Source organism: Rattus rattus, chromosome 7 (assembly GCF_011064425.1).
Source record: "Rattus rattus isolate New Zealand chromosome 7, Rrattus_CSIRO_v1, whole genome shotgun sequence".
NCBI lineage: Eukaryota > Metazoa > Chordata > Mammalia > Rodentia > Muridae > Rattus > Rattus rattus.
This window is the reverse complement of record NC_046160.1, coordinates 43,439,798-43,583,976: the sequence shown is the minus strand read 5'-3', so window position 1 is coordinate 43,583,976 and position 144,179 is coordinate 43,439,798. Positions and strand designations below refer to the sequence as shown.

The following is a 144,179-nucleotide window of genomic DNA, read 5'->3' as shown; positions in this document are numbered from 1 at the left end:
GGTCATGACCAACTGCCTGTGACTTCAGCTTCAGGAGATCCGATGCCCTCTTCTGACCCCCTTACCTTCACTATGGTGTACATATCCACCAACAGACATACAGACACAAGAATCATGAGAGAGAGAATGCAGCTCCACGCCTATGTAAAGACTGCACTCCTAGCAAGTTACCAACTCCCTCTGGGAAAGGTCAGAAAACCACTAAGAAGTGCCAAGGCAAGGCATCTATTTCAACATGGATCGCCACTGTGTTGTTTTGAGAAGCATGGAAATGAAACCTAGCTGTTCAGCGTCCTCAATCCAGAGTAGATCCACAGCATCTGTTATGCTTCTTGTAAGGAGGCCAAACCTTATCCTAGCTCTTCAACCAGGAACTGCCTTGAACCCCAACCAAGTACAGCCACTCACATGAGTCTTCGTGCCTGAACTATGACCTTGCGATCGTCTGCTCATCCGAGGTCCTGAAGCCAACACCCAAAGAGATGTGTCAGCCTGGCTGCCCAACATGTGCAGATGAACTTCATATGATCCAATTCTCCTTAGTCTCTAGGCTTGAGGGAGAGCCCTTTTCTCAATGGGATTTAAATGGGCCCTTTGTCAATGAATGCCTCTGTATACTCTCCCATATCAGCTTCAACATACTCAGACTCGGCATCATTCTGCCTTTAGCAGGAAGCTGTTTAAGACCAGGAGATTAGAACCATCTGGAGTCACAACACTTAACATTCATAAAGTCCTTCTTCAAGTAGCTAGGATCACACTAGGAATGGTGTCAATCAAATCAAATTCCAGGCATAGAAAAGTACTGGCTTTCCTACGAGGCTGTGAGGAGGTTAATAATTTCTTAGAAAGGAGTTATGTTGGATGAATATTTGTTATACAAATAACAAAAAAAATCTTTCTATGTTCTGATGCGTTGGATCTTTATAAAGCCTGAGTCTTCAAAATGTGTATGTTACACCACAGAAATGAGGACTCCCCCTAATGTAGCCAAAAAGCAGTGCCTGGGGAGTTTCATACCTGATCTCTTGTCAGGTGTGCTGTTGTGACCTAACAGCCACTGGGGACAGCAGCTCCCCCAGGAAATGCTAACATGGGGATAGGAGTTTCCCTCCCTTGAACAAGATTCCCACCTGTGGCTGGCGTCTCCCTAAGAGATGAAGACTGAACAGCTAAGCTCAGTGCAAAACCACCCTCCACATGAGCATTGCCCTTTCTCTGTCCTGGCCACCCTTCCACAGTCACTTCCCCTCCCAGAGCCAGAGCCTTTTCCTGTGTTGTCCCTTAAACCCAAGTACTGAGCTCCCTGGGAGAGAGATGAGGTGTGTACCTAACTTTCTACTTTGTTTCTCCTGCTTCCTAGCTTCCATTCCCATTTACAGAAGAACCAGAAGAATAAAGAAGGTACAGGGAGATAAGAAAGGTTTCTTCCCCTAGATCATCTACATTCTATCAATATATTTCCAGAAATAACAGGAATGATGAAGGAAGTGGGTTGAAAGGGAGGGAATTAGATTTTAACATTCCCTGCAGCTCACACGTGTGCACACACACGCGTTCATGTGCTCAAAAGTGCTCAGTGTATGAGTACCCTATGGCTCATCCTCACCTATGCACTGTAATGAGGTGTCATTATCTGCATCTTAAGGAAGGGAAAACAGATCCACAGTGACTTATGTGTTGTTTAATACAAATTCAGAAACCCCAAAGGTATTGGGCCTGGGGATTAGCATCTGGAAGATGGGATTAGAGGGCTATAAATCACAGTTCCAAAACAAAGGAAGGCAGGGAAAGAAATCTCACAGGGCCTTTTGAGTGATTCAGACAGTCGCTTTACAGGGAGTAAAGGAAGCAGCCCACAAACAGAGTAGAAATGAACTGGACAGCATCCACCACCTGCAACCACCCCAAGCTCTGTCCTCACACTGGTCTTTCTGTGCTGCCTCAGTGTGCGAGGTGTCTCATGGTCTGCTGAAGGACTGCACATGTGTGATTCATGCTCGATGGACTCTTGCTTCAACTTACTATCTTTGATCATTTGCTTTATGCTTTGACAAGAATTTTGTAAGTCACTTATCTCTTCCCCTTGGGTTTCATGGGGAGATCAGCTCAGCATTTCAACCTGTTCATCCCAGACCCGTGTGATATCAGGATGAGCGGAGATTACCACGCAGCTCTGAGAAAATAAATTACAAATGGCCGTTCCAGCTCCACTGAAGAAGTTTTCAAAGTGAGATCTGAGGGCATTAAAGGGGCAGAGCTAAGCCAGGCCTCCAGCTGCTCTCGTGGCCAAGGCGAGCTTTGATCTTCATCTCTGACCTGAAAAAAGTTATTATGGTCTGATTGAGCTCTCACGCTCGTGCGCTCTCTCTCTCTCTCTCTCTCTCTCTCTCTCTCTCTCCAGCTCAGCTCAATTAACAGAATTTGCTGTAGAGAGATTTTTAAAATAGTAATGTAGCAAACTTAAGGCCTAAGCCTATGTGACCCACAGGTATGGCCTTGTGGCTTTCCTAAACAGATATCTTTCTTTTTGCCAATCTCAAAAACAAAAGTAAACCTTGTTTATAGCTTAAAAAAGGTAACCCTTGTGACCTAGGGTTTTAATTCATGATCTATAATCCAGCAATCTTGTGCCAGGAATAGCAGGAATCAGCCTGAGGTCTCCTTTACATGAGGAGAATAGGTCCTTACACGTGGCTACCCTGGAGCCACTTAATCCTGACCAATGCTCTCAGATGTGACTTTCTTCCCCAGAATTTCTCTTCCTAACATCCCCATACCTAAGGTCTAGAGGAGGCTCAGCAGCTAAGAGCCCTGGCTAAGTTCTATATGGTTCATCCAGTTAATAGCACTGGCTGCTCTTCCAGAGGACTGTGGTTCAATTCCCAGAACCCACACATAGCTCTGTGTGTGTGTGTGTGTGTGTGTGTGTGTGTGTGTGTGTCTGTGTGTCTGTGTGTCTGTGTGTGTGTGTATCTGTGTGTGTGTGTATGTGTGTGTGTGCGCGTGCACCCGCGCGTGTGTGTGTGTGTGTTTAAAATATTTTGGGATAAATTTTAACTCTGCTTCCTACTCACTGGTTTTATCAAATTAGATGCCCCTAGATTAATGGACTTCTCAGACTGCTCCAAAGGCAGTACAGAGCTGAGCCTGTCCCCACTGCTGATAACAACCCACAGGATGGCAGCACAGACTTGGTGACCTTCCATCGTGCATCCCCTGCCCAGGCATGGAACAATACCATTGAGGAAACACCTGAGCTGTGGGCATCTTTCAGGGCTCCTTACAGCAGGTCTGCCATGTGAGCAACTTCTCTCAAGTTCCTCAGCCCCTGCTGGAAATGAAACCATGCGTCTGTCCTGAGAATAGTGAGAGACAGACAGGAGAAGACACAGAGGCCTAGAAATGCCCCGTGAACACCCTCAAATGCTTTCTTTCACCCACCTTCATAATGTGCCCACACGAGATGCCAAACAAAGGTGAACTACTTCTGAGAACTCAGAAGGGACGGAATGTGCTGGAACACAGTCCTAGCATAAACATTAATACATTCCACTTCTTGGGACACTTTCAAGTAGGTGCAGCCCAACCCTAGGCTGAGTTCATGGTTCAGTGTGCATGTGAGAGGCTCTCAAGCTAGATACTCTGAACTCTTGTGGTAGTTACACAGGGACGTGCTGTAGGGTGGGGAGGGTTTGGAGGGGGGCTCCCTTTGTAATGTGCTCAGTCACAGATCCACAGGTCTGCTGGTGCCCAACCTGCTGCACAGGACTGACCTCATCCTGAAGAGCCTTTCCTAGTCCATAGCCTCTGTCTTAGTTAGGGCTTTATTGTGATAAAAGCATCATGATCAAAAGGAACTTGGAAAGAGAGGGATTTATTTCATCTTATATTTCCAAGAAACTGTGCAGAAACTCAAGCAGGGCAAGAACCCAGAGACAGGGACTAAAGCTGAGGACATGAGGGAGTGCTGTGTACTGGCTTGCTCATCATGGCCTTTCATCATGGCTCGCTCAGCCTACGTTTTTATAGAACCCACGACCACCAACCTATGGAGGTACCAGCCAGGTTGCCACATAGTCATTCAAGAAAATGTGAAAATGCCCCTAAGCTTGCCTCCAGGTCGATTTGGTGGGACTATTTTCTCAATTCACATTCCCTCTTCCAAAATGACTCTAGCCGGTATCAAGTTGACAATCCTATATCCCTGATTGATATTCTAAAAAGACAACCTTTAACCCAAAGTGTGACAAGCAAGAGTTGGAAGTTTTAAGTGTGTCTCGTTTCTTCTTAGTTAGGGTTGCTATTGTTGTGATAAAAGCATCATGACCAAAAGCGACTTGGGAAGGGGGAGGGATTTACTTTATCTTTTATTTTCAGTTAATTGTCCATCACTGAAGGAAGTCAGGACAGAAACTCTAGCAGGGAAAGAACTTTAAACCTATAGTAAAAATCTCTGCTGACAGAAAAGAGGATATCGCTATGTTCTACCTACATTTACTCTGTATATGTAACGCATTGCAGAAGCCCCACTGAAGAGGACTGTCTGCTTGTTTAAATCCACTCAACTTTGTACCAATACAAGTCTGTTCACTCCCTACAGTGATCTTTAACTGCTGTGTCATATCAAGGACACCCAGAAAAGTGGGGGGAAAGGGTCTGATCGATCTGCTGCCCCAGAGTTCGTGTCCTTCATCTACTGGAAGTTGAAGATTTCTCTTACACACTTAAACACGCAGCAAATGCTCTTCACATGCCCATTCGAACATATACACATTGAGACTTATTGCTGTTACGTAAATCCTGCACATTCTTATAGACGGAGCGGCATAGAGTGAAGGTGATATTGGACCTTTTCCCTCTCTTTGATGAAAGAAACTTCAAAGAATTTGGGACGTTTAATCCAGGATGAGGCCATCAGGAGAATAAAAGAAACACTTGACACTGTGTCTCAGGAGAACTACTGTGGGGGAAAACCTCCAGAAGCTGCTGAGGTTGGCCATCTCTTCCTACTACCAGGCAAGGTGAGAGCGTTCTGAGACACTACCTGGACAGACATCCTGGGTGGAGGGAAGGAGCAGGGCAAAGGTTACTGGTAAGATATGAGCTCTAGACACCAAAACAGACCAGCAGCAAGCAGGATGGTTGATGTCACAGGGGAAGTGGAAGGCAGGGACAGGTCTGACCTTGGGGATGAGAGCGTTTATCCAAGCTTCCATGGTGAGAGGAGATGGCAGAAAGAAAACATGGCACAGGCCTCTCGGGAGGCATTTTAGAGATGCAATTGAATGAGGCTGTTTCCTGGGCCTTCAGCCATGGAACAGATGGTGGGAAAGATCTGTGAGGGGACTCAATGCTGGGTGAGATGCTGGGGCATAAGCTGCTGTTACAGAGCCAGCCAGAGGAGCATGAGAAGCAGGGCTGGGAAATGATTCGGGATTTACTTTTGAAACTGAGGTAGAACTGACGATAAAAGCTAATCAGTGGGGGGGAGGGCAGGCCTTAAGGCCAAGAACAAAGTCCAGCTGGGGCCCAGAACATGGAGCATCCGCTGCAGGTGGCATTTAGAATTCTAAAGTTGGATCAGACTCCACAGGCCTAGAAGCACACTGAACTGGCATGACGTGGCAGGCCAACCACGCAGGGGCTGCCTCCATAGTTAAGTGTTAGGAGACCAGCTAAGGGCTCTAAAAACTTCAGGGAGAGTGGAGGGTCAGGAGAGTGTGTTGCCAGGACCATTGTGTGGGAAAGTACTCCAGGAACAAGGACATGGTTGACTGTGTCAAAGCTGCTTTAAGTAATCTTGACCACCAGCCATAGAATCTTGGCTATGGAACGTGGCCCTGGATGGCAGAGAAGGAAGCCTGGAGCAGAATGACTGAGAATGGGAAGGCTGGCATCAATTGGGTAAAAAAAAAATCACAGGACAGTTCGCAGGGCAGCGGTGTTAGGCACAGCCACAGACGGTATAGCCATCACCCACTCAAAGCCAGAATGCTTTTATCCTGAACCAGAGCTCTTTCTGGTTACAGATATCTCCCCACGGTTCATCTATGCTGTCGTCTCTGCCCGTATTTCTCTCCTAAAGCCAAATGTTCTGTTTTGTATGTGTCCATGTATCTGTATACACACATGCATATACATACATACACATACATGTGTATATACATACATACATGTATGTTTATATACATACATACACAACTACATACATACACATACATGTGTACTTGTGTGTATATGCATGTGTGTACTGAATGTGGGGGTTGTTTCCTCCTTTGGATTATCATGAGCGATGCTCCTATGATCCTGGGTGTACAAACATCTATTTTACAAATTCTGAATGCTTGTCTTCAATTCTTTTGGATTAAAAATGCAGTAGTGGGGTTTCTGGGTCCTGCAGCAGTTCTATTTTTAGGGTTTCAGGGCCTGTTGATGCTGTTTCCCATTAACAGTCCCATCAGTGGTGCGCAAAGGTGCTAGCAATTCCACAATAACTTCTGATTGTCTTTTTCAAAAGTTTAATTGCAAAGCAGACGAGAGAAAGTGGTAGATCCTTAGGGAATGTTCAAAAGTGTGTTTAAATAATTTAGCACAGAATAAAGTGCTGACACAAAATAAAAAAAAGCTTCTTTTTAAATTAAATTTAATTTTTTTACTCATTCACTTTACATCCCGCTCACTGACCCCCATCCCAGTCACCTCCTCCCACAATCATTCCCCCATACCCCTCCCCTTCTCCGAGCAGTGGGGGCCCTCCAGGTCTCTCTCCCACCCTGGCACTTCAAGACTCTGTGAGGCTAGGCGTTTCCTCTCCCACTGAGCCCAGACAAGGCAGTCCCGCTAGAACGTATCCTATGTGCAGGCAAGAGCTTTTGGGATAGGCCCTGTTCCAGTTGTTCAGGACCCACATGAAGACTACAATTCACATCTGCTACATATGAGCAGAGAGGCCTAGGTCCAGACCATGTATGTTCTTTGATTGGTGGTTCAGAGTGTGAAAGCCCCATGGGTCCAGGCTAGTTGACTCTGTTAGTCTTCCTGTGGTATTCCTATCCCCCTGTGGGGACTGCAATCTTTCCTCCTATTCTTCCATAAAAACCCCCCAGCTCCATCCACTGTTTGGCTGTGGGGGTCTATATCTGTCTGACTCAGCTGCTGGGTCGAGCCTCTCAGAGGACAACATGCTCCTGTCTGCAAGCATAACAGAGTATCATTAACAGTGTTAAGGGTTCGGATTTGCTCATGGGATGTCTCAAGTTGAGCTGGTTATTGGTTGGCTACTCCCTCAGCCTCTGTTCCATCCCCTGTGCCTGCATTACTGCATTGCAGGATAAATTTTGGGTTGAAAGTTTTGTGGGTGGGTTGTAAAAGCAGCTTCTTGATGGCGCAGACCCAAGCAGAGGGACCTGCATCAATGAACCAGGTGAGGAAGGGGAGCTCACCTGGGCTTTTAAGCAGGCAACACTGTAGGGGAGATATAGTCTGGAGATAAATCTTTTAATACCTCCTCTAGCTAAATTTCACCTTTGGCTTAGGGCCACCAAGGATCTTGAGCTATCTTAGTCACAGAAGAACCATGGACTTTTATTGTTTTACTAAGGAGCCTTTTATACCCAATTATCATGAGCCGAATAAGACCAATAACTGGCCAATACCTTAGTAAAACGGGAACACATGTCCCCAATTACGGCAGACAGGCAGGTATAGGGCAGCTCCAGGGAATACTGGGACTGTGAGGACCACATCCAAGTGGCTTGTCACTGCATGTTTGAGTTGAATATCAAGGCCCTGCTGCAGGTTTAGGCAATCCATGATCATAATCAGTAAAGACTCCATCCCTATCTGGAATCTAACACACCAACTGTTGGCATTTCATCTAGGCTCCGCCCCATGGTTACCTGGCAACAGCCAGGTGTGCCTGAGTCACTATAAAAGGGGCTGCTTGCCCCCTCCTCGCTCTCTTCTCTTCTCTTGCTCTTGCTCCCTGACCCTCTTCCCTTCTCTCCCTCTTTCCCTCCCCCCTCTCTCAACACATGCTCGTGACTGGCCTCTACTCTAAGCTTTCTCTCTTTCTGCCTTTCTCTGTCTCTACTCCCTCAGCTCCCCTCCCCTTGCCCTAAATAAACTCGTCTATACTATACCATCCTGTGGCTGGTCCCTCAGGGGGAAGGGATGCCTCAGCATGGACCCTGCAGAGGCACCCCTGCCCCCACACCATACCGCACCTCCACCAAACATATCCCTGCCTTTTTCTTTTTTATAAAACACATCCCCAACAGCTTCCATCAGACTGCAGATCTAGTTCAAGCAGTGCAGAACAGAAGAAGAGATCTGAGCAATGGTGCCATCAGTAGCCCCTCACTGCTGCTGTTGGTCCTAAGTTAGTAGGAAAGGAACATGGCTATGGGGTAAGTGAAGGATGAGGTTTCAGAGTTTGGAAAGTGAAGGGCTGTGAGATAATAGTTAATAGAATGAAGAGTCTGCCTACAAGGACAAATAGGAGTTGTTGGTCAGCGGGGCAGCCTTTTATTTTGTCTCATTAATTTACTTATTCACAAGCCTCCTCTCTCCTCTCCTCCAAGTCCTACCCTCACATCCTCTCCCCAATTCCCCATCCTCTTTTCCTCAGAGAAGTGGAACCCCCGCCCCCATGAGTACCAACCTACCCCAGTATATCAAGATACAGCAGGACTATGTGTATCCTCTCCCACTGAGGCCAGACAAGGCAGCTCAGCTATGGTAAAGGTATCCAAAGGCAGGCAACAGTGGCATAGACAGTCCCTACTCTATTTGTTAAGGGATTGTCTTAGTTAGGGTTTTATTGCTGTGAACAGATACCATGACCAAGACAACTCTTATTAGTACTTAATTGGAGCTGGCTCACAGGTTCAGAGGTTCAGCCCATAAATCAAGGCAGGAACATGACAGCATCCAGGCAGGCATGTACCAGGAGGAGATGAGAGTTCTACATGTTCATCTGAAGACTGCTGGCAGAATACTGACTTCTAGGCCACTAGGGTGAGAGGGCCTTATGCCCATGCCCACAGTGGCACACCTACTCCAACAAGGCCATACCTCCTAAAAGTTCCACTCCCTGGGCCAAATATATACAAACCATCACAGGGACCCACACGAAGAAGCTGCACATATGCTACATATGTGTAGGGGGGTAGGTCCAGCTCATGCATATTCTTTGGTTGGTGGTTCAGTCTCATTGAGCCTCCATGGGTCCAGGTTAGTTTACTCTGTAGGTCTTCTTGTAGTGTCCCTCTGGCTCCTTCCATCCTTCCCCCTACTCTCCCACAAGACTCCCCAAGCATCACCTATTGTTTGGCTGTGAGTCTCTGCATCTGTTTCCATCAGCTGATGGATGTAGACTCTCAGAATATAGTTATGCTTGGCTCTTGTCTGCAAGCATAGTAGAGTATCATTAATAGTGTCATGGGTTGGCTGTGTCCCATGAGGTGGGTCTCAAGTTGGGCTGGTCATTGGTTGGCCATTCTCTTGATCTCTGCTCCACCTTTATCCCTGCATTTCTTGTAGGCAGGGCAAATTTCTGGTTGAAGGTTTTGTGGGTGGATTGTTGTCACCCTCCCTCCATTGGAAGTCCTACCTAGCTATAACAGGGGACCTCTTCAGGCTTCATATCCCCTTCTGGTAGAGGACTCAGCTACGGTCACCTCCATAGAGCTCCCCAGAGCCTCTCTCAGCTCAGACATGCCACCCCATACTGATTCTCACTCCAAAGGGGAAATAAAATAGATCTGAAGTACTAGAGGGGGGACCTGGGTAGGAGAAGGGTAGGGAGGGGAACAGCAGGGAGGATCAGGAATGGGAAAATGGGCAAGACTGGGAGAAAGAATGACACAGACTTTTAAATGCCCATGCACTTGTGAGGGCTGACAGTGTGGGATTTATGACAAGCTAATCTAATGACAGTGCATGAGTTAGTGGGAGGGAACTGAGCTACCAAGGGAGATGTAGACACTGAAAAGAAGCATGAATTTCCTCGAATTGTCATGAAGTTCCTCTTGGAGTTGACGAAGAAGATTGTGGATAATATAGACCAGTAAGCAGCAAAGACAGGAGAGTCATCATGGAAAGAAAGTCTTATTAAGAGTGTTCTAAATGTTCTCCGATAGGAACTCAATGCATGTTTCCATGGATTTTCTTATTTGTTGGTTATTTTTTGTCATTTGTACCAATGCGTAATTCATATAAAGTATAGCTCTACAGGTTTACACACAGTCCCCAGTTCCATGGTGCAAAAGTAAAGTGCATCCAATTTAAGCCACACTTCAGAGGTTGCTTGTGACCTTTCGCAAGGCTGGTGGCATACACTGTGACACTTTCTCATGATTCAGAGCACTGTCAGCTCCAGGCTTCCTCTAGGTCACAAAGGAACCCACAGATGTCTCACTGTGCTGTGCGGCTGAGCTGCAGTGTTAGGTAGCTCATCGGCATTTGGTATTATCTGGATCACAGAGTGATCCTACATCAAACTATCAAGTGTAGAGGGCATCTATACAAATAATATAAGCCTGAGACCAGGTATGTCTGTGCATCTAGGATCCCTCTTTCTACAAATGGAATCACTGACAAACAGTCCCTAAGCTGAGATGGTGAAGGCATCTGTGGGAATTCCTTCATTTCTCACTCCCATATCCAGTCATTGATGAACACACAAATCACTATCCCACCTTCTGTTTTCAGGTTGGCTTTTATTTTTATTTATATAACTGCATTTCTGTACTATTGTATTTTCCTCATAGGATTGTTAGTAGAATCGATTAGTATAAGGAAAACATAATTAGTGCTTTGTCACATGAAAAATGTTAACATATGTTATCATCATCATCATCATCATCATTATTATTATTATTACTATCTGTATTAATGACTTGGATCTCAGTCATCATCTTCTCTTCCCTGAAGCAATTTAATCCTGCCCCCCTTCCTTCCAAGCTTTCTCACAAAGAATAAGAATGTCATCAGATAGCATGTGAAACCTATAGCAGGGATTTCTCTAATTTTTTTTGTAACCTGCTTACCTGACATTTCATTCAATATTTTTAAGAGGAATGTTTATGGTTTTCTTGTCCTGTGACTATAAAACTTCATGAAATTTACTACTTCTAAAACCAGGTATTTGGAGTAATCTAAAACTATTCCCAAGCTATGGTCACTCAAATACGATGTCAGAATAAACTCTCTTTCAAGTAAGAACTGTACTTTGGTACTAACAGTCACATCCTTTGTGACAGGGCCTTCCAAAACCACATGAGCAGAGCAATGTGAATCCCAGCTAAGAGGGATCTACAGAAGCTTAAGTACCCAGCTCTCATGTGGAATGGGCCAGCATTTGTACACTCACTCAGCCACAAGGTAGCCATTCTGAGATTATCTATTTGCTTTGTACGTGTGGCTTTGTAAAGTAGTAACCAGGAAGGAAGTTGTGGTGTCTGTTACCCTGGAAATAGACCCACCTGTTGAAGTAAGTACTAGGGAAGATACAATGTTACCACCATTCCATCTCCAGTGTATAGGATAACTTTATCCTCTAAGCAGAGAAAACACCCCTTTCTGCCTAAATGCTTTCCCAGTCAAAGAGTTGAGCTCTGTACTTGAGGCTAGTGACAAGCCTGTGCATGGGACTACAGGACACAAGCAAAGCTCTACAAAATAACTATGAACAAACATATTCAACACATTTGCATTCTACCAGTCAGTTATGTGCAATTTTAAACTAATGAAGGCTGTGTGTTTAATAGATTAATTAAATAAAGTACTGCTTAGGAAATAAATCATAGAATAAGAATTTGACATTCTTATACTGCCTAAAATGTCGCACCTGTTCAGGATATGTTCACATAGAAGGTGTTTTTCAAATAGGACTTAATCTGTTCTAGACTCAAATCTGATCATTATTTATCTGTTCTCTCATCTAAAAGAGAGAAAGAATGGAAGATGTAATTAGGACTCAACTCATATGCAGTTTAATGTATCTCTACTCTCTCTTGGTAATTTCAGTTACCAGCATATGGTACAATGTTGGTCTGTAAACTATCTTCATTTTGAAAAGTATTCTTCCCAGTTCCAGGTACCCATGTGTATTGCAGGTAATCATGAGAAAATAGAAACCTGATGCACACCCTCCCCCAAGAGCATTGGGCTGTTTTAAGGCCTGGATATGTGCAAATGTTCTGCTCAGGTTGTCACTGATGAAAACATAAATCACTATCCTATGTCCTCCTTGAAGGACAGCTAGCACATCTCTTCCCCAGACTCCCTCAAGCCCTCCGACAGAGCACTGGCATCACCTTGGTTAAATTCCAACCAGCAGCTTCCCTTGTAGCTTCCAAATTCTCCACGGGATTGTGGTTCATATTGGCAGGCAAAGCCCACCCGCCCTCTAGCTAAAAACACAGGGGGTCTCTCCAAGTCCTTACAGAAAGCTGAGTTGTGTTGTGGACCCTTCTCCAGAAGATATCCACTGCCTTCTCGTCCTATCTGGTCACAACTCCCTCTCTCTCCCTACAGAACTCCTATATACTGCAGTTTCTGTTGCCCTAGAAACCTGGTGACCTGCCCTGGCCTCTTGCCACCTATTCGTATCTCCTTCACTCTTTCAGGTAACTTCCTTTGCCCTGTTCTCCAAGAATGTCTGATCCTACCTCATATTTCAGAAACTCATTTTCTAACTCCCACTGGGCCTGTCTATAGGAATCCAAATATGCAAACATGCAAAAAAATCCCATTCTACAAAGGACAGGAAAAACCATTGTTTGGATGTTTTAGGCATAGAACTTTATGTATATACTAGGTTCTCATTGGGTGCAGTGAGAAAAAGGGAATTCAGTCATTCAAAAACCAACAAACCAATCAACCAACCAACCAAACAAACAAACAGAAAACCTGACATCCAGCTAGAAAACATCTCTCAGTGGTGACCACAATACTGGGAAAAACTATTGGAGAGAGAAGGTTCTGTCCGCACCTTATTCTCTGCTGGAGATATATGTTTACATGCTTGATGACATCTAGTGATGTCATCCTTGTGTCCTGGAGTTATCAGGCCCAAGCAGAACATTTGTGGCCCCATGTCTTATCAGCTCAAGTCAACGTACCTGATCCCCTTTTCAGGGCATTTTCATACTGAGCTCTAGATCTCCTAGAAACTCCTGGATTTAGCTCAGACCTTCTCCCCAGAATTCCCTACTCCAAGTCCATGCTGGAAAGCACACTGCAGAGATACAAGGCTCTTATTCAAGTGGCTTCTCCAAGCTTCTCTGAAGCAATGGCTGCCCACGTGTGTTCTGATTCCAGCCATATAAGGTCCTGGCATGCACTACAACTTCTCTGCCCTTGGAGACACACACAGTGAGCCATTTAAGCACAAGGAATTTCCTGATGCTAAGATGGACTTTTAACAAGGCTTAATACCTACAAAGTGCCCAGACAGGCCTGAGTTCTTCCATCTCCTTTGCCAGGGTTCCTTCAAAAAAAAAAAACTTTCCAGGTCTTCTATCAAAATGTATTTGCAAGATATAGATGACCATACCCTTTGTCAATCTCTCATCCCACAAGTCTACAAAGTGTTTGGTGTATTCACTGGGGACCCTCCACAGGCCCTCTCCAAGCTCTTATGCATATTTTCATCAGATTATACTATTTGCAGATGTAACATCTCCCCAAGGTTCCTTCTGACTTTGGCCAATCCCCACGTGACTTTAACTCTTGTGTTCTAACATCCTATAGAAGTTCCTCACCCCACCACACAATGGTCTGTCTGATATTCATTGCTGATTTCATCTCAACACAACCACAGCAATCATCCACATCCATTGGCCTGGGGGATGTTATGTTCACAAATACAGCCATAAAACACTGGACAGCCCACCTGTCAATTGACTGACAGTGGTCACTGTAGGCATAATGTTTTTGTACACTGCATAAGGGTTATTCTAGTGTTGGTCAAATGCTGGTTTCTCCACCCTCGTATCTTGTTTCAATCAAGATACATGGCATCGTGATGCTTAGATCAAGAATCTCCTGTCTCAAGTTTATAAAAACATTTCTTATCATTTATTCTCTGCCTTGTCAATAAATGCTGATCACACAATGGCAGGACAGAAAAGAGAGTAAGGCAGGACTTCCACCAGCCAGAGGAGAGAGAGGACTGGGGATGGAGAGAAAGGAATAGTAGAAAGAGAAGGAGGAGGAGAAAAGGGAAAAGGAGGAGGAGTTGGAAACGAAGCCAAGAGGAGAGGGCCTGAGAAGACACCATGGGAAGAAACATCAGAAACAGAGAGAGAACTAGAATAATATTAAACTTCAAGTATTGTGGGGATGGGGATAGGAGGTAGAGACAGATTACCATAGAGAGTTAAGGTAGATCATTTAGCTGCCTAGATATGGAGGTACAGCTTGAAATAAGTCTTAGTTATCGAGGACTCACAAAGGTAAAGAAATGAAGCTGCTGGATTAATTTACTGATTACATTTATATTAAAATAATTCATTTTACAGGTCACATCTATGTAAACTCCACTGTAACCAAGCTTTCTGCAGGCCTGGTGGCCTTCTAGGCCAGGGATTTCCAGGAAGCCTTCAGCATTTCTCAGTTCACCTTTTTTCCTCCTTGGATGAGTCTGAGTCTTCATCAGCATTCTTCTTGTGAAACTATAGTGAGTTCACCATAACCAACACTTGGATAGATATGTGTGTCTTTCCATAATGTTACAATTTATGTAGTAACAATAGATCCATGTTAGTCTTGCAGAGTAGTGTTGAAGTCCTTAATATGGAGCTTTTAGCAAATACAGATTTCCCCCCCTCTGATCATGATTATATTAAGTCTCAAATCACTTACAACACATAATAATAATAATAGTCTGTGTATGTCTGTATGTGGGGTGTGTGTGTGTGAGAAGAGAGAGAGGAGAGAGAGGAGAGAGAGGGGAGAGGGAGAGAGAGAGGGAGAGAGAATATTGCTGAAATGGAGGAAGGAAGCTACAGTATGGTTTAAAGAGTTCTATTAGGGGGTTGGGGATTTAGCTCAGTGGTAGAGAATTTGCCTAGCAAGCGCAAGGCCCTGAGTTCGGTCCCCAGCTCCAAAAAAAAAAAAAAAAAAAAAAAAAGAGAAAAAAAAGAGTTCTATTAGATCTTACTAGAGAGCCACAGGGGTTAAAGAGCTAAACTGTAAGACTAACTGGTGGTCTCAGTGTTAAGGAGATTTGTAGCTAAGTCAAGCTATAAAAGTGAGGTGTGGGATTGTAGAGGCCATAGAGGCAGACATAATACTATAGAACCTCAGAGAAGTCCAGAGTCAGGTCCAGAAGGACAAATAGATGGATATGCTGTTGGCATTGTGAGTAGGCTGCATCAGCTGAAGGGACAAAACTGAACTGAAGCCTAAGGGAGAATCCACAGTTTTCTGCCAGTTGGTTCTTGGTGTACACATTGACAGTTCTGTGGGTGCCAGCCCCATCCCAATGATCTGACATCTATGTCCTCTTCCTCATGAGGCACAGATGAGTTTGCACCTTTCCTTGGTCTGGTATGTTTGGTAAGTTCTCCAGTCTTGTTTCTGATGGCGTTTTAATACATCCATAGGCTCTTGCCATGCCAGTTGACTCTGATAAATTCATAAAGTAGTAGATTTTATTATTAGGAGTAAGTAATTTACTAGAGAGTGTCTAGTGAGTGATAGTGGACCAGCAGTGGTGCTGACATGAGCAACTAGAAGCACAGCCATCCTGCTTTTACATTTGCCCTCAAAATCAAGCCAAACGCTGAGGGCAAAATCACCCAGGGTAACACACAGCCTGAAAGCTGCTGTTTCACACAATAGGGAAGCACTTAGTGCAGTGTACAGCCTGCTCTGGACAGGCACTTTCCTCCTCTTCCTTCTGCGGTACCTTCTTACCTTTAGAAAACTTACTTTCAAAATGCTGTTATAGAAGAACAGTGGGAGTTACAGAAAATACAGGGAATTGCAAACAACCATTACTTTAAAAACAAAATATTTGTGCTTGGCTCCACATTCATCTGAGAACAAAATCATTGCAATAGAATTCTTGCTGCCATGATAGGTGAAGCTTCCCAAGCAGGGAAGGTGGGTGTGTGGATTTCCTCTATGTTTTCATGCAAGCGGTGCCTGCTTTTAGAGTAGAAGTGAGTAAATCAAGGAGAGACCAGTGACTTCACCCCCAGGCCTCCTTCTTTCCTGGCAAGTCAGTCACTGATCTATAAGCCTAAAGAAAGTCTCCTTTAAAATTCCTTTTATCCTTTATAAACACACACACACACACACACACACACACACAGAGAGAGAGAGAGAGAGAGAGAGAGAGAGAGAGAGAGAGAGAAATTGCTTTCCAATCATGTGTCCTTGGTACCAAAAGTCAAGCAATCTAAATAAAAAGAAAATCATAAAAAAGAAAATCCTTTCTAAAAGGTCATCTTCCTAACCCTTTATAAATTTATCATAAAAAGTAATTTCCTTTCAGCTTAAAAGAGTAATTTTATAGTTCATTCACTATAATATATCCTTATGATGACCCAGACACTTCCTAAAATGTGCTTATCATTTATTCATTCATTCGCTTATTTTACCCACCTTCTACCATTCACCCACCAATCTGCCCGTACCTTTTGAATGCCCATCTATGTATTGATACATCAATCCCTCTATCTATTCAGATATCAATCCATGTAACCACCTATCCATTCATCGTCCATTCACATGGTTACCCATCCACTCATCCACCTGTGCTTCGTGTCTATCCCATATATTCATGTCCATTTATTCATTCATTCACCCATTACCTTATTCATCCTTTCATCCATCCAACTATTCAGGTGTCCATTAGTCCATCCATTTATCCATCCACTCACATACCCATCCATCTGTCCATCAGTCCATCCGTTTATCCATCCACTCATATACCATCCATCTGTCCATCAATCCATCCATTTATCCATCCACTCATATACCATCCATCTGTCCATCAGTCCATCCATTTATCCATCCACTCATATACCCATCCATCTGTCCATCAGTCCATCCATTTATCCATCCACTCACATACCTATCCATCTGTCTATCAATCTGTCCATATATCCATCCACTCACATACCCATCCATCAGTACATTGCCATATTTCTCCTTCTTTCTCTTTACTGTTCTCTCTCATTATGACAAATAACCAGATAACCCCTCTCTGCTCCCACAGGTTTACCTCCCATAATTCCAAGTGGAGTACATCACACCCACAGAAATCACTCACTTATTTGTCCTCCCAATTGAAATACAACGTCTACAAAGACATGAGTACACATTATACGCTCACCAAACACACATCTTAGCCCTAAAGTGGTGTGTTGTAATTATTTGGTTGCATCCAAGGAGAAATACATATCCCTGAGTCTAATGAGTCAACCCAAGAAATTTCAACTCAATTCTAAAGCAGGGTTTACTTACATAGTTTTGTGTTCTTTTTTTTTTTCTTTTTGCTGTTACAATAGTCTATCCAGGTCTACTTAGAAAGAGATTATGTATCTTTCAAACTGTAATTTCATCTAGACCACATGGACTATCACGTTTAGAGATCTGTGCTTTTTTTAATATTCCTGAATTTATGTATTTTGATAATTTTTACCCTACTGCAAAGTACTCTTCTAACTCAACAGAACCAAATGCCTACTTGCTTCCCTCAGAAAAGGGGTATGCTTATGAGTCAGGTGATAGCCCTTGTCTTGGTGTTTCCTTTCTTTGAAGAGACTTGATGACCCCACAGGTCTTAAAACATTTAACTGGGATCTAGCCCATCATTGTCATGGTGGCATACATGGCAGTATGCAAGCAGACAGGAAAGGAGCGGAGAGTTTCACATCTAGATTGGCCAGCAGCAGGAGGAGACAGCAAGCCACTAAGCCCGGCTTGAGCTTCTAAGACTTCAAGTCTGCTCCCTAGTGACACACTTCCTCCACCAAAGCTACACCTACTACAAAAAGGCCACACCTCCAATTAGTGCCATTCCCTGCGGGCCTATGGGAGCTGTTATTATTCAAACCACCGAAGCCCTTCTATCAAGTTCACTTAGTGATCTTCCTTGTTCACATCAGAGAGGTGTTCTTGATGAGAAGCTGTGTTCTGGTGTGTGGTTCCAGAACTTTATCTAGCAACTAATAATTCTGAATCTGGAGGAAGTGAGGAATGTAGGAATGCAGTGTGTCTTTCAAAACCCCAAAATGTTCCTATTTTTTCCCTTAGACCAATTGCATTGTGGTTTTCTTTCCATGAAAGGCATGTGAAGAATCTAGCTGAGCATTATCACACCCACTGATGTGTATTGATCACAGCCTTACCAGCCTGAGGGAATGTGGGCTGAAATCACCACTCCTGGCTTATAGCCTCCAGAACATGGGAAGAACAGCAGACTGAACTTCTGCCCATCTGCTCCTCTTAGTCCTGCCTGTATATTCATATGCTCAAGGACCTGGGGATATCTCATGTCCTGGTATCTCATACCAGGGGATCAGCTTCCCACATTGTTGAGAGGTGAAGGTAAATTGCCCTTAATGCCCCTAGCAAAAAGGTCATGGACCTTCCAGAAGTGAAAGACTGAGCTTCCTCACAATTAAAGGGGGGGTGGTCAGAAGAAGAGGAAGCTGTTAGGACCTCTTCCAAGAAAGCAGACCATTTTGAGCAATTCTGTCGTTTGAAAGATCACAGACCTGAAAGGAACAAGAGTGAATTTGTCATCATGTCATTCAATAAGCACATTACCCTAAGGACAGCAGCAAATTCACTCTCCTCATGCAGAGGGAGACACAGTTAGAGAGAGAGAGAAAGAGAGAGAGAGAGAGAGAGAGAGAGAGAGAGAGAGAGAGAGAGAGAGAGAGAGAGAGAAGCAGTGGCAGACTTTGTAGGGGGAAGGCCGAAGCTCATGGCAGCCTTCAGGCACATCCTGCTGAATGGTCCTCTCTGCACATCCTCCTGGGGGGGAGGGGTTAATTCACTCTGTGCTAACACTGATGAACCGAATGGGCACCATTCACTCCCTGTGCCCTTAGAAAGGTGTAATAGCACCAAAGCCCCTTGCTATCCATGGTACCCTCTCATGAAGCCCAAAGCAGCTGAGGTGTAGATCTGGGACACCGGTAGTGAATTTATCCAGACATTAAGACGAAGTGCTGTTCGAGGGCCCTCAGACATGAGAAAATTAATTGAGTGCTGTGGGAAAATGCAGCTCCATTAGTTTTTACAACCAACTGAGCAGGTCCTTGACATTATTTGTCACCGTAAGAAAAGCCACTGTCTTATTTTCTTTTTTCTTAAAATTGGCACATTTATTTTTTATAAATCTCCCAAAGCACTCTAATTCCCAGGTTGTCTTGAAACCTATAAATGAGTTCTACACTCTAGAACAACCCTGCAGTTGTTTTTCTTCACGTCATCCCGTATCAGTGTCTTAATGCCCACTATAAAGTTGAGCTTAAAGCAGTCAAAGAGAGGTGGTACAATGCCTGTAATCCCCAAGCTCAAGAGGTGCTCAGAACATGAGGATTGCCAGTTCAAGGCCAGTCTGGGCTACAGAGTGAAAACTTGTCTTTAAAAACTGGGCTGAGTATCCGAAGCATTAGCAAGCCAGATGACTACATAACATCTTAGGTTAACTGACCTGTCAGTCTTCTTCCTTCCCTTGCAGCAACCTCAGCTCCCCAAAATAAGAACAATCATGCCATCCTCTCTCTCTCTCTCTCTCTCTCTCTCTCTCTCTCTCTCTCTCTCTCTCTCTCTCTCTCTCCTCTCTCTCTCTCTCTCAGGTCAAAGACACAATGACCATGTTTGGAAACTCTTCTTCAGGATAACCCTGTAAAGGTGAGTTGAACTAGAACGTCAAGTAACAAGTGCAAAGAATTCAGACTTCAGCCCATTTATCCTAATGGCTGTTGGGCCTGATGACAGCACTCTGGATCCATCTGTGGGAGTATGATATGTTGTGACACGTGATTTAAAACTCAATGAAAACTCCTGAGAGAGACAAAGGGCCCTTCAACATTCCCACTCCACAGAGCAACTGTGGAAGGCACACACGGTACTTGAGCATCTGACGTCAAACCAGAGCAATCAGATAAGGACTGTAATTTCTTCTCTAGAAACAGGAATTTACTGGTTGTCCCTAATTGGCCAGTGACACTGGAGAGGGTATCCTTACTCTGCCCAGGAAAGGCATGTCTCCAGACTAATTCTAGAAGACTTACACATAGTCCCTGACAAGAGATTGTCTGGTTTCCTGGTTTAGCAGTGGATGTATACAGCTAAAAGTGGGAGCATACTAGGTATCTTATAAAGAAACAAAACCCCACACTACAGTGCAGTTGAAGCTACATGTTCCTCGAAACTGGGATGGGGGAGTTTCTAACCCTCCTCACTCTGCTTGCTCTGCTTTCCCAAACCCAGAAAACAATCCCTTCTCCGTCCTACTCAGGGTGAGTTCCTGCTGTTGGTGTAGTCAGTTTCTCAGAGGCAAGTGGTTCAAAGCAGGACATGACTATAATAGTATAAGGATTCATATTCCAAAAGATCCATTTGATCTCTCCTATAGTAATAGGAGAGACCCATGAAAATAGGAAGCTACAGAACAAACTCTTTGCTGACATGTGAACTGGACAGGAAGCTCCTTCTTTTGTCCACTTTGTCTCTGTGAAGACGGTCTAGCCTCTTAAGTAACGTAGCCAACATGTCTAAACATCAGCAAAACCTAACACCATGGTCAGAAGATGGCTCTGGGTGGGTATGGGATATTCTGAATTCCAAGATGAGAGCCACTGTATAGCTTTAGCTCACAGAAAGGTAGTTGCCTCAGTGTACACCCTTAGACATGGGAAGCTCTGTGCAGCCATATCACAGACACTGTAAAAGCAGGCATGTAGTTGGCCATGGGCCTGACACTGCATACACTTTTGTCAAGGTCTCTTTAATTGAATTGAGCTGGCTGTAGTTAGTAGCCACACACACAAAGTCCATAGCATGAACTCTACCCTGGACATAACATGGTGCTCATTGGTTAAAATAAATGAGCGAGTATAGACTGAGGTTCCCACACACTGAGACTCCACACACTGAGGCTCCCACTCCACATCTGGACTGTGGAAACTGTCATCACTAGATGTGGAGGTTTTGAATGTGTGTGGGGGAACCATTGTCTATGTCATTTCTGTCAACTGGTGTCTCTTCTGGGCATATGTCTTTGGTTTGTTCTGACTTAAGTAGATTAGCAAATTGCACGCTGACCTAGGTTTAAGTTTGCACAAAACCAGGTGATTCTTTGAATTACACCAGATAAGTTAATTAATTTTGAATGCAATAAATTATTCGTTTTTAAACTCTAGGAAACTTTCAGATGATTCTCAAATGAGCTGGAAGACTGGGGCTACCTTTATCACCTCCCCCAACAGGAAGACTGTAGCTGCCGTCCATTCTTTAACCAGGAAGGAAACCCCAAATCATCAAAAAGCTTCTTTGTTCTGCTTTCTGTAGCTCTCCGGTCTGTCTGTTTTTTCATCCAGGGATGCAGTGGAGGTGCTATGTTGTAGTGTTAGTGTCATAGCCCCTTAGTTTCCATGGCTTAAAGGTATTCTTCCCTTAAAACAATCAAATTTATAAATGAACACACACATACACACACACACACACACACACACACACACACACACACACACAGAGCCCAGGCATGGAAGTCAAATACTTCACCATCTTTTTCATATGTAGAACCTAAAAATGTCAAGATTATGGAAGTGATGAATAGACACTGGTGTCAGGGCAGGAATATAAACTAAGGGATCATGGTCCAAGGTTCTTGTTTAAGACAAGAAAGTTCTAAGAACCTAAGCTTCAGCCTGGTGACCACAGAATTAGAAATTCAAGTGACAGGTACAAAGGATTCAAGCTGCAGCTTATGTATCCTAATGGCTGCTGGGCCTGATGATATACTGGATCCACCTATGGGAGTAGAATATCATGTGACATATGATTTAGAACTCCTTGAAAACTCGTGTGAGAGACAGTGTTCTTGGAAGTTGGTTAAAGGTTTTAGGAGATCTGATCATAAACTCCCAGAATGTGAGAAGAGTTTCTTAGACCAGAATATGAGGAGACAATGTATCCTGGATGGTTTTTATGTCAACTTGACACTCAATAAAGTCATCTGAGAAGAGGAAACCCCAACTAAGAAAACGCCTCAGTAAGATCCAGCTGTAGTCAATCCTAAAACAAGCAGCCTCTTCATGGCCTCTGCATCAATTCCTGCCTCTAGGTTCCAGCTCCGCTTAAATTCCTATCCTGATTTCCTTCAGTGAGGAACTATGATACTCAGGTGTAAGCCAAATAAACCCTTTCTTCCCCAAGTCGCTGTTAGTCATGATATGTAGTCACAGCAGTATCAACCTTAACTAGTACAGAAGTAGGTGCCAGGATATGAGGTATTGCTATGACAGAGCTGGCCGTGTTTTGTGGAGGTCTGTGGAAGGACTTCAGTAATTTGGGCTAGAAGAGCCATTGAGTGTTGAGAGCTCAGTAAGCTATTTTGTTGGAGCTTTGAGAATAAGAATGTTGAGAGCAGTACAGAAGCAGGCCTGACCTCTGTCGTTGCAGAGGGAAGCAAGACTCTACTGAGCCATTGTGTGTGAAGTATCTATGGTTTCTGGTCTACTGGAGCTGAAGAAGCAGCTGAGATTAAAAAGAAGCCAGAGCCACTAAAGTACAACCTTTGATTTACTGATATAATTAATGGTGGTCAGCTGGGACTTAGAAATAGCCGTGATCGACACCAGCATCATGGAGGTAAAGTCTGGAAAGTAATTCTTGAGAATCAGCACAGAGAAACTGCATTCCAGAGGCAGCCAAGGTTCTACCTCAAGCTGACAGCTGATCTTGGTAGTGTAAGAATCACCCAGGTGGTACTGGTTTTGATTTTGAAAGCATGAAGTGGTCACGGAGAACAGCTGAATCTCCGTATTATCTAGGCCAGAAGAAGCCTTTGGTAAAGGGGTAAAAGTGCAGCCTTCGTAGCAGTTGAAGGCTCAGGATTGAAGGAGTCACAGAGAGAAGCTGAAGCACCATGGAATGGCTAGGAGAGGCTACTGGTGAGAGTGCAGTTGAGTATTTTGGAGATGCCAGTATCATGGGACAGCCACCAAGAACAGCAGTGACTGTGGAGTGGAGTTTGCCTTAGGTTAGAAGATAAGCTATTGTGCTGCAGAGAATAGAGCTGGAGAAGTAACCAAAACCCTTTGCAACAGGCCAGAAAATTGTAAGTCAACCCCAGATACTGGATATTTTGTTATTTACACCATTGGGGTTTGGTTTGGTTTTGATCTGATTGTGAATGTGCCCGGCTTCTTCCTTCTTGAAGTAAGAAAGTATTTTATTTAATTTTGATCTTTTTAGGACCCCACAGTTGAAAGACTTTTGACTTTAAAAGAAAATTTGGATTTCTGCAGAGACTAGATATTTTAAAGAGACTGAAATTTTAATGTTTGAATTGGTAAACATTATGGGACTTTTAAAGCTACTTGTGTTTATAATATGAGATCTTGGGATGAGTGAGAAAGGAAAGTTTTCAGCTTAATGGTGATAAGTTTGTGTGTCAAGTTGACAAGGGGTCAATTTTCCTGGATATTTTTATGTCAACTGACACAAGCTACAATCATCTGAAACAGGGGAATCTCAGTTAAGAAAATTAATTAAGCCTCGAATGGCTGAATCTTTCTCAGAAGGGGAAATAGAATAGGTATCAGAAATGGATAGAGGGAACTGGATGGTAGAGGGGAAGGGGAGGGGAATGGGCAGTGGTGGGTGGGATCAGGTGTAGGGAAAGTAGGAGAGAGAGAAGGGAAATTGGCGGGGAGTGAGGGGGGGGGACAATATCTAGGATGTGCAGGAGACCTGGGATGAGGGAGGCCCCAGAGGGTCTGTGGAGGCTGAGATCCTAGCAGTGGGGGATATGGATCCTGAAGTGGCCACTTCCTGTAGCCAGGCAGGACTCTGTAGTGGAAGGATAAGGCCAGCCATCCATCCACAAAACCTTCAACCCAAAACATGTCCTGCCTACAAGATGTTCAGGAACAAAGAGCAGAGAAGAAAGGAATGGCCAGCCAATGACTGTTGCAAATTGAGACCCATGGGCAAGAACCAATCCCTGACACTATTAATGATACACTTGCAGACAGGAACCTAACACAACTGTCCTCTGAGAAGCTCTATTCAGCAGTCAATAAAAAGAAATGTAGAGGCCTGCAACCAAATAATTAGATGGTGCTCAGGGAATCTTGTGGAAGAATTGGAAGGATTGAGGGACCCAAAGGGGACAGAAATTCCACAGGAAGACCAAAAGGTCAGTTAACCTCGACTCTTGGGGGCACCCACAGACAGAATCACCAACCAAAGAGCTTACAAGGGCTGGACCTAGGGCCCCTGCACATACGTAGCAGATGAGCAGCTTGGTTATTATGTGGGTCCCCAACAACAGGAGGGAGGGTTGTCCCTGAATCTGTTGCCTCTCTGCCTGCCTGTGGATTCTGTTTCCCAAAATGAGCAGCCTTTTCTGGCCTCAGTGGGAGTGGATGGGCCTAGTCCAGCAGCAACTTGATGTGTGCAGTAGGAGGAGGCTTCCCCCTGTCAAAGGAGAAGGGGGAAGGGGAGCTTCCCCCTGTCAAAGGAGAAGGGGGAGGGGAGCTTCCCCCTGTCAAAGGAGAAGGGGGGAGGGGAGCTTCCCCCTCTCATAGGAGAAGGGGGAAGGGAGAAGTGGGAGGAAAATCTGTGTGAAAAGGTTAGTGGGAGGAAGGGGGATATTGGGATGTAAAGTGAATAAATAAATTAAATAAAAGGAAAAAGAAAATGCCTCCTTAAGACTGGGTAGTCGACAAGCATGTAGGGAATTTTCTTAATTAGTGATTGATGGGGGAGGGCCCAACCCATTGTAGATGATGCTGTCCTGAGGCTGGTGATCTCAGGTTCTATAAGAAAGTAGGAAGAGCAAGCCATAGGAAACAAGCCAGCACTCCTTCATGACCACTGCATCAGCTCCAGTATCTAGGTTCCCACCGTATCTGGATTCCTTCCCTGGCTTCTTCATGGATGGACTGTAATGTGAAAGTGTAAGCCTCTCCAGATTGCTTTGGTCATGGTGTTTCATCACAGCAGTAGTGACCTTAAGGAAGACACAGTGTGAGAAGGGAATTAGGAAGAGATACAGGGAGAGGATGACAAGTAAGGCCAAGAAGAGGTGATGAGAAAGGGGTGTGAGCAGCATCTGAGAGATGGGAAGGCAGCCTGAGAGGAGAGGATGTGTGGAAAGAATGTGAGGGAAGAAGAGAGACAATGTGGGGAGAGATCATGAGGACTTATGAAGAGATGTGAGGAGAGACTATAGGGGAACACAAGATATGAAGGGTGATTTAAATAGATCCAGCCAGTCCTTGCTTTTATACACTAAAGAGCTGTCCATTCATGGGTGTAATCTTTACTTATCACTATAGTTTGATAAAGATGAAAGGAAACCAAAAATCCAGCCTATAGTTCAGAGGAAAAGTTGTAGTTTTTAACATTTACTCTGCTACCTTCATAGGAGTGATTCCCCACCCCCCTAACCCCCGCAAGGAGACTCCTAATGTTCTTTAGACACTCTGATTTGGCCTCCAGATGCCATTGAAATGTGTTTACAGATGTGCGATACGACTTCTAGGGAGACATAACACACATACCTTCTGAGAGAGGGGACAAAGACAGTCCAAAGTAGGGATACCACCCAAATCCAACTTGGTTTACTGGGGAGCAGAAATGACTCAAAGACACCTGTATCACCAAACCTCACCCAAGCTCATGATCTGGGAACCCAGAGCACACTGCAGCCTGCAGCTCAGCCAGCTGCTACCTCAGTTGGTCTCAGAGTTCTCTTTGCACTTTGGTTTTAACTGTTTAATCCAACAGGGAGGAGTTGGATGGATCTGTTCATTTTCAGGGATTGTGTTTTGGGGGATGTTATATCTCAAATGAGACACTTTACTTGCCCTTTTAAAAGTGGACTATTTCGAGGAGAAGGACTCTGGTACCTCAGGGATACACAAAATGTTCCAGATTACTATTGCCACTGGAGGCCAGCGGAAGGCACAATCCAGCTGATGTTGAGTGATGCACATCTTCTCTTTCATGTGGTGCTTCTACTTATTCTATTTATTCTTTTACAATTTCTCATAGGTATTTCATATATGTGTGTATGGTAGGTTTTTAATCAAAGTATCCTATGATCCCCACATTCCCTTACCCAGCCCCCACCAAATTTCTTCTTCCCAAGTCTGCTTTCTACTTTATTGGTGTGTGTGTGTGTGTGTGTGTGTGTGTCCTTGTCCAGTTTGCTCCATCATCTCAGGAAAGTGCAAGTGTTAAAGAGGTTAGTTTTAATAAGTTTCTTCTCTCTCTAAATATCACACTTCTGTTTTTTTTTACATTAATGTATTTATTTCCTTTACATCTCCAATGAAGCTTCCCTTACCCCCTCTTCTCCAGTTCCCCCCTCTCACCTCACCTCCCTTCATCCCCCTCCCTTTCTCCTGAGCAAAGAAGAAGATGTCCATGGACGTCAATCTGCCTTGGCATATCAATTTGCAGTAGGACCAAATATATCTTCTCCTCTTGAGGCTAGACAAAGCAGCCCAGCTAGGTGAAAGGAAGCCAAAGGGAGGCAACAAAGGCAGAGATAGCCCCCATTCCTGCTCTTAGGGGTCCTACATGAAGACCAAGTTGGACATCTGTTACATATGTGTAGAAGGATTTAGTCTGTTCTATGAATGCACTCTGGTTAGTAGTGTAGTCTCTGTGAGCCTCTATGGGCCCTAGTTTCTGTAGGTTTTCTTGTGGTGTCCTTGACCTCTCTGGCTCCTTCAATTCTTCCTCCCCCTCTTCCATGATATCCCCCAATCTCTGTCTAATGTCTGGCTGTGGGTCTCTGCATCTGTATCCATCGTCTGCTGGGTGAAGTCTCTCTAATGACAGTTATGGTAGGTTCTTGTCTGCAAGTATAAGAGAATATCATTTACAGTGTCAGGGGTTGGCTCTCTCTCCTGGCATGGGTCTCCAGTGTGGCCAGTCATTAGTTGACCATTCCCTCAATTTCTGTTCCATCTCTATTCTGCACATCTTGTAGACAGGACAAATTGTGGGTCAAAGGTTTTGTGGGTAGGTTGGTCTCCCTGGCCCTCCATTGAAAACCTTGCCTGATTACAGGAGGCATCTGGACTGGATAGAGAAGTGGGGAGCTCGGTGGGAAAGGTAGTTAGGAGGGGAACATGGATCAAGTGTGGGGAGGACAGAGGGAGAGAGAGGTTCATCTCTGGGATGAACTAGAAATATAGGATAAGAGAAACTCCCAGGAACCTACGTGGGTGACCCTAGCTAAGACGCCTAGCAGTAAGGGATATGGAACCTTTCTATCTTTCTAGGTCAGGCAGCCAGAATGCTTTCTATGAGTGGCACCTTTGTTCTGACCAGCCAGGACACACAAGCACTTGGCAGAAACAAATACTAAACAAACATAGAATGGAGCCACTCCTGTCTAAGCTTGAGTGGGCATCAGAGCATGGAGTCCATTTATAGGGTGGGTGACCAAGTCTCCAGAAAGTAATTGAGATTCACATTTCCGAAGTTAAGGCCACAAAGAACACACCCAGCTGTGCACAGCCTGCTTCTTCAGTGGAGGAAAGGAAAATGGTCAGGTTGTAAAACTTTTTATTTTCCCATTTTCTAAGAGAAATCTATCATGAAACATGTAAAGTTGTCTAGGGAGGCCATTACTGGGCTGTGTGGCAAATAGATGTTTCTCCTAGCAAAGCCTGGTGGTGCCCTGTCCCCATTACTTCAGTTCACATGCGCTAGGGCATCTATAGACCCATATTTACTATGATGTGTTCAGCTGAGTCAGGGATTCAAGAATATCAATGTCTAAGATGAAGAAAACAAAGACTTAGAAAGTGGATGTGGATGTGATGGATTTTGGATCTTCTGTTTCACCTGAAATCACATCATTAGAATCATCATGTCGCAAAAGATGTAGCAGCTGCCAAGGACTTATTTATCTTTATAAGTGCTAAATCCTGAATGTTAGCCATTCACTTCACATAGATGTGTTTGAAGAGGGACATTTCCCATTCTCTCGCTTCACCTTTCTGATGAAGAGGGGCCAGGTCTGATCAGCACTCCAGGCTGACTGTGGGTCTACTTGGTTCTAAGGGTAGTTCAATGTCCTAAGGTAGCAGCCTTGGACTTGAGAGGACGCACCTGAGGAGAGGCCTGGGTATTTATGGTACATCCCACAGTATTCTGCTGGCTTTCTGATTATCTCTTCCCCACTGCAACCCCAGAATGAGAACACTTGGAGCTATGGCAGTGATGCTGGTTGTGATGGGAACTGCAATTTTCCTCCCTTTCCTCCTGAGAAGCAGAGACATCTTGGGGGGTAAGTAACAAATGATGTATGATTGTTTTATTCTTCTAAAGTTGCTTTTCACACTCAACAGACCAAACATGTCATGGCAGTTGTTGAGAATCAGTTAAGTTTTGTGCTTGTCAAAGGGAATAATGCAATTCTTTGGTTTAGATGGATTAAATTATAATTCCTCCTTTAAAAGAACTGATTTTTCCCCATGATTATAGAATAAATCATTTCTGTCTTATCTGTACCTATATCTTTTAAAAAGTTATGAAAATTTTTGTTTCTTTGTTCTAAGTTCATCTTAAATGCCTCTGGTATAGTTTTTAGTTTAGTTGTATGGGAAGTTATAGTAAAAAAAAATCTACCGAGATGTCTGGATTAACATACTCATTCTTTGCTATAAAGAAGAAAAGGGAAGGAAGGAAGGAAGGAAAGGAGGAAGGAAAGGAGGAAGGAAAGGAGGAAGGAAGGAAAGAATGGGAGTGTAGAGAAGGGAAGGGAAGGGATGGAAAAGAAAGGGACCTGGGAAAAGAAAAGAAGAAAGGACAAGTGGTCACCCTGAAGCAAGCTTCCTGGTGGCAGGATGCTGCCCCTAAGTCTCTCAGACACAGCCCAGACTTAGCATCCTTGTCTATACTCAGACCTGCTTCCTGCTAGCAGCTACATTCTGCCTAATTTATCTGCCTGAGCATCATGACTGTACTGAAGTCACCCTGCTGCCTTCCCAGGCTCAGGAACTCCTAAAGAAAGCATCCATCCACCTTTCCCTCTGGGTATCCACAATCAGGGATCGGTAAAGCACTCTTTCTGATGGGCATGACCCTCCCCTTCCAAGTCTGGCTCTTCAACTGACCACCACGACCTGTATTCCCGGTGAGCATTAATAATGTGGGAATTGTGTTTCCATGGCAACTAAAGAAAACAAGAGAGGTTGCTCATTTGAAATCTTCAAGAGAAACTAAGTATACCCCTTCACACCAATCTTTCTAACATCTGGAGCATGACAGGTGTTCAGCACACAGAAGGAAGTAAACCACTTTATCCTTTTGTTCAATACCTATCAAGACCCCAGAGGAATAAAACAAGGCTGAAAAGATAGAGGTCAACAGTTTAGTCAAGAGCTCAATACTGCACCTGTGAGCTGTCCATAAAACCATCTGCACTGTGTGGCTTTAAAGTTTGAAATCATATTCTTTTCAAAAATGAGGATATAGGACATCTGTAACTCTGCCCACAAGAGTGTTTGTTTTGTTTCTTGAAACAGGGTTTCAGTATGCAGCCCCCATCAGGTTGGAAATCACCATGCAGAACATACAAATCTTCCTGCCTCTACCTCTGCCTCCAGAGTGTTGGGATGAAAAGCAAGATTTATAAATCTGTAATAGAGTCAACTCTTTTGCTTACATTTTAATAGCATATAATAATGGGCAACATGACCTCCGTAATGATAGTGTGCTTCGGAGTGTATTTTACCATTCATTAGAATATTGTTAGCTGGCTTATTATCCATCTGCACTATAAATTTCTTAGGTAGAAAACCTACAGGTAGTGGTGCCGCCCATTGGTTGGCAAACACTGAAGAGAGATGAAACAGGAGACTCACAAGGTCAAAGTCAGCTTTGGCTGTACCTTAGTCAGGTATAGGTCAGCGAGGGAGGACTTTCTGGGTTATGTGTGAGGCCCTAGATTTGATAATAAATTTGTTTAAACCATCAAAATCACTGTTAGTGCCTTTCAAGTTCTGCATGGCGTGGTAGCACCCCTCTAATGCCACCTGAGGCAGGAGGATTGTGAGTTAAAGGCTAGCATCTGATGTATAGTAAATTTGAGTGAACTCAGCCTGGACTTCATAAGACCCTGAAATAGAAAAACCAAAACAAGCAAAAATATTTGTTTCACAATGGCTCAATCTTATGTTCTTTAACAGAAGAACATTTATCAGTTGAAAACTAAATGACAGTGCCTTTGAAACAATAAGTATTCACCAGTAAAATGTATTTGAAACACAGTTTTCGTATCTATTTCACTACAACCAAAATTAAATGTATCTGGAAAATGACAACGCAGATGACTTTGTGCATTTGGGGGACATCAGTGACACTTTGAGAAGCAAAGCTGTAGGGGAACACCACACACACACACACACACACTCTCTCTCTATGCAAAGCCAGATGCCTCAGAGCACAGAGGAAAAGAATTCTTGGCACCTGGAAATTCAGTAATAAAGTACTGAAAATGAAAAAAAGGTTTCATTTTCTCTTAGAGTATACCCGCGATCATTATAAATCTAGGAAAACTTTGCTCATCGTGTCTCTTGACAACCCTCAGTAGCACATGCTCCATGAAGTACTGCGTATTCCTCTCAACAGACTGCGATGGGCTTCCAGTGTTTGTGCAAAATTAAGATCCATGCGAAATTATCTTTATGGCGGACTCAGCAGCTCCAGTGTAGCTGTGAAAAGGAAATAAGATGCAAATGAACAGCATGAGCAGGAAAGCTGCCTTCAAACCCCGAGATTGGGAAGCCAGCCTAGTGGGGGAGTTTGTTTAAAAGGCAAGCTGGCCAGCTCTATTCCAGTTCACCAGATTTCTGAAAGCAGAGCTCATCAAAACAGGACCCACACGTGGCTCTGAGTGAACCCCAAGTGGTCAGAGTCAGCCAAAGGCAGGGCATAAGAGCCTGGGGCCTCTGTGGCTTTGGAGAAGAAGACATTGGCTTTCTTTCACGTCTTTTGCTTTGTGTTTGTGAACGTGTTTGGAACTATGTAGCCTGCTTCTTTGTCCTGACATACAGTATCTTCTTGTATAATGGCTTCTTCATTCCAGTTATGAATATGCAAGAGGTGCGATTCTAGAGGCCAGTGTGCCTCCCAGAGCAGATGGCACTTTCAGGACATACACGTGGACAGCCAGATGACAGATGCTATCTCCAGGATGGGGAATAAGTCAAGCTACTCTCTAGAATGTAGATTTCTGTTCTAGAGAAACAGAAGAGACCAAGTTGAAATTCTTAGGATTATTGACCCTACCCTCAACCACAAGTCAGATGTAGCCTATGCACCTGCTGGGTGGATCTTGAGATGCAAAACAAAAAATGCCACAGGTCTTAGAGAAGCACTCTGTTTCCCCCTTCTGGCCAGAAAATCCATTTGTAAAGTATCTCACCACTCTACTGGGAAGAATGAAAAGGAGACTAAGTCTCTAGGCAGCCACAGACATCCAGGAACCCACATTAAAAACACAGCTGCCAGCTGCCTGGGGGCATTCCCCATTTATCTGCCTATTTGCAGCTTGTTCCCTAGTAACAACCTGTTTCCTCCCCCTCTTTCCTTTCTTTCCTTCCTTTCTTTTCTTCCTTTCTTTTCTTATGAGCCAAGTCTGCTGCTCTAGCAGCTCCCATGGGATGCCAGCATACAGGCCAAGGTCTGCTGTCTGCCAGTCTTCTCTGTTGTCTATCCTTCCTTTGTCTAATTCATTCGACCCCAGAAAGGTCAGCTAAGACGGGCAGAAAAGAAAATTCTCTCTCCTCTGATGCAGATGAATGAGACACCTCTGTTCATCCAAAACATAATTAATTTAAAATCTATCCAGTTCCACAGAGAGTTTGGAAGATCATAGAAGAGAAGCGTTTCTGCAGGAAATTTCTCAATAGAAAAACCTTTGGTTCAAAGATAAAATGTGAAATAATCGGCCTTTCTTTAAAACTTGGAAAAATATTTTATAACATAGCAAATGAAATAATAAGTAATACATGATCATATCAATTTAAATATCAACTTAGTATTGGTCAATAGCAGAAAATTAGTTCACTGGCAGCTACTATTCCCTGAAATGCACATGCACGTACACACACACACACACACACACACACACACACTCTCACAATTTTTCTTCACAGTTAATTGTTCAGTGCAAGCATTTAGCTCGCACATAATGATGTTTCTACTAAGTCCAACTTCTACCTGGCACCAAAGAGGTAAAGACTATGTGGTCCAGCCCTCTAAGGTTCATAGTGCACAGGGCACAAAGTGAAGGACTGATCTTTTTTTTGTTCTGCTGTATCCCACTCAGAAGGTAATTACTCTAAGGGAGAGAGAATGAGTTGGATAGTTTAAGTAGATACTTTGGGGGAGGGGGGGTTGGAGGGAGTGTACACAGATAAGTTAGGGTATTTGCGGGCATGTGCATGTGTACAGAGGGCAGAAGAGGGCATCAGGGTTATTACTCTATAATTCTCTGCATTGTTAACCTAGACAGGTTCTATCACTGAGCCTGAAGTTAGACTGGCAGCCAATGAGCCTCAGGGATCCTTCTGTCCCTGCTCTGTGCAGCACTGCAGTAAAAGGTACATATAGCTGTGTCAAACTTTTTTCCTGGATACTGGGGTCTGTACTGAGGGTGTAATGCAAATGTCCCTATATCCACTAATCCATTTCTTTAGTGCCAGATGACAATACATTTTAAAGTAAGGGGGAAATCAAGCTATCATACCTAGAGCTTTGAAAATTAAACCTTGTCCTTGTAGACTGTGAGGGTCTTTCCCATGGAAAGGAGTGTGGATGTCACTCTGTGGGCAACAGGGTCTTTGTGTTGTGAGGGGAGGCACAACCTAGCAGGTCTATATTTACAAAGCCAGCTGACTTACTACAGCAAGAACAAAAGATAAGTGAGTTGTCGGCACCATGACTTGTCCTATCCGATAATACTGGTGTACAGAACTTCCCAAAAGGCATTAAGGAAGTGAAAGGAAAAGACAAACATTTTCAAGGGTCTCCAACTCCACTTGATTCGAGACCAACTGTCAAAGACTCTCTTAGTCATTGTACTGTTGCTGCAAAGAGAGAATGTGACCAAGGCAACACTTATAAAAAGAAAAAGAAAACATTTAATTGGGGAACTTGTCTCACAGTTTCAGACGATTAGTCTAAGATCATTGTGGTGGGCAGACAGGTATGGCATTGGAGCAATAGCTGAGAGCTTTACATCCTGATCCATAGGCAGAAGGCAGAGAGAGAAACAGATATTCACAGATACACTGAGAGACAGAGATAGAAGGAAAGCAGCAGACTGGGCCTATTGTGGGTTTTTTAAACATTTACACCTACCCCCAGGGACACATTTCTTCCAAAAAGGCCACATCTATTCATTTTCAAACAGTTCCACTAATTGACCCAAGCATGCAAACCATGACAGAGGCCATGAATACTGATGGGGACAGAAGAAGTTCAAGTTGAAGATGAATATTTGGGGGAGGATACGAGAGAGAAATAAAAGCCAGAAGAGCCAAAAATATCAAAGAGGAGAAAGGGAAGAGAACTCAAGAACCAAGGCTGGGACAGATAGGGTCATAAACAAGAGATTCAGCATTCTGTGAGCCCTCTGGAATCAACAGGCTTGCCACAAAGAGCCCTACAATTTGTTTATAAATAGAGCCAAGAAATTACCATTCTCAGTGTAAAAGCACTGAGCAGGATGTAGCATTCCAACTATGGGAAAACTCTGCTCATTAAGGTCAAAGTCCACCATGACTAGATAGCCTCTGGCCTGGTACATTATGGAAGACTTTCCTTCTCTGAACTTGTCCATGGAATTCTAAGCCTCCAAGCCCACCTCTACCTGAAGAATGTCACACAGCCTCAATTGAAGTTCATAAGTCCAATTTTTCTTTCTTCTGACAAAACCTGTTCAGCCAGCACCAGAGATTCCTGAAATGCTTCCCCATGTTAACGAGGCACTCTAGGTACTCTAAATTCCAGCCAATGACATTTGCCCATTCTGGATGTCCCTACTTCCAGTCCCTCAAAACTTTGAAAGCTTTCAATCACCCTAAGTAAAGTTGATCTGCTTACTCAGTGACTCTCAGTGTGGTCCTTCACCATACATACTCACAGGGCTTCTAAACCACCTCACCCCCACCCCACCTGTGCTCGATGTCTCTGCTCTCACTGCCCTTGTGGACCAAATCAGTCAACAATCGGAGGGCTGGGAGATCCACACCAACATCACTCAGCAATGTCATCTTACCACAGTATCCTGACTCTAGTATGCCCACACCTATAGCCTCCCTGCTAGGAGGCCAGCAATGCCCACTCAGATGGTAAATTCAGGACTACAGCTGACTTCAGGAATGGAAATGAGAATTGGATTTAGCAAGATATATTCAGAAGGAAATTGAGTAGACATACTGTCCCCCACACTGGAGACTGGTGTGGTTTGGGGAACTTGTGATCTTACGGCTCTCCAACAGCTTCCCATCACATTGTATCTTCTTTCCTCAAGTAGCAAAGGCAGATGCTGTCAGGGGCTGAATGATGCAAAGTTGTCTCCTTGATACAGTTTCTGAAATGGGCAGTTATTTAGTTTACCTTTACACAATTTGTTTCAATTTTGCATAGAGGCTAATGCTCCAGAGAGTTCCAATAAGCTGATCATTTCTAGAGACCACATGACTGTCACTATACCCATCTGCTAAAGCCGGCAGAGTTGCTGCCCTGTGGGGTCTGTTTTAATGGTGATGTGTTGATTTATATCCTAGGGAAGACTATGACATCCCATGTTATCAATGTTGTAGAAACGAGCCAGCTTCTGGTGGACAATGCAGTCTACAACACCATGAAAAGGTGAGTGTTCACCATAACGTCCTGCAGTTGAGGCATTGACGCTCATGTGAGATGACTCATGGTTCCAGTGTGATTGGCCACCATGAAAAACAATGCTCCCTCTCAAATCTCTTTGCACAGAGAAAATGAACTCAAAAGTCAGAGGTCTAATCATAGTTCAAGGTGCCATGATGACAGAGTCTGAAGCTTGGACAGGAATAAAGCTAGGGCACTTTACAGAGAAAGGGGTGTTGTTTACTCAGGCTTGGTGCCTAGCCCCTGTAATGTCACCATAACTACCTCAAGCTTAGAACCAGAGCCTCAACCTGCTCGTCACTGTTTCCCAAAATAATTGACTTTTTATACTAATTATAATTCAAAACTGTTTTATAATCATATCACATGTGTGTACATCTGTGGCCAACATGCATGTCTAAGATTCCTGCACATGCTTTGTGCCTGCAGTGAACGTAAGAGGGCATCGGAGCCCTAAAACCGGATTTGTAGACAGTTACAAGCGCTGAGTCGGTGCGGAATCTAATCTGGCTTCTCTAAATCCGTGCCCTTAACTCTGAGTCATGTCTCCAGCCCGTGGCATCACATTTTTAAATATGCGACAGACACCATTGCTAGTGGCATCATGGTGACTCATTAGATATTCAAAAAATCAAAAACATACTAGGTTTTGTCTTCACAAACATCATTTCATTGGAAGTCGGTGAAAAGTTACAACTTCTCTCAAGGTACAAATTCTTACCTGACATCTTCTGATTTACTTCAACTTCCTATTGTCCCAAGTAAAAAATTGTTTCACTATTCCACATTGGTTAGAAACAAATTGTTACCTGACTATTAAAAAAAAAATCGAAGATGAAAGAGGAAACAATATTCTCTGAGCAGAAGAACTGATGAGAATTGTCAGAGAGAAAAGAAAAAGAGTTTGCAGTACTGTGGAATGCTCCTGGGAATCTTATAACCAGAAGAGTTACCCACTGGAAATGGGAGAAGTGGCAGAAAATTTAAAAAAAACCTAAGAGTTTTATGGTGTCAACCTCAGTACATGGCTTACAACTGATGACAAAGGGCCCCATGACTGCACCATTATGGAAGGAAGAGGCATGAGGCTACACAGACAACATGGCAGCCTCACCTGTGATCTGCAGCCTGTGCTTCTGCAGCAGGAAGTACAACCAAGTCTAAAAGCTGGCAAATGTGCATAAGACCTGCTATCAGCCATGGCTCGGCTACCTAGGAAGTAGCAGCTACCAGCACATCTTAGGGACCAGTGCCCTTTCTGGACCTGAAGGAGTGAGGCCGTCAACTCCTCTGTTCTTTCAAACCAAGAATCCTCAGCAGACCAAGGAGATGAGATTTCCTGGCTCAAACTTTCACTTGTGTATCTGCAGAATAAAACCTATATACATATATTCATTAGGTGATCATCTATCTATCTATCTATCTATCTATCTATCTATCATCTATCTATCTCATCTCATCTCATCTCTTTCTCTCCCCTCCCTTCTCCCTCTTCCCCTCCCCTTCTGTGATTCCCAAGTTCAGCCCACAGTGGGGTTGTAGGAATAGGCAAAACACAGAGAGTGTTTGACTGTGTCTCCCCAAACCACTGGTGCTGTCAGGTGCTGGGCTTTATGGACATGCCTAGACACCCCTGGGGATGGGAGAACACAGTCTAAGATATGGGAAGCCAAAGTTCAGGTTTCTTGACTCTCAGGTACCCTGTCACCACGAGGCTGGGACCATTGGGGGCCCATGGGCTGAGGACAACGACAAACTTAGGGCTTGAGAAATGGAGAACTCTGGTTTATCTCATCAACGAAGGTAGCTGTGATGGTCTGAAAGCAGAGAGGCAGGCCTTCTGTGAGAGACAAGCTGCAGCTCTATAGGCCTTCTCCATGCTCCTCGTGGTGGTTTCAATGAAAGAGACAGTCCATGTTTATCCATGCCATTTATTGAACGTTCATCGTGGAAAATAAATGAGAACCAACTTCTCCGAGTGGGTCAGAGATTAAACACCTTTTGCAGGGAAGAATGTCCAGGAAGAGAAACTTATTGGTTAAACCCTCAGGGTCTCTAGGTACCTCATTAGCATGAAGAACTCTGTTTTAGGCTACATGATCAACATGGGGAATGTGGGCATGAGTTCTAGGCCAGGAATCTGGCAGGGAGCAGGGAGCAGGGAGGCACCTACTGTCTCAGGTCTGTTCTACCTTGCCAAGTTTCCTGGCGCAGTCCATTGTCCCACGTTCCTCCTTCCCTCCCTTCCAGAATGTAGATAGACTATTTTCCTTATTTTTTCCTCAACTGAGAGGCAGCGGGTCTGGGGAAACAGGAAGCTCTAGACAGCACAAAGTACCAAGATCACATCCTTACCACTTCCTGGGGCGACAAATCTGTTCCCTTCCAGCATTCTAAGTCAGTTTCTGACTCATGATTCCCCATAGGCACCAGGATTATCTGGATTATCTGTGTTCAGATCTGTGACATCATCTCAGTGTGCTGACATTGAGATAGTCTAGGTCTGCCTGGCAGCAGATAGGATGACTTATTGAAGACGACACTGTTGCTCTGCCTTCCCCACTCCTCAAACACTCAGGGGAACTAAAGAGAACATAAATCTGACACGTGGCTCTCCTCCTTGGCTTTTCACATGAGGAATGCTGAGCCAGCTAAACATGAAGTTTCTGAAATGTGAGTATATATGATCAATATCCTTCTGCAAATAGGACACACACCTCTCATTAAACACCCTCCCACTCCCTGCAGCTGGAATGTTAATGAGCCCTACAAAATGGCTGTAGACTGTGGTTCACTGTGATTGGAGGGTTAAAGCATGGAGTTGTCTGTTCTGCACTGTGATTGGAGGGTTAAAAGATGGAGCTGTTACCCTGGAGAGAGCAGCAAATGGACAGCTGACTGGGCAATTGATAAACACCTCACTAAGCCCCTAAGATCAGAGCATAGGGTATAGAAGGGAAATAAGCAGCAGGGAGGACCAGTCCTCTTGTATGTGATAGCTAAGGGGACAAACCAGAGGACGAAATGGGCACTGATCCATGGTAATAACCACTATCATCAGAAAGCTATGAGGACTAGGATGTCCAGCCTAAGGGGTCTAGGCACCAGAACAGTCAGTCTCCAGTGGCTGTCTACCTCAGACATGGCACGGTACTGGCATCACCAATCAGCCAGCCAAGGGGTTCATTTGCTGTATCCAGATAGGGTTCCTGGATATCCAAGAGGCTCTTCAGATGCTGACCTCTAGTGTCCTTCTTTTCCCTGTTTGGCAGCAGTGAGCAACAGTTGTAAGCTTGTAGAAGCAACAGTTAGTGTCATCCTTTAGTGTCACAGTCCCTGTGAGTCTCAAGTATTAGGGCCCTAAGTCCTACAAATGTCCCTACCAGGTCTGGAGTTGTAGACATTTAGCCTTTGGCAGGGTCTAGTATTACAGCCCTCAGCCTAGAATTTGAGACCCTTAACTTTAAGGAATTGACAGCTCTATGAGAATGTCCCAGCAGCCAGGGCCTACAGGTCCTCTTCTCTGACATCTTACAGCCTGCTGTTCCTTTGTCTCAGTTCTCCACTGGTTCATCACCTTTGCGTCTTTCCTTCTGATTTCTTCTTCCTGCTGAACTCCTCCCAAGCTGTTCAGCTGCTTCCTTGGCAGTGAGGCTCCTGGCTCTTCAAACCTTCCTCGATACTAGCACCAATCGTACCCATCAAGGCTTGTGTTTTGGATCCATTGTGGCCTTGCCTCAGTGCCATCTAATGAGGTAGGAGATATGCCCCTCTAATGAGGTAGAGAATGTTCAGCAAGGCTCATGGCAGCCAACAGCCTGGGATGGACCACCTCAAGGAGCTAGGGTGATTAGCAAAGCTGTGGACTTGGTAACATGTTTATGGTATATTCAGATTATTAAACTCAGTCTTTTTCCTCAAGGCAGCTAGAGCAGCAAGGGAGAGTTCATCAACCAACTAAGTAGGAAGACAAATCCCCTTGTACCCAAAATATTTGCCTGTTTACAAAGAGGAACGTCAGAAGGAGACCTCACAATGCAAACATTAAAACATCACATTTTCCCTGTTAGCAACATCCTCTGCCCTAGTATACTTTAGAGAAATATATCTTTAGGAGCCATGCTTCTGTCTACCATTGGCTCTTCAAGATGGTGTAGCCCTATTGTGGTGAGGGACAATAGCCTTCACCTCTGAACTGGGGTCTCCTGCCCTCTACCAGTTCCCATGAAGCTTTGACCACTTCATGTTGTAGTTAATAACTGGCAAAACCCATTTCCTCAAGGCTCAGGATGTCACTGGATCTTTTACTAATATGTCACATTTTATATCATGGACATTGGTGAACCGAGTCACTCATTTCCAATGTATGTGACTTGGGTGTGTTTGTATCTCAACCTGGTTGCTGTCCCTCATGCCTACCTTGCAAAAGCTAAGCAGCTTACATGAGTTAAGTGTTAATTTCCTCATCTACATAATTGTCATAATTGCAGTATTTATGTCTTGAGGTTATTAAGTTTCCTTTGTATTGTGTATCTTGGGGTATGCAGCATGCTGTGTGGATATAAACACAGATATAGAAAGGATTACAACAGACACTGCCCATCACCTGAAGTAACTGGTTTTGTTCTATGGTAAGAGCAGGTAGGACCTCATGGTGTTTTCATGACATAACTGCAATGAAGCACTGGAGACGTGAATTTTTCTCAAGAGCAGCGTGTATTTTAGGCTATTACTAAGACATGGAAAATATAATATTTCATTTATTCACAGTATGATAAAACTGAAAAGACGGCTGCTTTCCCCAATCCACAGTGATATAAACCTGGGTCCATCTGGGGTGAGTTGACAGCAAGAAAAGGGACATTTGTGACAGCTTCAGGGCTCTGCTTGGCCTCAGATCCTCCAGAGGTCAGAATCTGGAGGATTTGGTGATCCTCCCTAGTCCAGTTAAGACTCTGCCCTGCAGTGATAAACATCACTGACCAAGGTAACAGTGAGAACCAAAAAAAAAAAAAAAAAAAAAAAAAAAAAAAAAAAAAAAAACAAAACAAAAAAAAAGCCCAAACAAACAAATTGTTAAGGAGAACAAGATAATTGAGATGTGGATGTTTTTAACAGAAAATATTGACCATATTCTTCCTCACCCAATATTGCTACTTTCTAGTTGTGCTCTATCCCTTTTACTGACCTGAGCACTTCTGTGGCTCAGAGCTATCTAGGTCTTTTCTTTGTCTGACCCACAGTTCATTGTCTGGTATATGCAGTCACTTAAAAATGTTCTGTTGGTTTATTTATTGTATGTGCATGTATATGTGGCATATGTGCTGGCGATAGGGAGAGGCTAAATGGGAAGAAGGTGTGTTTGAAGATTCATATGCATATGCATGAAGAGTCCAGAAGTCAACCTCAAGAGTCATACATCTTTTGAGACTTGATCTCTCATTGGAACCTGGGGCTTACCAGTAAGGCTATGCTGGAAGGAACCCACAAAATCTACCCATCTCTGTCTCCACAGCACTGGGCTTACAGGAGCTTATCACTATGCCCAGATGTTTCTGGAGATCAGATAAAAGTACTTACATGCTTGTTCATCAAGTACATTTGCAAGGTGATCCCCATTTAACTTATGACTCTTTATGCTCTAGAAACCTCAAGAAAAGGGGAGTCCTTTCTCCAGCCCAGCTTCTCTCTTTCTCCAAGCTGCCAGAGTCCACCAGTGGGGCTATTTCCCGAGCAGCAGAGATCATGGAAACATCAATACAAGTCATGAAACGTGAACAATCACAGTTCTCCACGGGTAAGCAGCTGCATGCCTCTGCCTCTGCTCAGATCCATTCATAGTTTCTTATTTTTGTAATGCTGGGAAATACAGTTTCTCCCCTATTCAAATCCCATTTGGAGAAACAGCTAAACATGCTCTAATTTATGTTTTAAATTACATAGGGACTTTTCCTGTAGCCTTCTCACCGAGTGAAACACAGGGAACACACTCACTCATAAGGGCGTTCTGGGGAGACAGGTTCAGGTTGTGTCTTGTCACAGCAAGCAGAGGACTGGACAGGCGCCTCAACGTCCCAGTGTGTAACCAGGACCTTCTGACTTAGTCTGTTGCCCAAGGAAGGTAAAAATCCATGGACTTTCCAAGAATAAGACTAGTGTGCCGTGTCTGACAGCTCACATGGTGGCCACAGTAGAGTACATTTGAAGAAAACAGAAGCCAGATTAAAGCCTCTCTGGACTATGATGCCATACTCAAAAATAAGCTTTCTTTTTACCAACTTCTGTGAGATTTATTTTCAGTGCAGTGTTGTGAGCTATTTGATCTCTTAAATTAATCTGGTGCTGATTCACCTGATGAGACGAAGTCATTTTAAACCAGTATTAACTACAATTCTCAAATCCTACACGGAATAGTTAGGTTCGACTTTTACAGCAACCATGAAGTCACTCTGAAAAAGATTTCACTTCAGACCACATAGTTGAAAGACCTTTCTAAGTACATTGGTCCCTATCCAATAGTGACATCAGCCCAGATGGTGGTAGAAGTGATGGTAGGGTGACCTATCCTAAGGATGGGAGCCTATTGGCTCCTGTTTCCGTGTCATAGGACTCTCAGTCCAGGGAGGGCACATTGGGAAGAGAGGCCATAGTGTGAAATTGATAATGTAAAATACCCTAAAGGATATGTTAAAGTTATTTCCATTATAGACTCAGCCACTCTGGAGTATATAAGGAAGGTGAGCTAAACCAGATAGACTTCTGCCACACCTGCATAAAACAGCCAATCCATATAGACTTCCTGCCATGGTTGTATAAACAGCCAATCCAAATAGACTTCCTGCCACGCCTGCATAAACAATCAGCAAGTGCACTGGGTAGAGGCACCAGGTTATTCCTGAACATTGGCTTGTTGGCCAGCAAAAGTTCAGTCACATGAGACTTTTTACAGGACTTGATTTGCTGTGCTCTAGCAAATAAGGAGCACATGGCCCTCACACAGCTGGGCCATTGTCAGGTTGCTCAGTAAGGGCTATTGCAGAGAACTCTTCTATTTGAAAATAAAATGCATTCCTGTTGGTTCTGTTTTCTAGTGAGAATCTCAATTTCATTAGTATACATTCATCACAGTTTTATAGAGTCATCTTTGAGCTTCCTTAACCTTGATTTGTTGAAGAGCATAAACAGTGACAGAACTGGGAAGAAAAACAGTAAATATAAACAAAAAAAGACTGTGTTCAGAGGTACTAACCTAGAGAAATCGATAGGAGGGAAAAAAAGGCTTTTTATAGCAGAAGGAATGGATGCTATTAGCAAGCTCAACCAAGGTGGGTTTCTTTGGGAGGATGCACATCCTGTCTTAGTGCTCTCCTGGGTAATTGTGAGATGGGGATGTTTTGTTGTACAGACATAGCAACTTGATTCTGGGTGATGTGTCCTGTGAGATGGGAGACAACTCTGAGGAGTAGCCTACTGACTTGTCTTTCCAGAGCCGAATGGCTCTGAGGTTGCTTTTCAGAATCACCATGAAGCCAAAAAGTAAACAACCACTCCCCCTCACACACACACACTCCTGGCCATGAAGATGGCTAAAGGGACTGAATGAAGAAGCATGTGACTAAAAGGGAGATGGCAGGTTTTTCCCAGAGCAGTGACTAAGACTACACAGGAAGCCCTGATGTTGAGGCCACGGCTGATACAACTGTTGGGAAAATACTTTATCTGGTGCAGATGCCACACAAAGTCTGGCCTATAGAGAGAATGTCTTGTGTATTGTATGGACACATCACCTGTCAATTAAAAAGCCTATGACCTATGGCATACATAGGGAATGGGAGGTGGGACATTCATGGGGTGAAAGATTCTGGGATAGAGCCAAGCATGGGAAGCTCAGCCTAGGAAGATCTGAGGAGATGGACACAGGGTACCTGAGCGTAGATAGCCAGCTGCATGGCAGAATGTTGGTTAAGACAAATGAGATACTTTAAATGTATTCCAGTCAGAGAAGAGCCTAGCTATATGGCCAAAGTATTTATAAATATATTTTGAGTCTGAGTTTTATTTCTCAGAGCATGGGGCTGGGAAGAAGAGCCAACTGGACCTAACTTCAATACTGGTCTGTCTTGTTATACAGATGCACTATCAGCAGACATCCTGGCCACAATTGCCAACCTGTCAGGATGCTTGCCTTTCATGCTGCCACCAAGATGTCCTGACACCTGCCTGGCAAACAAGTACCGGCTCATCACAGGGGTGTGCAACAACAGGTACTGTGTGAAGACCCTCTATTCATCATGAATCTCTCAAGACTTGATCATGACACACTCCATTGTGAAGTCTAGATCCATGAACTGTGGCCATCCACCCCTCTGTGTATCCCATTATCTCACACTCCAACTATCTGCCATTGCTACCCTCGTGCTGTCCTACACTCCAGATAGAGGTGTCACAGGGGAGCTTTGCTGCTCTATCTCGTCCTTATTTTCCAAAAAGCACAGAATGCATTACCATCACCTAATATCCCAAGCCAGATACTTAGCATCTTTGATTTTTCCAAATCTCCTACCTGTCTCTAGTATGTTACCAGGACTGTCTGCTTCCTTCCACCAACCTGACTGATAGATGAATTTGACCATTTGCCACAAGGCATCAGCCCTTGTGGCATGTAACTTTTGCTTCCCTTTATGTTTGTGCTCTAAGTTAGACAGAAAGCATCACAATGTTCCCTTCCTTTCTGTTAGGGTTGGTTGGGTGCTTCTTGTACTTATATGCTAATTTCTGTACCCAAAGATCTGTTTGCCCCAAGAGGAGCAATTTCCCATATACACAAGCCTTTGTTTTGCAATTCTTACTCCCCAGTGTAAAACTATTGGTTAAACAAAACTGGCAGCAGCCGATTACTGCAGGGAATTGAGAGAGCTAGAGTTTGAGTCATTGGGCTAGGGGATGCATGTAGGGACCACTAGGAGAAGGAGAAAGGAGAAAGAGAGAGAAGGAGTACAGAAGCGGGCAGACCGGAAGAACAGGAGGTCTACACTAGCCATAATGGACCAGCAGCATATGCCCAAGTGAAATGCCTCCCCGGGACACCAAGCTGCTGGAGCAGAAATAACCCAGGGAGATGCAAACAGCAAGTATTTGGGGAGCACAGTTGGGAAATGAGCCAGTCTAGTGTTAAGTATTAGATTGGGGTAATCCCCAAGTAATTATGCAGAACCTAATAAATAAATCATAGTTTGGGTCTCATTCATTTTCAGCTAAACAGGGATAAGCTTAATTCTTAGTAATTTATACCTCTTGCCCTCACTTAGCTTCAGAGCAAGATCCTAGCTGAGTCTATTTTGGGGGAGCACCCCAGCCAGACAGTTATATCAATGCTTTGACTACTTCCTTCATGTTTCTCCATTAACCCTTCCTTTACCTTCTCCCAAATACTGAGGGGTGCATAACCCTGCCTTGATTCTACACAAGTGCTGAATATCAAGGCTGGGTAGAGCAAGATGAGCATCCAGGAAGTGTGTGAGTGAGTATGGTAAGAGACACTATCTGTGGGAAGCAAGCCCTCTAAGGGAGACACTGCATACACTCTGACAAATCTCCTTTTTTTTTTATCTTTATTAACTTGAGTATTTCTTATTTACATTTTGATTATTATTCCCCTTCCCGGTTTCCAGGCCAACATCCCCCCCCCCCTCCCCCTCCCCTTCTATATGGCTTCCCCTCCCCATCCTCCCCCCATTACCACCCTCCCCCCAACAATCACGTTCACTAGGTGTTCAGTCTTGGCAGGACCAAGGGCTTCCCCTTCCACCGGTGCTCTTACTAGGATATTCATTGCTACCTATGAGGTTGGAGCCCAGGGTCAGTCCATGTATAGTCTTTGGGTAGTGGCTTAGTCCCTGGAAGCTCTGGTTGGTTGGCATTGTTGTTCATATGAGGTCTCGAGCCCCTTCAAGCTCTTCCAGACCTTTCTCTGATTCCTTCAACGGGGGTCCCGATCTCAGTTCAGTGGTTTGCTGCTGGCATTCGCCTATGTATTTGCTGTACTCTGGGTGTGTCTCTCAGGAGAGATCTACATCCAGTTCCTGTCAGCCTGCACTTCTTTGCTTCATCCATCTTGTCTAATTTGGAAGCTGTATATGTATGGGCCACATGTGGGGCAGGCTCTGAATGGGTGTTCCTTCTGCCTCTGTTCTAAACTTTGCCTCCCTATTCCCTCCCAAGGGTTTTCTTGTTCCTCTTTTAAAGAAGGAGTGAAGCATTTGCATTTTGGTCATCCTTCTTGAGTTTCATGTGTTCTGTGCATCTAGGGTAATTCAAGCATTTGGGCTAATAGCCACTTATCTGACAAATCTCATTTTGGGTTCTTTCTGCTCAGCTGCTAGTAGATTCCAGTTTTTTCCTTGGGTTTTTCCAACCATCAGAATGGACTGGTGTTAGGTAGTTTTTACATGTGCTCAGTCTTGCTTCCCTGGCTTGATTTCCTATGTCCGAGATATAAAGTTACCATACTACACACTACTGCTTACCTTTTCAGCTGGGCAGGTCCCTCTTACCAGGACTCTAGCTACCTCTATCAGAGTCTGCTTCTGCGATCACCATGTAGTTTCAGACCAAGCTGCTTCTCTTGTCTTGGTTTTGGCACATCTATCCTGAGCTCAGCAGTGTGCCTCTCAGCTCCCAGGTCACTACTTACCCAGGCAATAGCAGGATGCTTCTTCCTTCTTGGGTTATTCCCTCTAGAGTCCCAGTGAGGCTCAATTTCAGATACACTTTAGGCTCTATCTCCAAGATCTGGTCTTGTGTCTCTCTGTTGTGTATCCAACCCCAGGTCACTGTTCTACCACCTTGTCTGTCTTTCTCTAGCCCAGAGTTTCCACCATGTATACATGGGGATCTCTCTGGAATTCCCACTAGCCTTGGTGAGAACTTCATGATCTCATCCCTAGAGATGTAACCTTATTGTTACCCCATTGTTCAGCTCTTGTTAGAAGGGACTACTGCTTATTACCCTGACTATTTTCTTTTGGTGGGTCACACTGAGGTTGTCTTAGTTACTTTTCCTGATGTGATGATAAAGTACCCTGATAAAAACAGTTGAAAGGGAGAGAGGGTTTATTTTGACTTACAGGTCTGGACTATATCATTGTGGAGACATCACTGGGACAGGATCATGAAGCAGCTGCTCACATTGTACCCATCATCATGAAAGAAAACCCTGAACAGTGGTTGCAGCTTGGATGGCCTTTTCCACTAATAGTCCAGGATCCCCTGCCAACAGAATGGCCTCACACACAGATAAGACAGATCTTCCCATATCAATCTAGCCCTCCTCAGGCATGCACAGAAATCTACCAGATGACACTAATTTCTATTAGGTTGATGATCAATGCTAACCATCAAAATGGGCTTCTAAGCTATCATCTTACCCGTAGGTTCCTTATTTGGTAATTTCTGTGACATTTGTAGTGGGTACTAAGGAGAACTTTGTGTGTGTCTACATAAATGATGTTTAGTGTGTTTAAAACATTATTGTTTACACGCTGAATTATATTAGTGCCTTACCCTGAACCAAGGAGCCTCATGTATGTGAGAATTTATTGCCAAACTCTGGTAATTATGGGAAGAGGAATATACAACTGATCCCAGAGGTTGTGACCCTACTAGAAAAACAGATAAACTCCAATTGAAGTAAAGACTCCTGTTATATGCTAGAAGCCAGGGTGGACGTTACTAGCAAAGAACAGCCACCTGGACACTGGCTTTTTCTAAGGTCAGGTGGCTGTGAAGAGTGGGACAAAGCAGACCTTTTTCGCTAGTCACCATCACCTGTAAACATGACTTTGTTGGGAGTTAATTTTGATTGCAGGAGGTTCTTGCTTATCTGATTGCTGTTTGCCCCTAGAAAACACCAGGTGGCTGCCCCACTGTCATTGCTCCCTCCTCTTCCTGGCTGAGTCTCCTCTAAGCATCATCCATTCTCTTGGCAAAGCTGCTTTGGTTACAGCCACTTGGCCACAGGAGTAATTTCTATTCCCGGCCCTTGTTTCCTTCCCTGAAGATACAACCCTTATGTATTACTTACCAGGGAGCTTATACTACAAACCTGAATCCTAAGGGACTGCAAACTGTACTAAGTGCAGGAATTCTAAGGCACAGAGGCTCGGCCCACCCTCAAGCAACTTCTCTGTGGGTAGATGTTAGCAACTTAGAACTGGTTGCTTAGAGGGATCCTGAGACTAAGAAGATGGATAAATTCTCAGCCCTTCGATCCAGCAGTTGCCTTTCAGAACTGTTTCTCAGACCTGGGTATGTTCTACCACCCATGTAGGTTTTTTCTCCCACCCATGCTATCATCTTATTACTGAGCTTTTCCCTATTATCAGGTTTATTATCAGGAGCCTTCTGCTTCATTCATGAATCCCTAAGGAAATGATGACTTTTTTTGACACCCAGGATTTATAGAACCATATCTGCTTCCTATACCCTACCCTATGTTGGTTGAGTACAGGAACCTAACAGTGTAAACATGGATGTTCTTTCAGGTTTTTAAAACAGTCTCCAGGAAGATTCTAGAAAAAGAAAAGCAAGCTACCTAAGATCCAATACTGAAGCCCTTGATGCACTTCAATGGGCAGTGGGCTCACACGGCAGGGTAGAGGAAAGGCCATAGCAGCACAGGTAAAGATGGTGAGCAGAATGTATGAACATCCTGCTCATACATGATTGGCACTGTGGAGGGATTCCCAAGCATGAGATGGCTCAGAACCATGTCTCTGTCCTCCAGACTTAAACACATTGTCTGGTTGAAACAGATAAATCATGTCCCAAGTACTGTGTTAAACAAGTGCCTCCCAGAACACAGAAGAGGCATGAGAGACCCCAGATAGTTGAAGTGAGGCCAGTCCTTCTAGCAGAAATAGGTTAAACAACAGCTCATGTTCATGAGAGCTTGCTGCTGTTTGGCTGGCTTTCTCTGCTTTACATAGTCCATGAGCTCCTGGCTATGGGAGTGGTTCACTCAGTAGTTCTGAGGAGAAGAGATGTCCGCCTACCTCAAAATGCAGTCTTCTACTAAATGGAAAAGAAGGGACATGTGAAGCTCTACAGGAAGTGAAGGAACAGCAAGAGTGGGACCAAGAGCCCTCCCCTGCAGGTGGGTGCAGGTATGTGTAGTACTTCTTAGAGAGCAGCCTGGGATCCAAAGCTTGGCCCCTTGAGGAGGAAGTATGGCCCTTCCAATAAGCATGATAAAAGATGAGAACAGGGCAAGGCAGAGCATGTATCCCGACCCTGAGAGATCATGTGCAAGGCCTCTGGAAAAGAACACAGATGAGACCGTGACTCGCCCTACCAATCATATGTGTCCTCTGGAGCCCAGTGATGATTACTATGACTGTCACCATGAAATGACTCTTCTTTGTCTAACTTCTTTGCTCTTGGACCCAGATGTGAGCCTTAAGGTATCCCAATGTAACTCAGCATGCTTTTCCAAGGAGAGCAATTCTGGAAGGCTCCCAAAGTAAGCAGGTGACATGACTATTCTCAGGGTGTCCCTGCATCTCAGAGTTAAAGCAGGCTTTCCAGCCTGTGGAAAGTCTGTGATGAGTCCTGATGAAGGCCATAAGGCTTTCATGGTCTTATAACTCCTCACCAGACTTGTTTCAGGAGAGACTAACCTTTGCTTACACAACTGTGCCTCCCACTCAAAGATAGCCATATGCCATGGTCTGCAGAGGGCAAACCTTTCTAAGGGCCAGCATGTCAGCTTCCCACAGGCGAATCTATATTCACTCCTCTTCTTGAGGGACATTTCTGTTTAATTGCATCTAAAAACATAGAAATAATTCTTAGGGGAAATGACGGACTCTGAGACAAAAATTTGATTGTTGTGTTTCTGTTTCCAGAACTCCCCACTCCATCTGCACTTAGAATGTAATTTGTTGCAGAGGTTTCTCTAATCATTCCCTGATAGTTAAACGAAACTTTGAGTTTGGTTTCCACACACATTGTGAAATAATCTAATTACTGATAACTAACAGTTTCAATTAGGACCATTCCAGAAGGGGTAGCTAGCAAACGGTGTGATTCTCTGGGAAAGCCTGATGATGTCTGAGTTTCTACATGCTTAAGTCCTTTCCCTAGTGTGTCTTCTGGGCACACATTCACAGGATTCACCTTTAATTCCTACTTTGATCATTTGGGTTTTAACATAATTCATCTAATTGTTACACCTTTTGAAGCTTTCTTGGGAGAAATTAACACATCTCTTTTAGGGAAAGTCGATGCATTGATAGGCTGCTTCAAACAATAGTTGTTACAAACATGAGTCCATGCAGAGTCCAGATCATACTTTAAAATTCAAAATGGAAGATATCACTTAACAAGGTAGAAACTAGATATTAGAAATCCAAACAAACCCTCTGGATTTGTGTGGGAGATCAGTGCATCCCAAACAAACTCATTAACCTTAAAGGAAAAGGAGAAGTTGGTGCTGGTGTCCTGTAGGACTCTCAGACATGGGTGCCAGTGGTAAAATTTAAACCTCTTGAAGAAGGTCATATTTACAGTAGGTATAGAAAAACACATTCCCATCTGAGAGATCCCAACATGCTCCATTGCCCACAGCCATGACAAGCCCACCTCCAAGATGGTTTAGCTGTCTAAATGATGCAGCTCTTGCCAGAGTTCCCCCAAATCAAGAACCAATTTCCTCATTCCTCCAGACCAGCTTTCAGAAGTATAGTGGACTCTGTGGAGCACTCCAGGACCACATGACTACTGAGGTGTGCTGAGCTCTTCTGTGTGAGCCTGCCTTATGCAAGGCATCCACCTTCCTCATTCCATGTAATTCCACCTTACTGCTGAGAAAGCAGCATGTCTATAAAAGTGAGAAGAAAAGCTAATCTTGCATATGACCCAGGGGGCTATTCTATTGTTTTTTCCTATGTGTTGGGGCTAGGTTAATGAGCAGGAAAACAAGCCAAAGGCTATCTCCCAGCACAGTAGCATCCCTTTTAAGCTGGAGATAGAAGGATTTCTTCCTTGTTAGAATGTGGAACACTGAGGTAAATACAATACTGAGTAGCTGTTCCTAAGTCCTGGTCAGGTCACTAGAGCTCTGACGGAAGAACAGGCACTTCCCCGAAAAGCACTCTCAGAACTGTTTCTACTCATGCTGTTGCCAGCATGTTCGAATGGCCACCATTAATCCAAACCTAACAAAGAGCTGAAGATATATGAGCGTGATGCCGAGATTCCACTAAGGATGGTCTTTCAGCATATGCTCATGGGTGTTTATGTGGTCCAGAGCCAACAAGAGACATTCAGTGATGTCCATCTGTAGTCCTGTTAAGCAGCCAATCCTAACTGTACAGGTTCAGTGGTACACTGGGTGTTCACAGCAGTGTTCTTGAGCACCTAAGACTTCCTAGTGGATATTGGAAATAGAAAAGCCAAAGGGTGGAAAAAAGAAAGCGCTCACAGCAAGGTTGTGTAAGCAATGTTAGTTTGGGTGAAATAAGGCCTCCGTGAGAGCTGAACTTTATGGAGCTACAGTAAGAAAACAGCTGACGGTAACAAATCTGTGCAGAAGGCTGGCTGGCTTCGTGTTGCTAATTAAAAGCACTACTCCAAATTAAGCCGATTGGTGGGCTAGATGTCAACAGAATATATTAATAGTAGAATTGTTTTCCACTTACTGTCTCTCCAGACATACAAAAGTCACCAAGTCTTCTTGGAGCATTGGCCTGTTACTAACTAGAACCCCTGGAATGTTCTTAGGTGAAGCAACAGACACTGAACAATGAAACCTTTCCCCTCCAGGGATATTTCAAGCAGTTCTTTGTAATGCTTAACCACTCACCCTTCTTTCTGCAGAGCATCTCAGACAGGGAAGGGTAACAAAGTCTATCCACTAGAGTGAGGATAAGGGAAATAAAACAGTATGAAATACTCTGAGAGATCTTAAAAATCACTTACCTGAGCTAGGGAGATGCCTCAGCTTGTAAACTGCTGGCGGCACAGGGTATCAACTGGATCCCCAGAGCCCATGAAGATGCCAGGTGAATGTGACAGCCCATCTATGACGCCAAAGCTCAGGGTGTGGAGACAAGGGACTTCTGGAGCAAAATGGCAAACTGTTAATTTACCAGATTGCCCAAAATAGGGGAGTACTGGTTCAGTAAGTCATAGGTAACCTTCCTACATGGGAGTTTTCCTTCTAGCACAATCTGTAGGGCTGGATTTGTAGATAAATGCTGCTTAGATTTGGTTTTACCATTGAATGCCTTATTTTATCCACCTACAGTGGTTGAAAGTTTTGTTGAGTTGGTAGTCGGGCTGGCATCTGTGGTCTCTTATAGTCTGTAGCATAGCTCTGCAGGCCCTTCTGGCTTTTAGAATCTCCACTGAGAAGACAGATATCATTCTAACAGGTCTGCCTTTTTATGTTACTTAGTCTTTTTCCTTCGCAGGTTACAATTCTTTCTTTGTTCTGCATGTTTAGTGCTCTGATTATTAAGTGCCAAGGGAACTTTCTTTTTCAGTCCGATCTATTTGGTTTTCTGTGTGCTTCTTATACTTTCTCCTTTAGGTTAGGAAATTTTTCTTCAATGATTTTGTTAAAAATATTTTCTGAGCCTTTGACCTGGCTTTCTTTTCTTTCTTTTCTTCCCATTATTTGGTCTTTTCACGATGTCCCAGGTTTCCTGGATGTTTTGTGCCAGGAATTTTTTAGCTTTAACATTTTCTTTGATTGATAGGCCCATTTCTTCTATAGATCTTCAATGCCTGAGATTCTCACTCCCACCTCTTGTACTCTATTGGTAAAGCTTGCCTCGGCAGTTCCTGTCCAAATTACTCATTTTTTTTTTAATTTCCAAAATTTTCTCAATGTGGAGAACTTTCATGGTTGTTTTGTCTTGTTTTTTATTGATTGTATTTATTTTTATAGGACTTGAACAGTTTCACTCATTTTCCCCCACTGTTGTATTTCCTGGATTTCTATAAGGGATTTCCTTATTTCCACTTTTAGAAACCTCTATCAATTTTATTCAGGATTTTTCAAGATGGTTTTAATTTTTTTCTTTTATTTTTTTCCCTGTGTCTCAGCTATGTTAGAATACTTAGGGCCTGCTGTGGTAGGGCTGCTGAGTTCTAGTAAAGACTTTCTGTCCTGCTGTTACTGATTGTGTTTTTACACTGGTGTCTAGGCATCGGGTTGGCAAAATTATAGTTCTAGGTACTAATACCTGGTCTTGGCTTTGTTGGGTGGGTGTTTTGTTCCTTGGTTTCTGTTTTCATTCTGAATTTTAGGAAAGTGTATCTACTGTGCATGGTCTGCTAGGAAATTTTATGTGTCCATGATAGATGTGCCCATAGGAGGTTCCAGGTAAAATGTATTTTTAAGTAATAGGAATTGACATTTAGTCATGGGGAATAGACTAGGGGTGCTAAGGGGTTCACAGTAGGGAGGAAAGCAAAGTGTTCTGCCAGGATCTGCTTAGTAAGCCTCCTTAGGATAGAGGTAGAGAGTGAAGAGAGATCACTTCAGAAAATTTGCTATAGAACTGAGGGTGAACTTGGAGTCCTGGATTGGCAGGAATGGAAAGAAAGAGGATGGGTCTGCAGTCAATCTGCCTGTTTCCCTGGTGGGTTAGCAGGGACAGCCTGCAGGAGTTGGGGGGACTGAGATAAAGCAGTGGGTGAGAGAGGGAGATTGTGAGGGAATGTTCTGTGGGGTCCACAAGGGATGTGAGCAGGAGCAGGAGTTCTAAGTAAAAGTGGGGGATTGAGTTTCAAGGGAAGGAGGGGGTGGAGAAGGTCTTCAGTTGCCTTACCTGTTTCCCTGACCTGCTCAGCTGCTGTGTCCCCAAAGAGTGCTTGCTAGCCTTAGAGGCCTGGATGCTGGGATGATGTGGGGAAAGGGAGATTGAAGGAGAAGTTGGTCCTGATCTGTTGGGGATAGGGTCAGAGAGGAAAGGGAGACTACAGCAGGCATAGAACTGGGGATCAGGCTGGGGCACTGGATCTGGAGGAGCAAAAGGGGAGGTGAAGCTCTGTAGTCAGCCAGCGGCTTCCTGGAAGGAATATGGATAACAGTTTTCAACGTCAAAAATCTCAGGCATTTCTACTTCAAATTCCTCTCCTCGTGACCCTCATCTCCTCATGACCTCTCAGGCTGTGAACAGTAGTCACCCACCCACCTTTAACTCTGAAACTCTGCTCTGCCCTTCTGCACCTTTCTGATCTATCTCCCCAACTTCCAGGACTCGAATTAAGTCACTGCGCACAGCTCCCTGTTATGTGACAGGAGGTGAGCAAACAGTGGCCACCTTCCCCCTCTTCAGTAAAGGGATCTGAGGAAACTTGTACCTGTGAACTTGTCACCAACAAAAGTTTACTATGAAAATTGAATCTGGGTTTCAAAATTCTTCCTCATATATACAAGAAAGTGAACATACAAATGAGCTTTCATTAAAATCGCTTCCTGGGGCCAAGGAAACAGCACAGTTTGTAGAGTTCTTGCCTGGCGTGCACACAGCCCTGGCTTCAAGTGTCAAGACCACATACATTGTACATGAACATGGTTAACATGTGCTTGCAATCCTACTACTGGAGAGGGAGAGGCAGAAGGATCAGAAATCCAAGGTCACTCATAGTCAATTCAAAGCCAGTCTGGGCTACATGAGGCCATCTCAAAGCCAAACACGTACTGGCCTATCATGAAACAACAAAATCCAGGTGGTTGATCTACTTAAATAAGACTTGAAAAGCATCTGCTTTTCATTGGGCTTAGTAGCCAATCATTAATATTTCAATTTCTCAGCTCCTGGAGAAAAATGTGTCAAATAATATTTAAATATACCCTTTCTTTCCCCTTTGGATTAGAGGTGCTGCTCCTGACCTACTTAGAAGTAGCTTGGGAAATCAGTAAAGACTGATCAACTCACATTTGCCTTAACATGGACCTTAAACACATTTTTGCCAAGTTATACTTTGACCAAAGAATAAAATCACAGATCAGTTTGAGTGTAGAAAACATCCCTTTTCTTTAGCCTTGGTGATAGGGTTCATTTTTCATTCAAAGCAATTAACTCAGAAAAAGGTCTATTATTTTTAATTTAAATACACATGTTAATATGTCTCCTATCTGCAGTTCTCTCACTTCCAGTAGTTTCCTAGGTACCTTATTTCTAGTAGAAATATCATCATCATGATAAGCACAAGGGCCCTGGATGTGTCTTTATTAAAGGTGTTTAAATATTACAATATTTTGAATAGTCCCTTTGAATGCCCCAAATATCTGTCTTATGAATAGGACTGCTATAGTACATGCTAGAAGAATGAGTGCCTTACTTTGGAAAGAGGCCTTAGGGAGTCTCCTGGGAAGGAGCTGTATGAAGTAGTTATCAGCAGGCAGAGCTCCTTGAGGTAGGATTCCCCCTCAGGAAGGTTACAGACTAAGGTTCTAGAAGTCAGTTTCCTCCACATACCCCAGAGAAATCCATCAGGAAGATCAGCTTCTAAGGCCTACCTAGAGACTTGTATCATACTGAGTGAGTTATAATGAATTGAGACCTCAACATTTCTTTATTCAATTCCATCTCAAACACATCCCTTCATTTGTTTCCACAGAGATCACCCCAGATGGGGAGCCTCCAACACAGCCCTAGCAAGATGGCTGCCTCCTGTCTACGAAGATGGTTTCAGTCAGCCCAGAGGCTGGAACCCTAATTTCTTATACCATGGCTTCCCACTGCCCCCGGTTGGTACTCATTTAGAACCTACTTTAACAAGACAGGAACAGGTTTCCCATAATGCCAGCATACTCCCCATAGCCTTGGAGGGCAATGGGCAACTGCTGGATGATCTATTGTGGAAACATCCCCTTGTGTTCCCAAACTTCCTAAAAAGTTGGAGCCCCAAGGTGTAACACCTATAGATGAGGCTCTGAAGTTTAGCTACACTCAGCTAGTGGAGAGAACAACTGAGATTTAAAGTCACTGTCATCTAATTTTACACCTTTCCTCTTCATAAGGACTTTAATATTCTTAAATAAATTTTTCTATTCATCAGGTGGGAGACAGGGTTCAGCAATAACATGCATTCACTAATGAATTCATTCATACAAACTGTATATCTGCAGATACTGGCTACTGTTTTGCTACCAGAGGCATATTTGTGTGTGGTGGAGAGGGGGTACACAAAAGCATTCATTTCCTACTTGTCCTTTGGTCCAACATTTGCCATTGGGTCCATCAATCTACATTATCAAAACATCATCCATTTCGGCCCAAGTTTGACTCCACATCACTGCATAACTCAATGTTTGTTTCTAAGCCATATTCCACAACAGAATTTTCAAGATGTATGATAGGTCACAGGTATTCAGCTCAGCCCAGATAAAACCAGTACCAGAAATGAGGAGCTGACCTAGTCAGCTATAGACTGACACCTCCACCATCATAAAACTCTCCAATGGAGATTTACCCCTGTTCCTAGGCAGTTTTTCAAGTATCTTTTCTTATTTTTTTCATTTCTTGATTTTATTCTAACATTAATACAAGTTTTAGTTGGCTATAATAAAATTTTAACCCTTCAGTTCTGTAGGCCAAAAGTCTAAAATATCTAAATTCAAGGTGTCTCGGGATTGTGTCCTTTTCGAGGTTTTGGGGGTTCCCTCTCCTTGACTTTCGCATGTGTGTTTGTGGTTGTGATGCTGAGCTTCAAGCCCAGTGCTTTGCTCATGCAATGCAAGGCAGATGCTTTTACCACTGACTGTCTCTTAAGCCTCATCTTTCCTAACCTCTAAAGGCTATACTATGGCCTCCTCTATGGCTCCTCCACCAAAGTCTACAGTGTGGAATCTGTCCATGTTTTCCACCTCAAATCACAACTCTCTAACAATGGTCAAGAAGGCTCTCAAAAATTGAAGACCCATGTGACCAGACTGGATATACTTGGAAACCTAGAATCGTCTCTGCAGCCACGCCCAAATGTGTCTGTCTTCCATCTTGGTTCTTCCTCTTATGTCCACTGTAACAGGTCTTTCCAGGGCTCTCCAGAGCTGTGGACAAGAGTCTCACCATGATTTTAATACCCCAAGGTCTCCATTATTGTCCACAGTGCTGTCTAACTTCACCATTACAAGCTGTCCTCTTTATCCAGGTACGGGAGGTGACAAGACACCTCATTCAAGTTTCAAATGAGGCTGTGACCGAAGATGACCAGTACTCTGATTTTCTGCCGGTGTGGGGACAGTACATCGATCATGACATTGCTCTCACACCACAGAGCACCAGCACAGCAGCCTTCTGGGGAGGTGTGGACTGCCAGTTGACCTGTGAGAACCAAAACCCCTGCTTCCCCATACAGGTAATTTCCCTCAACTCTTCACTGATTATGAAATGGCATGTGACTTTTAAAATGTTAAACAGAAAAGCTTGAAATAAAATGCAAAGTCTCCTTCCCACGCCCTGTCCCCAGGAGCTTCCTACATATACAGGCTTCTTGGACATTCAATGCACTCCTGTTTACAATACCATTTTATGCATGCAACTTACCCCATAACTCCCAGACCACGTCGTGTGCATGCTCTGAACCACGGATTGTCACTCAGCAATAAGTATTACCCCTTGCCCATCATCTAATCAACGCAAATTTATTTTATGATTTAAGATTCTAAACGGACCCAAGAGCCGGAAGTGACATCCAGTCTCCCCTTTGCCACAGCTTCCCTCAAACTCCTCAGGGACCTCTGCATGCCTACCTTTCTACCGCTCCTCAGCCGCCTGTGGCACTGGGGACCAAGGAGCACTCTTTGGCAACCTGTCTGCGGCCAATCCGAGGCAGCAGATGAATGGCTTGACCTCCTTCCTTGATGCCTCCACGGTGTACGGCAGCTCCTCAGGTGTTGAGAAGCAGTTGCGCAACTGGAGCAGCTCGGCAGGGCTGCTGCGTGTCAACACCCTCCACCTAGACTCTGGCCGCGCCTACCTGCCCTTCGCATCAGCCGCCTGTGCTCCAGAGCCCGGTGCTCCACACGCCAACCGCACGCCCTGCTTCCTGGCTGGCGATGGCCGCGCCAGCGAGGTCCCCGCCCTGGCAGCAGTGCACACCTTGTGGCTGCGCGAGCACAACCGCCTGGCTACAGCTTTCAAAGCCATCAACACACATTGGAGCGCCAACACTGCCTACCAGGAGGCACGCAAGGTGGTAGGGGCATTGCACCAGGTATGTGCCTCCGTGCAGGGATATTACAGACAGGAAGAAGTAGATGTTTCTAAGATGTGTCCACAAGGCTGGTGTGAACACCCGAGGGGCATTAGTCTTTGTGTCGCTGGTAGTAAGGAGAATATGAGCATCCAAGGACATGAAGACAGGCAGCATCGGGGTTGGAACATGTTTATCAACCCTGCCAAAGTTAAACACTCCAGGACCCGTGCGTCCACAGCAGTGCGCATCGTGTGTCTGTCAGCTCTGGTTAAGGAGTCATGTGTGGGTGTATTAGGTTGGGTCACCACAGGCTTACCAGTAGCTTCCAGTGGGACCACCATGGATTTTCTTAGTTTCTGGCAGGATCACCTTGGGAATACTCAAGTGGGAACTTCCAAAGCACAAGTTTATATGTACAAAGCATTCCTATTACCAGGAGGTTCCTCGTGGCTTTGTTGTCCAGCACTGGGTATAGTAACCATAAAGCCCAGACCTCCTGCACCCACCACTGTACCCAGCAGTAGTCCCTTCAGTAGCTGTTGGCTGGTACTTGGAGCTTACAGAGCCAAACATTGTATGTAGCTCATAATATTCTTAGTAGCAGCCCTGTGAGGTGGGTATGTAGATGGATTCTGGTTTCTTTGTGTTTTGGTAATCATGAAGTTCCTCATAATTCTGTCACATTAAGCTAAAAATCAGTTTTAGATCTTTACTTTTAAAGGCCAAAGGATCTTAAATGGCAATTCCTATTGATCTTTGATCAGTTGTATAAGAAAAATCATACTAGAAAACAGTGCAGTACTGACTTCAGTCCCCCTGGATTGTGATGAAGGGCTGACTCACTTTATACTAACCCTCTTCCCCTTGTCAGGTTAGAACAGGCTCTGTGCTGGGCACTTGGCATTTTGCCTAGCAAAATAGGAAGTGAATATTGTTCTCCAATACATAGTTGCAAGGGGTAGCCTGGAGCAAGGGACCTACTGTGGTCTTGGGCACCTAAGGACCAGGCATAGACTTCTGTATCATCCTCCTCAGTCTAGTATCTCTTTGTTTTTTATTGTTTTTTACATTCCTGTGGGTTGTACTCTTGCCTGATGGGTATGTCCTTTCCCATACCTCTGCCTGTATCTGTGAGCTGTGCCCTCCTAAGGGAGCCTCATGAATCTTATGATGATTTGTCATAAAGATGCCCAGGCAGAATTCTTCCCTAATGCTTAATCTTTAACCTTCTATTGGCCTACAGGTATCCCTGGGCTGTGTTGAACACCTTCCCTGCTCAGAGAACATCTCTCTCCCCCTCTATAGATCATCACCATGAGGGATTATATCCCCAAGATCCTGGGTCCCGATGCTTTCAGGCAGTATGTGGGCCCCTATGAAGGCTATAACCCCACGGTGAACCCTACTGTGTCCAACGTCTTCTCTACTGCTGCCTTCCGCTTTGGCCATGCCACAGTCCATCCACTGGTGAGACGACTAAACACGGACTTCCAGGACCACACAGAGCTCCCCAGGCTGCAGCTGCACGACGTCTTCTTCAGGCCCTGGAGGCTTATCCAGGAAGGTATGCCCACTCCTGAATTAATCTCCAGCTAAGTACAAGTCAGGGTAGCCCAACATGAGCCTTCATATCCCATGAATATGCTATCTGACTTATCAGTATTTACAGGGAATAACTGCATTCAATGCCTTTTTTCATATGCATGCATGTATGTGCATGTTTCTGTGTGTTTAGATGTGTGTGTATACAAATAGAGGCTAAAGGCTAACCTCCAATATCATTCTTAGGAAAGCAATTCACTTCCTTTGAGAAAGGGTCTTGAATTGACCCAGTTCCCCAATTAACTTAGACTGGCCACAAAACAAGCTACAGGAATCCCTGTCTTTGCCTCCCCAACAGCAGAATTAAGAGCACACAACCATCACACCCTACATTTATTCTCCTGGGTTCTGAGGAACAAACTTGGGTTCTTGCGCTTGCCATGCATCATGCTTTACTGGCTGAGCCACAACCCCACCCCTGCCCCCCACACCCAGTCCAGTGTTCAAACTTTTTTAAAAGGTGACATGTTTGTGACAAATGCCTTGATTTACATCTGGAGCTCTTCGGAGCTCAGGTTAGATTATCCAGGTAGAGTACACTCTCTTTGTGTTTGGAGACAGAGAAGTAAAAGTGTCCTGGTGGTCATGCCTCATAGATGGTGCTATCATTTCTTAATCATTAAGCACTATGCCTGGTCTCTCTGGTGAGACCAGCACTGTGAGCTTTGGGATGCTGGAATCTGAAAACAAAAACCAACCAAACAACAACAACAAAACCCTGCAGCTCTCTGGTTCTACTCTGGAGGGTTGTTTCCATGCTTCCCCATAGTCTTCATTCTGCTCCTTCCCCCATGTTCTTCCTGTCCCTCTGGTAATTTCTAACCTGTGTCAAAGGTAGGCACAGGGACAGGTTTGAGGGTAGAGATGATGGCAGCTGATGTCATCTCCCTCACCACTGATAACCACATTGCTTTCATTCAAAGCATAAGGAGATAGGTTTGGGGTCTTCCCGAGTCACTCTACCCAGTTCAAACTGTATTATACATCTGCCACTGTGTGGGGGTGAGGGAGGGGGAGGTAAGGCAACTGGCCTCTCAGTAGATGTTATTGCATGTAATTCTGGATTCATGCAGCTAAGGGAGGGTAAGACCTCTGAAATGGATGCTTTGCTTCCTTTGAGGCCTTCTGTGAGGATGGCCCAGACTTTAGTGGGTTATAGAGCAAGGTTCTTGAGAAACTGAGTTTGCCAGACCAGGCCACATCTTACTGCCCCAGGCAGTAGAGGCCAATGAATATTTCCTTTGGCTCTAAACATTATGCTGCTGAAAAATAAATAATAATAAATCTGAGTAATATGACTAGACTATTTACGTCTAGTCCCTGAGGTGCTGAAGGTACATCCTAGGCACATGGTTGCTGATAATGGCCATGTCCTGAGGAACCTGGAAATCTTGGGATTGTGTAAGGTAATTTGGTGAAGGTAAACAGACATTTAAGAGTAAACATGCCTTACAACTGAGAATCTATTCTATGTCCTCAGAACTCAGCAGGGACCTAGGGACCTCTCTGATTTGTATGTGATGTCTTTCAGGTGGTTTGGATCCAATAGTAAGAGGCCTCCTGGCAAGACCAGCCAAGCTGCAAGTACAGGAGCAACTGATGAATGAGGAACTGACCGAGAGGCTGTTTGTGTTGTCTAATGTGGGCACCTTGGATCTGGCATCACTGAACTTGCAGAGGGGCCGGGACCACGGCTTACCAGGTTTGTTCAGTCTCTAGATGGTGTGCCTCAGTGCGTGCTGAAGGAAGAATTAGCTGGGTCAGTATCTGGTATAGAGTGAAATGGATCTACAAGTCTATTGCACTGCCAGCTTCAAAGGAATAGATTCGTGGGTTTTGTTCGTTTTGATTGTTTGGTTGGTGTTTGTGTTTTGAGATAAGGTGTTGCTATGTAGCTCAGGCTAGCTTCCAACTCATAATCCTTCTGTTCCATCCTCCCACATAACTGGGATTATAGGTTATGTACCAAGCCTGTAACTAACTGCATATTTGTGTGTAGACTGACTTTCCAAAAACTCCACAGAATAGTCTGTGTCTCTATCTGGGATATGTGTTTGAGTTGCCTTTTCTGATGTGTTTCTTTGTATTCTCTGGGGACAAGTCCCAGTCTATAAGAGGCATCTACTACAGAACTACAGAGTCTCTCCCAGAGCTCCAATGGAGTCAGCACCACAAAAGTGTGTGGAGCACCAGGGTTCCCCTGGAACTACCACATTGATGCCTTGCCTAACCCAGAGGCCCACTCACCCAGCCAGTGGCCAGTGTTCTCTGCCCTATGAATATGACTGAGAAAAGGCCCTTGATGCAGGTGCTCTGACCCTGGCTGCTCTTCTGAAGCTCTGTCTGCAGAGTGCAATGCAGTTGGTGTTGCCCTTCTGTGTCATTTTTCCCTCACTGCAGCCTTCAAAGGGACTGTAGCAACTTGGATTTGGAGAGCATGTGTATACTGGGAAGTTATAGAAAGGGTCCCTTCTGCATGTGTGGAAGGCCACATGCCTTCTGTGTTTCACCCTGAGCTCCAGGTGCACCAGCTTTCTCAGAGTGATTGAAGCACATTCCTGCTGCTTATGGCCCCTGAGAAACCTCTCTCCCAATATTCAAGTGGAATTCGCTCACTCTTTGTGCTTCAATTATCCTGAGAGTAAATGATCCTTCAAGTGGATATTTAATGAAGTAACTCCTCTATTCCCTAACCTCTGCAGCAAGCAGTGGGAATAAATGTTTTCACATAAATCAAATTCACTGATTTTATTTTGCTTGCCATGAAATTACAGGATCTGTGAGGGTCTGGCCTAAAGCAGTCTGTAATGGAGTCAAAATGCTATGGGACTTGTCAGGACTCAGGAGACAGGAAAGGAGAAAGCTGTCATCTTGCTAGATGGCTCCTGAGAGACATGACTGAGGTGACCCAACTGGAATTAGAGAACAAAGAGGGGACTTCCCAATAAGCTACAACTTACCAGGTCCAGCTGTGCACAGCAGACTCAGAGTTGAGGCGGAGCAGACTTGTTGACCAGGCAGCTCAAGAGCCATGGCTCTGAAAATGTGGTATGATGCATGGCTGCATCAAATACCAACGCAGACACACACACATATGCATACACACACACTCATACACACACAACACACACATATGCACACAACACACACATACACACACACCCTCATACACACACATACACTCACATACTCACACACACATCCACAACACACACACACACACACCCACACACCCCACACACACACCCACACACATATGCACCCACACACACACACACACACCCTCCTACACACACATACACTCATACTCACACACACATACACAACATACATACACACTCACACATACACACACACACCCACACACCCTCATACACACACATATACTCACACAACATACATATACACACAACACACACATATATATACACACTCACATACATATGCACACACTCACACATACACACACTTACACATGCACACACTCTCACACACATACACACTCATGCACACACATTCATGCACACACATACACATAAACACACACATCAAACACAGCTACACTAAACAGACCCCAGCTTCTCCTGAGTCAGAATGGAGGTACTGCCATCATCAAGCTCCCAGCAATACCATCCTTCTCAGCCTATCCAGAAGATGCATGATCCTCCTTCAGATTCTATGTTATCTGGGCTTCACCATGAGTCCCCAACTTTTTTATCCTGTTAATGCCATCATCACCCCTGTGCACACTTGGCCTGGGCCTCAGTGCATTTCTCTATGGGTGTTTATACAATACTTGCTGAGGATATAGATGCAGAAGGCAGTGGGAACAACACAAGGCAGACTCGGATGGAATACTGATGTCAGAATAAACAGGCAAATGGTGACAAGGAACCATGCTGCCTGCCGAGTGCCTCAGTGTGGAGTCCCCCAGCAGATTGTGACTGGCATTTCCCATTACTGTCAGGAGGAACAGAGACTTCTGGAAGAAGTCCAGATGAGGAGGATGAGGCCAAAGGCAGCCTATAAGGAGGGTACTGAAGATCATATCATGTGTCCAGAGGAGAAGGCAGCCCAGCAAAGCCAGAGTACTACATGTAGGGTCAGTGAGGACTGAGAGATGCTGGGACCATGAGGCCAGCAGTGATGAAATCACCCTCAAGCAGATAGAGAATCTGCAGTATTAGAGACAGTCAGATAAGGAAAGATAGGCATGTACATATGTGTATTCTGGGTGTGTGTGTATAAGAGTGTGTCTGTTGTGTATTTAAGAGAGTGTGTCTGTGTAAGAGAGTATGTGTTTGTGAGTGTGTGTATAAGAGAGTGAGTGTGTAGTGTTGTATACAATAGAGTATGTATCTGTGAGTGAGTGTATAAGAGAGTGTGTGTCTTGTGTGAGTACATTGTATAAGAGAGCATGCATCTGTGTATGTAAGAGAAAGTGTGTGTCTGTGAGTGTATCTGTGTAAGAGAGAGAGTGTCTGTGCATGAGTGACTGTGTTTATAAGAGAGGGTATGTCTGTGTGTGAGTGTGTATAAGAAAGTATGTGAGTAAATGTGTATAAGAGTATGTCTGTTAGTGAGTGTGTCTAAGAGAGTATACAAGTTGGTGTGGAAGACAGTGTCTGTGTTTATGAATATATGTGTAAAACTGTCTATGTTTGTGTGTATGTGTATGAGTGTGTGTGTGTGTGTGTGTGAGAGAGAGAGAGAGAGAGAGAGAGAGAGAGAGAGAGAGTGCTAGTGTGCTCTTATTCTCCATGAGCTCCCAGTGTCCTTCTACAGCATCTGTAGCTCTGTAAAAGGTGTAATCTGCCACCATGGTTCTGTAAGGAAAGACTGATCCCGTCACAGATTAAGTCCACTAAGTGTTTTAAGTTGGCACCTTTTCTAATTCCAATTCACCCCAAAATATACTCTTTATAAGAGCTTCAAGTCTATGCTACTTGGTCTGTCCTCTTGAAATCGATAGTGCTGAATGTCATGCTACAAAGCAGTGTCACTCTGCAGCAGGGACTAGCAGGCAGGGCTGTGACTCTGCAACTCTGGTTTCCGGGGGTCAACAGAACCCATGGGTAGACTGGTGAAACTTAAATCCCTGTGAAGACGGACCTACCCTCTCTTTATGGTACAGGCTACAATGAGTGGAGAGAGTTCTGTGGCTTGTCGCGCCTGGAGACACCAGCTGAGCTGAACAAGGCCATTGCCAACAGAAGCATGGTCAATAAGATAATGGAGTTATACAAGCATGCTGACAACATTGATGTCTGGTTGGGAGGCCTGGCTGAAAAGTTCTTACCGGGAGCCCGCACCGGTCCTCTGTTTGCATGTATCATTGGGAAGCAGATGAAGGCTCTGAGGGATGGGGACAGGTCAGTACACGTGGCAAAGTACATGTGGTATGCACTCTGGGCGTATTAGGTTAGCATGGAGCTGCAAGGTCTGGGCTCAATTGCTTAAGTGACACTGGACAGGTTTTCTCTCAAATGTAACATCCTTGATGATAAAATGCTGTTGTCACCACACAAAAGGACCACAAGGCCTATACAATATTCTGTTCACTTAAAAACATGACTACTGTTTTCTGGTATTTCCAGTCATGTGGATGAAAAGGTATGCAACAAAACTCAAACTGAGACAATCTCCAGCTTCCAGCTTTGGCCGCTCACTGACACCATGGGCACTGAGGAGATGGACCTGCCTCGATGCTGATGTGGACCCCTGCTAGTGCCCAGGAGCAGGCTCCACAGGACAGACTCAGTCCTGCCTCCGCACCATGCCTCCAGCTCTAGCTCCTCACAGTTCCCTGCCTTTGCATTTGCTCCTTCTTCCTGCCTCCATTTCAGCCTAAAATGTTGAACTTCATACACCCAGAGGAGGCTGGGGAAGCAGAGTTATCTGTGTACCTCATGGTATAACCCCAAGTAGTGATCAGCAGAATGGAAAACATGGCCCATTACAATGAAGGAGCCATACATTTAAAAACAAGGAAGCATTTCTTTTTGTTATTTTAAGTACACAACTGTTTTCATTTATTTATTTATTTGTTTATTTAATATATATGAGTACACTGTAGCTGTCTTCAGACACACCAGAAGAGGGCATCGGATCCCATTACAAATGGTTGTGAGCCACCATGTGGTTGCTAGGAATTGAACTCAGGACCTCTGGAAGAGCACTCGGTGCTCTTAACCGCTGAGCCATCTCTCCAGCCCTCTTTCTGGTGTTTTTTAACAGTCCCCACATAGTGGATTGTCTTTTCTTCCTGCCTGCCTCCACCCATCCCTCTCTCCCCTTCCCAATGCTTTCAGGCATACCTTGGATTTTAGCCACAGCCTCTGTACTCTTTTGTGACCTTTGCTAGAAATGCTGCCATCATTTTCAGGGGTACAGCATTTCCCATACCTGAGATTCCTGGGAAAATCCTGGAAGTTTTTAATCTCCCTTGAAACTGTGTCTCTAGAAAAATGATATGGCTTGACGTAATTAGGACACGAGAAGACACAAGCTTGGTAGGCAGCTCATTTCCTAAACTCCCTTGAGTATGACATGACTTTTGGATCATGTTCAATGTCAAAGTCCAAGAGTCTCTAGCAGATGCTGGAGTGATGCTGGGATTTTTCACCCTAGTGTTTTTGACCGGATGTCTCCAAAAAGCAAAACTCCAGTCAACCAACTGGTATACAGGAGACTTCTCTTGCTGTTCAATACATCCGGGGTCCTTTTACCGGTTTCTGCTCCTCCCATCCTAAGAGAATGTGTTCCCAAGTAGGAATCAAGACATGATTTATATGGGGAAGGGCTGTGGAAAATTGGAGCTTTGTCTCTGATATTCACATTCTGAAAACTAACATTTTCTTTCTTTCTGATGACCCTGGCCCGGGGGTGGGGACAAGAATAGAACTTGGACCTTGGGCTGAGTAGGACCTCTTCCTGTGACTGACTTCGGTATTGCTGCACTTGTTTCTGTGGCAGGGCTGCACCCATACAGACTCCACTACAAGTTGGTCAGCTTGTGGCCCATCCCCCAGACAGGCTCACACCCGGCTTTTCTCCTCCATGTCCACAATGACTGATTCTCATGGGCCCTGTGTGCTATGGCTACCCTACAACAGGATTCTCCATAGGGGCATTGGGTGCATTAGGAAACAGAAATAGCAAAGCATCCCACCCCACTCATGTGCCCTTTGCTGTGTAGGTTTTGGTGGGAGAATAGCCATGTCTTCACAGACGCTCAGAGGCAGGAACTGGAAAAGCATTCACTACCTCGGGTCATCTGTGACAACACCGGCCTCACCAGAGTACCTGTGGATGCCTTCCGTATTGGAAAGTTCCCCCAGGACTTTGAATCCTGTGAGGAAATCCCTAGCATGGACCTCGAACTGTGGAGGGAGACCTTCCCACAAGGTAAATCTGAGCCTCTTGTTATTTTATTGTGACATTAAAGTCAGTTTAACTTCTCCAAGAGGCTGGTTTTAAACGTGACCTGCTGAGCCTTGTCTTGTCTTGTAGAATCATAGCACCCCAGGAAGAGCAAAGAGTCAGAGCAGAGGTCTGCAACAGTGGGCAAGCTTGTGTTTCATCTAAGTTCATATACTGCTTGGGGACTGCTGGGCCCTGGCACTGGCAACCCCCAGATTTCCCTCTTCTGTCATGGGCTCTGTGCCCATGAGATTTGAACATTACTCTAGAATTCTGGCAATCACGGATGAGTACAAAGCCTCCTGGGATCCTGCTGGCTCAGCCTTCCTGGCTGAGAAGCAGCCGATGAGCTTTCATTTAAGAGCAAGTAGTGACTGACATTTGGCTATATAGAAAAGATGTAAGTCTTAGCAGGGACCAACAGGTTCCTGATGGTTAATTAGCAAAGTAAATGTGTTCACCTTGGTTTCAGCTCTACACATGCTTAGGACAGACTAAATTATTTCTCATGAATTGCCACTGACTCGAAATACTTATATTTGCATGTATGCATATGTGTGTGTGGTGTATGTATATTGTGTGGATCTTGCATATGTTTGGGTGCACATTTGTGAGCACATGAATCTGGAAACCTGAAGCTGACATTGAGTGTTCTCAGTCTATAGTCACCTTACTTTATTGAGGCAGGATCTCCCAGTGATTGTAGAACTCCCTGATCTGGATAGCCAGGTTGCTCTGGGAATTCCTTGTCTTTGCCTCTTGTATACTGGGATTGTGGTCGGGTTGCCATACCCAGCCAGATTTTACATGGGCTCCAGGTATCCTAATTCTGGTCCTCACACTTGCACAGCAAGCAGTTCACCCACTGAGGAATTTTCTCAACCACACAAAGTATTTACTCTTTCATTAACTATGACATCAGATCTGTGCCATGTAAGACTTGGCTTCAAGTGGGAACAGAAGAATTAGCTACATGGCAGACATTTCTCCTGGGCCTAGGACCCATTTGCCAAAAGAAACACAGGGATGCATGTTGTTCATGCCAATTGAGAGAGATGCATATGCAAACTTATTAACCACTTCCATCTCAGGCCAAGAAATAACCAAGGAAACCTCTCTGCAGCCTCCATCTCCAAATATAGTGCTATGCAGATGCAGGGTGTTGGGGCATAGTTTTAATGAAGAGGGGCAGCTCTGCATACAGTAGGCCTGATGGTCTAGAATCTTTCCTTCTGGCCTTCATTGCATTTTGACCTTCCACATTCCACAGACGACAAGTGTGTCTTCCCAGAGAAGGTGGACAATGGGAACTTTGTGCACTGCGAAGAATCTGGGAAGCTGGTACTGGTGTATTCCTGTTTCCATGGATACAAGCTGCAAGGCCAGGAGCAGGTCACATGTACCCAGAATGGATGGGACTCAGAGCCTCCTGTCTGTAAAGGTCAGTGGTGTCATATGGTGTGGTTAACAATAATTACAAAACAATCTGTTTCCCAGCGGAAATCTTCATATTCTTCACCAAAACATTATTCAGAGCACAGGTATCCCTCGTGCTGATCTGGCAGTGAGGGAAAAGAATAGCTCTCTGTTGCCCACACTTCATTGCTTTCTCCAGATGGCAAAACATGGAGGCAGTCACATCAAATATGGATTCACGGTGATTTAGTCAAAGAGGGAAGAAAAGGAGCCAATCAGTTCTAGACAAGATTATGGACAAAATTTACAGGTGCTTTTCCCCCAGATGAAATAACAGAAAAGGTTCTCACTCCTGGTACCAATAGAAAGACCCAGAACTATCATGCCTTTGAGCACCATCTTCCAGCTATGTTCTTGGTTCCTCAAGCTCAGGAAATCAATGTCCAATCCTCATGGCCAGTAATAGAAGAGTAGAGGGAAACAGTCACTCTCAGGTCCTGCTATAAGGACTCCCCTGGCTTCCTCCCACATCTCTCTTGTGACTGCATAGAGTAGGAATTGCCCTCAAGATGGTTGGGGAGTTTACAAGAGTGTTTGCCTCTTGTAGAAAAGTCTGAGTCCTGGGATTTGTCTGCAGAAAGACAAGTCTGTGAGAAAGGATATCTGGGCTCTAGTTCCCTGCCAGTGAGACTTATTGGTACAGTAGCTTGCATCTTCTGTTTTACTTAAAATCCACCTCCCTTAAGTGGTACTTCAGCCAGGGGCATGGAGCAGTGAGAGAGGACACGGGGACCCTACTTTTAGAGAGGATATATTGTCTTAGTGACTGTCAGTCACATTAATGATAGACTCTTGAATAGAAGACAAACCCTGCATACCAAGTGGTCCCACAGAAGGAGTGAATGCCAGAGCCAGCATTCCATTGCCTGCTTGCTATGAGAGACATTTAACAAAGTCTCTGAATGCAAAGGTGATATCATGGAAGAAACTGGCTGCTTTGCAAATAGATAAAATCTAAAGTTTTGTATTCTTTTTAAGAGCTATGGAAATCTGGTATGACTCTGTACAGCATTGTGAACATGCCGATCACCTTTGAGCTCCCACATCCAGTGTCTGAGGGTGAGCTTTAGTTTACATCTCCTTTGCACATGGATGAACATTTCATTTCAACTTTGAAACCCAGAATGCTTTGTTCTTGAAGGGTTACAATGCTCATCACTTCTTAACCCTGAGTAATCAAGAGACAGATAGCCAAGTCTCAGCCTTGGTCATGATTGACTCCTGTGTTCTGTACACCATGACAGATAGTCATGTTGAGTTCCCCCAGGGCATAACTGTAGTCTAAGAGATAGGACAAGGAAGAGAGAAAGCAGAGCTAGGAAAATGGCTTCAGCAAGGTGAACTACCCAGGAATCAATAGGTCTGAAGCCTACCAGGTAAGAAATGAAAGCTATTGTGAGAAAACACCAATCTAATCTGGATCTGGGATATAAACTAACAATTCCACTCTCCCAGTCTTGTACCAGTGGAAAGTGGGCTGTGAAGGCCCAAAGCTGGCAGACTCCCCGGCTCTGTTTTTGATCTGATCATGAACAACAGTGGGCCAGGGAACGAGGCCAAGGACTTTATCACTGGGAACACAGAGATTTTTCTCCCAGAAGACAGAATGCCCATAGAAAGAGTGACAGAAGCCCAGATGTCTATGAAGTGGCAGCATCTGCGTGCAGGTGTTGTTTCTGACAGCTGCTAGTTTGATCACTCTGAATTATCACATTTTGTAGTTAATCTTCATTAACATCATGACAAACCTCAAAGCTTTCATGCTGGTTTGGCTTAGCAATTAAACAAGAGATGCTCACTTGTCTAGGATTGCCAGTTCTCCCCACTGGTGGTGTCTCACTAGGGTGTGACCCTCAGGGCTTGGCACAGTGATGTTCTATGGCTGGCCAGCTCTGGGATAGTGATATCTTAGCTTGTACACCTTAACTGCATTTTGTCTAAAAACCTGAACTTCTATGTCCTCATTCAGGCTGTTTGCTTTAGGATTTCTGAATGTAAAGGAAAGTTGAGCTAAAGAAAACTCTACATGTTCTCCGTCTGCTTGGGTGGACCGTACTGAACATGTGCTGATGTAACAGTTCACAGGGCTCCTCTCTGATGAACTTTTAAAAGTAGTGCACCCATACTACACTTCCGCTAGACAGTTTTATGTCATAGAAATCATTGTTTTTTTTATTTGTTTGTTTTTTGTCCCCAGCCCATATCCTTCAGCTGTTTTTATCCTAACTTTTTACTTCAAAAATCCCTAGCTGCCTAAAAGTTAAAGAAGTTGTGTGGTACAATGGCCAGTAGGTACTAAGAACTTAGTGACTATTGGCTTAATTTCTAGACTTCCCGGGTTCCTCTAATTATAGGAACATCAGGTGACATGGCCTCAAATGCAACAAGTGAGTGCATGGTATAGATTCTATGAACAGAAGATATGACATACAACATCTTCTTTTCAGACCAGCAGCCTTCCAGGGCCAACAGTTCTGAGATCAAATTGGCATTGTCTCTGGGACACTGCAAAGCCAAGTGTATTAGAAGTGAGACATCCATTGAGCAGTACTGACCGTGACCTCTCCCTAGGGCCATAACTCAGCAGGTTCACACCAGGTTGACTCTTTCAGAAGCGAATTACTCTTCCCTTGATGTCACTCAGCAACTCCTGCCTCCAAATGTACAGTGAGAATGGCCATGGGATCCAGCTCATTGGTTGTCTGTTTAAATTGATTAATGAGTACAATATCAAGAACAAGGTCTAGTACCCTTTCAGCATACCCTGAAATATCATGCCTAATATATTAAGGAGGGTCTGCTACTACTGTAGAACCAAGTGTACCCAAGATATATCACTGAACAAAACAGAAGTGACAGAGTGGTATGTCTAAATGAGAATCGATTCTGATTTGTTCCATAGCCATTTGCATGGGATGCACAGATAAAGGTCCTCATGAGCTTGCAAAGAGCATGACAGGACTGAGACCTTATAACTGCAGGAGTTTCTGCAGAGCAAGTTGGGAAAAGAGAATGAAGAGAGATTGCTAGTTTTATGAATACAAGTCCATGTTTTCTGCCCTCCTGTTTTTATAGTATTTTTACACAAGTCATGGAGGTAAATTGAGGAAAACTTCTAGGTGCAGATATGTTTACATCTACAGGTGTCTTCCCTAAATCTTACCTCTAACTACATAAATCCAAAGAAGGAATTACAAGGAAACAAACCAAATCTTTAAAGAATGATAAAGACTAAACATTTTTGTGGTGAATTGGCATGAATAGCTGTCTAACCAATCTCCAAGCAGTTGCAGATCCATGTGATTGGCTATAGATGGAAAAGCTACAAGCTTTGGTATTTGACATAGCAAATCCAATGAGATTATTTTATCTTCTCTGTTCAAATCTCATTTAGCCACTAAAGTCCATCTAAGATGGTTTGAATGAATTAAAACCTATAGTCTCAGGCATTTGAATACTTGATCCCCAGTGGGTGGTGCTTAGGGAGGCTTAGGAGAACTGTTTTTGGTGGCCAAAGTGTATCACTAAAGAAAAGATTTGAAAGTTCAAAATCTTGTGCCATTCCAATTTTGCTCTTTGGCACTTGTGATTCAAGATGTGAGCTCTCAGCTGTTTCAGGCACCAGGCCTATTTGCTGTCACATTTCCCTACCATGACAAACTATCTGGAATCACCAGCACAAATAAGCCCTTCCTTCAACAAGTTGCCTTGATTATGGTATTTTATCACAGTAACATACAAAAGTAATGAACACAGATGTTAGTACTGGGAATGGGCTATTGCTATGCCAGACCTGAGCATATTGGGTTTTGGAGGAATCTGGAGGAATTTAGGACTAGAAAAGTGCTTGAATGCTGCAGTATGGCTTAATGACTGTCCTATTAGGATCTTAGAAGACAGTAATATTGAGAACTTTGTGTACTGTAGAGGTCCATGTCAAGAGATTCTATAGGAGAAAAACATTTGTAACTGGTCTAAAGATCATTATTGTGAGATTTTTGGTTAAATTGTGGTCACTTTCTGCCTTTCTCCTAAGAACTTGCCTGGGAGTAAATTTAAAGGTAATGGTTTAATTTTAATTTGTTGAAGGTGATTTTTAAGACACCATAATATTGATTCTAGCAAATGGTTGTTAGTAATCACTCTTATGTATGTCTGTAATGAAAATGAGCAAGGAGGACAAAAAGAAATTTCATATGTGGCTCAGGGGCTCTAGAGTCCATCACAGGCTGGTAGGAAACTATTCAGTGTTATTCACATGGTTTTGGCTTTAGAGTCATGAAAGATGTGAGAGTAAAGAGGTCATGGAATCTTTCCCTACAGTCTCAGAGAGCCACTGAGGTCAGACAGGGTGTGTCAGGGGAATCCCTATATAAAGGGCCTTAAGAGAGCAAGAGGTCATTACATGAAGCTGTGAGAATTAAGCCTGTGTTTTAGTGGAGATAACAAAATGTTTCATACATCACAGCCATGGAGTAACTGCCAAGGACAGCTGAACACAGGTAATAGAGGGATGGAGAGAAAGACAGAGACAGAGGTAGCAAGAGACAGACAGACAGACAGAAAAGATGCAGACTTTGGATGTTTAAGCTATGTTAAAACTCAAAGGCTATGAAGACTTTCAGAGTTGGACTAAATGCATTCTGCATTGTGACATGGCCATCAGCCTACAGGGTACAGAGAGTGGAATGTAGTGTTTTGAATGAGATGTCTCTCACTGTCTTGAGCATTTGAATACTTGGTTGCAGTTGATTTCACTGTTTGGGGGGGGTTGATCATGCGTGTGTCAAGTTTCAAACCTAGGACAAGTGGCTAAGGTAACATATCAAAGTGGACCTGGCCTACAGGTTCTCCCAGCATCCCTCAGTCCCTACCTGTTACAGGGTATTGCCGCTTATCTCACATCCTACCTGAGCTTGCTAGCCCAAGGACTGGACTGCCCTTTCCCCAGAGACTCTTCCCTATATAATTCAAACATTTTGGTTACCTACTCTCTCTTGCCCCTTCTTTTGGCCTCCTGGATACGGTTCTTGGCTTCCCTCTCTTTCTCATAAGGAATATGTGCATCTATTTCTGCTTTCAGGAATAAACAGATCTGTGAAGATATGTTCATGGTGATCTGAAGGCATATTCTACTGCTTTTGAATAAAAGCAAAATTTTATCAGACACACAACACTTTGATCTTCCATTAAAGTTGCACTAGAGTTCTAAGAAAGTAGCCAGACTCAACATGTTTCCTTTTTCCTTTGTAGGAAACACAAATATACTCAGGGAAGACTTGTAGCACACACCTCAGGGTTAATCACTTGCCAGAAAGCCCAGAATGTGTATGGTCTCAAATTCACTAGCTCCTAGATTGACTTCTGTTTAGAATAAACAGAATTTGTTGACTCTGACATTTACTGTTGTCCACAAGAAAGCAATGTCCAAATTCTAAGCCTCAGTATCTAAGGATGTAGCCCTATTTTAAAATAGAATCTTTTCAGAGTCTTCCAGATGGCCTTCACCCAGCATCCAGTGTCCTTACAAGAAAAGACACCAGGACAACTGAAGAGGACTAGCGAACACAACAATGAGTCTACAATGTGTGACACATTCAGAGTTGTTCTGGGAGATGAAAAGGGACATGTTGCTCTTTGGGGGGACATTGTGATCTGACACCTTCATTAAGCTTCTAGTCTCCAGAGCCTAAAGGGAACCAGGTTCTAAGGCTCTCAGCTTGTGCTGATTCCTGACTACAGCCACAAAAAAGCATATAGGAAAAGTAAGAATAAGATTCCTCAGGATGTATTGAGAAGGAGAGAAGGACTTAGTATGTATTTGTCATCAATTACCTCCCACAAGCACAGTGTGTCCCACACTGAGGCAGAGCTGAGTCCATAGTAACCGTCAGTCTTCATACAGTGTGGCAGATAGGGCATGTTTGGCCCTTACGCTCAGTGACTCATGCTCATAAGAAAAAGGCAGTGGAGGTTAAGCAGAAGCTTGAATGGCAGTGTAAGCACAGACAAAGGTAGACCAGGAGCCACGGGAGCTGCTGAGATAGACCTGGCCACAGTACCAGGACTAAGGTGCACTCTGCAGGTGCTTTACCTCAAGAAATAAGAAATAGGAGGTGGTCAAACAACTGGGAAAGTGGCAAAGCTATGACACTGGTGTCTTTGAGGTCAAGGGTGGTCCTAGGTGGCCTTGAAAAGTAAAGTCTGCTACATGGAGCTGAGGACATGGGCTGTTTTTTACCCTACTACTGACTGTGCATTGTTCCTGCAGATGTTAATGAGTGTGCAGATCTGACACACCCACCTTGCCACCCCTCCGCAAAGTGCAAGAACACCAAGGGAAGCTTCCAGTGTGTGTGCACAGACCCCTACGTGCTAGGTGAGGATGAGAAGACCTGCATAGGTGAGTGGCTCCCTTGCAGTGCCTGTTGGCCAGTTTCCTCTGAAATAAGAAAAACACTGTGTTTGTTAGCTATTTTCCTATAGGGTGACCCCAAACTTTCCCAAGTGCCAAACTGAAGCTCACCCTGCCTAGTAGCAAGTGGACAGTAAGACCCTGAGCTCTCGATAGCATGTCTGAAACACCTTTCCAATGCAAATCATGCTATAGAGTGTGTAGAACAGAGTTTGAGGCCACTTCTCTCTGCATTCACCACTGTAAATTCAAGAAAGCTAATTCAGAAAGAAACCTGCCAAAGTGAACCATGAGGCACTGGAGTCAGCATCCTGATTCCCAGGAGGTCCAGAAACATTGCTAACCTCACTTCATCCTGTGAGAGAGCTCCAAGGGCTAAGAATAACACTCGTGATGCTGTCAATCAGCTAAAGGGCACCTGTCTGCAATTCTAATGCTTGGTCCAGGATGTCTTCAGAATTCCTGCTGAATGACTAGCACTGAAGCCAGAAAAGTGTTGAGAGCAGGATTTCTTCTTTTGATGTCTTATCACCAAAGGGCACAGGTTCGAGAAACACGAGAGATGGACAATGACCCTTGTAAGTGTGGGACTGAAGGTCTTAACCAGGTTGAAATTGATCAAGTCATTCCAGAGAGACAGAATACAGTGGTTTCCCATCTGCATGAAGCACTCATAAAGCTGATCATAGTGCACAACCAAGTCCTGAGACACGACAGTCAGGTACAGGCCAAGGGACAGTAAATGGCCTAATGCCCTATCACATCCAAGCTGGGGAAGGATAGAGAGAGAGAGAGAGATCTTGGTAAGGCAGAGTCCAGGAAAGAATCCAAGTAGAGAAGGAAGCTCATCTAAATATTTTTAATGGAAATGCAGCCAAATTTAAATTCCAAGGGTCAACTTTAAGAAACACTGGTGTCCCCAGTTTCCAAGAAGGTAAAACCCTGAGAGATTTTCAGATTCTAGAGAGAGAGAACAGCTGGGGTGCAGGTCCCAGTTAGAGAGCCAGTCTAAGATACCAGGCCTCTACTGCCTCCTCTCCAGACTCATCCTCACCAGCACTGATCCAAGCCTGTAGCCTGCTGCTGGGACTAGTCCTCATAGCTTTAGGGGTTTGTCACCTTTTACAGTGATGGACACAGAATGTGACACTTAAAAACAGGTCTCTGCTGGGTGATTTCTAACAATTCCAAGGAGCCAGTGATGATCAGCTGACAAGGGAGTTCATAGCAAGGCTGTGATGTCAGAGATGCTGAAGCAAGGGCTACTGGCCCCAAACAGACAGTTCCTCACAGGAAGTCACTGCGTTAGGAACTTGGCAGCAGCACAGGACACGTGAAAGCAATGCCTGATCAGACTCCAGGAACAGATGTTACAGGTCCTTGGCTAGGCTGGTTTAAGGGTTCTGCCCTTTGCTCTCTAACCCCCAATGAATAGTTCAATGTATCTCTATGTGGGAAAGATCATTGAGAAAGTTGCTATCTGTCCCTAGATCCCCCAAAAGTTCTAACTGTACAGGGCTACTTCCTAGACCCTACCTGAATTTCACAGTCTTTGCAAATGCATATGAAGAGCATTGTGCTGTGTTCTTCAGGTGCAGCTGCTGCAGCCCCATTGTCATGCCCCATCGGAATTCTTTAGGAGCCTTAAGAAGTTCACTCAGGAAGCTCACTGTCCTAGTAACTGTGGCTGTCACTGTCCAACTGTGGTCTTCACTAAACCTGAACCTATGTCCAAGTTAAGGGCCAGTCCCTGCCAGCTCTCCCTGCCTTCAATCACTCAGGGAAGGACATATTATCTAAACAGTCTTTCCACCATGAGTTGTGCTAGGGCCAGCCAGGAGGCCATGCTGGCCAGATTTGCTGACCTGTATCCTCCTGTACAGATTCTGGCAGGCTACCTCGGGCATCCTGGGTCTCCATTGCACTGGGTGCACTTCTCATTGGTGGTTTGGCCAGTCTCACCTGGACTGTAATTTGCAGGTGGTAAGTTCCTTCTTCTGCCTAGTTCCTACACAGGGTGTTTCCTCTCCTCTGGGCGTGGTTCTTCCCAAAGCTTCCCTGTTATGAGGGGAGTGGAAACCCCAATCCTATTTATCACAATCACCCATACAGCAGACTAGATTATCAGGTGTGGTTTAGGTAATAGAGGCGAAGTAGGCGATATAGGGACAGGAGAGCTGGCTTTATTCAATGAGAAGAACCCAGGTCATATATGTAACTGCTGTAGGACCAGAGTGGGCAGTTACTACCCATCAACCATGTGGCAGGGTCCTATGGAATGTGGGAACCAGTCAGTATGCAGCTGTGCTGTCTGAGTAGGCAAGATTAGCCCCCAAAATAATAGGACAGCGTGGAGGACAGGCACACATCCATAGTGGGTAGAGCATTGCATAGGTGTTCCCAGGAAACTGTGGCATTATGAGTGGTTCTTCCACTAAGCAGCTCACACATGTCTCAAGTCTCTGGCCATGGTGACTACTACCTTATCAGTGTCCGGCCTGAATTAGGCTATGTCAGATTTTCTCTTCCCCTCTTCTCTCACCATCCTCTTTCCCTCCTGGTCTCTCTATTCTACATTCATTTTTAACCTCTCCCTTCTTCCCTTTTCTCTGACTTTGAAAGACTTTTCCTTTCACAGTTCATAGCACTCTTTCCCAAGCACACAGTTAACCACAGCTCACACATCTTACATCCCTCAGGTAAAGATATTTATACACAAAGTGGGGCTTGGTAGACTGTTTGAAGTTTCCAGAATCCAGAACCAGGTCCTACTTTATTTTCTTGGAAAGGCATTCCTTTAAACCATCATCATCAATCTTACATGAAAGTGTTATTTTGTTGGAAGAGAGCTAGGATTATGCACATGACAAAATTCCTATTGAAGAGGAATGTACAGCCAGCCAGCCCATGGTTCATGGATAGAGGAAAGCATGACTCTCCTTCAAGAATCACATAACCATTTGCCTGCATATGGGAGTGGAGAGTCATAAGGTAGATAGGCTCTGCGAAGTGACAGTAACATGGCCTTACATGTCTACAGGGCAGCTTATAAACCTACAGCTGCAGCAAATGTGACAGGCCATTAACAAGAATGGAAGAAATGAGTCGCGAGCTTCTGCTTCACAAATTGGCATCTCCTTGCAGGCTCTGCAATTTGATGAACACATTTCTTGAATAATTAAAAGCATGATAAATTAAATGAGGCAGGGTCAGGCATTTGCAAGCTATGGTGAGTGGTTTTGCTAACTACTGTGTCTGGAACTCCTTCTGACACTGCCAAAACCTCCTCTCCACCGGCTCCTCTAGAGTCGGGTTACCATTTAACAACCTGCATGAGGCCATAGAGAAAGCCATTCTCCGTGGTCCCCTGAGTGGCTTCCCTGACACTAAGTCCACGGAGGTGTCTACTGTTCCTATGTCTGTGTCCAGCTCCTGTGGAGCAGGGTGGTCTCAGGCGCTGGAGTGGTCTTCCAAGTTTTGGCAACAATGACTAGGATACATGCTTATTCACAGGACACATGCTGATAAGAAGTCCACATTGCTGATCACCGAGAGAGTGACCACGGAGTCAGGATTCAGAAAGAGTCAGGAGAGTGGGATTTCACCACAAAAGGCCGAGGCTCAAGATGCTGAACAGGTGGGTACACACTGGTGTGTGTCGTCTCCCCAATCCCAGGAATGTCACTAAGACTATCAGCGGTTTTTGCACCTGTACACAGGTGCCCTCCAAACAGCTGTTTAATATGGAGCCCTGTTCTATCCTGTACTTCCCTCCTTTTGGCATTCTTTCTCACACTATTTATAAAAGACTAATAATTTGTCAGAAGTTGAACCTACTACTTAAGAAGTTCAGATAATAAGTTAGAAATAGTAACGGTCAGGTCCAAATGAAACTTGGGACAAAGGCTAAGTGTGGCACTTATTAGCATACCAAAACACATGCTGGCCTCAGGTCCTCTCAACATAGCAAGTACCTGTTAGAGTCCATGCTGGGTTCCTACCTCTTTTCACCCCATCCCCTACCCTAAACTTCTCCAACTCATGGACCTCCCTTCCCCTTGCTTCTCAATCCTTATTCTGGCCATATACTCTCATGGCTTTTGCTCTCTCTCTCTCTCTCTCTCTCTCTCTCTCTCTCTCTCTCTCTCTCTCTCTCCTTGTCCCACCCTCTGTACCTTCCTTTCATGGCCTGGTTCAGTCTACTGGCCATGTTTATAGTCTACTACCAATTTTCTTTCCCTGCTCTGGACTCTTCTAAATGCCTCTAGTTGTACTTGCCCTCATATATATGGCAAAAACTTTCCCTCAAACATACTTAGAACAATCACATCCTTACTTTATACATCTGGTGCTAAAATCCAGAAGAAACATATGTGAGCCCCCTAACCAGCTCAGCCACTCCTATCCAAACCAATCTACTGATCTGACTCCCCTAAGGCTTGTTTTAATCATTTGTTTCTGCTGGCTTCTGCCACCTATCATATTTGTTTCCAAACTCTAGAGTCTGACTCTTCAGTTGCTTCTTCCTTATAAAATTCTTGTAATGTTAGTGAATTAATCTAGCAGCTGTATATCTTTATCCTAGCTGTAAAATATAATGACACAGAAAAACTAACATTTATTTTAATATTTCACCTCAATATCCAGGCAGTCAAATGCTCTATCTTAACCCCCTAAGGTAATCTGGCTACCTCCCCACTATGATCACAATATACTTGTTATTATTATTGGCCAGGCTCTTTGGGTTTCAGATGTGTTTCTATGAGCTCTCTCTGGACCCCTTCCTCATTGTTTCAACTCCAACTCCTCTTCCCCTGGTTGATAGAAGTTCCTTCCACCCTATTCTCTCATCTTCCCAGCCAGTGAATGACCAGCATTTATTGACAAGGCAGAGAATAAATGGCAAAAATTGTTTACACTAACTTGAAACAGGAGACTCTTGACATAAGCATTACAATACCATGTGTCCAGATTGAAATGAGATACGAAGGCAGATGAATCAACATTTGAGCAACACAAGGATAACCTTTTACACAGTGCACAAAAACATACCTACATTTTCCTCTACCTGCTTTAACCATTCATCTTTCCTTGCCCACTCAGTAATTGTCCTCTTAGTCTCTTTGGCTTCTGGAGCTATCTCTCTGCTAAGACAATTTACCCCTCTTCCTCTCTTTGAATCCTCGCTTTTCCTAAAGGCCTCTCCCAGTCCATATCTTCAGCTGCTTTCTCATCTACCTGTTCTAACCACCCACCTCTCTTCTACTAGGTAAAATATCACCCCAGAGCCACTTGCTTTGTCTACTATTACTTTAAAAGCCACACTGATGTGCCAGGATGTTCTTCTCATACCCTTTGGTCCCCATCAATATGCAAAAGGGTGCCTATTCTCTAAAATTTGGGACATTTCTCTTTCTACATGGCGATGCTCAGATTGAATATTTTGTCACTAAGACATTCTTCTCTTTCCCACCCTATCTTTCTCCCCACATTTCTTTCTGGGGTCTCCTCACCTCCCCACTAGGGTGTGTTCTCTAAGCCCTTCAGCCTTTTTATGCCCCTGCACCCCATGCCTATAGCATAATGGAATCCTCACTCTATGGAGTTCCTGTTTGCAACCCTGTCCCTCATGGTGACCCTGTTCTCCTCAGTCTCTTAGCTCCCTCTTGGAACTTACTGAAATGTATCAGAACCTTTGGTCTAGTAGAACACCTGTCTGTGACCCTTTCTTCTTCCCTCCTTGGACTCAGAGATTTCATTAAACCCTCGGTGTCTTACTGAAAGCATCTTGTTCTCATTACAACTCAATGGCTAAAAATGGCGCACTTGATTTCCGCAACAACATCTGCCACTGCACAAATGATCCCCAAATCTCTTCTGTATAAACTTTCTCTGCTCTACAGTCTCAAAAGCCTCTTGTCTCTAAGCTGTCTTTACTTTCCAGTCTTAAAGATCTTTTCTCTCTATAATGTTGTCGCTCTACTTTCAAACAAAATCTCTTAAAACTATTGGGTAAACTGTTTGACTCAGGATTTGTAAGTTTTTTGAGTACAGTTTAAAGGAAATCTGTTAAACCTGTGACAAAAGGCTTAAAAGTTGTAACAAATGGCTAATAATTGTTAAAGCTATACACAGGTAATCTTAATCTGCTATACCATCCTACATATGTGACTTAATTCTTGTTTAAACAAATAGATCTATGACAGCATACTGTCTATGTAACTTGAATTCAACTCTTGTTTAGGAAAATAGATGTTTTCAAATAGCAACCATGTTGTTCACCTCCATCTTGGCTGATGACCTCATCAGGATGGAAACAACCATGTGGCTGGCAACCATCTTTACTAAGGTTGTAAAGGGTGCATGTAACTTCACCACCATCCTAGTTCAGATGACTAGATGATATAAAGAAACCAAGGCAACAATCATAAAACTTCTTAGTGCTACTAAGCCCTCTGCTTATTATTGTATCTCTTCTTTAGACTAAGAAGGAAACAGCAGGCTTCCAAAATATTTTGGATTAGGATAGATCTTTGTATGATGACAAATTCCTAAGGTTATAAAGGTATGCTTATGTTAACAGAAACTTAGAGATGTATATCTCACTACTTAGATCTTTGCTAACTGTTCAACACCAGACTTCTAGAAAATTTTAGATAAGGAACAACGTATGTTTGATGAATAAGGAATATTTAATAAATAAGGTTTATAAATTTCTAAAGTTATAAAGGTCTACTAGATAAACAAAAGCAGACTTAGAGATGTATAATTAATCACGTATACCCTTGTTAATTGTGTTTAACATCAGGCTTCTAGAAAAATTTTAAAGGAACAACATGTTGATAAGTTATTTCTTTGTGGGTGAAATGAGCCAATTTAAGCCAGACTAAAATATATATAAACACAGGTTTATTGGGAAATTGCTCTCAGGCAGGGCAGTTTACTGGCCCTGAAGGCATCCAGTAAGGTTGCCATGGGGAGGGAGATAGTGGGAAAGGGGAAGAGAAAGAAATTGTATATAAAGAAAGAAGGCAAAGAGTGCAGAGAGACAAAAATGCCTGGGCTATATAGGGAAGAGGCTCTGAGGAAAAGGCAGCATGGGCTGGAAAGCTTTCAGTAAAGGGCCTGTATACAAGTAGGGACTGAGAGATACTGGGAGAACCTGGAGGCCAAGTCTACTTTGGTATGTAAAATATAAATCTTATCCCCTTCTGTAAGGTCTGGAACCCAACACATATGTTTGATGAATAAGATGTTTCATAAGTAAAGTTTATGAATTCCTAAGGTCTACTCAGGATGGCAGAAACTTATCTGAAGATACATGTCTAGCCCTTTTGTCTTTGCGACTGTATTTATGGTTCAAAGTTTTATTTTGATTCTAAAGGATCTTCAGTTAAGTCTTCAAGTTTTTAATGCCCAACCTTAAGTGGGATAAACTTATAAAAGCCCAATCTTATATAAGCTATTAGCTTGTTGTAAACTGTTAAAGATAATTAACACATACAAGTTAATGATCAGTTCATCATGATGCTAAGTACAAATGTAACTCACTTACAAGGACAAGCTTTGTTTAGCTTCCTGTATGTGTTTTCAAAGTTAAGCCTAAAGCAGCAAGTAACTAAAAACAAGTAAAGTTTGTTTAAACAGGTACGCTAAATAGATGGTCCTCAAACTCCTCAGAGATCTGCTGAAGGTGGCATTTAAAGTGTTTAATGGAGAAGCTTCCCCTGATAGACAACAGGGCACAGATGACTCCACCTGGACTGTGGTAACAGTAACCACTGGGGAATGAACTGCCCCGTGCCTCTGCCAGGACTCTGCTTCCTGAACTGTAGATACTGCACTGTAGGGTTAATTGCTCTACCCTGACTCCCTACCAGATGTCAGTTTTCCCAGGTTCCTCCTCCACTGGAAAATCTCTCAGACCTGGGATCTCTCTGGGTCTGGCAGCTGAGACTTAATACTGTCCTGGGTGATAGCCAGAAGCCTGATAAACTCTACCCCCAATGAAACCATTCAGATTATCATGAGGAGCATAGGGTAAATGTCTAGATAGTGAGTAAATCTTGTCATTTGAACTGATGCAAAGGCCATTTGGGTCCTACTTCCTGCCCTAATGTATCCTTTTCAGATCTCTGATTATGTCAGTGGCTAGCTGTGACTTTCTCAGTTTAAACGCAGCAAGCAAACCAGCCCCTCCCCCAAGGCTGCAGCAACAAGGTCAGTGCATTGCATATGTAAATAATCAGACACAGACAGTTTACTGTGCTGGCAGACTTCACGTTGAAAGACATAAACTCATAAAACAGGGTTCGACATAAGATTTTGCTATTCCTTTATTTAAAGGAATTCTCCGTGGCAGTGACTGCTCTGAGTGGGCAGCCAGCTGTGTGTCATGGTAAATAACTGGAGGAAAGGATTTGGAGTTTACGTAAGTTGTGAGGGTCCAAGTAATCAATTTAAGATATGCAGATGCAAGTTGTAAAAGTCTGTGTATTAAGTGAAAAACTTAAGTTGTGAGGGTCTATGGAAGCGATTTGAGATATGTAAAAGCATAGTGTAAAGGGCTAAAGAAAATTATTTAAGGTATGTGAGAAACAAAAAATGCTTCAGATTTCCTTCTCTCTGAGTATGTTATTGTTATTATATTAGACTTGAAAAGTTCATAGTTTTGACATTAATCAATGGAGTTCTGATAGCTTACTTATCTAGCTCTTATAAAATACTGACTTCTAGTATCATCATCGCCAGCTCAAATTTTTAAATTTCCTTTGGTTGCATGGACTTCAAAGTACTTCTCGTCATGCTGAAAACCTCTCCATCCAGCCTGCATATCCAGCCCTTTAGACAGAGGAGTGTTCATGACTTAAACCCCCAAACCATAGCTTTTCCTATGACTCAGCAGGGTGAGTCTATCCTAACTGTTTACAAACACACAGGATGGGGGTTTCAATGCAGATTACAAATAATGTATATGCTAATTTATCTAAAGCTTTTTTAATTCATGTAAGCTTCAGGGAGTTGAGACTTGGATCCACCTACAGATCAAACAGACTCCAAGTGAGTACTCCTGCCAATCAAACAGCCTCATCTACTGCATATTCATGAATATGTGGTCTCTCTCTCTCTCCTTCTCTCACTCCCGCCCCCTACCTCACCTAGTCTGGGAACTACTTCTGGAATGTAAGGGGTGTAGTAAAGAAACTGAAATACCTGCTCAAAGGGTGGAAAAGTTTATTCTAAACTGTCTTTCAGGAAAGTAGTGAGAAGCAGTAGGGGATGGGGGTGGTGTTCTTCAGGGAATGGTGCCTGGGAGAAAGGTGGGCTGGGTTCGGTGGCTTTGAACTATATAACAAGTCCTTATGCGTAGGGACTGAGGGAGCGTGGAGGCTCACATGGACTTTGATATATGTATAGGCAACACAGTTATATGATATATGTATAGGCAACAGTTATATGTTAGTGGAAGGACCACGTGTCCCTTTTGCCAGAGATGAGGAGAATAACTCCTTCTAGCAAATGAGAAGTAGCTTCTCAGGTCCTGGAAGGAGTGTTGGCTTTTGTCTAACTGGCAGACCTTGGAAGTTCCTGAGACCTGACATTCCAGGCTTTTGGTTGTTGATACGGGGTAACTAAAGATATAATCTCCTCTAACTACTTCTCAGCTGAAATTAGCAATTTGTTAAGAATCAGGAAGCCTGGAATGCCAGTCATAAGGCCAGAAAGAAAGTCAGGCAATGGCCAGAAACATCTGTTGTTTTGTTTTGTTTTGTTTTGTTTTTTTCACTCACTGTCCAAGTTTCTGTAGGACTCTCTGGGGCTGATGAACTACAGGCCACTTTGGAGTAGTAGTTAGAGGCTCAGGCTAATAGCTGATGGTAGGCTGCTGGGGGAAATTCCACCACAAATATCTGGTTTACCAACCACCAGGTAATCTTGCTAATTCTTTCCTGAAAGAACTCGAAGAAACAAGGAACAATCATTATTATGAGGAGTATGGAAATCAGTGGACCAAGGAGATTTAAGGGCCAGGGGGCCCAAGAGAGTAGAAAGTGAGAGTTCTACAAAAGTGTTAGCCTCTGGACGCCAGAGAGATTTTTTTTTTTTAGCTCATGTAAGTCTTTACTTCCACCTGGTCTGATTGGTTTTAGTATATTATCAGCATTCTTCATTGAGGGAGAAGCAGGTACCTCCCTTTGAGCTGCTACTAAGTGGAAAGCCTTTTCTAGGACTACTAAGGTTAGGGAATTAAACTGGTTTAGGAATAATTGCAGAGCAGAGGTTGATTCCTGGATGGTGTCTCCTAGCTGGGTGGATATCTGCTGAGATAGATATAGACTGACCACAGCAGCCTGTGGCCAAATCCACAGAAGCCACTGAGACTGCCAAGCTAATTCCAATCATGATTGGAAGGGCTACAGCCCATCAGACCCTGTGTGAAACTTTGGGGAGAGTAAAGAACTCTCCTTCTGTGTATAAAATTAGTTGGGGAAGCAATAGAGTTGGAAAATAGGGACCATGAGTGGGCTGGTAAAGCTCGTGAAGACTGGTAAAATAGGTGCAGCTTGAATGGGTACAAGAAGGAGGTTCTTGAAATTGGGATGTTAATATGTGAGGACAAAGGGCAGAACTGAGAGTGGTTATTAAATAGGCAGTCAACTGGTATCACCAGAGAGTAAAGAGGACCAGGAGTGGTGTGGTGGAAGGGAACACCTGGGCTGGCCCATGCTAAAGCGTTCCCTCTGAGAAATCAGCCTTATGACAAGTTTAGTCTGAAAGAGAGTTTATTTGGGACCTGCGTGGGCAGAGAAGGACAGAAAGAAAGAGGAGAGAGGAAAAGAAAAAGAGGGGGAAAGGTGGCCAAGAATGTAGGAAAAATGGAGAGAGGTAACTAACAGTTCTTAGAGGCTAGCCAGGCTTCTACCTGCCTGTTGCTAGGTAACTGTTGGGCAGAGCCTAGAGGAAATGCTAACAAGAAGTGATGGGAGGGGCATGTTTTGAGGTTACAGAATGTAGAGTTTAGGGTTAAGTGGATAAGAGGCATAGCTGCTTCTAGGGATTGTTGCCCAGGAGCATAAAGGAAGCATGGAGTTACATTACTTGTTACTGCTTCACGGCTACCGCCCACTGTTACTGCCAGAGATGTGGAGGAGATCCAGGGGTACTTTAAAATAGCCTTCAGAAGGGCTGGGTTGAGAGAGCTGACCTGCAACTTAGACTTGGAGGGTGATTTCAGACTGTTGAATAAACCTCCACTCTATTACCTAAAAGAAAATGGTAGTGGGTGTTTCCTTCAAGGAATTTAAAAAGATTATTATCACTCACTGTTTGCTGGATGGGCTAGCCCCTGTCATGTAGGTTTAGATCTAACCCAGGGGCCCTGGATGATGAAGGCGACCATACTTGGCATGGCCCACAGCACAGTTTTTGAGGTTGTGTGCCCCACCCTGGTTAGAGAGATGATACTTATAACTCTAGCTTTAGCTAGAGCAATAACACAACTGAAGGAGATCAAGGGGATATAAATTGGAAAGAAGTCAAAATATCGTTATTTTCAGGATAGTCAATACAGGCTGGGTTTGGTATTGGAGAAGACAAATATACCTGGGATTGTCACATAAGTTGAAGGTAGGCTGTACCTTACTGCAGTTGTGGAAACAGGCTGCTTTGGTATGGAAAGTTGGTGACTTAGTTAGAATTTTACTGCTGTGAGTAGACATCATGACCAAGGCAACTCTTATAAAGACAACACTTAATTGAGGCTGACTTACAGGTTCTGTCCATTATCATCAAGGTAGGAATATGGCACCACCCAGGCAGGCATGGTACAGGTGAGCTGTCCATCATCACCCACACCCACCACAGAGATCTGAGAAGGATAACTTACATCAGAGTAAGTGCCCAATAGCTCCCAAATCAATTAAGAATGGCAGAGGCTTACCTGGACAGTTATCCTAGGCTCCTCTCTCATAATATTGATGGTTTTGTTAGAGGTAGAAGTCCCAAGGTGGTGTCAGTCTTTGGACAACAGACCCAGAAGATCAAAGAGTCTTTCCTGTAGAGGAGAAACTTAGGGCACTGACCTGAGGCAAGGAGTGCAGTCAACTCCAGTGTCCTACTTTTCCATAGTTCAGGCAGGCAGGGTCCTGGAGGTGGGCAAAGTGAAAGGCAGCTTTTCACACAGTGGCCAGTTCTCTATTTTAAATCAAGCCCCAAGTGGGGTTCATTTGTGCCCCCATCATTGTCCTCAGAAGACACCACAGGGCTGTGTCCAGGAGCTTGTACTTCTGACTCTCACAGAAGTTGTTTGCATCTTTCCCTGCCTTTCTCTTCCATTAAACACCTTAAATGCCACATCTAGCCAATCTCTCTGGGTAGTTTGAGGACTGTCATCCAGCCTTTTAAGGTTTTACTTTTCTTTCTAATATCGGAAACTAACTGGAACAGGATGTGAGAAAACAATTGTGCCCTCTTGAGAATTAAGATCTAGCTTTAGGTACTGAAGGAGGGGCTCTGTAGGGTATGGAACTTGGCAGGATTTTCAACTGGCTCTCTCAGTGACCTCCCTCAGTTTATTAAAATTAATTACGTGATGTGATGGGAGGCCTTTTAGAGGCTGGCCAGAGGAGACAGACAATGATTTTATCTCAGGCTACCGTGCTGAGGGACTGATACTCAACGCTAACCAGGTAGATCCAGTGGGGATCCTCCCAGGGGACTGCCTTTTCCCCCCAACACATAGAAGAAATTGCCTGTATGATGGACATCACCATGGAGAAGCAACAGGGAAAATAATCTCTAGGGCTATAGGGAAATGGGTACCTAGAGAAAGGGAGCCAGTGAGCTGGGTGGGAGACTTTGAAGTGTATAGCAGTAACTAGGGAGTAGAGCCTGAGGGAGGCTGGCGGCGAGCATGGACCTTGATGTTTTAGGTACTACAGGTATCTGTTAATGGAAGATGAGCTCTTTCTCCACCAGTGAAATGAGTCCATTCAAACCAGATTAGTGTATATGAAGGCGGGCTTATTAGAAAGGCACTCTGGGTGAGTTCACTGGTCCCAGGGAATGAGGTCAAGGAAGTTATCATGAGGGGGGAGACAGAGGGAAGGGGAAAAGAGAGAAGAAAGGTGTATACAGAGAGGTGTGTGCAGGAGTTGCAGGGGACAAAATGTCTAGATACTATAGGGAAGACCCTCTGGAGAAAGGGCAGCCCAGTCCCTGGGATGGAAAGGGCAGGGTAGAAGGTAGGGGATGCCAGGTAGGGACTGAGGGATGCCCGGACACTCTGGAGGTCAGGTCTGCTTTGTTATGTAAAATATGTACCTCAGCCCCTTGCCCTGGGGTCTGAAACCCAGGAGAAGGACCATGTGCCCCTTTTACCAGTGATATGGAGAATGACTCCTAGCAAGTGAGAAGTAGCTCCCTCAAGTCCCTGAGGGAGTGCTTGCTGGCTTTTGTCTAGGGAGAGAAACTTTCTCTGGACCTAGCACTTCCACACCAACTATCAAGAGCCCAAGTCTGGAAATTTCAAGTGCATACCCGAAATAAATATTTCCCCTAAGCTCTTTAACTTTACGTTTTGCCCCTAGTCTATACCTGTCCCAGCAGATTTCCAATCAACTGAAGGCTGAAAATAGCTCTAAATCAAACCAGCAAGTCCTGGATGTTCTGAAAGCAGATATAAACTAGATGTTTCTGATGAATTTTCAATCGGCTTGACCTAGCACTTCCGGACTGCTCCAAAGCTGCCTGTATGTCACTAGCCCCAAGTGGTCCTGTAGAACCTGAACAGTGTGCGAAACAGACAGCCCCCAGCCGCACTCTACTCTTCCTACCTGGTCTCTGAATACTTTTCCAGCCTTCCTGGGCCCTAACAATGTCAACATTGGCCTAATTTCAGCAAAGAAGCAATTACAGAAGAGATTACCTCACCCCTTATCAAGGACAAGGCTCAGAAGTCAAATCCCAAATTCCAAAGAAACCACAGAACAAATAGTTAGGGTTAGAGTGCCTATTAGCATACTAAAAGTACACGCTGGCCTCAAAGGTTCTCAGCTTCCCAAGTAACTGTTACAGTGTCTATGCTGGTAGCCTTGTTCTCACCCTACCACCTATCCTAATCTTCTTCAGTTCATAAGCTTCCCTTCCCCCACCTTCTCATTTCTATCTAACCCTGATACTTTTGCCTCTGTGCCCTTGGTCTTCCTCTCTCAAACCCCTTTCATAGCCTGGTCCATTCTACTGACCATGTCTAGTCTACTAGTCTCTCTCTCTGCTCTGGATCTCCCAGATATCTCTTGCAGTACTCTCTCTCAGATTTACAATAAAAAGCTTCCTTTTAAACATACCTTGAAGTAGTCAAAACTTTCCTTTATACATTTGGTACTGAAATGCCTCCTTTGTACAGTGTAAAAGACAGGTAAAAACCAGTTTTGAAACTACATGCAAGTATTTCAACATTTGCTGAGTTATTACTTGGGGGAAGTAAAAAAGAAAAAAAAGATTTTTAAATTTGCTTTTTAAAATAAAATGGCTGATAGGGGCTGGAAAGATGACTTAGCAGTTAGGAGGGTTCACTGTTCTTCTAGAGTAGCTGAGTTTAGTTCCTACTACATCGGTGAAGCTGCTCACAGATCCCTGTAACTCCAGCTCCAGGAGATCTGAGTCCTTTTTTTACAGTTTCTGCAGCTACGCACACATATGCATGGACCCACAGAGACATACACAGGAGAAAAAAATAAAACTGAAATATAAAGTTATAACCAGCATGAGAAAATCAGTATAAACTTGGTGTTTTGCCTCTTACCCTCATGCCTATAAAATAAATGTACTAATTTCTTTTAACAAAAATTAATTCAAAGTCACGTATCACATGAGAGGCCTGTCTAAAATGGCCATTTTTACCCTAATAGTCACTCCTGGGTGGGGCCCTAGCACTCTATCCCTTAAGCAGAGGTCCTAGACTCACTGCAAAGCTGAAAGCTGAACCTGCCTCCTGGGGCTCATGTGAATGGAAGTGAAGGCTTTGCTCAGCTAAATGCAAATGGTGCCTTCGAGTTTAAATTCATACCTCAGTGACTTGAGTGGCACATGAAATGTCAGGGGTATTAGTATTGGAGACACTACTCATCCTGCCTTCTCTCTTGGCAGGAACCGGCTTATGGATCCAGAGTCCTCCTGTGTGAATAGAAGTCCTCACTGCTTTGGAGCCAGACATTGGCTAATGCATCTCTCAAGCTGCCTGGGCAAAGAAAGACATGATACATGTTGAAGTCAGAGGCTTGAGGACACCAGATGGTTAATCTTATCAGTCCAAGGCTGCGTAGCTGAGTTCCATCTCATGTGTTTCCACAGGAGCAGGCCAGGCCAGACTGTGCTAATGCCTCTCCTACACATTAAGGCTAATGGATGAGTAGGTGGAAGGATAAGAGAATCGCATAAGCCTGAAAGGCTTGAGAGAAGCTAGCATAGACTCCAGATCCTTCCAGACAATTCCACGTTCATTCAGAATCAGAATGTATCTCTTCCAGATACATTCAGTTCTCTCATTATGTTCCAGTCACCACAAAGCACAGACGAATAAATGCCACAGCCCTTCTCTGGTCTAGCTCAGATATCCTCTTCCTCTAGGCTTGCATTAAAAACATTACATATTATATATCTTTATAAGCCTGGAAATGTTATTTCACCATAACCATCCTAGCTTGTTCATTAACACTCATTCTCCATCTTTATCCTTCCTTGTCTTCCCAATCTGTGTTAGTTAGCTTTGCATTATGGTAACTGATACGTTGCATGATAAATTATAGGAAGGAAGTTTTATTGTTGCTCACAGTTCTGGGGTTTTGGTCCATGACTGATAGGCCACATAGCTTTGGGCCTCTAGTAAGACAGAACACTATGGTGGGGTCACATAGTACAACAAAACTGCTCATGTCTGAAGCACAAAAATTACAGGGAAGTGCAGGAGTCCTACCCACTTTAAAGACGGTTCCACTGATCTTCCCATTAGGGCTAGCTCTTGGGAGTCATATCACTTAATTGTAAGGCGGGTGCAGCTGCTATTGATATCACAGAACTAAAACCAGAGTGACCATTTGATCTGGCCATACCTCTCCTGAACATGTACCTGAAGGCTCTAAGGCAGCACACCACAGAGATACCTGCACAGGAGCTCAGAAATAGACCCACCCTAGAAATTCATTAGTGGATGAACAAAGAAAATGTGGCACATAAACACAATAAAACTTTATCCAGCCTTAAAGAAAACTGGAATCCTGACATTTGTATGAAAATGAATAGTCTGAAATTATTACATTAGCCCAAATAAGCAAGGCTCTGAGAGACAGCATGTTTTCTCTCATATGAAGATTGTAGGTTTAATTTTTAGAACTGTATGAAGGCAGGGAGGGCTTAGGTCTTAAAACTAGAGAGGGAGCCATGGGGATGGGGGAGAAATCTCTACAGGAAGAGGGAAAGAAAAGAGGGAGAAAGCAGACAATCAAGAAGGCAGGAGGGTACAGGAGAGGAGAGGATAGTATGAGTGAGAGGACAGGAGGGCATGGGAGGGGGAGGCTGGGGAGCAGCAGGAGGACAAGAGGGCATGGGATGTGGAGCCTGGAGAGTAGCAGGAGGATGGGGAGCAACAAGAGGCATGGGAGAGAGGGGAAGACGGGGAGCAGCAGGAGGATGGGAGGGCATGGGAGGGCATGGAATGGCGAGGCTGGACAGCAGCAGGAAGCATGAGAGAGGAGAGGATGGGGAGAAGCAGGAGGATGGGAGGGTATGGGAGGGGTGGATGGAGAGCAGCAGGAAGCATGGGAGAGGGGAGGATGGGAGGTATGGGAAAGGGGAGAATTGGCAAAGAACAACAAAATCAAAGAATAATTAGCAAACTTATGAAGCAAACCTATGCTGGAGCCATTTTAATATCTATCAAAATAATATCTAACTTCAAACCAAACTAATTGGAAGAGATAGAGAAGGGCACTATGTATCAAAGGAAAAGTTCACCAAAATGACATTTCAATTTTTAACATCTATGCCCCAAACACAAAGGGCACCAAAGTTTGTAAAAGAAGCTCTCCTGCAGCTTAAATCACATATTGACCCTTACACACTGATAATAGGAGACTTAAATCTCTGACTCTTATCAATAGTCAGGTCATGCAGATAAAAACTAAACAGAAATGCTGGAGCTAATTGGTGCTATAAACCAAACGGATCTAACAGATATTTACAAAACATTTCACCCAGTCTCACAAGAATATATCTTCTTCTCTCTACCTTATGAACTTTTCTCCAAAATTGATCACATATTCAGCCACAAAGCAAGTTTCAACATACACAGGAAAATAGAAGTAACTCTATGTGTCCTATCAGACCACTACATATTAAAAGCTGCTCATCAAAAACAGAAACCTTACAAACTCATGGAAACTAAACAATTCACTACTGAATGCAAAATAAGTCAGGTCAGAAATGAAATTAAAGACTTTCTTGAATTGAGTGAAAATGAATACACAATATACCCAAACATATGTGATACACTGAAGGTGGCTCTAAGAGACAAGTTCATAGCACTAAGTGTCTACATTCAAAACAAAACAAAAACTGGAGCGATCTCATACTAGCAACTTAAGAGCATATCTGAAATTTCTAGAACAAAAAGAGGTAATTATACCCAAAGGGAATAGACAGCAGGAAATATTCAAACTCGGAACTGAAATAAATAAAATGAAAATAAAGTGAATTCAAAGAATCAATGAAGCAGAGAGCTGGTTCTTTGAGATAAATCAAGGAAATCAACAAACTCTCAACTGAATTAACAAAACCAGAAATGAAAAGAGAGGGAGGATGTAACAACGCCAAGGAAATCCAGAGACTCGTAAGGGCATGCTTCAAAATCATGGACAAATAGGAAATCTAACAGAAATAGGTAATTGTATAGATAGGTCCTACTTGCCAAAGTTAAATCAAGATCAGTTAAGCAATTTAAACAGATTATTTACCCCTAGTAAAATAAAAAGCAGTCATTAAATGTCTCCCAACCAAAAAAAAAATATGGTTTTAGAATTGAAGTCTGTCAGACTTTCAAAGAAGACTTAATGCCAATACTCCTCAAATTATCACACAAACTAGAAACAGAAGGAATATTGCCCAGTTCATTTTATGAGGTCACAATTACATTGATACCCAAACCATATAAAGAGCCAATAAAGAAATACAGATAAATTTCCCTTAACATAAATTCAAAAACACTCAATAAAATACATGCAAACTGAATTTAAGAATACAAAGAAGATTATCCACCACCATCAAGTAGACTTCATCCTAGAGATGCAGAGATGGTTCAATATGCAAAAGTCAATTAATCCAATATATAAACAAACTGAAAAGACCCACGTGATCATCTCATTAGATGCAAAAAAAGGCCTTTGACAAAATCCAACATCTGTTCACGATAAAAGTTCTGGAGAGATAGGGATCTAAGGCATATAACACAGGCAGTTTACAGCAAGCCCATGGCCAACATCAGCTTAAATGGGTAGAAGCTCAAAACAAATTCCACTAAAGTCAAGAACAAGACAAGGTTCTCCAGTCTGCCCATGCTTATTTTGTTTAATACTTGAAGCTTTAGCTAGAGCAATAACACAACTGAAGGAGGTCAAGGGGATATAAATTGGAAAGAAGTCAAAATATCGTTATTTTCAGATGACTTGATACACGTAAGTGACTCTAAAAATTCTACCAAGGAACTCCTACAGCTAATAAACACATTCGGCAAAGTAGTTGGATACAAGATTAATGCACAAAAATCAGTAGCCCTCCTTTATACAAGTGACTAATAGTCTGAGAAAGAAACCGGGGAAACAATACCTTTCACAATAGTACATAAATCATACAAATTCACAAATAATACAAAATACCTTGGAGTGACCAAGCAAACTTTTATGAAGAAAAAAAAAAAAAAACCTTCGTCTTTGAAGAAAGAAATTAAAGCAGATATCAGAAGATACAAAGATCTTCCATGCTCATGGTTTTAAAAACTAAGATGAAAGTTCCCAACATCCCCAGTACTGCCTCCCTGGGCACAAGCCTTTAGCCTGGCCTTTGGGGACGCTTGCTTTTCAAACTATGATTCATTCCTTACCCACTGAGATTAGCCCAGCGTCTTCCTTCTGGCAAGTAGCTTTTACTACAGATGGCACACGTTGGTACCTTGGCTGTTCCTATGCCCTGACATTAGAATAGAACTCCTAGAGCTTCCCAGGGCCAAAAGGTGAAGACGGGCTATAAATCTAGGAGAAAGGAACAAAGGGCAAATAGGTAGACCCCCATCATCCAGGATTTCTGCGAAGTAGCTTTTGCTCTGTCCATTGTCCCACAGCACCACCTGCTGTCAGATAAAGGGGAATCTCACAGTTGCTGGGTTTTTGGGTTGGTTTTTTTTTTTTTTTTTTTTTTTTTGGTTTGTTTTGCTTGTTTCTTTGGTTGGTGGGTTGGTTTTTGTTTTTCTTTGTTGTTGTTGTTGTTGTTGTTTTTGCCATTGTATTAGCTGTGTTGGGAATATTTACTTTCTTAAATCCAAATGTGTTGTTTTGAGACTTGCACACAGAAGCCTTTTCATTCCGTCCATTTTGGTTCATTTTTTGTGTTCTTAGAGTTATACAAACAAGGCTAGTTTCTTACTTGGCTGTGAAACTGAAGACCATGGTTTACAGCTGACTTTTGAGTGTGGTGCGAGCTGAGAACTGCCGCGGGATCCTCTTAGCTACATGCTGAGAGCACACACCTGTTTACTCCATTCTACTACATCACCTGCCATGCACCTGCAGGGGCAGCTGGGCTGAGGAATGACAGAGATGCCCAGTCTCTGCCTCGTGCTAGACTCCAAGCTCCAAAAATAGCCTAAAGGGTTTCAAGTCGGAAGCTGTGAGCTCCCTTCCCTTGACTCCAGCACTAGTTCCATAGTATTTGGCCAGCGCTTTGTGCAAATCACAGAATGAAATTCTCCGTTGCACCTTCAGCAAATCTCATGGCTGCAAGCAGACCTGGTACCCTAAAATAGAAAAAGCCTTAAATAAATGCATGGCCTTCCTGCATGTTATAGAGGCTCAGGAGTGCTGGATATGCTTCTACTGTCCAATAAGATGGATGGAAATCAACTATCAAGAGCTACAGGAAGAAAACCCAGCATGGAGTCAGGCAGTGATGGACTCTTAACCCATTAGGCATGGGCAGTGTGTCGGGTTTGTTCATGAAAATGCAAGGGAATTAATCACATGATAGCAGAAAGTGCCTCCTTTAGAGCCATCTGGAGTTTGGCCAAGAGGAAAGGAGAGAGCAAAATACAAGGAGACCAAGAGCCCAACACTAAAATCTCCCTGGTACCTATTCTGTGAAACAGCCACCCCACGAGCAACGTCACCTGCACCATAACTGCCAGTGTAGACCTCTGGTGTGTCCTGCTTGATCTGTAGGTGTTGTGAGCTAGTGGGTGGAGAGTGCAGCGCCCACTCTTTCCTCTTGTCCTGTTCTCCCTGGGTCAGCCATAGAAATCTGAATCCTCAGCCCAGCCAACCTTCCATCGTAAGCTCCTCCTCCTCCTCTTCCTCCTCCTCCTCTTCCTCCTCCTCTTCCTCCTCCTCCTCTTCCTCCTCCTCCTCCTCTTCCTCCTCCTCCTCCTCCTCCTCCTCCTCCTCCTCCTCCTCCTCCTCCTCCTCCTCCTCCTCCTCCTCCTCCTCCTCCTCCTCCTCCTCCTCCTCCTCCTCCTCCTCCTCCTCCTCCTCCTCCTCCTCCCCCTCTTCCTCCTCCCCCTCCTCCTCTTCCTCCTCCTCCTCCTCCTCCTCCTTCTCCCTCAAGGCAGCCCTGTGACAAGTTTGTCCTTCTTGTGTCCAACCCACCAGCCTAGCCCATGCAGGTGCAGCAGCAGCAGTGCGCCCCAGGCCTTCCGTTATGTGTTATGTTTCTTCACAACAACTCGTTTCCCCCTCAGACTCAGCACAAAAGCACAGCACTCCTAAATCTCCTGTGCTTCCTTTCTATGGTCCAACCTCTCCTGCCCTACTGGGTAGATGATTGTGCTCTGCTTTTCTTTCACTAAAGTGTCTCTGAGTATTGAAGTGGCCACAAGCCTGGTGCCAAGGCAGTAAGGGGAAAGAACAGTCCCTTGCTCCCAAATGCCCAAACCTGATGCAGAAAAGGGTTCTTCTCCCTAAGTGGGAATCCGTTACCCGCATGCCCTTACCCTCATCCTCACAGAAGTAGCACAGCACTCAAAGGGGTTGAACTGGAGATGACCCCACTCACCCAATGCCAACACCAACAGCCAGCGCCACCTTTCCTCTAGAACTGGAGCCTGTAGATTTAGCCCAATTAGGCCAGCTGATGGGAGTCTTTCCTCAGGAGCTAGAGGGTATCCCCGTACTGGTGCATAAAGGAACTAAGAAAGAGGTCTAGTCTGCGAGGAGCAAGCCATCCCTCCTGGAAAACCCTAGCCACAGACCCTTGGGCAAGAGCGGGACTGTGTCATCAAACCTGAGCAGGGTGAGATCCCTGAAGTTTTCAGAAGTGGGATCCTTGAGGTCAGAGATGTCTAGTCCCAGAGCACCTGTTTTCCTAAGCGATGATTCCAGGCAGGGCATGACTGGCCTATTAATCGTGGGGTACATGGTGATGGGAGGATAAGAAGGTAAGTATCTTCCTGTTGATGACCCAGCAGAGTAGAACACATTCTTCTGAGACCTCAGAAGCCCTTAGAGACGTGATTTCTGTGAGCTAACCCAAGCAGCATCAAGGGAGAACCATAGACTTACAGAGTAGAAAGGAAGCTCAGCTCCTGGGTTGGTGACAGTTTAGGAGCCAACAGCTGCAGTGGTCTCAAGATCCTGCAGAAGGCTCATCCTGTGACATGTGGTTACTGCCCTTTCCTAGATGGAAAACTGAGGTCATGGGCCAGCAGCAATTCCACTAGGCAAGCACAGAGCAGACTCGAATTAGGCAATCCCTCACCTAAAGGAAGCACGGCGTGCTGTGTTGCCGAGCTGGCTGTGGACTAAGCAGCCATCCGTGAGGAAGGCAGCTCCAACCAACAAAACAGTTTAGACACTTGGAAAACAGTGTCTGCTGGGACTTAGCTTCGGAAAACTATTCCTATATCCAGCTTGCTCTATCATTTTCTGAGACGCCACTTAGAGCTTACATGTTAGATGTTACTGCGAGACAGTATTCTTTAAATATTTTTGGGTTTAATTTAGAGAAAGAACATTCTGTATCTGTCCTTGCAGTGATAAAAATATCAAAAATAAAGGCCCCATTAAAAATAATTGTAGAATTTAATTCATCTCAACTGAATATATCTGATAGTATTTATGTGATGCTTCCCTTTGTGAAGGTATTGGGAAGGAGAAAAAGTCACACCACTCCTGGGATGACAAGGAGACTCTTTGTGCATTCTGTGTCTCGAGAGGTAACTGTTTCAACTGACAGTGCTATTGTTCATTATGGAAAAGTCAGGGAAAACAATTTGGGTGGACCCTGTGTCCACTTAGGTGCCACCTGAGCAGACAGCATGTGTGGAAACAGACTACACCACCGCTCTTCTGACTCAGTTTCCTGCAAACCTAAGTATCCTACCCTTAGCCCGTAAGCACATCAAAAGAAATTTGAGACATTGCCACATGCCTATGTGACTTTAACTAACTAGGCAAGAAGTCAAGTATGAGGAAGGGTCTCTTACACCATGATAGCCACAAAGACTTCCTGGTTCTGAACTCGATCAGACCAGCTTCAGAAAGAATCTGCTTCATAGAGGAAATATGTGGCCATCTGAGTTCAAAGGTAGATCTAAAGTGGCTGGAAAACCTACAGTGGTCACATATGCTAGTTTTATTCTTTTTTCTTTCAAGGAGAGTCCTTTGGAGTCGGCTGCTAAAGCCAACTCGATTTGTTCCTCAAGGTCACTAAAAGCAATGAAGACTGTGGGCTTTCCAGACTCCCCCACCATCAATCACTACATCCACAAGTCACCCAAGAGCCCAGGCACCTGCGGGTATCTTCCATAAAACTTCTTACTTCTACACATACATGGGCCTTAGTAAAGTAAGCCCTTTAGTGAGCTATACTTCAAAAATTCACAAAGTGGTAGACAGGGAAGGTTATGGGTCCCAAACTATTTTCTGAAAGAAAAATCTAGGAATATTCTTCTACAAGATAGTCTCAGGATGTGTCTATTCTGTGTCTGCCACCTTGAAAAGGAGGCCCCGAGGGTCAGGAAGGGCCATGAGCCAGACAGGGCCAAGGGCATGTGATCAAACAAAGCACAGAACACCAGAAGCTTGTACAGCAGGAAGCAGTGAAAAGCAGGCTTCAGTTCTCACCTGTATGATTGATGCCAGTGGGAGAAACCAAACACTAGGGCTGATGGGAAGGTGTGTAGCTAGGAAACGTTTATGTGCTTGCAAGTAATGATTGTGTGCAAGCTTGTCTTTTTTAAGTGTCAGGTTTATATACATTTTATTTTTATAATTTATAGTTTTGTTTATTTAAACTAACATTTTCCAAAAGCATAAGACATGCCAAAATAGTGTAGATCTATTCCTAAAAGGTATGCAAAATTGGTATTTGCTCAGCAATAATGGCTGGGGACGTCTGTCATTTTGATGCATGGGGAGAGGGATTAAACTCAGGCCACAGCCCTTCAGGTTCCCCAAAGCTGAGAGGCCAGGCATAGCAAATAGGATTGTGCTCCATGTCCAGAGGATCCAAGAGCTACGGCACCTCTTTATCATAAATGACTTCCCTCACAGAGCCAGGCCACCATGGCCTCTACCTCTACACTAATTCCCCCATTATTAACTGGTAGGAACTCCAACAGTGACTTGTTCTCTTGGTCCTTATAGATTCATCTTCTGCTGGGGTAGCAAAGCCCTAAGGGACGTTTCAAAACTCCGTGGTTCTGTATCAAGCCTAGGGGTGCTAAATTCATTCTCACAAACTGTTACACTCCTAGGAAAGCCTTAAATGTTAACAACACTGAAAATAGTTGGAGAGGGCTTTTCCCTGCTACCCCATCCATCTGTTCCCCTAGAGCCCTGGGGACCAGTGGAGACATCTGCTAACAACCTTAGCATGCAGGAATGGCATATACATGCAGGGTGAGCACACACACATGCAGGATGAGTACACACACACATGCAGGATAAGTACACACACACATATGCAGGATGAGCACACACATGCAGGGTGAGCACACACATGCAGGGTGAACACATACATGTAGGGTGAGCACACACCAGAGGTTTCTCTATCTTGTTGATTTTCTCAAAGAACCAGCTTTTGGTTCTATTGATTCTTTGTATGGTCCTTTTTGTTTCTACTTGGTTGATTTCAGCTCTGAGTTTGATTTTTTTTTCCTGACTTCTACTCCTCCTGGGTGTGTTTGCTTCTTTTTGTTCTAGAGCTTTTAGGTGTGCTGTCAAGCTGGTGACATATGCTCTTTCCTGTTTCTTTCTGCAGGCACTCAGAGCTATGAGTTTTCCTCTTAGCACAGCTTTCATTGTGTCCCATAAGTTTGGGTATGTTGTACCTTCATTTTCATTAAATTCTAAGAAGTCTTTAATTTCTTTATTTCTTCCTTGACAAGGTTATCAATGAGTAGAGCATCGTTCAACTTCCATGTATATGTGGGCGTTCTTTCCTTATTGTTATTGAATACCAGCTTTAGCCCGTGGTCTGATAGGATGCATGGGATTATATCTATCTTTCTGTATCTGTTGAGGCCTATTTTGTGCCTGATTATATGGTCAATTTTGAAGAAAGTACCATGAGGGGGTGAGAAGAATGTATATCCTTTTTTTTTTTTTTTTAGGATTGAATGTTCTATAAATGTCTGTTTAATCTATTTTGTTCATGATTTCTCTTAGTCTGTTCATGTCTCTGTTCAATTTCTGTTTCCATGATCTGTCCATTGATGATAGTGGGGTGTTGAAATCTCCTACTATTATTGTGTGAGGTGCAATGTGTGTTTTGAGCTTTAGTAAGGTTTCTTTTATGTATGTAGGAGCCCTTGTATTTGGAGCATAGATATTTAGGATTGAGAGTTCATCTTGGTGGATTTCTCCTTTGATGAATATGAAGTGTCCTCCCTTATCTTTTTTGATGACTTTTGGTTGAAAATCGATTTTATTCGATATTTGAATGGCTACTCCAGCTTGCTTCTTCAGACCATTTGCTTGGAAAGTTGCTTTCCAGCCTTTCACTCTGAGGTAGTATCAGTCTTTGTCTCTGAGGTGTGTTTACAGTAGGCAGCAAAATGCTGGGTCCTTATTATATATCCAGTTTGTTAATCTATGTCTTTTTATTGGGGAATTGAGTTCATTGATGTTGAGAGATATTAAGGAATAGTTATTATTGCTTCCTGTTATCTTCATATTTGGAGGTGAGATTATGTTTGTGTGCTTGTCTTCTCTTTGTTTTGTTGCAAAATGATTAGTTTCTTGCTTTTTCTAGGGTGTAGCTTGTCTCCTTGTGTTGGGCTTTTACTGTTTAGTATCCTTTGTAGGGCAGGATTTGTAGAAAGATATTGTGTAAATTTGGTTTTGTCATAAAATATCTTGGTTTCTCCATCTATGTTAATTGAGAGTTTTGCTGGGTACAGTAACCTGGGCTGGCATTTGTGTTCTCTTAGGGTCTGTATGATATCTGTTCAGGATCTTCTGGCTTTCATAGTCTCTGGTGAGAAGTCTGGTGTGATTCTGATAGGTCTGCCTTTATATATTACTGCTTTTAATATTCTTTGTTTTGTGCATTTGGTGTTTTGACTATTATGTGATGGGAGGAGTTTCTTTTCTGGTTCAATCTATTTGGAGTTCCGTAGGCTTCCTGTATGTTTATGGGCATCTCTTTCTTTAGGTTAGGGAAGTTTTCTTCTATGATTTTGTCGAAGATATTTACTGGTCCTTTGAGCTGGGAGTCTTCACTCTCTTCTATACCTATTATCCTTATGTTTGATCATCTCATTGAGTCCTGGATTTCCTGTATGTTTTGGACCAGTAGCTTTTTCCACTTTCCATTATCTTTGACAGTTGAGTCGATGATTTCTATGGAATCTTCTGCTCCTGAGATTCTCTCTTCTATCTCTTGTATTCTGTTGGTGATCTATCTATGGCTCCTTGTCTCTTCCTTTGGTTTTCTATATCCAGGGTTGTCTCCCTTTGTGCTTCTTTATTGTTTCTATTTCCATTTTCAATTTCTTCACCTGTTTGATTGTGTTTTCCTGTAATTCTTTCAGGAATTTTTGTATTTCCTCTCTAAGGGCTTCTACTTGTTTACTTGTGTTTTCCTGCATTTCTCTAAGGGAGTTCTTTATGTCATTTTTAAAGTCCTCCATCTTCATGATCAAATGTGATTTTAAATCTACATCTTGCTTTTCTGATGTGTTTGGATATTTAGTGTTTGCTTTGGTGGGAGAATTGGGCTCTGATGATGCCATGTAGTCTTGGTTTCTGTTGCTTGGGTTCCTGACCTTCTCTCTCACCATCAGGTTGTCTCTGGTGTTACTTTGTTCTGCTATTTCTAACAGTGTCTTGACGGTCCTATAGGCCTGTGTGTCAGGAATGCTGTAGACCTGTTTTCCTGTTTTCTTTCAGCCAGTTATGGGAACACAGTGTTCTGCTTTCAGGTGTGGAGTCGTTCCTGTTCACTGGCTTTCAGCTGTTCCTGTGGGTGTGTCCTGAGTCCACCAGGCAGGTCAATTGGAGCAGAAAAGTTGGTCTTACCTCTGGTCTTAGGCCCGAAGTCACTCCTCGGGTCTAGGTTTCAGTTCTCTGTGAGGGCAGCAACCAGAAGAGCCTGCCCCTACTTCTGGGTCCCTGTGCACAGGGGCCCTGTGCACAGGGGGCCCTGATAGCACTAGGTGTTTTCCTCTAGAGTCAGAAATGTGGGCAGAGAGTAGTCTCCTCTGGTTTCCCAGGCATGTCTGCCCCTCTGAAGGTCTAGCTCTCCTTCCCTCGGGATTTGGGTGCAGCGAGCTGTTTGACTGGGTCCCTCCACCGCAGGGCTTCTGGAACTTGACTGCCCCTATCTCCCTGTTCCCAGAGGCCCTATACAGTTTCCTCTTGGGCCAGGGATGTGGGCAAAGGTGGGCAGAAGTGTCAGTCTTTCCTGCCCTGCAGTCTCAGGATTACCCACACATCTGGGTGATCAGCTCTCTCCCACGGTGTTTGGGAGCAGGAGTCTGTGGGCCAGGATCAGCAAAGTTCGGGGCCAGCTCTAGTTTGAGTTTTAAAGGAGGGGCCAGCTCTAGTTTTGAGTTTTAAAGGAGGGACGTTGTCTCAGTTATTTAAATGACCCTCTTTGGTGACTGATGGAATCAAGTCCTCTGGCCTCAGAGTCTGAGAAACAGGATTCCAAGATTTGGTTAGCCAGGGTTGCTAAACACCACTAAGCAGTGCCACCTATTCACACACACACACACACACACACACACACACACACACACACACACACACCCCTCTTTCAGAGGATCTTCAGCCTATAACCACATCCTAGGACTTACAGGCCCTGTTCTCTGTAAGTTCTTTTCAGCCCCTTCCTCTATGAGAGTCCCAACCTTCCACCGTGGCCCTCTGCTTCTGCAGATGTGGGCAGGGGTGGGGTCACAGATGGACATTAGATTCATTAAACCAGCCTTGGCAGATGAGTGAGCCAAAGTTCTGGGTCCATTTCTTGGCAGGTGGTTCCAACCTTAATACCTTCATCTCATCCTCAGAACAAACTCTGCATGGGTGGGGGTGGAGGGAGCTTAGGCGAAGCCTCTGGACGCAGGTTTAGAGAAAGAGACACAATCACCTAATGTCAGAGCCTCCTGGAAACATCATAGGACTGACTGGACCAGTAACCAGCAGAATGGAATGATTCATATCTGTGTTATCATGTGGAGACTCCACTGCAACTTAAGGTGAAGGGGCCAGGAGCATTGGAAACTAAGAGTTTCTCAGGGAACCCAGATTTCTTCCATGTGCAATCTCATCCTTAAATTGGCTGGGCTTTTCTAGTAAAAACAGCTTGCAAGGGCCAGTCAGAAACTATGGCGCCCACATGACTTGATTTAGAAGTTGGGTCAGTGATTCTCTGAGACCCTGGCGTTCAATAGAGATGTTTTACTCCCTTGGATATCAGTATTAGGAAAGCTGTTTGGGGCAAGAGAAGAAACGACCAGACCCCCTATGTGTGGGTTAGGAGACCACACACAGAGGTGGCTCAACCAAGTTTTCCCAGCATGAGATCCAGAGAGAATGTAACTCAGAATGTAGCTTAGCCTGACAGGTATGCTTCAGTGAGCTACAGCTGGTGCAGCCATCATTGCTATGGAAGCACCACAGGGTAGGCTAGCAGATAATAGGAGATCTTTCTAGAAAGTCAGTCAGGACTATCAAACAGAAATATATTCTTGGGCTGCAGAGAAAAATGCCACAAGATTTTCCCATAAGCCCAAGGAAATACATTCATTTCCATTTCTGCAAGTCATTTCAGGGCATGCCAGACAGCAGTGTGCTTTCTTTGCTTTGCAGCTCACTCTCTAGGGATGCTTCAACCTGGCCCAGCTCAAGATGTGGTTGTAGGTAGCTGCCACTCCAGAGAAAATGGTTGGTTGCCCCATACAGGCTGGATAGCAGCAGAGGGCTGCCTCAAAGAAGGGGAAGGTGAACCATCGAGGTTGGGATACTCTACTCTGAATCTAGTTGTATTTAAGAGAGTGAGGGACTCTCTTAGAATTGGGAGCAAGAGTCGCTCAAATCCCACCTGAGGCAGCCAAGGAGCACTAATGAACAAGCGCCTTTGAAAGCCACTGTTTCAGCATGTGAACTCATCCAAGCGTGTTGTTTTCAGACACCACAGGGAGCCATCTTTGCTAGCACAAGCCTGGGAGCTCACAGGGGAACCTTATTAGAAATCTACCTCCAGTGAGGTCTTGTCTATCCTCAATAGGAAAGGATGAGCCTATTCCTACTACAGCTTGATGTGCTAAAGCAGGTTGATATCCATGGGAGGTCCCCCTTCTCTGAGGAGAAGGAAGAAAGGGAGAGGGAGCATGGGGAGAGGGGAGGGAAGGTGGGGAGGAAAGAAGGGAGGGGAATCTCTGATCAAGATGTAAGATAAATATACAAGATATAAAAAATAATAAAAATTAAAACCATTTTGAGTTTAATTATATATAAAAAAAAGAAGGAAATGTACTTCACATTAGTCCTTTGTGCCTTCAGACATCATCTCTCACAGCAACTTTTTCTTCTACCCATTAGCCAATCTTAGATATGGGAAATACCGCCCTCCCACAAGTAGTGTTACCCAGACATATCATGCTCACCTCAAATGAGCAAATGGGTAGCTAATCACCACGGAAATTATTGGGAAGGGGAAAAATCTCCTTAAAGCCAATTTCTAGTGCAGACCTTTGAAATCAGGAGGCGGTACATGGCTAAGTGAATGTCATGGTTCAGGTAAACCCAAGAGGGAGACAATCAGTTTAGTGACAGTTTACAACTGTGATGGAAATGAGAAAAGCAATTGATTCAAAAGGTTTTTTATCATATGCTCTAGCCAGAATTTATTTGAATAACTCTCTAAATAACCTTAGTCTTGTTTTATAGAATCATTAAGGGTTGAGTGGGCCAGTTAAAAAAATTTCAGATCTGTTGCTGAGTTCTAGGAGGAAAACTCTAGAGAGTGGAGCTCTAGAATAGTTCCCCTGATACAGATAATCAATGAATACTCTTGAAATTAGCTGGGGTCCTGTGCTGCCCCTACAAAAAGACACTTGGTGCCTGTGAGTGTCACAGGGGAGCCTGGGCTGTGTCACTCTAAACAACCCCTGGGGGTTGTTATGGGCAATGATGCCAAAGTGGGGGACTCAGAGAACTCCAAGACACTCAGGGCTGCAGATGACTCTGTGATAGCCCCAAGAGTGTGCTCCAAACCCACCGTACCTCAGGAAAGCACCCGAGGTTCTGTTGTCTAAACTACCTGAGTCTGTTTTCTGGTGCCTTGCTCATACCCTTCTAGAGCCCATGGATGTTGTAAAAGGCTTCCGTCTGACCCACTGCTGGCCCTGTTGAGTCTTCCTCAAGAGCTCTCACTAGCTCCCTTATCCCCACATCCCCAAAATGCCACACAAGGAATGTATGATGAAAAAAAAAAGAAAAGACACAAAAAAAGAACAAAAAACAAAAACCCCTTCCTAACCTTCCACTACCACCACCCTACCTCCCTATCCCCACCCCAGCATCCTTCTGCTCAGAGTGCAAGCCCAAAGGCTAGGGGCAGGGAGGAGGAGGAGGAAGCAGCTAGAAGGATCCTCTGAGAGGCAGCACTTCTTCCTGTGTCCCACAAGGTTCTGTGTCTCCTTTCCTTCTACCTACATAGAGCATTAGGATCATCCTCAACCCCTTTTGGAGGGCAGCTGGAGGCCATGCTTTCCTTCTGGAATTTCTCAAGGTTTTTCTGCAGTTAATTCATCCAACACAGAAGAACACTTTTATTAGGAAAAAAGAAAGAAAGGAGTAAAGTCTAAAATTAAAACCAGCCCCTGTGTCCTCAGAAAAACCAGCTTTGGCCCACAGCACGGCCAACTGCCCACAGGGTCTGTGGTGACACTGTCTTCTCTTCTGCTCCTGCTTGCCTGTGGAAAACAGGGACTGCAGATGGAAGCTTAAGCAATGAATTTGTCTCCCGTGTGAAAAACAGATCGGGAGGCCAAACTTCAGCAAGTGAAGAGCATCGCTCTGACAGCAACCTTCCTGCCTCCAGGCTGATCTAAAAGTTCTCCTCACAGAGGAATGGAGGCTTTGGAAACACATAGAAACTGCTCCTCCAGCTCCCTTGAGACACTATCCCCATGTTGTCACCCATGCTGAGGTCCCTCCCTCCCTCAGGTCCAATACCTTTGTACCACAAAGGAAAATGTGAATGTGTGTCAACTTGAAGTGAGCACTTAGAGCGCTCTCAACCCAAACACCCCATCACCCTGGCCTCCTCTGGGCCTTAGTATAAAGGAGCAAATTCCAGCACAGTGTTGGTGAGCCCTTAGAAGGGCTACCACCTGCGGTTGAGCAGAAAGCCTGGTGTTGTAGCAGCAGGTCACTCAGTACAGAAGAGCCTCTGTCCTGCAGGGACAGTTACATGTCTTCCTCAGTCCCTTATGGTACTCTGCTTGCAAAGTGACCCTTGCTTTCAGCTGGGCACCTGCTCTATTCACTGCATGCCCAAACTCCTGGCATGCAGCTTCTACTTAGGGTCTATGGACAACAACCCAGGTCTTCTTTGCAGAGTTGATCAGCTCAGGTCCAAGAGACCAAAGTTGACCAACCAGAGGGAAAGGGTGCCCTTGCTGTCCAAAGTGGAAACTACATACTCCTCCTGGTACTCAACAGAGCACTGACCTGCCCAAAATACTCTTCTTAAATGTTTCCTCTGTCCTCAGACTTGTCTCTTGTATGGATGTTTGGCCTGCACATATGTCTGTGCTCTGTCTGCATATAGACCTGCGTGCCAGAAGAGGGCGTCAGACGGAACGGAAGTCTGGAACAGCAGCCAGTGCTCCAGCCATCGCTCCAGCTCTCCTATCTCTTTCTCAAACAAGTTCTCCCAAGTCCCTTTGACTGAGCGCCAGTTAGTAGGCTAGTACAGCCCCACCACTTCCCAAGGAAGCGCACTCCAGAGCTTAGCCTCCTCCAAATCCTGTAAATCGAGAGATCCATTTCTTTTTTTTTATTGGATTATTTTTATTTACATTTCAAATGCTATTCCTTTCCTGCTTTCCTGTCCATAAGCCACCTATCCCATCCCTCTCCCCTTCTTCTGTAAGGGTATTCTCCCACCCAACCACCCTTCCTTTCTGCCTTCCCGCCCTGACATTCCCCTACTCTGATGGGGGGTGTGGGGTGTAGTCCAGCCTTGGCAGGACCAAGGGCTTTTCCTCCCATTGGTGCCCAACAAGGACATCCTCTGCTACATATGCAGCTGGAGCCATGGGTCTGTCCATGTGTACTCTTTAGTCCCTGGGAGCTCTGGTTGGTTGGTATTGTTGTTCTTATGCGGTTGCAGACCCCTTCAGCTCCTTCAGTCTTTTCCCTAACTCCTCCAACAGGGACCCCGTTCTCAGTTCAATGGTTTGCTGCTAGCATTCACCTCTGTATTTGTCACGCTCTGGCAGAGCCTCTCAGGAGACAGCTATATCAGGCTCCTGTCACCATGTACTTCTTGGCTTCATCAATATTATATTGTTTTTGTGGCTCTGTGTGTGTGTGTGTGTGTGTGTGTGTGTGTGTGTGTGTGTGTGTGTGTGTGTGTGTGTGTGTGTGTGTGTGTGTGTGTGTGTGTGTGTGTGTATGCTTCATCCCCAGGTCGGGCAGACTCTGAATGGCCATTCCTTCAGTCTCTGATCCAAACTTTGTCTCAAGGTCCATTTCCTTAAATGAAATGTCTTTCTTGCAGCTAATTGGGACATACTGAGAGACCAGTAACCCAACTCTTCTGTTAAATGGGACCTGCCTGCTGCTACAGTTTGGAGGGTGCAGGTTTTTCTAAACAGTCATGTATTCTTTTTCTCCTGTTCGCAAAGCTAGGCAGACCAGGATGCCTTCTGACAGATGTACTTAGCTCTTGTGGACTTTCTTCTCACTTTCAAGAGAACATTGGCCTGTACAACAAAAAATTCACACAGAGAAGTGCTGTCGATACCTCAGCTCTCCAGACACAGGAAGCACCGCATTACAACAGTTTTTAGTTTGATTTTCCTTCCCTGCCTGACTGCTGAAACACATCTGTAAAAGATCAGGGCTAACTCCAGGATCCTCTTCATCAGTAGCCAGCCCTCCGGTCCCTCCTGCCTTGGCAAAGCACGCCTTACAGCACGAAAGAGCCACCCTCTTACCAGGCAGGACTCTGAGCATATGCTGCCACCTTGTGGCAGACCAAGGGCACAGCAGGCTCCACTCTCAGTGTCAGAAAAGCAGGGCTCCCTACCCTGTAATGTGTCCCTTGCTGTATGGGATGAAAAAGATTGAATGTGTCAGCTCCCTCGCCCACGAATACAGCCAAAGTTCTCTCCAGCTGGGAGGCAGTCTGTTGTTGGATTCCCTAGCCTGTATCCTGTCCCACTCTATCCTAACGGAGATGATGCATTTGGGGCTCTTGGCTCCTGCCAAGGGCTTTCTCACTGTGGGAGCAGCAGGGGCAGAAGTCAGAGAAAAGGTCAGGATTTCTATGCGTCCTGTTCCCATGATGTAAACAGCACCCAAGATGATCCCAGATGCTCCAGCTCCCACTGACATCCATCGTAGAACATCTGCAAGTTCTTTAGCTTTGCCCTCACTGTTTATTTCAGAGCCCCGGTAACACACAGGCAATCCTGAGCAAGGCAGACTTTGCTTACCTGTGACTCTGGCTCTGCTCTGCTGTTTCTCCGTCCCTGTAACTGTGCAGAAAAACCAAGTGTGCGCGCGCGCGCACGCACACACACACACACACACACACACACACACACACACACACACACACCAATAAACCAATAACATGTTTCTGTCTCTTTTGAAGTGTCTTCTTTTACTATGCTACCTGACCCCCTCTCTTCCCAGGAGTCTGTAAATATAACTAGCATCGGGTACAGGTGATAGAAAGCAGAGAACCTGGTCCCTCGTGTTTCCAAGTCTCTTCCCAGAGAAAACTCTTCTTAGACCTACTTCACACCCAGTAAGGAATACTTCAATAACCTCTGGGGAAGTCTACTACCTTCTACTCATCTCTGTCCCAGCTCTGCTCTTTCCTTGCCAACCTCCCAAGATGTACACTCTGGATACTGTATCCTGAAGACTGACTGTCCTAGCACTTAGGAGAGACCCAGGCAGCTGAGACAATGAGGAAACTGAGGCCCAGGGCATTTGCTTTTACAAATTACAGTCCAGGCCGAAGAATTATTCTACAAATAGATTTCCATGCTAGCCAGCCTCCACCTTAGCCGGAGTTATGATCACTGTGATGAGACACCATGACCAAAGTCACCTGAGGAGGAAAGTGTTTATTCAGCTTATATTTCCCCATCACAGTTTATCATCAAAGGATGTCAGAATAGGAACCCAAACAGGGCAGGAATCTGGAACCTAGAGTGACACAGAGGCCGTGAAGGAGTGAGTGTTGTTTACTGGCTTGCTCCTCATGGCTTTTTCCAGTCTGATTTCTTATAGAACCCAGAACCACCAACCAGTTCATGGATGCTACCACCTACAATGGGGTTGGCCCTCAATCAGTAACTAAGAAAAAGCCCTAACAGGCTTGCCTACAGCCTGATCTTATGGAGGCCTTTTCTTAATTGTGGCTCCCCCTCTCAGATGACTTTGGCTTGTGCCAAGTAGACTTAAAACTATCAGTCACAGACTTTTGACCTATAAAGTCCTCTGACCCTGAGCTGGGGCCCCACATTCTGTGTGATCTCGTGGATTTGGGTAAGCAATGGAAAGGAGTTTCTATTCTGAAATCTGGCCCTTGCTCTGCAGAGCCCCCAGTAGCTCTTGACTTCAGTGGGCCTCTGGTCATCTGGCCATGGCCATTCCCAGTAGTAGGAGGCCGAATGTCAACAGGCTGGTTCTGCTGTGTAATGACAGCAAGTCTAGTGGGGAGAAGCTGAGTAAACACTTTCCACTAGATGGAAATCAAGCTGGAGACTGCCAGCTTGGGGGTCTTCATCCTCGGTGGGTGAGCAAAGCCCAGAGCTGTGTCTAAGAAGCCATTTAACATTCAGTTATGGCCATGGGCATTTTCCTCATGAATCCAGGTTCACCGTCACACCACTGGGATCACAGTCCCAATCGTCAAGCAAACAACACATCTCACACCTGGCATTTGAGTCAATATGAAAATGGCTTTTCGAGTTTCTTCTGCTAACCACAGAAGGGATTAGCACACACCCTCCAGGACTAAGCTTTCCACTGAGGTGGTTTGTGGAGAGGCTAAGTAGCTAAGTACCTATCTGGAGGATAATACATTTCAAGAGTAAGTAGTAAGACAGACAGCCCATCTTGGCATTTCTCCTCCCCATCTTCCAGGATCCCCACTATGCTGAGCTCCATAGGAAAGTTAAGGTTTGGGGACATGCAGTGGGGTCCCTGGACATCAAAACCTGTAGGTAATGACCATAATGGAAACTCCCTTGTGAGAACCACTCTTCTCTAGGCAAATCTGTACAGACTTCAAGGTTTGACGTAGAACTCAGCCCCGGATTGTTCACTTCAGTTAACCCTAAACTTTGGAGTGTCTTTTGAAATTTGAAGAAGGTTTTATTTTTAGGAAGGAACCATCCCAGGCCTTGTCCCTGCAGAGGACATGGAACAAGGCCATCTCTCCCTGGCCCCAGTCCCCGCACACTGGGCAAATAAAGTTCCAGGTTACCACAGGAAGCCAAGAATACAGACTCCTCTGGAAAGTGAAGGCAGGCCACTGGCATGTGTGAGGGGCTGTTTCTGCCCTGCCTTGAATTGGGGCAGGCATTCCACTAAATGCCTTAGTTAACTCCACCAGAATTTTCTGAAAGGACGCTAGGTTCTCCCAAATTAGCTGGGAGCCTCATGCTTCCCACCCCACTGTTCAGGGGTACCCACTTCATCTGTGGGACAGCTGTGACCACAGTGTCTCAGCCTTCCTTGGCACCTCTCCCTGGAAAGTACCACAGCAGAGACTTTGGCCCTCTAGTCCCACATGGCTCACAGGGGCTTGGAGAGTAAAACAAAAGCCTTTTGTTGGAAAGAGGCCTTGGGAGAGCAGGGGCCTCCCTGGCTCCGTGCTCTGTCTGCCCGGCCAGGCCACTCTAAGCTGACTAGCCACACATTTCCCACGCTTCATGGCCTTTGGAGACACTGTACTGAGAAGGAGGGTGTTGAGGTTATCCCAAATCACTGAATCATTCTCTAAAGTTGCATTTTCTGTCCAAAGTGGACTGCCCCCCAACACACACACACACAAATGCACACATATAGGACTAATAAAGACTGAAATTCTCTGCCCTCGGGTCATCAAGGCTAGGTTACTGTGCACAGGGAGTTTCTCACAGGAATGTCCGTTTCTACAGAACAGGAGGATCAAGTCTAACTCTGTGTCCAAGCAAGATCTCATCTCCCAAGAAACAATCTGGTTTCTTCCCAAGCCACAGAGGCTCCAGCTGGCGCTAGGATGAGTCAAGGGACCATAATCTTTCTGGTATCCCTGGGACATGTATGTCACCGATCTGGCTGACAGTCACTGAAGTCCCTGCACTGTGCCTTGGTGGCCAGTGTTACTTGAATAGCCCCACAAGAAAATCTAGACCACCTTGTTTATACCCAAAGATACAGGTGGGGGAACTGAGGAAACCAGAGTCTACCATCCTTGTCTAATTCTTTGTGGACAGCAGAGGAAGACTGTGCACCCTGTCTGGAGCTGAGTAGCAGCATGTGAGGCCAGCTGGGTAGAAATGATGCTAAGCCAGGGAGACAATAGGCCAGCAGGGAGGCTAAGCCGGGATTGGGCCATGGTGGGTAGCTGGGGTGAGGAGGATAGCTGGGGCTGGAAGGAGGCTGGGGTGATGAGCAGCTGTGCTAAGTAGGTGGGCAACATTGCCGAGCTCTAGGTAGAGCACTCTACTCATTTTTTTTCCAAACTATAAGAACAAATCTTTTATTGAGAGAGGGTTCATTAATCCTTCTTGGTTGCCGCCTTCCTCATGGCTGCCAGCTCCTTGCTCAGCTCCTCCCACTTTCTCTTGGCAAGGACGTGCGCGCCCACCCTCTGCTTGATGACCCTGAGTACTTGCTTGTCCTTGGACACTTTAGGCAACTCCATGGCACGTCCCTCGTAGGGCACGAAGCTGCACACCTCCCGGATCATGTTCTTGCTCCAGATACAGACAAGCAAACTCAGTCTGTGGCTGGCGTCGTCTGCTCCAGCGTTATCCATCTCTAAGTTCTATACTGTGTCCCAAATGTATAAGTTAAGATCCCAGACCCAACACCCACGAGTGTAACTGTCCTTGGAAGTAGGAGTTTACAGAGGTGGTTATGTTGAAAAGAGGTCATTGTAACATCCAGTCAACTGGGGTTGTTACTGAGAGGACAGGACACAGACACACAGAGGGACAATCATGTGAGAACACTGGAGAAGATGCCCCGCACTGGCCAGGGAGGGAGTCCCAAGAGACAGAAAGCTGCCAGCATCTTCATGTCTAAGTTTGGCCTTCGATGGTGAGAAAACATCTGTGTTGTTTGAACTGCCTGTCTGTGTTGCTTGGTTAGGACGACTTGCTTTGAGTTGGATGGAGTTTGTCTGGGTCTCTCAAGTCTTCCTGTGTTGAAATTAATCCCTCTGTGAGATGTGAAGAGGAAAAAAAAGAAGAAGAAGCCAACTATGGAATTTAATAATTGGGCTCATGGGAAGTGTTTGTGGTTTGATAAGGTCACTAGGGTGATGGAGCTGTGATTGAATCATGATGGCTTTATAGGAAGAGGGCAGGAGTCCAGGGAACACACATGTATGTGTACACACACACACACACATACACACACATACATATACACAGACACACACACAGACACACACATACACACAGACACACACACATACATACATACATACACACACACAGACACACACACACACACACACACACACACACACACACACACACACACACACACACACACACACACGGCACTGTCCCCAGAACATGATGCACTGTGGCTCCTCATAACTGCCTGCCAGATAGCATTGCCACATGCAGCCCCTCATTCTTGATCCTCCAGGCTCATGGGACAAAAGAGTTTTTTCTTTATAGCTCACCCATCAGTGGTACTGTGTAGTTGGGAATGGAAATCAGACTATTACTCAGCCGATGTTTGTGTGTCTCAAAATACTAATATGCTGCCAGGCCTGGGCAGCACCACACTTTGGTGAGTGGTCTGGGAGAGTCTGGACCATGAAGCTGTCCCCTCAAGACCCCTCAGCAGTTGGCTGATCCTCACCTAGGAGGAAACTGCTTTCCATAAATTTCATGCACCAATACCTAGTCAGTCTCCAGCACTCATAGAACAAAGGGGCCGGTGAAGTGTCTCCAGCTAGGGCAGCAGTATGAGTAACTGGAACTCAGTGTCCCTTGTCTGCCTGTGCTCAGCAGATGTTGAGGCCAGATCTAGATCTTGAGTGAGTAAAAGCACAAAGGTGAACCAGAAATGAGACCCTGACAGAGGGTTCCTGAGACTCTGTACTCTGGAAACAGGGCTCAAGGCCAAAGGTTCAGAACAGAACTAACTCAGGCTTTCTTCTGAAAGCATCCATTCAGACAAAAAATCCAGACAGATTTGTGACAGTTCTCCCTTTTCTTTCCAGCACAATTTTGATTTTCAGTTTCATGTGCAGCATCTACAAACTTAGACATTCTACAGAGTAGATCAGTGCCTCAGATATGGACAGAGGCGAGGAGAGGTTAGGAGAAGGCTTTTGTATGGAGACAGATCTACTGGAGGGCAAGGGGGGGGACTATCATGCAACAAAGCCATTATTTAACTATTCTAGCTTCCAGACCACAGTAAAACGTGGTTCTATAGTAACTAATCTTGTCAACTTAACTATACCTGGAATCATCTAAAACTCAAGTAGCTGGACACACTTGTGAGAGGTTTTGCTTGATTGGATTATTTGAGGTGTGAAGACTCACCTTAAATCTGGTTAACATGTTCTGGTGGCAGTCTATATAGAAGAAGGAAGCTTTTGCTTTTCAACTGCTTGCCTTCACTTTTGCTGGCAAGTTCATCTACACTAATGACAAAGCATGCTTTTGATGGTATTGGGCATTGGAACCTACTTCTTTGGCTTTCTAACACATACTGAAGACCAGCTGAGACATCCAGCCTATGGACTGAACAATATTGGATTCTTGAACAGGAGACAGACAACGTTGGACTAGCCAGACTACAGTGTGTAAGATACTAATAAATTCCCCTTTCATTCAGATAGGTAGGTAGGTAGGTAGGTAGGTAGGTAGGTAGGTAGGTAGATAGATCGGTAGATAGATAGATAGACATCCTATCTGTTCTGTTTTTCTAGAGCCAAGACAGCAGGATTCCAGAGTAAGGAGTCTGATTTTGTATGTGCCTGGCTAAGATTATAGTTACATGGCTCCCTTAATTCTAGGTGTATGTAAGGCTAGGTTTGTATCAGTTATGCTGTGACTAGGAACCATAATCTTAGGCCATCCAAGTATAGAAGTGGCCGTTTGCCTTAGATCCTCACATAGGAGAAATGGGAACTAGATAGGTGTGCTGAAGCCACATAGAGTAGATGCAGTCATCCATAGCCCTCCACCACTTGCAAGAAATAGACTCTCCCAATAGACTGAATTTATGACAATAAGCTGGATGAGTATGAATTGTTCCCAGATGGTTAGTATCTTACCATGTCGGAAGCAGATAGTTCATTCTTGAGTCCCTAAGAAAATTACCCAATAGATTCCTGCAGATCCCCTAAATAGACAACAAGGCAATAATCTCTTCAATGTATTTGGCCTTTGTCTCTCCTTGCTGTTTGAACCAAATAAATAATGGCAGGAGTCTCAATAGCTGCCGCGAGACCATGAGCAATGGCTCACCATTATGGTGATAGATCAGCTGTCATCTACTACTAAAGCCTTGCTACGCGTGTCCAGATTTTTGAGATAAAAGGCACATTGCTGTCTTAATACTCAGCTGAAACAATCCAGCGATATGTGGGAATCTGGCAACTGAATGAAGTAAACAGATCAATCAAAGGTAAAGGGTTTCAGCCCAAGTCAGTGTTGTAAACTATTGCGACTAGGTGACAGACTGGAAGAAGGGAGCCCTTCATGTGGTCTGGGAGTCTTTGAAGGAAGTGTAGGCATGATATTGGGTCATGGAGATGATGTGTATACTTCAACATGTGATATAAGAAAATTGAGCAGCCTTTTCGCAGCTCCTCTCAGTAAGGGTAGCAAACCCAGTGTTGTGTATCTATTCAAAGCCTGAGCTTCCCTTCCTGGAGACAGAGTTGTGAACAAGGTTTTAAGTGGAAGAAGCACATGACCTGTAGACTATGCAAAATGACTGACATTGTCCTCTGAGCAAAGGAGTACCAAGGGCTTCAAGGGAGTCAGCGCATCCGGCTTTTGGTTCTCTGCACCCACACTCTGGCCGTGCTATGTAGTAGGGAGCACAGCTGCATCTCTGGTCTCCACCCCTCCCCCTGATGGTGGTAACCACTATAATCATTCCCAAGCATTTTCAGGATTCCTTGGTGGGCAAGATCAGCTCTGGGTGACAAATAGTGTTGTGACCATTATTAAGGAAGGGACAGTGAGTACCCTGGCCACTGAGCAGCATGGTGATGGCCCAGTGACAGGTAGGGCCAGCTACATGGAAGCAGAAAACACCATAGGTAGATCCATGTGCTATATTCTGAACAACCCTCTGGGACTGATGACCTGTGAACTGCGGAGGATGGAGAAGGGCAAGGAAACAGGAGCTGGGGTATAGGTTTCCTGAGTTCACATTCCCTGCATTCATAGACCACATCTGTAAGAAATATCCCTGGGCATGAAGAAATATAAAAATGATACCATGGAGGGAACCCAGGCCTCTTAGCACAGTGTTGGGGACAGTTTCCATGAGAGCTGCCAGAATGACTCTGAGGAGAGAGCACAGTGACAACCCTGGGAGTTACAAAGCTGATGATAGCCAACAAAGGCTTGCTGTAGTAATAGGAGGCAGCTCGCTCACTATCCTGCCTAAGGTCTGGCAATCGAAGGACCAACAGATGGCTGAGATGGGAGGGGTGGTACGGGCAATGTGAGGAGAATCCAGATGTCTGTCCTAAATATAGTGAGCCTGCCTGGAGTTCCAGACTCTCAAGTGGAGGCAGCAGCTGGGCCACGGTGGATGGGAAGCTCACAGTAGGCTAAGACGGCATTGGGGAACACTTCAGAAAGTCTCTGCTGCTACCAGGCCTAGTGAAACATACTTTATCTGCCTCCAGCAATACACATAAGTCAACAGCCTAGGGGCCAGAGATCTCATTATGGAAGTCCATGTTCCCCATGCTACCAGTCTGACTGAAGGAGGACAGGACCACAGGATGGGCAGAAGTTGGTTGTCCTGATGCTTGTAATGTGGGACATGCTGCTCAAGGGTAGGAAATAGTGCTGAGGTAGGTTTCTGTGGTTCTGAGGTAGAAATTCCTAGTACCTCGTGGAAAAGTCAGATCAACCACAGATTTACAGGGGAGGGGAAATCCCTCTTGGTCAGAAGCAGAAGCATTTTGGTGAAGTGGGCCTAAGAAACTGTGCCTGGTGGTTCAGTTCAATCGTTCATGCTAAGAACTCAGGCTCCAGGCCATGGAGAGCCTTTTGAAAGAAGAAGGGGGTATCCATAGCTCCATTTTTGTTTCTTCTGTGTGGATTGTATTCTTGATTAAACCAAGGCTAGTCAAGAGCCCTACCATTGTGCTACATGTACTTCTAACCCCTGTTCCTACTTGATATTTTGATACATGGCCTTCCTAAGTTCCTCAGAATGGCTTAAACTCGTGACCATCTGCCTCAGCCTGAGTTAGTAGCTGGAATGACAAGTGAAAACCACCAGACCCAGCTTTTATTCCTATTTAAAGGGAGCTATCACCAGCTGATATGTTTACTGCCCCTTAGACCTCACTGGGCATTGGGGTCATACCTGTTACACACACATCCATAGCACCATGCCCAGAGTCTCTGTTCATAGATCAGAGTGGCCTGGACCCCACATCTCAGCAGGTGTTGGTTGGTGTTACTAGCCTGGGAACCAGCCTTGAGAAGCCCTGGCCTAAACAGAGGCCTGTCTCAGTTACTAGTAAACATTTCTAATGGGAACAATTTAGCAACATTTGTTGGTCAAACAATTAGGGCAAGAAAGTCATTCTGAGCAGATTGGATTCTCCTCCAATGTGCAGGGTGATGCCAGACAATTCATGTTCCAGAACTAGGAACATTAGTCACACCAAGCCTCAAACTGTAGCTGACTCAATATGCTTCTTCTTTGTCATTCTTGGGGAGGCAATATGACCTCCACACAAGAACCAGTGGTGCAAGAGACAGACTCAGACATTTGTTTACCAGGATCTAAACACAGCACTGGGAAGACCAGTCAGGAATATAAGCATGCCGACCTCCCACCCATCACCCTTCCTTCCTGTCCAACCATGCGTTCAGATGTTCCTCAAGAATCCTGGGACACTGCACACAGCACAGCCCCACTCAGGAACCTTAAATGCCTGTACTGTATACCCACCCACCTCTTTACCTGCTTCTGCCTTGCTGCAGCTTTGCCATAAGACATGGATAAAAATTCCACAAATCTATAAGCACAGAGGTATCCATGGCACATGGATAAGCACCTTAATGCACGTACGATACACTCCTGGGGCATACTGAATCACTGACGATTCCTGTGTCAGAACCTCAGTCTCCTTGGCAACAGTGTTGAGAGGAGGGGTCTTTGAGAGGATCTGTCTTCACTAAGGAAAGAAATGGAATGAATCTGCTGGATTGGAATGGAAAGGAATGGAATGAATATATATATGTATGTATATGTATATATATATGTATATATATAATCAGCACAAAACAAGACGCTATGTGTAAAATAATTACCTATGTGGATGTTTATATATCTAGGCAAAGTTTTACAAATGAGCAGCATCCATGTTGCATAAACACATCTCTTTTCCCCTGTGAGGTCTGTGTTCACCTCACAGACCATGTCCTTATGGGACTGAGGAGTTAGGGGCCCCCTGATGTGCTCGACCTTAGAACTGGGTTCTTCATGAAGACCAAGGTCTTGCTAAGTCTTTGTGATAATCATCCCTCTGTATTTTCTCTCTTACATGACACAGCAGTTTGGCTACTTGATTAGCAGCTGTCAGACTCCTGTGCATCCCTTCCCCCATGACTGCCCCCCGGGACTGAAACTCAACAGTGACCTGTGATGTGAAGTCGAGACAAGAGCAATTGCTGCCCTTCTGTAATTCTCAACTCTGTGACTGTGGAGGAAATTGCAGGCTTGGAGGTAACAAAAGCAGCTTCAGCCCACTATTTCAAGAGGCCTGGGGAGCTGTCAGTCACATAGCCACTGCTTTCATAGTTGAGGCAGAAAAGGAGGACAAAGGTTGCGCTAAGGAAAGATGGGCAAGTGAGTCAGGGGCCTGGACACCGCCTTCCCCTCAAAGCCTCCTGTTTATGTCACCATTACAGCCCACTCATTGGAACCTAGGTCTATGCTTTGGGGCAGTGCAAAGGAGGGAGGTCCCCAACTGCTGCCCAGAGAATGAGTTGAGCAGTTTCTACAGTTTGTAGTGTATATACACTGTCATGATGGGAAAGGGACTTCTCCCAGATCAGATTGAACACTGCTATGATGAAACCCATAGCAGCTGTGCATAGAGTTTGTTGGAGTGGCTGCAAGTAAGGCAATCTAAGGGTCTTTGATCTGTCACAGCAAGAATGAAGCTTCTTAAGTCAAAACCATGCTGGGGTAGTGGCCATGACAGCTGTGTTCTTTCTCCTAACTTCAATGAAGTTTCTTGGAGGTGTCCGGCTGGCCTGAAATCTCCCCCAGGTGTAGACGTCTGAATCAGATTCTCCTGTAGATGCAGGAATGTGGAAAGCAGCCAACTGACACTTTGAAGAACTATTAAGACATGGCTGTGTGGCTGATAGCTCTCCTGACACCTGGGAATGACAGGACTGAAGCTGCTTTTGCTGCCTCCAGCTGGAGTGATTCTGCAATTTCCTTCACAGCCTCAGATTTGGGAATTTGTAAAGACAGCGATTGTCCCTTCACATCTGAGGTCACTTCACCTTCACATCTGAGGTCACTTCACCTTCACATCTGAGGTCACTGTTGAGTTTCACTTTTTGGGAGCAGCCATGGGAGGAGTGCACCAGGAGTCTGACAGCTGCTAATCAAGGAGCCAAAATGCTCTGTCATATAAGAAGAAATACTGAGAGATGATTAACAGGACTCCCCCTCCCCCATAAACAATTGTTTTCAATAATGCCTGACCTCTAGCCAAGTGTATGGGGAGGGCCAGGTCCCCCTGACCCTGTCTGAGAGTCTTGAGGTAAAAGGTATGCATGCACACACACACACACACACCCACACCCACACACACACACACACACCTCTAACATGTGCACTCATGTACACATGAACACATAGACACACATGCACAAAATCTAGGGTCTTTTGCTTAGGGCCATTTTCTTTCCCACAGTTATTAGGTAAGATCAGTAACATGCTACAGTAATGAACAAGACAGAGCAATGGGAAAATGTACACGTGGTAAAATATCGGGGGTGAAGCAATGATTTACAGGCTCTGTGTCAAATGTCTATTCATTAAATCCTGACAATAACCCTTGACCTAGAGCTAACTTTCATTATTTTACAGATACACCAAGGTTCAGAGATGCTGAGTGGCACACGCGTGTCACAGAACAGCTAATATGCAAGTATGGCATCCACAATATGGCTTTCCTGCCACTGGAAGCCACGTGGCTGTGCAGCCTCAAGTGCCCTCCTCTCCTTGCCAGCCCCAGAGTCTCTGGTGGGATTGTCTTTCCAAGATTCCTCACAATGAGCTCACTTCCCTCTCGAGGTTCTTCCTAAGGGTAACACTGTTGTTGATACAAAAAATATGTAAACAAAAGATTGTTCTCAAAATTAGAACCAGACCTTAAGGAAGAGAATGAACCTCTCACAGCAAACTCTCCAGTAGAATCTATCCACGTTTTAGGGCAGTTGTTCACTCCAGCTGCTATGCTGTGGACACCAGGGTTCTCTGCAGAGGTCATGACCTGGGCTGTGGTGCAGGCTGCAGAGAAGCCAGGTGCCCTAGGTTTGCTGCAAAGACTTTCTACACCTGGTACTCATATGCCTGAGGTTCACTAGTCACCTAAATCTAACCTGTAGAATTTGGCCAAAGATGGCCCTGTGCCAGTCTCTATAATTTTGGTACCTGCTGACATTGCATTGGTTATACTTCCATTCATTCATTCATTCATTCATTCATTCATTCACTCTTCGGAAGGAATCTTAACCCATGTGAGTAAGTTCAGTGCTAGCCTGGGCTACATCACAGTTCCAAGCTACCCTAGATTTCAAAAGTGAAACAGGATGTCAACAAACAAACCATAAAAAAGAGAGTCCATTCATGAAGATACTGGCCCGTTCTCTTTTCCCTTTTCCCTCTCAAAGGCCCTATTTTTCCTCCCTCTCCCTCTCTCCCTCTCCCTCCCTCTCCCTCCCTCTCTTTCCCTCTCTTTCCCTCTCTCTCCCTCCCTCTCACTCTCTCTCCCTCCCTCTCACTCTCTCTCCCTCCCTCTCCCTCCCTCTCCTCCCCTTTCCCTCTCTTTCTCCCTCCCTCTCTCTCTCTCTCTCTCTCTCTCTCTCTCTCTCTCTCTCTCTCTCTCTCCTCTCTCTCTCCTCTCTCTCTCCCTCTCTCTCCCTCCCTCCCTCTCTCTCTCTCTATATATATATATTAGTGACTAAGACACCAGTACATGAACATTCAAGGAACAAACCATGTATCATTTATCTACTGTGGAATAAACTTGGGGTGGCATTTGGACAACCCAACGTCCCCCAGCTAGGAAAGACCTGCACATAGTGAGACAACTTTCATAACTTCAACAACCAGCTCTTCAAGGAAAGCTCTGGTTTACCATGTCCCAAGTATCAAATTCAAATGTTTCCACCACAAGAAATCCATGCTACCATGATATTCTGGGTCAGAGTTCTAGACATGCACAGGGGACCCTCTTGAACAGGTCAGTTCAAAGCCATTAGCAGTAAGATATGGCCAGCCTAGTAGACAAGAAGTGAAGAGACTCAGAGAAGTGCAAGTTGAAATTGTAACCCACAAGTATCTTCCATACCTAACATGGAAGCGGGCAGAGTATCTGTGTCCTCATCAAGCCCACAGGCTCTAGGGTCACTGAGACAAGATTCCTTGTGGAGAAGCTGTTCTAGTTGTTAATGAGCTGTTCTAGTTGTAGATAAATGTTGAGACAATAGATATGAAACACTAAGCAAACTTTCTAGGAGGTATTTGAAGTACAGTTAATAATGACTCTATTCGCCTATTTCCCCCTACTCCATGTACAGGCAATCAGATACTTGGATAAAGTGCACTTTTCAGGATCTACAGATGACTTCTAAGCACAAAAAGGCTTGAGAATCTCTGATTTCAAATGCTCACCTGAGACTGTCAGACAATCAGGAGCTGATCTGAAGCCATCTCCAGGAGAAATAGTCAAACATCCAAACTCGTTCCTTCTCAACACAAGAGAGCTTTCATGCCAAGGGTATTTCATAACCCTGGAAGGTAACCCTCAGGAGACTGTGCACTTACACATCTTCCTAGAGAGTAGGAAAAGCAACCACCTCCCTTACCTCTTCAGCTGGGGGGAGGGGGTCAGAGTTTTACATCCTTAACAAGATGATAAGACCTCAGGCAGACAGGCAATGGCTGACCTAACCATGCTCAGGGAAGGGCAAAACAACTCTGCCTAATGGTCCCGCTCAATCTCAGCTGAATCCCTTTCAGGAGAAGAGAGCTCATCACACGCTCTCCTCCTCCTCTCCCACCCTCAGGAGGAATTACAAATGCACCTGCTCAGCTCTCACCCTCATACTGTTTCTTCTTCCTCCTCCACTGGTTGACACACCAACCCTTGCCTAATGCCCATGTGCCCTTGAAGATGATGCACACTGAATAACTCTTGGGTGCAGATCCGAAAAAGTAGCAATTAAATTATGGAAATTGCTAGTGTTTGGTGGCATCTATTTTCTTTTTTCTTCTGTTCTTCCTTCCTTCCTTTCTTTTCTTCTCTCTCTCTCTTTTTAAAAATATTCTATTAATGATGACAGGTGGGAAGTGTTAAAATGCCCCGCTTTGTGAATATTCAACTCTGTCCATTTTTATACTACTTGGTGGTAATTGTACACTATTAACCATGATGACTTCCTGACAACCTTGCTGTCAGTATGGAGTGCCTCTTTTTGTCCCTGGCCAAAATTATTGCCATAAAATCTATTTTATCTGGCACTAAAACAGACATTTCAGTTATCTCTACTCAGTGTTTACCACACCTCATTGTTTACCCATTCCCATTCTACCCCCTATGGACCTTAAAAATGTGGCTCTGTGGAATCGCACACAGTTGAGGGCTTCTCCTCTTCTATTCACCCAGTCTTCTTTTAATTGGTAGATTTAGATCATTAACATATAATGACACCACCATCACCTTGGCTGGATTTAAAAAAAAAAAAACAATTTTACTAATTTCTTTGTCCCCACTGTCTCTTGTGACCAAGGGTGATCAAAGGAATGTACGTACTGCTCCTTCCTAGCTCAGAAAGACTGAAATTGAGGCTGAGACCCTCGTACCCAGGCAGGATGATCATTCAGCATCTAAGGCTCACTATGTAGCTACTATTACTATTTCATTACAAGACATGTGTGAGCATCTTCAATACCTGGTGGAGTTAGCTTTCAACAGCTACTCTAATGCTTACAATTCGAATCTGCAACCTTTCCTGTCTGCTTTGAACCAACAGGGTTCTATTCTGAATACACAAAGTCTTGCCACTGGACACTGTGGGGATGGATTTACCTCCCATATTCAACACAAATGTAGGTCCCTGAGAGGTGAAAAGCAGTGTTTGATACTTGCTCAAGTACTTATCAATTTTACTTTGCTTTGTACAACCATGAAGGTCAGAGACTGCACCAGCAGTCTCTTCATGCCCTCAGAACTGCCATCCACATTGTGGCTGTACCCACTCTGCTAAGGACAAACTATGCTTTTCTCCTGCTTTGCCATGATTCCTGGTGGATCTTTTCCACCGAGTGGAGAAATCTTGGCTGTGTTCTTTTTGTCTTACCACTTTAAAATGCGTTGTTTTCTGGAGGCGTTTTAGGGAAATATCTAATCATTTGAATATCTAATATGTTTTTCTCCAGCTTGTTTTCAGAACTACAGTCTAAAGGATGACCTAAGGGCACAGGGTATTTTGATTATCATAGGACTTTCATATTTCATATTTTCAATCTAGTCCTCCCTGTCCTGTGAGAGGCAAAGGGGTCCAGCTTCCACGGCATCTCCTCCTCACAGCTGAGGACAATGAAACCCAAGGAGACTGGAACTGTTTTGAGCTCTGGCTTAAGAACTGCCTAGAGTAAATAAAAATCACATGTTCTGCTGTGAGAAAGGAGAGTGATGAAGAGCACCAGTGACTCACCCCCATAGCTGCATTGGTTGAACAAGACCTACACAAAGGAGCAGACGGTGAACCCCAGGAGTTCCCTGGAGATGCCAAAGTCAAGAATAAAGGAGGCTGTGTTTCAAAAGCAGTTGTGGCTGGAACATCTCAACAAAGCTGGCCTACGGACAGCAGTCTAGGCTCTGTGACTGAGGTAACCTTCTGCCAATACAGACCATTCCTTTCTAGCTCACAAAGTCTGAACTTGAGACTGAGACCCTCAATACCCAAGCAGGTTGACTGTTTATCACCCAGCAGCTCATTTCAAATGCAATTTGCCCAAAGAAATTTTGGCTCTGTGTCTCAAATGACTGTTTTAAGAGAGATTTGTCTTCAGTATATTTTTCTTTGACTTTTGAGATTATAATTACATACTTTCTCCTTTTTCCTCCCTGCAAACCTTCCTGTATACCCCTTCTTACTGAGATCTTTCAAATTCATGGCCTCTTTTTTCATTAATTATTGTTATATGCATATATGAATATATGAAAACATAGATATTCCAAATTACAACCTGTCATTCTGTATAATCCTATTTTTATGAATGCTTTTCAGGGATAACCATTTCGTATTGAATAACCAATTGATATGCTCTTCCCTGGGGAAGACTTACCCAACTGTAAGCATTCCTTAGTTCCTTGTAGTTTTTTGTTTAAGGTTGAAGTCTCATTTTTCCCTCTGTTATGTACACTTTTAAATGTCAATTTTTATGCCCATCTTATATAACACAAGTCATAGTTCTTTGATAATAAGATTATTGACCTCAGACAATGTTAAGAAGAGAAAACATTTTCTGAAACTTATGAAATACAAAAATATATTTTAATTACTCTTAAGGGAATTGTAAACAAAACGAAGCAAAAGCCTTGCATACCCCAATTACGGGTGACATTGGTGGAATGGAATTTGAACTTTGACACAATGTGCCAAGGATTTCAGCCAAGGATTTTACCATGCCTTTCAGCTGTAATTAGTGTTGCCCTGCTGAGGACTAAGAAAAAGAAACAAGGAGGGAAGACGAGAAGATAGGAAGGAAGGAGGCAATGGGAGAGAGACAGAGTGTAGGGATAAACTCTACAAGTTAAAAATCCTACTATAAACTCACCTTGTTCTCATGGGAGCAGGGTTATGGGTCCTTTGCAAAGTACAGGTTTAATTTCCCAAAAACCTTCACTGTGTTTCATCCAGGTTGCTTGTTCCACATTCCCACTAGCATGAAGTTTGCTTTCCTCTACAACACTCTTTGGCATCTATGGAGTCAAAAGCTTTCCAGTGACTCAATTTCCCTTTCTGCTAGATGCTAGATGCAGAGCAAACCATCTGTTCATATGATTATTGCCTGCCTGCCTGCTTCCTTCCTTCCTTCTTTCCTTCCTTCCTTCCTTCCTTTAAACCCATCAATGGGCTATAGTTCTGAACAGTGAATTCTCAGAAGACGGTTAATAAACACTTCGGAATGTAAATAAGTACCTTGAGACTCTCTCCCTCTCACCTTATTTAAGAAATCAAATGACAGCAAATGCTGGCAGATTGTGGAAGGAATATTCACTGATGATGGGAGTGCAAATGGATGCAACAGCTATGGGATTCAATGTAGAGATGAAAAGAAAAACCAAAATCCACCACCACCAAATTAGAAGTGACACTACATATGACCTACCTTTGTTAAATCCTTTTTGATAAAGCCTTTGTTAAATCCTTTTTGACAAAGCCTTTGTTAAAATAGTTTGCCTTCTTTAGATTGGGTTGTTTGTTTCCTACTGTTGAGTTTTAAGAGTTTTTGTTCTAGTTAAAGTCTCCCATTGAATGTGATTTATAGATATTTTTAAACCCATTATGTAGTATATCCTCTTTTATTTTCTTATGTGCTTTCAAAAGCAATTTTAATTTTTTTTGAGACAGGGATTCTCTAGTAAGTTCCTGGAACTTACTATGTAGACCGGGTTGGTCTTGAACTCACAGAGATCCTACTTTTTCTTCTATCCTAGTACTAGGATTAAGGATGTGTACTACCACATTTCACCCAGAAAAAATTCTTAAGCCATATTTGTATCCTAAAATGTTACAGTCATGTGTCCTACAAAAAGGTCTGTGGTGAGAAGACACATCTATGAATCCCCCTAAGGGCCTATATGCCCCAGAAACCAGCAGTACAACCCCAGCACTGCTCTCCCAAGATCTTCAGAGAAGCTTGTGAGTGACTCTTCCTGTGTTGGTCCAAACATACCCTCTCTGCCCTTTATGTGTTTGTTTGTTCCTGTCAAATGGACAGCAAGGCTGTTGTCTCAGGGCAGTGATCTATACATTTCCAGGAAGCTAGACTTCAATTGCATAGACCCCAACTTTGGTTCCAAGTCTTCTGCTCACTGTGACAGTATCCCACACTGCTGCTCCTCAACTCAGAAACAAAGACATTCACAGGGGAAGGACAAGTCTCTGGATGATGACTTCGAAGGCCCCAGGGTTGCTCCTGGGTCCCACGAGTGCTTTACTTGGGATGTTCTAGGTCCCAGCCAAAGTCTTCTGCTTCAGAGACAAAGGCCAAGGCCAGCTGCTTATTTCTCCTTCCCCCCTTTTCCAAGGACAGAGCCTGTAGGACTGACCACTCCAGAGTTACAGCTTGTACAGGACCAGAAGTGAATTTGCAATAAAGTCAGGAAGCATCTCAGGCCAGCTCTGAAGACTAATAAGCCTTACCCCAAACACCCCACATCTCATCTGGCTAAGGCATCTTGATTTCGAACTTACTCTTGGTATCTTCTCAGGACTCTTTGATGCTCTGGGCTCCATATGAACACACAGACACCTGCAGCTGCTGAGGCATTCCCAGCTCCCTGTGCCAGAGAACATTGCTGACAACTCTGTCCCTTGTCTCAATGGTTTAAAACGGTAGGCACCAAACATTTTGTTTCTGTGCACATGCTACCACCATGGCTCCTGACCATCCATCTAGCTGATGACTGATGGCATCAATCTGGCCATAACAACCCTAAATTGGAGACTATACCAATAAAAAGCAACAGGGTGACAGATGGGTGTGATCTGCAGATCTTGAGATACTGTACCCAAAAGGAACCCTTCATAAATTTCTGCATTTTATAGTAATAATGGGAAGACATGTCCTTAAAGTTGTAGCAGGAAGAATTTGCAGACAACGCAGGAAGGAGTTTCTAAGGGATGATTCCACTCTGGCATTGAGAGAAGGCAGGAACAGCCAAAGGAGCAACACCCAGCTTCCAAACAGTTATAGTCTGAAGGCCACGTGTCTGAAGTGTGCATGCACCTGCCAGTCACTGTGAATCATGACGGTGCAATTTCCCAGCAAAGACACATGGGACATCTGGAGGACTTGCAATGGGTGACTCATTAGCATCTGGAAGGGACTGATGACCTACCCCAGTGGCTTAGCTGTCCAGCTCCTTCACGTGTCCACTCCCACTCCTGCTCCTTAGTGGGACACATAGTATTTCTCTCTGTCCTTCTCCTGGGTTTCCCCAGATACTGCCATCTCAGTCTAACTACTCCTTTTGACTCCTTTTCCCATCTGTAGCAAGGGAGGTGAGAGGAGGCCCTCTGGCTGTTGATGGAAGTGAGGCTGCCACTGTAGACAACATCACATTTCTTCCCTGCTGTGAACCTTCTGAAGTGTTCTCCAGGCACCCAGAGCAATCAACTCTTTAGGGAAACCTCACCCTCCCAACCTTCCTCCCCTGAGATCTTGGTGCTCTGTCCCCTCTCCTGGGATAGAATGATCAATCACCTGATCACCAGATTGCCTGGTCACCCTTATGGCTACCACACAGCTCTTCCTGATGCTTTTCACTTGTAGGAAGTTCTCTGATGCCCAAGGTAAACTCTTTGGAGGTCCTGCCCCTTGCTTCAGAGTTTGCTTCCAAAGCTGGCCTTCATCCTGTTGTGTTGACGGGATAAAGTAGTCAGGTCTGCATCTAGTCTACTTTCAGCATTTTCTCTAGTCTATAGTCAGTCTGCACATAGGCTGCTTGGCCTGTATTTAACCCAGACTTGTAATCTGCCTAGCCCACATCTAGGCTACATCCAGTCTGTGTGTTCCATCTCTACCTAGTGTTATCTCTGATGTCTCTATAGAGCAGTCAATAGCTATTTCGTATCCTGCCTCTAGACTATTTTAGCCTGTTTGGTCTGTATCTGGTAGACTCTACTGGAACATCTATCTAATCTACATCTATTTTAGGTATATCTGCTCACATCTAGAATCTAGAATGGACCCTTGGCTATGATCAGGTTGCTATTTGCTAAGGGAGCAAGTGAAGAAAATCTACCTAGGTGGTCAGTCATTCCTAATTTGGGACACACTTTTGGGTCCATTTCATAGAAGGTACTCTGCTTCCTCTTCATGCTGACAGTTCAAGTCCAGAACCTGCATCCATGCTTTGGTTCCCTCTACACAAGAACAAGGACACCTTTATACAGAGTCCACAAGATAGTGAATTCATGGGTTTTATCTAAAGGGCTAGATTTTCAATTGATATTACAGACAGCACCATTTGACCCACGGAGTCCCAAAGAGCACACAGGCTAAGTGCTAGTCCTGTTGGCAGGGCTGGCCATACTCCGCATGTAGAACACTGTAAGGCTGTTCAAGGAGTCATCTCTGACAGTAAACACACCCATACTCCTTTCTCCCCCACTAGCTTTATCTTACTTAATTAAAAAGAAATCTTACAAGTTAGATAATTATAGACAAAGAAATCAGAACTCTGATGGACTTTACAGTCTGAGCTCCAATGGCAATTAACAGGGATGGAACTTGTCCAAACCTCAAGTCCTTAGACATGTTGTCTGGGAGAGAGGAGGGGAAAAAAAAGAAAACAGATCTCTGCTAAGATCAGCCTACAAGTGAAGGCACTGAGCTTTGAAATAACAGCTACTGCAGTCAGTAGAGATTCATAAACAAGCTAAGAACCAAGGGAAAAGAAGACAATGTATGCTTGTCTGTAAGAAGTCTGTGGTCCATCTGCACAAAGAGCTGTGTGGGGAAGGTAAGCCATGACTCATGGTAAGGAAGCAAGCTGGGAGACTAGCTCCCAGGGAAGTCACCATGGACTGAGGATGTAGGATACAGGATGCTTCAAATGACCAAATAGAGACAGTTTAACATAGGCACCAAAGTAGGGTAGGTGTGTATGGGGGCACTATGGGAAGTGTCACACAAGGAGGGAGGGGTTACTGGGAAAAGTGGCATGAGCAAGTGAAAATAGCCTGGATTCAAGGTGTAGCCTTTTAGGAACAATGCTGGCATATATGGGACTTGGGTTATCAGCTGCTAGCCTGGTTACAAGCTGTTCTGTGTGGGACAGGAGAGTTTCTTGTCTGGTTTCATCACCTTTGAGCCCTGGAAGGAAATGGAGCATCAACATTTCTCAAGACCACAGATTTGCTCTTTCATACTTACACATGCTCTGCAATCTATCTAGATTCTCAGTCTGAATAAGTTGCACAAAGACCCAGTCTTTCAGAAATCAGGATGTGCTGTTTCCTTAAATCTGGCGGAACAGAAGATTGGTTTCAGGGTCAGTGAGGCAGGCCTGAGTCTCAGGTTGGGTATTCCTGACTTACAGAAGAGCTCAACCCCCAGGGCAGAGGGGGAAGGCACAGCCCTTACGCCAGCAGCACTGGGACTCCAGTAGAAACCTAGTGACCAGACTGCACAGTACCCTTGGAACCACAGGCACCACATCCTGCTCCCTCCTCCGCTGGTGAGCACTGAGTCATAGTTACAAAGAACAATGACTAGCAGCTTTATCGGAGATGACTCCTGATGTGGTCATTTTTGAGGAACACAAACATGATGTTTTTCAGAGATCTCCTCTAAAGCAGCTGCAGGCCTCCCCAGTTCAGAGTGTGTAATACTGCTTGGTTTGGTTTAGCAAAGACAAAACAATAAAACAGCAGGATGTGGATGGTTTAGAAGACATAGAACAGTGATGTTTATTTTGTTGTTGTTTTTTGTTTTGCTTTTGCTTTTTTGTTTGTTTTGGTTATAACAGTGGGTTATAAGAGTCAAGAGATTTGGCTTTAGGTTAAAGCACACTGAAAAATAAAATTTTCCTTAGTACTTATGGTCAACACGAGAAAGAGTAAGAAAATATGAAAATGGTAAGACTTCTGTCCCTTACCCTCTCCTGACCTCTACAACAGAAAAGCCCCATCAATTTACAGACAGTATTTAAACAGTCACTACATGGGATGAAGATGCTGAGTTCTCCTCAGTATCACCACTGCAGCCACTGAATGGCTTTCTGTGGTCCTAGGAGATCACAGGGTGCATTCAGAACAAAGGGAAATTGTAGCTTCAAGGTCTTTATCAACTCAGAGAGACTTATAGGACACAATGGGGAAGACGGTGGGGGAGGTTCTGGGGTTCCAGCCTCAGCTTTCTCATTCTGGAGTCCTGCTTGTCTCAATAAAAAAGCCAGACATTTCAGAAAGAGATATATGGACAGAGTTGTTTTTGACAAATTCTGCAAACATAAAACCAGCCATGGTAGGGCTTCTGCAAACTCTTGAATTCACTCCTGCTGCCTACCATTGAAGCTTCTGGTCTGAGTTTAGGGAGTTAAATTTTTGAATGTGTGTGTGTGTGTGTGCGCGCGCGCGCGCGCGCGTGTGTGTGTGTGTGTGTGTGTGTGTGTGTATGTGTGTGTGTATACATATACATATATATATGTATATATATATATATATATGCATGCGTTTATGATATAGATCAGAGGACAACTGCTGGGAGTCAGTTCTCTCCACCATTTAGTTCTCAAGGATCAATGATGAAGCTCAGGTTGTCAGCATCTGAGGCAGACACCTTTACCCTGAACATCTTACTAACCCTTGAAGAATCTTTATTGTGTGGATACAGATGTTGGGATGGTTTTTAACCAAAAAGAAAAAAAAAAAAAAAAAAAAAACAACCTTAAACAAAAACAAAAACAAAACAAAACAAAAACCCAAAAAAACTCCACATCTGAAGTAAAAACGCAACAATGCTCAGGGCCCTTGTCAGTCAACAGAGTGTTAAAGGAAAACCAGGGAATGGCTGGCCAAGTACAGCATGTGAGCTGGTGCTGGTCTGTCTTTGCTCACAGACTTTGCTGACATTGGGCCAAGCTGCCTTTCTGTGCTCCATTTTCCTCATTTGTAGTTCATTACCGTCTTGGCAAGAAGATTAAGCAGAATGGAGGTGTAGTTACGCTGTACCTACCATTCTAGGACAAGAAAGAGCATCTGGAATTTTCATGGGATTCTTGGTGGTTACAAGAGTCGGTTTTATGCTTATGACCTCATGTGAACCATCTGTCACGGAATGTGGTTCAGGTGTGGGAACGCTGCTTCACCAAGACAGGGGAGTAGAGAATCCCACACACCCTCTCCCACAGCAAGGCACATTCAGGGAATATTCGCTTCTCATTTAACTTCTGAAATGAGCTGCAAACTTAAAGAGCTCAAAGTGTTCACTACACTTTTGAGTTCAGATCCCCAACACCCATGTAAAAAGCTAGGAACAGGACATGTGCCTATAATCCCAGCACTGAGGAGCGGGATACTGGAGGATCCCTGGAGCTTCTTGGCCACCGGTCTAGCCTAATTAGTGAGCTCCTTGTCCCATGAGAGAGACCCTGAATCAACAATTAAGTCAGATAGTGATCAAAGAAGACACCTTACTTGACCTACGGTCTCCACAAATATGAACATGTGCATACGGACACATACGCGTGTATACACACACACACACACGCACGCACGCATGCACGCACACACGCACGCGCACAAATTTAATGGAGGATTCCTTAACATTGCATCTTCTTTTGTATAATAGTTAAATGAACAGGATCATCTTCTCTGGGCTCCATAAAGACAGCATCAATGTTCTACTTCCACCAGAAAAGCTTCTTCTCCCTAACCTGTGTCCCAGGTCACCTTGTTCAAGCTGATGGCCACATACAAGCACAAAAACATACACTGATGGTATGATGAGACCTGAATGGTCTATATTCCTGCTCTGGAAGAACAGAGGCTACTCACCCATCCTGTCCCCTGTCCCCTCGGAGGGCCAAAAGTACCATGCATTTCCTGAAAATGGAACATGCTGGTCCACAAAGGAATTCAGGTTTGTTCCAGGGGTCGAACCCACATAACATAAGGCTGGCCAATCTCAGAATGAAAAATTCCTCTTAACGACCCTCCTCCTCCCTCTCTCACACACACACCTTTTCTTTCCTTTTCCTTCCTCATAGTAGCTTACAGCATAGCTCTGGGTTTCTGTGGAGGACTGGATCCCTTCCTCTCACTTCCTCACCATTCGGTGAACAAGTTGTCGCTTGTGTCAAAGTAAAAAGGACAGATTCTCCACTTGACAACGTGGTCCTTTTATTTGAACTGAAAGGCGTCATGACAAAGTGCAAACACCTCTTTGGTAATGGGCTGGATACAAGGAACATAAAATGGCATTTGGCTGTTGGCAACAGTCAGAAAAGTAAATAAATATGTACACTACTTTGAATCACAGAAGCCCAGTGCAGTGGCTAGTCAGAAAGGGTGTCCGGGTACTGCCCACAGCTTGCAATGAGGCTGTAACATCAAAATGGAGATCTGCAGACATCTTGGTTTGAAATACAGAAGTTAATGTAAATCACAGCCAGCTTCTCACACAGGAGCAGAGGACAAAAACCCTTGGCACCTGTCTAAGCTCCATGTACACATTGCGTGCCTTAGCATAAGACATACCCCTGGTGCTTGTGTGAAATACCAGATATCCAGGGCAGGCTCTCCCACCATTCTATGCCTGAGTGATTACATGGCCATCAGATTTCAAATGCATGGTTACATCTCCTACTTCACAGAAGTCTGTTCTGAAATCTTATCACTAAGTTCAACTTAATATTTCACAAATGCCCACCCCTGCTGGACCACCAGTTTCCGAATATCATGAGGGGAAGACAAGGTGACCACTTTTACATATGCAGTGGGGTGAATCCCCCGTGAACACGCCCATGCTGGGATGCTGTCTTTGCTCGCAGCCTCACACATGTGGCTTTGTGTCTATCTCTAGGAAGGTAACCTTATCAGCACAGGGATCATACACACGCACACACCACAATGGCCTTGCTGCCCAACATAAGGCAGAGGCTGCAAGGAACCGAACATCTCCCTATCTGACCGTGGTCTCCCTATAAGGGCATCCATTTTTGTCTTTTTCCAACTGACATTGACTCATCTGTGTCCTTGAGGTCTTCCTCCCCAGCCCTTGGGCAGGTGACCCTCTTGATGTACCCACAATGGCTGGCATACAGTGCTGGGCACATCAGTGTGTATAGGGTGAGACTTGCTTGTTCAGGAGAGTCCTCAGAACCTTGTGAATGGAATATTTCGGTCAATTAAAAACAAGAGACTATGAGGTATAATAGTTGCTTTTCACTGAATTAAAAAATTTGCATAGTGGAAATAATTTTTCTAACATCTAAAATGGGCAAATTTTTATAAAACATCATGCAATAGAAAATATGAGGTATAGGGATTCTTTTTTTTTTCCTTTAAAGCATTCACACAATGTGATTTCCTGACATTCAGGCTCTGCCTGTCTGTCACCTACTCAAAAGACCCAGAGAGTGAATCACCCTCCCTACACTATGGCCAGGAACCAAGGCAGATGATGGCTGCAGACCATCCTACCAACAATGCAAGGGACTGTTCAGGTCACTCAACATGGCATGGGACCAAAGGATTTCACATTCAGTTTACAGCAAGGCAGTATTTACACACGTTCTAAGTAGAAACAAGATTATTTCTAAATGCGGCTTAATAATGTGACAGTCGTGTGTAGAAGGGCAGACATGGTCCTGAGGTGCAGGATTGTGTTGGTATCGTTAGATGCTGAAGGGCCCTGAAGGTGAAGATAGCAGACAGGAAGGAGTGGTGAGAAAGCCCTAGGATCCCTGTAGGGATTGTGGCCTAGGATGTCATTTTATAAGATCCTGTGCCATTTGCCAAATGCTTCTGTTTAAATGAAGCCAAAGACCTCCGGCCTCATTTAAACAGAGGTGGCATCATCAGGCAGAAGCAATTTCGAAACCCATGTCTTAACTGTGTGATTTAATAGTAGCACCAATTTTCCATTTAAAAACACTTAAATATAAACCTGAGAAGTCTAACATGAAGTGAGGGCCAGGGCCTGCACCCACTCCCTCCTGCTCGATTTCCTTCTACGAACACGGGGTCTGAAGCAGCCCCGGGTGATTCTACGATGGCACAGCGGAGGTCCTGAAATGTCTGGGATCCCAACTTGTCCTGTGGTCTGAAGTTCCCCAGGTTGTCATCTAGGCTCACAAGGATTCTGTGGACCAGCTTCGAGGAGCTCAGCTCGGGAACACTAAGGCTTTTCCTCTTCAGGGTTCCTTAAGCAGACGGGACAGCAAGCGCCTTTGACTTTCACAGGGTGCGGGCAGGCTGCAGGCTGGCAAGCTTCCACAAAGCAGGTGACCTGGCCATTCTAAAGGAGGGGACATACATTCTTGTCATTCTCAGACCCTCTACTTGGCATGACCCGTATGACCCCTGACCCAGTATGACACCCCATCCCCACAGTAGGTCCTAACGTTTGTGCTTGGCTCAGCTAGCCTGGGATTGTGATGAAAGACAATGCGTGGACCGTTTCAGCTACAAATACATCCCTTGGAGGATCCTGTTGCACACTCTATTGTCCTCTAACCCTACTGTGAGGCCCAGAGTCAAAGGACTGAACTGTCCCACACCTAATCTCTGCTTAGTCCTGCCAGGAAGTACAATGAGACCAGAGGGAAGTGGTGTTCTTCTCTGCAAAGAATCCTTCCTCTCCAGCATAGCCTTCCTTAGCCAGGCAGCCCAGGGATGCTTGGAGTACTCTATAGTACTGTTCAGGTAAAGGGACAGATAAAAACCATGTCCCCTGCTAGACAGGAGGTGATCTGGATCCCCCTCATTCCCACTGTCCTGTCTCCAGGCTCTGTTCCAAGAATATTCCTGCCAGGGTTGCAGGGGAACCTGTGCTCATAACCAAGGTTTATCACTGGCCTACCTGTCACCTCTTCCTGTTCTCTGTAACTAATATCCCAAGCTAGACCTGGACAGTAGGACTGCTCCCATCTGTTCATTGCAGCTTATGAGGGCAGACCAGGGCTGAGGATGAGGGGCAGCATGACTTCACTCCGACACTTGGACAACCGGTTCTCCGGGTGTAATGGGTATGAACACAGACCCGTCCCCATACTCACTTTGCACTCGCAAACTGTGCATGTGTCTTTTTCCCACTTCGTGTGGCTGCCGTGGGACTCACCACTGTCATCCACACACTCTGTGGTGCTGAGCCGAGACTCCAGGCTGTTTATCTGCAGCAAGGCACAAGGGAGTCAAACTTGATAGGTTGAACTTCAACCGCCATACTCAGCACAGGAGAGGCTGCCCACATTACAACAGGCGATGGGAGGCCACTTCCTATGCATAGTTCAACCCTTTCCTCTGCCTACCTACAGAGCACAATGTGGTCCCAGTCCACACTGGAGCAAAGCATAGAACCTGAAGCTACTCTGTGAAGCCCCAAGGCACTAAGATCACCTTGTCTTCATATTAGGATGACTATCTTCCCAACAGCCTAAATCCCGACTGAAATTTAGTTAGCCAAAGAGCTATTCGCAGTAAGATATGGGCAGCATTTCCAAACAAGACAAAGCAAACCTCTGTAGGGATAACTCACTAGCATAGTTGATGTTTTAGTTATTAACTCTCAGCTTTCCTACTTGAGGCCTTGAAGAAGACTCAAGGACAGATGAGTGCCCTCAGGAAGTGGAGGCACCAATGGCTGACTCTGGGTTAAACAAAGCCCAGATTTCCAAGGTGGCTGTGATCTGGACGACTATCAGTATTGATGAGCCACAGGCAGCTGCACAGGTCAGTCATGAGGGAAGGACCAAAACTGCCTGAGCCGTCCGTGCGAAGGCCATTCTGCACTGTCAGGTTGACTGGCATCTCGAGCCAAGCAGTCCTGTCCCTGACTACAGGCAGAGTGTGAGTGACAGTACCATGGACACTCAGTCCATGTGGACTTCCTAGACCAACCCTTGGTCCAAAGGACTCCTGCTTCCATCAGTATCCAGAAGTTTCCTTGGGTTGGTCTGAGCGTCTCCGCTTGAGCCAGGAATCCCCAGACCAACCACTGGCGCTTCAGAGCAAACCAAGCTGGGCACTGGAACGCACAGAGATGGAGCCCTATGCCCACACAGCAAGGATCAAGCAGGAACAAATGCCACAGGAATGGCTTCTTTTTTTTTTATTTAGAAAGGAATTGGGTTACACAAGTCTCCCATGAGCCTATCATATGAGTAGTCTTAGGATAGGGAAAGAACCAGACCTAAGAATCCCACAAACTAGCCACTAATGGCACACTACCCTCCGGGACACTCTCTACACCACCCAGGACAACACTTCTCTGCCTCACTATTCAAGCACACAAACTTAATGAGCTTTACCCTGGAGTGACCACACCTCCCATGTCTAGCCTGAGGTCTCCGTCTCTGCTCTCTTTGAAACAAGGCCTTCAGTAATTGAACACATTGCCTCAGAGAAGCAGAACAAAGTTCCTAGACAGAAAGAGAGGAATTCATCTATAGATCCTCAGTCAGAGTTGTAGTGTGGAGTCCTGATGTCCTGCTGTCTAAGGGTTTTACTGCTGTGAGCAGATACCATGACCAAGTCAACTCATATAAAGGACAACATTTAATTGGGGCTGGCTTAGAGGTTCAGAGGTTCAGTCCATTATTGTCAAGGTATGAACATGGCAGCATCCAGGCAGGCATGGTGCAGGAGAAGCTGAGAGTTCTATATCTTCATCTGAAGGCTACCAGTGAAAGACTGTCTTCTAGGCAGCTAGGATGAGGGTTTTAAAGCCCACACCCACAGTGACATACCTACCCCAACAGGGCCACACCTCCTAATAGTGCCACTCCATGGGCTGAGCATATATAAACCATCACACCTCCCAGGCAGCTTTCGCCGCTCTATGCTCTGGAAACAGTTACTTCCAAACAATTCCACCAGGACTGGCTTACCAATAGGAATTCAGGTTTGTCTTCTCCCACACTTCTTCATCTGACTTTGCCTGAGATTTCTGGGACTTTCTATCTATTCCGATGGTATCTTCTCAGTCATATTCCCTGCCAGGGTGCTCTAAACTTAGAGATACCAACTGTCCACTGCCCACTGTCCCAGTTGTGGTGGTTTGAATGAGATGTCCCCTAATAGTTCTGGGCATTTGGGCAAATGTTTCCTAGTTGTTTGGGGAAGGTCTAGGAGGTGCGGGCATGTTGGAAGACCCTGCGGCCATGTTGGAAGAGGTCCATCAGTGTGGACAGACTCTGAGATTTCAAAGCCTTGTGCCATTGCTTGGTTCCTCTCTCAAACTTGTGTGCTTCCCACTCGAGATGTGAACCTCAGCTTCCTATTCCTGCGGCCCCACCTTTACCCACAACTTTACTCTTAACTTCCTGAAACTGTGAGGCCAAAGAAACTCTTCTATACGTTATCTTGGTTATTATATTTAATCACAGCAACACAAAGTACCTAATGCACTAGTTCACAAGGAAACATGAGGGCATGACATCCATGGGAACTAGCCAGAAGCAAGCTAGAGCAAAGCAGGATGTATAAGTGGCCATGTCCTAGCAGGTGAGGGCAAGTCAACACCTTCACAATCACCCAGAAATGCAAGGCCTCTGGGAACTCAGGGCAGGAAATGTGTTGGTAAAAGGTCCAAGCAGGAGCAGATGGTAGTAGCTCAGGGTAGCCTTACCTGTTTTCTGAGGTCTGTGATGATCTTTTGCATTTCTAGAACAAACTCCTTGAGATCATTAGTTGCTGGCCCTTCCAAGTGCTCATGGGTGGCTGACGTGGCATTACTATGATGTTTCCCATGTTTTACACTAAGGAGTAAGGATAAGATTCAAAGTGTTAATGTGCAAATCTAAGCCAACATTCCTAAGTGCATCCCTTCTGTAGATCACCTAGTACAGCACACTACAGCCCAGCATTGTCAAGCAGGACACGGGCCTTGTCTACTCTGTACTCTGGGGCATTTCTGCTTTAGCTAACCTAGGCTATGACTGAGCTCAAAGCAACAGCAAGACCTCAGCCTATTCCAGAGACCCACACTATAGGCAGGATACCTTCCAAACCCCACCAAAACTCACCTTAGTGCTTTCCGCCACCTGGCTCTCTTTGTGGGCTTATCCTCCTCATAGCTGAATTCTAGAGACCGCCTTCCCCGGAAATGGTAGGAGAAGGCATTGAATTGTCCCCTGGTCCTACAGTCTGGTGAAAAAGCAAAATAGGGAAGTCAGTTGCAAGTGAGTGTAACTTAGGATACACTTACATCGTGTAAAGTAGCTATTTTTTATGACCCATCTTCTTCCTTCCCCATTCAATTAGGATGCATGCATGTCAAGCAGTGCCTAAAGGAACTAACTCATGGAGCTAACAGTGGGTCTGTGAGTGTCTGTAGTTCTAGTACTCAAACCTACTAAAAGCTTCAAGCTAGTTTCCCTGAGAACAAACCACCCTGCACCAGGGCACCCCATGTGACCACTATGCCCTCCTGCAGCCCACACATGTAGACTTGAGCACTCAACTTCCATGATCTAAATCCTCTTGCCCTTGTCAGATGATACTCTGCCCCACAAGACCTCATGATCAGCTCAAATCAACCTGCAACAAGCCCAAGTAATTTCTGAACACCTCCTTGCCTTGGTTGAGGACTTATCCCAAGCTCCAGTCAGATATGCGGAGAAATCCTATTCTGTCTCACCTAAGCCTACCTACATTATCCCCTAAAGCCATCCATTTTTGTACCTCCTTTTCCCTGTTAGAACAGCCTGACCCAGAACAAAGCAAAGGCTGTCTGTGACCCCACCGAAGCAGAAACCCAGGCAAAGGCCAAGGAGTAATACACTGAGGCCAATGGCAGCTGCCTCTGTGGATAACAGACTGTAGGCCTGATGTCTGTCCCTAGAAATGGGAGGACGTGCACTAACTGAGCGGAGGCCTCACTTCTGACCACACGACAGTCCTTGAGAGGCACATCATTGGCCATTATCTGATCTGAGTTAAGCTGGGAGGGTTAAATCTGCCCTGTCCACTAATCAGAGTAGATAATGTGGCTTTGCAGATGGCTCTAGGAACACAAATCAGACCCATAGTAGCTTTTCACAGCCACGACGGGAACCTCTTCCTCCAATCTTTTCTAAAAACTGAACCAGGCCAGGTGAAGCTGGAGATTCTGGAAGAGGGCAAGGATGATTCTCTGTCACAAAGCCTTGCTCCAGATTACTTGAGAACAATGAGGGAGGGTGCGTCCCATGTGAATGGATGTGTCCAGTGGCCCTGACCTGAGAACTATACAGAGATGGGTTCTGGGAACCCATATTTGCCACCGTATTTGCCATGGTTAAGCACAAAGTACAACTGGGCTTACAGGGTTCTGTCTGGCCTGTGTCAGCTGCATGCACTTCGGCCCTAATGCAACCCCACACCCAAGGCTGCTGTTGTAGAAATGGTGGTAATCACAAAGCAAGGGTACAAATGGAAACACTTGGAAAGTTCTGTCTTTACAGGATACACATGCTCCAAATCTGAACCTCACCTGGAACATCTTTCCTGCCTAGGAATGGATGGTCTACTTCTCCACCCAAGGCCTTGTACAACAGAAGACTTTGCTGCAAAGGAGGAGAATGTTCAGATTCTAACTGAAGTCACACGTGTGTAACCCTCCTGACACTCAACAGACTTTTTAGTCAAACATTTTAAGTAATGAACTTGAATCACTGTCACTAGTCATGGGACTAACTTGTCCCCTATGCCTCCTACTGAAACACAGTGGTACATAAAACACACATAACATAGCCCTGAGTATCTCCATCCATGCCCCAGTGTCACACCTTTAACCTTTAGGGAAAAGTCAGAAAAACCCACATGAGGGAAGCCTACCAAAAGGACCCAGAGGGAGACGGACTAAGATCTATTCCTGGATACAGGAGTCTGGAAACTTTCAGGTAAAATTAAGTGAGGAGCATTGGTGGAACCTGTTATGAACTAACACCATTGGGAAAATGGAAAAATTCAACCAAGATCCGAAAATTAGGTAACAATTTTATCCATGTGAAACTTTCCAATGATTATATACTTCAGTAAATTATTTAGTAGGTAGCAGGAAGTTTGCAACTTTTGTGGTTTATATATTTATAGAAAACTTTTGTGTTATATTTATTTATAGACTATATATACTTGTGCACACAAAACAGGCATAAAGCATATAGAAAATGTTAATGCAGTTGGTGAATCTGGATGAAGTATTTGAATTCTCTGTAGTATTACAACAATTGTTGCAAGATTCTCAATAGTGACTGCGTGTGAGCTAGTGACTGCGTGTGAGCATTGGCATGTCCCTGCCTGCGAGTGACTCTGTGTATACATATGTGGGGTGTGCACACGTGTGTATGTGTACAGTGCACTAAGACTCATCGGTCCCTAGAAAGAAGCTACAATCTCACACCTAGTTAAAAGAAATGGGCAGTGCCCCACTCAGAAGCAGCTGTTTCAGGTTCCGGGGCAGGTGGGTATCGCTCTCAGTGCTGTGACCCAAGTGCAGCTCCAGGAAATGATCCCTCGTGAGCCTTCTTCTGAGCTGAGTTAGAAGAAAAGGGTCTGGGAAGGCAGCTCGGGAAATACAGCACTTGCTGAGCAATCAGATGAGTAGAGCTTGACTCTCTAGAGCAAGCTTGCAAGCTGGACAGGTCAGTAAATAAGTGGAGTAAATAAGGTGGAAGGTGAACAAAACAGGCTCTGAAGGCCAACCTCTGGCCTCTATATGTCAAGTGTACACATATGTGTGCACATCTGCATAAATGTAAACATACATACACATACTATGCAAGCACACACCATGCACCCTCCTTCCCCCTCAAAAAAAGTTAACAGGAACCAACATTTTTTCCCTGCAGGATTTCAATGTTTCTTTGGTTTCTACTATACGTTAGCGATGGGTTTAGGCTAAAATAGAAACCATAAATTTAGAATCTTGAAGCCCTTTGGGGTGGGACAGAGCCTATTTTAAGAGGCACAGTATCTGGAAGAAGCTGTGTTGGCAAGAGCCTTGGGCACTGAGCCTCTGCAACAGCTAGGACAATGGATTAGAACAGGGGTACAAACCAAGACCACGCCTGCCCCAGAGACATCCCTTCCAGGATGGTGGATACTTCTAAGTAAAGGAATGAAGCCTGGCTCTGCTTCTGTAGCAGAAGGGGTCCTGGTGATGCTATCAGAAAATAGAGGCTCTGCATCTGAAAACAAGGACCAGCCTTGCACACCCTCAAGACAACAGTCTCCTACAGACAGAACGATGCTATCCTTGCAGCGAAGTAATTAAACTGGAAAACCCTGGGAGATTTAAAACAGAAAGAATACGACACAGTTCCCACTTGTATTCTGTGATGTAAGAATAGCAGTCGCCTAGGATTAGGTACCCAGCAATCACAATGTCCTTTGTGAATTCTTACAATACAGGGAGAGAGGGAAAGAGGGAGAGAGGAAGAGAAGGGAAGAGAGGGGGAGGAAGGGAGGAAGGGAGCAAAGGGGAGAGAAAAAGAATATGATACACATACACAAATATATACATATGGGAGAAAGGCATGCAAAAAAAAGTCACTTCAGACAAACACATGATCGTATACACTCCACACATCCTCTTAGGATGTTAAATTCAGCTTCAAAAGCCAACCTGACTTTAATACTTATTAAATATCTTGAGTGACTAGCAGAAAAATAACCACAGTTCTGAATGCTGTGCCTCTTCTCGAGTCTTACGTGGCCCATCTTGTTCAGGGTCCAGTGGGTAGGTCAGGGCTGAGAACCAAGAGTGCTCCATGTGTGCCCGGAGCATCCATGCTCTGAAGCCCTCCTCTCACCACAAACACTACGTCACTTGGCTTAGGTTGTAAATGCCCCCAGCTTTATTATCTATGGGGCTCTGATCATAGTTTGAATAAAGCCAAAATTGCAGTGGAATTAGAAACTGGAAGCTGAGGTTAACCGAGAGCAGAACTGAAGAATGTAAAGTGGGAAAGAGACTGTCACCACAGAAGCCAGAGGCTGCTAGGCTGTGATGGTGGCCTCGGTGAGATGGACAGACACAGCAGGGAGCAGGCCTGTGTGGGCTGGTAGGAAAGTACTGCACAGACCCCTTTACTAGGTTTTTCCAGGCCTAACATCAAGACCTTTCACCCATGCAGGCTACCCTCTAGGTCTTCAAGAAGTCAGCCCACAACCCCTTCCTGTAAGTTACAGGGTGGTATCCGCATAACATAGCATGCTTGCTATGCTTCCTGGAGGAGCTGATTGTCATCCCTTGTGGGCAGGATTCATGAGGCTAACACACAAGCCTGGAATGTAGCTGTCCAATACATTAAATGTTAGAGATGTAATGCAAACACACCAAAGGCTTGTTCTCTTTTACATAGCATTTTGGTGTGTCTAAGATACAAGGTGCAGTCTAAGATTATCCTGAGGCTACAAAGTTCTAGTGACATCTTAACACGAGACATCTGTGGTGATAATTGCCAGCAAGAAATGCACTGCCCTCGCAGAAGGACACGATGTGACATTAGGCGCATGGAGTTTATGATCAACACAGCTCGGGGGTTGGTATGAGCATCTTCTGTACTGAACTTCCACAAGGACTTTAGTGTACCCCTATTTAAGGTGGTAAAGCAGCACTCTAGCCTTAGGTGCCTAAGTTCACCAAGAAGCAGCGTGGGTGGAGTTACCAACCCAGACAGCCAAGGCTCAAGGCGAGGCGCAGTTGTGATAAAAGATAAACCTTGACACTCATCCCCCAGACCATGTATCCGCTCACTAAGCAGCAGCAATGGAGACAGTGAGGGCAGGGGGCTGGCAGCATATACCTTCACAACAGTCCTGCCACACTCGCAGGTCCATTCTGGGGATGTCCTCGCAGCTGCTGTAACCGTGTGGGAACTCTGCCACCCTGAACACGTCGTGCTGCACTCGGGTGATGTTGTCTGAGTTGTCACAAAGGATCCTCGCCAGGGATGTCTGCTTGAGCTGAGTCAGCTGGGCGGGGGAGAACACGCCTGGGTTCTCATACCACAACCTAGACTCCAGGGATGACAAGAGAGGGGTCAGTGGGGTCAGCAGAGGGCAGGGAGGATGTCAGCCACAAGGATCCAGAGAGAATGTTCTTCCAATGTGGAAGTCATGGATTGGATTAACAGGAATTAAAAAAAAAAAAAAAAAAAACAAAGCCAGCCACTGCTCAAATTTCCACCCAATAAACGAGAGAAAACAGCAGGAAGATAGCTACTCCTTACGAAAGGATGGATAGCTAAACTTCTAACTAAACTCCTCAGCTCAAGTGTTGGCCAACTTCCCCATTTCCTAAAGTAAACTAGCATTTTCAAAATGAAAAAAAAAAAAAATCTTGCCAAAAGCCCCAAGTCTTAGTAAGGTTATTATGGTGCACGTCTGAGGCAGAAGGCTGGCTGTGAGTATGAGGCCAGCCTAAGCTGTAGAGTGAGACCCTACCTCAAAAACCCAAACAAAACAAATGACAATGTTCTAATCCCGGCACTGCCATGGAGAGTCAAGAGGTTCCTGGAAACATTCCCGTTCTCATTGGCTTTGGAGGCCAACAGCATCTGGGACTGGGGTGTGTTAGACTGAAAGGATAAAGTACCAGGTAGCCTCCAGGACGTGTGCAGCCATTTGAAGGCAGGAAGTGGGGGGAGGGGAAGTGTCTCACTGTCACAAGCAAGCACAGGTCCTCTCCGTCCCGAATCCACACCAACCATGTGAGACGAGGTTTTCTAACACCCACCTGTCTCCATCCCGCAGGCGTCGGAACTGTGTGCTGAGCAGACACATGAGTGTGGGCCCCAAGCGGCTGCCGGGGACCAGGTCTTCCACCATGAGGGCGGGGAACAGATCGATGTTGAGTGTCGAGCCATATAGCCTGCGATAGACAAGGAGAAAGCTGGTGCCTAGTACAGCTGCCTGAGAGGAAACACAGCAGACAGGAAAAAGGCCCACATCCTCCAGACTTTACTGGACAAAGAGAGATCACTTATTCCTTTAAATCGACTTTAATCATATTTTAAATAATTTTCCTTTTCCATGTACATATAAAATTTACACAAACTTATAAATGATTTAAAAAGCCAAAAACGTAAGAAAATTAAAACATAATTCTTTCCTGTGCTCCAGGGAGAACCAACCCAATTCCATGAGGCAACCTTTCTATCTTCACACCTATCTTTTTCCTTAAATATATGAACAGTGAATAGTCTAGGAAAAGAATGATATTAAGCCCTACCATATATTGAAACGTATCTGTCAGTGAAAATGCTGGTTAACTGGATAGGGTAGATATGTGACGTGAGGCTTAAACATTTTCAAATGTTTAACAAGCATTCTCTTAAGTCCTCCCTGGCCTGGGAATATGTGTGCCCATACAGAATGACACAGAAAGAAGCAGCAATGCCCACAGACCTTTCTTTTCTAGCCTTGTGCAGTTTCCCAAGAGCTCACAAGGCAACAGGTGGTCTTGGTTCCTACTGCTGCAAGAGACAGTGCTAGCATCTGAAATAACGTCTTCCACCCCCTACTCCCCAACCCTCCATTCCCCACTAGGCGAGCAGTGACAGTGGAGAACCCCATAATCTACCTGACATGCTTCTGAAAAGGCCTTCATTCATCTTAGATCCAACCTCCCTCCTTAAGCTGCCATCTAACATCTCCAAGCCCAAACTGTGGTCGCGGTCTAATGTTCAGGGACAGGCGCCCTGGACTAAAGCCTCCAAGGCCTTCCTAGAAGTCACCTGCCATGGGAACAGAGAGGGCTGCTGGCCTTGCTGCACAGGCACCAGATGCCAGTGCCACCTCCTCAGGACACCTGTTCTTTGCCTTCCTCCTTGTGAAGGGTACAGGAGACTGAAGGATATCTGTTTCGGGTCTGCTGGGGATGTTTTCCACGGCACTACAGAGCTCCCTCCCCCAGGGAGAGAAGCCCAGATTCAGCCCAAGTCTTCATCCCCAGGCTGCCCTGAGACGTAAAACTTCAATGAACCGCCAGGACAGTAGACGACAGCTGCATTCCCCAAGGCCTGCTAAAAATCCCGACAGCCCTGCCTTTCATGGCCACTCAGCTCTCCTCATGTTCACATCTCACTCGTTCCTCCTTATAATTGGTTCACAGAAAGAGTAAATGAGTTAAGTAATTCGTGTGTGTGTGTGTGTGTGTGTGTGTGTGTGCCTGTCTGTCTGTGAGTGTGTGTGTGTGTACGTGTGTGTGGTGTGTGTGTGTGTGTGTATGTATGTGTGGTGTCTCTGTGTATGCGTGCATGTGGGGTGTGTGTGTGTGTGTGTGTGTGTGTGTGTGTGTGTTGTGTGTGTGTGTATGTG

The 144,179-nt window shown here is 44.6% G+C and overlaps 2 protein-coding genes across 2 annotated transcripts in view; one reads left to right on the top strand and one right to left on the bottom strand.

Annotated features, from left to right (window-relative positions):
- Positions 1-27,747: 27,747 nt before the first annotated feature.
- On the top strand, positions 27,748-89,916 carry Tpo (thyroid peroxidase). The gene is made up of 17 exons (XM_032908631.1): positions 27,748-27,782; positions 28,428-28,522; positions 35,034-35,118; positions 40,779-40,930; positions 43,265-43,397; positions 54,769-54,898; positions 56,302-56,508; positions 56,866-57,366; positions 58,654-58,912; positions 60,482-60,652; positions 64,085-64,322; positions 66,149-66,357; positions 67,643-67,813; positions 74,120-74,251; positions 76,147-76,246; positions 77,777-77,900; positions 89,414-89,916. The coding sequence occupies exons 1-17, from the start codon at positions 27,775-27,777 to the stop codon at positions 89,450-89,452; spliced, it is 2,754 nt and encodes a 917-aa protein (XP_032764522.1). The 5' UTR covers positions 27,748-27,774; the 3' UTR covers positions 89,453-89,916.
- A 41,116-nt stretch (positions 89,917-131,032) lies between these two features.
- The window catches only part of Pxdn (peroxidasin), a 78,060-nt gene continuing 64,913 nt past the window's right edge, over positions 131,033-144,179 (bottom strand). The window contains exons 18-23 of the mRNA XM_032907578.1: positions 142,597-142,731; positions 141,665-141,873; positions 136,901-137,021; positions 136,504-136,633; positions 133,934-134,047; positions 131,033-133,173 (exon numbers count right to left, since the gene is read on the bottom strand). Of these exons, the coding sequence (XP_032763469.1) occupies positions 133,054-133,173; positions 133,934-134,047; positions 136,504-136,633; positions 136,901-137,021; positions 141,665-141,873; positions 142,597-142,731 (829 nt within the window). The 3' untranslated portion in view covers positions 131,033-133,053. The remainder of the gene's footprint in view (positions 133,174-133,933; positions 134,048-136,503; positions 136,634-136,900; positions 137,022-141,664; positions 141,874-142,596; positions 142,732-144,179) is intronic.

Coding starts and splice junctions, on each gene's coding strand:
- Tpo (XM_032908631.1), top strand. Junction 28,523..35,033: donor AAGCAGAGACATCTTGGGGG/GTAAGTAACAAA, acceptor TTTATATCCTAG/GGAAGACTATGACATCCCAT. Junction 54,899..56,301: donor ATGGCTTCCCACTGCCCCCG/GTTGGTACTCAT, acceptor CTCTTTATCCAG/GTACGGGAGGTGACAAGACA.